The sequence below is a fragment of the Ipomoea nil genome, unplaced genomic scaffold, assembly GCF_001879475.1.
Source record: "Ipomoea nil cultivar Tokyo-kokei standard unplaced genomic scaffold, Asagao_1.1 scaffold1096, whole genome shotgun sequence".
NCBI lineage: Eukaryota > Viridiplantae > Streptophyta > Magnoliopsida > Solanales > Convolvulaceae > Ipomoea > Ipomoea nil.
The window spans coordinates 1,150,340-1,278,190 of NW_017617524.1; the positions used below are offsets into that span (position 1 = coordinate 1,150,340).

Below are 127,851 nucleotides of genomic sequence, written 5' to 3' on the forward strand. Positions count from 1 at the left end.
TAGAAAAACATAGAAGTTTTTTGTCATAATTAGTTTTGTATTAGTATTCTATTTGTAAAATGTTAACAATTTTTAAATTTTATTTCAATTTAGTTGAGATTAGTATTTTTGTACTCATTTATAACATAAAATTTAGTTATAAAAATTTATGTTAACTTTTACATATTGTATTGGGGCCTCTTTTTTTCACTTGCCCCGAGCCTATAAAACTATAGGACCGGCCCTGCTCTCTTTATAACAAAAACCCGTGCAAAGCAAATAAACGAACTTAACATTTCCGCTGCGCCAAAACACCGAAAGGTTGTTCTAGGGCAAAACACGAAAAGAGTCTATTCACCCCCCCCCCCCCCCCCCCCTCTAAACTCTCGCTACAACTCTATCGGGACCAACAGATATATATTTTGACCCTTAAAATAATTATTTCTAATTGGGCATGAATAACTAATATCATGGAAGGCATTGAGATGACTATTCAGTGGCAAACAAAATAGCCAATTCCATGAAAAGAGCTTGTAGTTTTATAAATAAATTATCTATTCCATTCTCGGTCTATTTCACAAACCAAACCCTACTTGAAGCTCATGATACTCATACTTCTTTTTAAAATTTTGAAGATTTGTAGTATATACACACTTTCGAATTTGCTAGTTAAAAAACATATGATCTTTTATTTGACAGGAGACTAGAATTTGATTAACTGTCCCAAATCAAATAAAATTAAGTCGTCCTAAAACCAGGACCATTATGATCATAGCAGATATAGTTTCAAATTTATCCAGCCAAGAGTCTAAAGCGAGGATTCTATCCAGTTTTCCTAACCTAGTCAAATGTATCTCTCCCTCTTTCCCATGTAAATTGATGTCCTTCGAAAGGCACCTCTTGCAGTCCACTTTCAGTAATAGCTTGATCGAAACCCCTAATTAACCTGGGAGAATGAGGATGTTTGCCACGTTTTCCCTCCACAGTGGAAATGTCGTTGAAGTCGCCCGTTAGAAGCGAGGGGGATGAAGACTCAATGATGCAAGGTGAGTGAAGAATCACGCCTTTTGCTACGCTGTGGGTGTCGTCCATAAAACCCCGTGAATCTCCAAATCAACTCATTATTAGCTAAAATAACCTGGGCATCTATGTTGTTTTTAAAATAGCCCACTATATTTACTTGCACTTCTTTTTTCCACATGAGGGCCACCCCCCCCCCCCCCCCCCATTATGGCCAACACAATCAACAGAAAACAAACCATAAAAGCTCACTCTATTTTTCAGGCCTTGAAGTTTTTTTATTGAAGATAAAGTTTCTATAAGAAAAATTAACATAGGCTTTTTACAGTGGATAGGGTCCACTAATACTTGAACTTTTCTTGGGTTATCAAGCCCACGACAGTTCCAAGATAAGTGACTCATTGACAGTTCCAAGATAAGTGACTCATTGATCTAGGCGAGTTTGATGGGCAGAGCCCGCCTATGACAAGTTTTTTGGATCTGGCACATGGGATGAAACGTCTTGATCAAAGACCAAGATGTCTTGCCCAACTTCTGTGCATTGCCACTTTTGGTCTAGACATTTTGGCTCATTTTGTGGAATAACAACACTGTGGAGTAGCTAGCTTCTCATTCCATAGATTGACACATTTCCTACCACTCTTTTTCCCCTCCCACTTTCCATATTCCGTGTTGTTGTACCAGTGTACCCGTCCGTTTTACTCTACTCCACGTCTGTCATCACCACCTCCTTACGCCCACTGTTGCAAAAATCGTGCCTAGGCGTTCTAGGCGCCCGCCTAGAGATTTTTTCAATATTGCTTACGCCTCGTCAGTTTTGTCTCATTATGGACCGGAAATTCTTAGACTAGCCACGGATTGCCCTGCTCCGCCACAGGATGATGACTCGCCGCTCTCAGCCACACCCCAAATAGTCTCTCCGTTGTGTTGTCAACCCCCTCTAAAATCTTATGGCAATACCTCTATGTGTGACCTATTACACCACAAAGGAAACAAAAATGGGGGAGTGTTCAATGTTCATATCAGAATTCCACCTAGCCAACTTTGGTGCCCTCCCTTGTTTAGTTTCAGCTTCCTTTTCAGAGGTTTGGTAAAATCAATGAGGACACGAACTTTCATGAATGACTTCCACATTCCGTCAAAATTTTTCTTATCGGCTTTTACGAACACCCCCAAGAAATTTCTAATAGCCTCTGCCATCTTCTCCGTGAATAAGCTCACTGGAAGTTTATCAACTTGGATCCAGAATTCTGTCTTATTGAGGGTGACATAATGACCAAATTCATCCGGGTTCAGCCTTTTCGGCACTAGCAAGGATTGCTCAAAAGTGTAGGGCCCATCTTCAAGAATACGTTTCAGATCAAACTCATGAAAAAAATCAGAAACAGGAAGAGATTTGAAGTGAGTTCCTTGACACTCATTCCTCTTGCTGGTCTCCAAACGAATGCGAGGATGTCTCTCATAATTATGAACTTGACCGGTTTCGTCGTAGCTACAAGTCCTACCAGGACCAATGTTGGGTCCGCAACAACTTCTTTGGTTTCACCTTCACATATTTATTATTGAACATTTTGTTTTAATTTTTACTGAAAAATAAAAATTAGAAAATACTGAAAAATGTAATAACATAAGAACAGTACATGATAAAATAGTAAGATTCGAAGTGGCCTTGGCAAATGAGTAAGTCTCTACATTATTACAAATTACAATACATTTGATCTATGAGTATTTAGTTTTTTCCTTAGCCATGCCACTTATATACAATGGACTCAATCAGTTGAAACCAAGTGTTTCTCCAGTAAGGATTTATATATAACACTAACACTATTCCCAACAAAAAAACAACATAAGATACACCAAAAGTGATGTAGAAAACCTCCATATCAATACCAGTACTTTCTTCACTCTCACCATTTGTGTTAGTCGGCAATGGAGATGGCAATGACTTAATGCTGCTGCAGCTGACTTGTAATGGTGGCCCACACAAATAAGGATTTCCCTCATAACAGCTTTCATCAAAAGTTCCAAATTGAGCATTTTGTTTTGGTATGGCACCTGTTAAATTGTTGTATGCAACACTAAACACCTCCAATGAGTAGAGCTTGAGTAGTGTGTTTGGAATTTTCCCATTCAACTTGTTGTGGGAAAGATCTAAGCTCTCAATATTGTGTAACTTAGAAAATGTTTCTGGGATCGTGCCATTAAGGTTGTTATGTGACAAGTTTAATGCACGTATCTCAGTCAAATTTCCCAACTCAAATGGGATTTCACCAATTAACCTATTAGCAGAGAGATCAATTCCAGACATATAAGTGAGGATGCTACCTTCATAGTAATATGAATTTCCCTTTGTTGTAAATTCCACTTCTGGAGGAGCACTGCTTGGTGAGATATCAATGGTGAAATCATTTATATCGGAGGAATAAAATAGAATTGTTGATCCAATGTTGAAACCTCTATACATATATACCATGGCTTTTGATTTTTCATTGGTCACCTCTAAACTTATCTTACCCAAGCATTTGGGGATTAAACCTGTCAGTTGGTTACTAGACAAGTCCAATATACTTAGTCTCATAAGTTGACATATTTGAATTGGAATCTTACCATCAAACCGATTTGCTTTGAGGAGAAGAATGCTCAATTTGGAGACACTGCCTATCCATTCTGGAATTGTTCCAACAAAATCATTGTAACTAAGATCCAATATTATCAAGGCACTGTTATTAAAAAAAGCACGTGTAAGTTGACCTCCCAGGTGATTTTTACTCAGATCAACATGCTTTATTGAGGATGGATTGAAGCAAGATGGAATTGACCCTGTTAAGTTGTTCTCTGACAAGTCTAAAATAGAGAGTAATTCCAGGCTACACACCTCAATAGGGATAGAACCTTCAAGATGATTCTTGGACATAGAGAGTTGTTCTAAACTTCTCATGTGACCCATCCATCTTGGAATATTTCCAACAAATTTGTTGTCACTAATATCCAAAAATATCAAATTGATATTCAAAAGACTATCTTTTATGGTGCCTGTGAAATTGTTACCATCAAGGTGAAGGTACCAGAGTGAATCCAAGTGAATAAATTCTTGGAGTATTTCTCCTTCCAATTTATTGTTTGACAGTTTTAGCATTTCCAACCAAGAGCAACCTATCAGCAACTCCTTAGGAATGGCCCCTGTCAATGAATTATTTGACAACTCCAAAATTTCCAAATCTTTCAATTTTCCAAGATTGGAAGGTATCTGACCCTCAAACAAGTTATAAGAGAGGTTCAATGCAACAACATTTGGAAAGGATGAACTTAAGTTGTTAGGAATCTCTCCACATAACTTGTTGTTGGAGACATCAATTATCGTCATGTCAGTGTTACGATGTGACGACAACTTAAAGACTCCTGTGAAAGCATTGGAATTCATTAGAAAATAAATGAGTTCCGTGTTGTTTTGTAGCAACCAGATGGGAAATTCTCCCTCCAAATTGTTATTGGAGATCTCAAAAACCTTCAGATTATGCTGGTAGTGAAGAAATGTTGGCAACTTTAGAAGGCCGATGCAATTTGACATATAAAAGACTTCTAATTGGAACTTAGGCACCCAGCTTTGCAACTCAGTTTCTGTAATCACCTTATTTCCATTAGCAAAAATGCCTCTAAGCTTAGTATGATTAGCAAAAAATCTGAATGAGCTTGGGACTTCAAAAGAAGTACTCGAAATTAATAGATATTTGAGTGACTTGAGTGTTGAAAGCGGAGACGAACCAATGTTTCCAATAAGCCCATTTTGAGAGAGATCAATTAAACTAAGAGATGTTAAATTTTTCAAACATGGCGGCAGTGTTCCCTCCAATTGAGTTTCACTAAACCAAAGCTCTTGGAGGCTCCTTAGTTCACACCAACCTATAACGATGTAATCACAAAAAATTTAAGTTACAAAAATGAAATGACATACACTTAATTAGTTATTATGGAGTGTATGGTTATAGCCATAAAAGGAATAACAATTGATAAGAAACGATAATTTTACCTTTATTAGGTAATGTACTTCTTAATTGTGCTCCATTCGTTGATAATACTTTGAGCGAGTTCATTGGTCCAATGTTTTGAAGAAAGTCCTTATGTAGGCAAGAGTAGTCAAGAACCAACTCTTCTAGCATGCTTAGATTCCTCAATGCTTAAATGCCACATACACATAAAACAAAATTAGAGAAAAGAAATGGTGTGAGCAGAATGCAAGTAAGACGAGTAGATCTTTCATTTTCCTCACCATGAATTGCACCAATGCTTGTAATGTTGTTATCTTCTAAACTGAGGCTCTTAATGGATGGAAGTGTTGCCAAAGACTGTAATAGCTTTGTCATGTTACACTTGATGCTATTTAAGTGCAACTGGAGATGATGACTGTTGTTTTTAATTTGACTTGATGCTCCTAATTCCACATTACAAAATATAAAAGGTTAAGTTAAAGATATATGTTAGGAAAAAATATAATAATTATGTAAAACTAATTGACCTGAAAGGCTTGTAGAGGTCTCAAAGTCCTCAAATGAATTATAACTCAAATCTAAGTCCTCCAAACTGCTCAAAGCATTTATATCTGCAGAAAAAGTTGAAGGGTACATGATTCACGTTGTAGATCGGCAAATATTAATTGAAGATAGAGATTGAATGAAGGAACCTTGTATATGCAGTGATCCGTGAAAATTATTTTCTCTCAAACTCAGAATTTTAAGTGAAGGGAACTCTTTAAGTGACTTGAAGATGCTGCTATTAAACCTATTGTTGTCCAAACTCAATCTCTCCAATTTCATTAATCTTCTTCCATCTGTACAAAAACTTAAGTTAGACAACTTATGATATGATTATTCCAAGAATTATTTAACAACATTTATCAATACTTTTCCTTCAATAATATCCTCAAAATAAATTCAATAAAAAAATTAACAATATACGTCACAAGGCAAGAATAACAAATACAAGTAAGATCATTTTGAAAAAATTTAATTAGATAAAACTAATTTAATTGACCTGAAAAGCTTGCAAAGGTCTCAAAGCCCTCAATATAATTGTCATCCAAATATAATTCCTTCAGATTGCTTAAGGCATTTATGTCTGTAGAATAAGTCGGAAGGCAAATCATTCACATTTTAGGTTGACAAATAATTGAAGGTATAATATGAAACAGTACAATTTTGCTGTTATATATGGTATGCACCTTGTATGAGCAGTCGTCCGTGAATATCATTTTCACTCAAATACAGAATCTTGAGTGAAGGAAGCCCTTTAACCAGCTGGAATATGATGTTATTAAATTTGTTGTAGCTAATGTCTAGCTCCTTCAAATTGATCAAGTCCTTTAAATCTGTCAAAGACATTGCAAGAAAGAGTACTTACTAAGTGGTTGGAAAATTTTAATTTTAATTTTAATTTTAATAAATTAATATCCCTCCCCCTAAATTATTTTTAAACATAATTTTTTTTTTATTTTTTTGGTACAAATAAAATTAATGTATAAAAAATATATCATTAAAAAGCTTTAGGATGTTTAAATTGCACATATATTATTTTTGTTTTTTTTTTGAAAACTGCACATATATTATTTAATTAGCCTATCATGTTTATTAAGATATTATTACATATTCATTAAGTCAATATTACAAATTCATTACAGTAAGCTTATTAAGTCATTACACATTTTTCTCCCTCCAACTTACAAAGTATATTTTATAAATTTTGTCAACATAAATGCTTCAAAAACATTTCCCTCCCTCCAATACCTTTAATTGGTTCAAAGCTTTGGAATTTGTTCTCGCTTATGTCGAGATCCTTTAAGCTGATGAAGTCTTTTAAATCTGTCCCAAAAAGAATACTCAGAAAAAACCCATCATGGGATGCAGGTGTAAATTTATTTCACTTAAATTGTATTCTTTTAAGTATAATACAGAGACATATATAAGCAACATAAATATAAATAATATTTGAAAAGATTAGTTTACTCAAAGCCGATAAGACATTGTTTTCTTCCATCTTGGTTGATCTCATGCGGAGGATCTCCAAATTGTTTAATCCGGAGAGTCTTTCATGACCTATATTGTCTATAGTATGAAATAATAAAAAATTCAGCATGTGTGATCGAATTAAACAACATCAATTGATTAATGAACTCATTATCTTACATAGTAAGTTGATAAGACTTGTTAAATAAGCATACCTGAATTATTATGAGGGGAATCCAAAGGATTTTCATCCAAATAAAGTTCCTTGAGAGACAAAAGATGACTGAGAGAAGAAAATATATTGCGATTCAAGTTGTTATTGCTCAAATCAAGCTCTTTCAAATTGCGAAGTTTTGACAGTTTATCAAAACCTGTTAACATATCATAAATATTAATGAAATAATAATTGAACAGGATATGTATATATGAGTTTAATTATGTCTTGCAATCTACTACCATTATCAAAACCTGTTAATTATTTTCGTTTCCTGTAGTTTGACATTATTATGATCTTTAATTTTTTGCTTTGAGAATTGAAAATTGTAGTCAGTTATAACTAACAATAATAAATAATAGAGTTTTATTTGAGTTGACCTGCATTTGCAACCACACCATCCAAATGATCTAATTCAATTTCTCAAGTCTGATATAGATAATTGGTTGAGTTGTTTGAATAAACATGATAACAAATACTCATTAACAAATTAAACTTTATATTTAATGTTTTCACATTTCAAATTGATCCTCTGATATGATAGATAAAATTAAATAATACTAATAATAAATGAAAATTTAAAAAGATGACTTACCTCCATTCTCAACCACACCAGCAAGGTTATTTTCAGACAAGTCTAGAGAGTTGAGGTGTTTGAAAGGGAGAAATACAGTAGCATTGATATACCAATTCTCAACTCTTTCATCCCTTATCCAATAGAGATTTAGTTTAATCACTCTCCTCGTAATATCACTACATATCACCCTTGACCATTTACAACAATCACTCATTTTATCTTCCACCCATGAATCTAGAGGGTTCCCATATGTGTTGTTCATTATATGAGTTTTCACATGTAACAGTGCAATCCTCTCTTCCTCGAGACACCCTAAACAACTCAAAGTGTTCACTACCATCATCAAAATCAAAACCCATAATAAAAATTTTCCCATTTGATGAACTAAAAGAAGTATAACTATAGACTCAATATTGTGCGAGTGTTGTAACTGAGGAGGCTACACGGATTCTTCTCTAACCTTAGCTCTCTTAAATAAGAAGATATTTAGTGCATATGACAACTACTTATGTTGTTTGTTAGATACATATATGATGCAATAATTCAATAGTTCAAAAATTACGAAAATGATATATTATTGCTCTAAGTATGTAAAATGCTTATTAGTTATGATTAGGATATATAATTATGGATCAATGACCGAAATGTGTAGATGGGCAAGAGAAATTCCAAAAATATGTTCTGACTTTTTTTTGGACAGAAATATGTAAAACTCAGTTACCACTTGCGTTTTTGGAGTTATCCCGGGTGTATTTTTTTTTTTTTTTTTTCATTATTTAGGTAAAACGCAAAGGCGACTTGCGTTTTTCGTATTGTATACGTTAAACACATCTGCCAAATGCGTTTTCATGTGACATATGAAATACGTTAAAACGCATTTGGGAGATGCGTTTTACGTATAATCCTAAAAAAATACGTAAAACGCAACTCCGAATGCGTTTTTTTACCATTATCTTCTTGCCCTTAGACATTAATGAAGCTCGTCGTCGCAACTATCTCGTGAATCTTGACTCACAAATGGTGTACAAGATAATCTCCGACGACCCAATCGGCAGAGATTCCGGCAACATTCCCGTCTACAAAGTAACCCACTCCGCCCTCGATGGCACAAAGGTTACTTTTGATCCCCACGACTTTCTTTGCGTGAAGAAGGCGAATCTCCGCCGCCGTGAAACCAATTCTTCAACAACGCCGCCGCCATTGCAGGAAGAAATCTCTACAAGAAACAATGCTTTGCCTCATCATCACAAGAACTTGATGCCGGTGGATGCCCATTTCGTCAACAGGCTAACTGAGGATCTCTGCGTTGTGATGCCGTTCCCGGAGCGGGGCTCGCTCCGGTCAATCATGGCCGACGAATTCCCGTATGGGTTCCCGGAAGTGTTCATCTCCGTGGCCACCAAAAACGCATGTGCTAATTGCGTTTTGTGGTTCTTCAGTATAATACGTAAAACGCAAAAGTAAGTTGCGTTTTTGTCTATACCGTATCTCCTAGAAAACGCATTTAGGTAATGCGTTTTACGTATACGAATACGTAAACGCAACTATCTCTTGCGTTTTACGAAAATACCGGAAAAAAAAAAATATGCCGGGACACAACCAAAAACGCAACTCCCAAAGGAGTTTTGCATATTATTGTCAAAAAAAAAAAACACTACACACTTTGGGAATTTCACGCTGTTGACCACACATTTCGGTCATTTATCCATATAATTATTGGCCTCTAGTTGACATTAGATTGTTTCACACGTTCATTGACTTGTAATCCTAAAGTCATCATCAAGAGTCCTGTGAGATTATAACTTTGAGTTACCTTAGCTGCTCTTTCTAGGATCGCAGGCTACATAGTATTTTCTAAAACCTCTTGCCTTTGTCCATTCCAATTTTAATGTCTGATAATAGTCATATTTTCATATTTAATTTGTCCATTTTAATTATATTTGATTTATTTTTTTTTTCTTTGGTTTACTAGCTCTTCCTTAAGTACACTAATGTTAAAAAAATCATTATATTAGCAAGTTAATTGTAATATAACTTAAATACTAATTAATACAATTGTAACTAATTATTTGTTAGTCTAATTAAAAAAAAAAAAAAAAAAAAAAAAAAAAAAAAAAAAAAACCTTAGATTCCATGATATGATTTTAGCTTCGTCCATGCATTTATTGGTTGAGAAGTACCACTCAATTATGTTTCTTTCGACATTGACACTCTCATTTCTAAGTCAACCTTGACTTGGAAATGCATGCGAATGGTTTGAAATCTTCTTAGGTGGGCTTGATCTATTCAAACAAGTAGGCTAGATGATATTACAATCGTTATGCCATGGAACCGTAGAGGCGTGGAACACGGTCCCAAACGGTAACGGTGTCCATAAGTGACACCATTATCTTCTATCAATCTCTCTTTTTTTTTTTTTTTTTTTTAAAAAAAAAAATTAACAGTGCGATTTTTCTTCTTCATTTTCACATTTCGCGGTTTCACTTCCTCTTCGCGCAAGCGTCTTCAACACTCATAAATTATGAATGTGCAGACATGAATTTATGAATGTGCAGTTATGAAATTATGAATTTTCTTTTATGAGATTATGAATTTTCTGTTATGAGATTATGAATTTATAAAAAATTCATAATTTACAGAAAATTCATATGAGATTATGAATTTACAGAAAATTTATAATTACATAACTGTAAATTCATAATCTCATAACAGAAAATTCATAATTTAATAAATGTTTTTCTTTTATGAGATTATGAATTTTCTGTTATGAAATTATGAATTTTCTGTTATGAGATTATGAATTTACAGAAAATTCTTAATTACATAACTGTAAATTAATTAATTAATAATCTTATAACAGAAAATTCATAATTTAATAAATGTAAATTCATAATCGGAAGGGAAAACGATACTTTTGGCCCCTGAATTATTTTACTTTTGTAAATTTGGTCTCTCTCAATTGATTTGAACAAATTTAGTCCTTCAATTGTCTATAATGTGATGCATTTAATCCCTATTGAAAATTCTATTAATAAGTAATTTTAATGAGGTTATATTTGTCATTTATTCTCCCTCCCATTAATGCCATCTTCCTTGACAAATATATCCTTATAAAAAATACCTTATTAATATAATTTGAAATTATATAACTCTAAGGACTAAATGTGACATACTATTAACAATTGAATACCTAAATTTGTTCAAATCAATGAGAGCTAGGGACTAAATTTACAAAAGTAAAATAATTCAGGAATCAAAAGTGTCGTTTTCCATAATCTGAACATAGAATGCAAAACGCCGTTAACAGCACATTAACTAAATTATTATTTTTTTTCGTAAAAACGACGCTGTTTTAGAACGTGTTCACAAAGCATGGTGAACATGTTTCCACGGCATAATTTGCGATGATATTACCTCATGGAAGAAAAGTATTGGCACCATTTCCTCCTTTTATCTGATGTCACTTTTTTTTAACATGAATATATATATATATATAATACTATTCAAATATAATTATAACAATTAATGAATATTTTATAAATAAAAATAATAATATTCAATTATAATTGTAATATTTTTAAGCAAGTAAAAATGAAATACATTTGTATAAATAATAAATACTTAAATAGTAGTCTTTTTTTTTTTTTTTAAATGTAAACCACAAGGTGGTCCGGATCTTTCTCTATCCCGTTAACGGTCCAGGTCCATCTGACTAAGCCCCGTTCGTTCCGAGAGGCTGGGAGCTTGTCCGGATGGATCATCACTTGTAAGAATTGAACTCGGGTTATCCCGAAATTATACCCCACGAAGAGAGCTCATTTTCCAATCATTATACAGTGCACCAGGGCGCACATAGTGCACATTGCTATGTGCGCCCCGCGCCTCCCAAAACGACGTCGTTTTGTATTCTGTTGTAAAATTATGTGTTTTTATGTATAAAATTCTGTACATTCGAAACATGGGATTTTTATCTTTTTAAAAAAGATTATGTGTTTTCAGGTATAAAATTATATGTTTTCAGGTATAAAATTCTGTATTTTCTATTATATAATTCTGTACATTCGAAACATGGGAATTTTCAAGTATAAAATTCTTTGTCTTCAGGTATAAAATTCTGTGTTTTCTATTATACAATTCTGTATATTCGAAACATGGGGATTTTTAGTTATAAAAATTCTGTGTTTTCAGGTATAAAATTCTGTGTTTTCTATTATACAATTCTGTACATTCGAAACATGATTTTTTTAAGAGGTTAATAGCAGACAGCCAGACACGCGAAAAAGGTACAAAACGACGTCGTTTTGGGCTTGGGCGCACAATGCATTGTGCGCCCTGGTGCACGGTATAATTTGCCCTCATTTATCATCTGAGCTACCGGCAAATTATTGTATGGACCATGGTCCACACAATGTTATGTGGACCATAATAAAATGTACATTTTTAATATACTAAATGTACATTATTTTTGTACCGAATGTACATTATACAATATAATGTACACTCAGAACAAAAATAATGTACATCCCCTGAATATAATGTACATTATTTTTGTACTGAATGTACATTATTTTTGTACTAAATGTACATTATTTTACAGTAGACAAAATATGGTCCACACAACTTGTGTGGACCATGGTCAATACAATAATGATTGCTGAGCTACCACCCCGGGTTATAAAATAAATAATAAAATTAAGAATGCTTGGAATTAAAATAGCAAATTGATACTTTTTTTTTTATTTTTTGAATGCTACTGACTCTATGACAATGTATGATCTGTTCATAACTACTTTCTCAACCTACTAAAGCACAAAGAGCCAATAACACCTCCACAGAGGTTCAAACTCACAACCTCCCATATGGGAATTTAACCCGGGTGCCATCCGTGCACAAAGTGCTTGATAGCAAATTGATACCTTAAGACATGATGACCTTATATATTTCGTAATGGGGACCGATCAGTTGAGGTTGGGCAATTGTTGAGAAATTTCAACTCAATTAGTACTGAGAACGTTTTATATGCATAACTTTTTTTTTTTTTTTTTTTTAAAGACAAAAGATTAATTCATTAAATCGCTAGAAAGACAATCAACAAGACAAGGAGGAAGGATATCAAACCACCCTCCACAACCTGACATAGAAACGACTTCCCGAGCAACAAGATAAGAATGAGGGATAACTTTTGTTTTATATCTCCATAAACTTAAAACTTAATGTTCATTAATAAATATTAACCAAAAAAATATTAATGTATATAAACATTACACTAAAACAATAACTTTATGTGTGTGTATATATATATATAATAATAATAATAAACATAATAAGTCTCAATCAAAGTTATATCCCTCATTTATGTCCATGTTTTTAATGCTAATCATTTTGTACATTGTGATTTTAGAGTTGTAATATACAATTTTTTGGACAAAAATACCCTTACCGTTTTAACTTTCGTTATCTTTTCCATTACTTTTACCATGCGCATGCATCCACCATATATTTTCTTATATTCTTTAATGATAACAATATTTGTAAGCAGGGACGGAGGGAGAGGGGGGCAGGGGGGCGGCTGCCCCCCTCACCCCACCCCCACCCCATATATAGTATTTGTATGTATGTATATATAGTACCGTTTTTAGTATTACTATAAAAAAACTATAAAATGTTAACAAGAAGTGAGATAGAATAGGTGGTAGAGCACATCTTTGGTAATAATGAGGTTAAGAGTTCCAATCTTAGCATCAACATATTTTTACAATTCTTTTTTAATAGCTTTTTTAATATTACACACACACTCTCTGTAATAAGATGTGTAATTTATATTGTATTTTCTATTCGAATTATTTTATTAATTATGTTTCATATTTTGTTATGAATATTTTTATAAAGTTTCGATATGTTTTATTTTTCGTTCATATCCAACAATATTTACAATTATATTTCTTAGGTAGTTTATTTATTTATTTTTAAATTATCTCTTTTGTTTTAATATTTCGCCTTTTCTGAAAAAAATTTCTGAATCCGTCTGTATTGTTTCGCCCCTCCTCAACCGAATTTCTGGCCCCGTCCCTGTTTGTAAGACATTATATATTCATTATGTATTGAATTAATATAATAAATAAATTTTATTTCACTTAGATTTTAATTAGTAAAAATCTATTAGTTATTTTTAAAAGGCACAAGTGTCAAATAGGTCCATCTACTACTTCGAAGTGCTCACTTCCCCCATCAACTAAAACATAATGTAATTGGACACACTTACCTCTAAAAATTTGTGGATTAGCTTTTTTTTTTTGCAGGTTACCACCGGGTTGCCACTCCACACTGTTGACATGTAATTTTATTTAAATAAAAATAGTAATGATGTGGAATTTCCTTCCTAATCTCCGGCGAACACCTTAGTCCAACAGCGAAATAATTTCCGTTCTTCAGTTCTTCATAATCGAAAAACATCTTCGCACATCACCAGTTCTTCATAATCTCCGTTCATTCTTCATAATATAAAACCTCAGAACCTTTGGAATTCTGACCGCTGCCGGCGTTGGTATCTCCGGTGAAGCAATCTGCACCCGCCTGAATTCAACCGTCCGGTCAACTCCAATTGATTGGTTTTCATCATTATCATTACTTGTGTTATTATTATGCTGCTGCATTATTTCGTTGTGCCCTCCCAGTGGCTGAGAGCTGCTAAAACCCCTACCGCATTTGCATTTCTTCTTCTCTTCTTCTTCTCTTCTTCTTCTTCTTCTTCTTCTGCAGATTCTACTTCCACTCCTCTCTTTTTCTTCTTGGATTCTCATTCTGGTTCCATTAATGACTCCTTGTTCCTTGTTCCATTAATGAACGAACGGACAATGAACAAGATTATGAAGAACTGAAGAACGAAAATTATTTCACTCGTTGGACTAGGGTTCTCCCTATAGATTAGGAAGGGAATTCCACATCATCAGCATTTTTATTTAAATAAAATTACATGTCAGCAGTGTGGAGTGGTAACCCGGAGGTAACCGGCAAAAAAAGCTAATTGATAAATTTTTAGAGGCAAGTGTGTCCAATTATATTATGTTTTAGTTGATGGGAGGAATTGAGCACTTCGAAGTAGTAGATGAGCCTATTTGACACTTGTACCTTTTTAAAATTATAAATATTGTGCATATGTTTTTGCACATCGCGCATAGGAAAACTATATATATATATATATATATATATATATATATATATATATATATATATATATATATACATATATACATATATATTTAAGATCATATGAGAACATCTGCTTAGGTGAAAACGTGAGAACAAATCGTGTGCATCCATCTAATATTTTTTAATGGTATAGATTAGATTAAGTGTGTGCGAACATGCATTAAATATGTGCAAACGCAATTAAGTGTGTTTGCACACATTTAATATGCGTTCGCACACCCTTAATCTAATCTATACCGTTAAAAAATATTAGATGGATGTACATGATGTGTTCTCATGTTCTTACCTAAGCACATGTTCTCACTGGAACCCTACCATATATATATATATATATATATATATATATATATATATATATATATTGAAATAGGTTCCCGTGCAGTTGGCTACCTGAGGTGCGGCTGTGTGGTGAGATGAGATCCATTGATCTTGTCAAGATCAATGTCTTGGATTAACAAAAATTTTAAAAAAATGCGGTGACAATTTGATCTTTTTGCATCTAGGTTAAATTTAAGGTGCCACGGTTACAGGCTAAACCGGAGTGACAAGCTTCCTCATTGATTAATTTGGGTGTTTTGGTTTTGTTAAGCAGAATTACTTCGAGATTATTATATTCTAGACAAGGGATTATTATTATATTCTAGACATGTGGTTATTATCCGACTTGTATTATTTACGTTATTTCCCATGATTCCATCACTATAGAATTCAAATGTATGCAACGCCTATGATGTGAATCATATTGTAAATGTTTCTAGTGTTAGTTTGATTATATTTGTTAGGATTTAATTCATTAAAATGTTACTTTAATTGCATATTCCATTGTTTTATCGTTTAGATATAGTTTACACTTGTTTTGAATGTTTTACAGTGTTGGTTAGTGTTTGTAACCATTATAGGTCAAGTGCAAGAGCAAGGGAAGTTCTAGGACGAGTTTGGAGCAGAAGTGGACCCTATGTTCCAATAACAGGCAAAATTTGCAGTAAGGTCGCGGTTCGAGCCCAAATAACTCGACGCGTTGAGAAAGCTTCTTGACGTGTCGAGAAGTTGTAGCCGAGTGTTGGAAAAAAACGACGTCAAGTTCGACGCGTCGAGCGGCTCTTTGGTGCAAGTTTTGGCAGTTTCCAAATTGTGTCGGGAAAAATCCTAATTTGCCCCAGTTTGACTCCCGCTATAAAATGACACATTCTCAACCCTAGATCGGATTACGCTCAGTTTTGGAGACAAGAAAGAAGAGAATTGAGAGCCACAAATTGTCTTGGGAAGCAAGGAGCAAGCTAAGGAGATTTGGGAGAATCGCTTGGTTTAATGAACCTTTGTGTCTAGATCTAGTTCTTTAATGCTTTAATATATTATTATTTGGGTTTTAACTTGTGTTGCAATTGTGTTTCATATTGTTGTTGCTAGTAGTTTAGAGCCAAAATTACTCACTTCATAGCTTTGTTTGTGTCACAACAGGAGTTGGGCATAATTTAGGGCACACACAATTGCACATAACTGTTGCACCTTGGGAGAGGTTAAATATGTTATGAAGTTTAATTCTTGATTGTTGCACATCGGGAGAAGGTAATAATTAGTGATTTATTATGAATGCTTGTTCTTTCATTGTTGTGTGTTTATATCGCATGAGTGAATATTCACTTAGGTTAGAGATTACTGGAGTAACTCTATACCACCTTTGCATTCTCACACTTGTTAAACCCATGTTTTAATATTGTTCTTAGGATTGGCTCTAGGTGATTAAATACTCAAATTCCAGGAATCTCACTCTTACTCAATTGTTTCCACAAACTTGCATACCTGTTCTTTTATTTAGTTTTTGTCATTGCTCAATCATGTCTTTCGTTAGGATTAGCTTCTCGTGAATAAATTAGTAGCTAGCTAGTGCTTAATATCCCACTTCCCTGTGGATCGATAACCTGATACTCCGGGTATTATTTGTTTGAGAAATATACTGCAGACAGCCTACCTTTTCACGTATCCTCAGTTGCACACTTGTGTTGTGTGCGTAATATTATAGTCGAGGACTGTGCATCCTGTAGCAGCGCCCATATACCCACAATACTTTTAATCAACGCTTTTGAACACTACACACGCAATTATAAAAATGCACACAAAACCAATTGTGTTCTTGCCCTCTAATGCATGTTCTAGTACTATGTGTGTTAGCTTAGAGGTCTGTGCAATAAAAAAAAATTAGACAACTGCGTATGTGAGCACACAAATATAAAAATATAAAAATGCGTATGGTCAAAGGTGCACATAGTGAAATATAAAAATGCACACACAAATCAATATGTGCGTGTACATCTATTACACCTTAATCAGTTAAAAAAAAAAAAAAAAAAAAAAAACAACGAGCGAGCATACCTGCGTTCTCAATCAGGGATGGTGACTCCATTGTTACCCTGGTCTTTGCATTTCAATAGGATGTTTGATTACAGAATAAATTATTACCATTAATACGTGTACTACACCTCCTACAAATATGGACATAATATTTATTAAAATTTAAACCATATAAAGAATCTTGAATATATTACTAATCACACACCTTAAGAACACAAATCACGCACCTAATGGGTTTTAAAATAGCGCACCTTAAGTTTCAACAACTCACGCAGCTTAAACATACAAATCACGCACTTTAAGAAGGAACCCCAAACACCTTAAGTACACAAACCTCACACTTTAAGAACTCCACCACGCACCTAAGGTTTTAAATTAGCGCACCTTAAGTTTCAACAACTCACGCACTTTATCGTTTTAATGATATATTTTTATACATTAATTTTATTTCTTTAAACAGAAAAAAGAGAAAAATAAATTCAATTATAAATAAGATTAATAAATATTGAGTTTTAATTTTAATATGTTTTTGAGAATTATAATTTTAATATTTTTAAGTAAGTCAAACATAAAAATAATTTATAAATAAAATTAATAAATACAAAAATTTAAAAAAAAAAGGATTTTAATCTCATGCATGAATAGCATGATGATAGCAAATACTTCTTCCCCAGACAAAATGAGCTGAAAATTCAAGAAGAAAATAGCGAAATAAGAATAGCTTAATTATCAAAAAGATTGATATTCTCTCTCTAGATTCTCTCTAGGGTTTTTGTGGTTCCTACTAGAGTTTTCCTAGGTTTTCAACGACGAATGGTGCTTTCTATCCGAACGATGGCCAGCGACGTGCGCATGGATGGCGGACTGCCCGGGCATGGCGAGGAGGTGGATGTTCACGACGTACGATCGGATGAGGGGGTGTATGATGGAGGTTCGCTACGCCGGATGGAGGGGGCGAGACTGGGGGTAGGGCGAATTGGTGGGGGAAGTTCAGTCGACGGGATGAACAGAAGGGGAGAGGAGACGGCTCCGGGGTTCATGCGAAGGGAGGGGGAGTTTGAGGGCAGTGGAGGTTTGCGACGTAGGAGTGACATCCCGGCGGTGGAGGTCGGCAGTATGGAGGGGAGGAATGCTGGCAGTAGGGTGCAGCGTGGGAGGGGAGGGGATGGGACTGGTCGGCCGGCGGAAGCGGTGGTTGATGTTGCGGGGTTGACGGATCGGTGGGCGGATTGGGCGCTGCTGGAGGAGGAGGGCGCGGTGTTTATGCCGGAAGGGGAGGTTGCCGGAGTGGAGGGTGGCGGGGAGGGTGAGGAGGAGATGTGGAGGGTGGTGGGGAGGTTTCTGACACAGAAATTGATTAAATTGGATTTTATGAGGCAGGTGTTAGCGTCGGTGTGGCAGCCGGTGTGTAGGGTGCAGGTAACGAAAATTCAAAGGGGATTGTTCTTGTTTGTTTTTTTTTTTTTTCCATAAAACAGATATGGACTATGTGTTGAATGGGGGACCCTGGGCATTTGAGAACAACGCACTTGTGTGTCGGGAGGTTATAGACGGGGTGAATCCTCTCGATGTGAAGCTAGACATGATTGACATGTGGGTACAGTTGCATGACATGCCGAAGGGGTATACAACTCAGGCAATTCTGGAACAGGTAGGGAACTTTTTGGGTTCTTTTGTTAAGCATGATGACCTTTTTGAAGGGGCGCCATGGCTAACCTTTCATCGTATTCGGGTGTCAATTTCGGTTGATAGGCCGCTTAGGAGGAGGATGAGATTGATGAAGAGGGATAGGACAACAACATGGGTTAATTTCAGGTATGAACGGTTGCACAAGTTTTGCTACTTTTGTGGTTATATGGGTCACTTGCACACGTTTTGTCTACAAGCTAGGGAAGCGGGAATTCCAATGGAAAGGTACCTGTACGGTCCGGATATTCGGGCTGGTGGATCCCGGAGCGCTCCTAGAGCGGTTGGGGATAACTGGCTCGTGCCGGTAGGCGGGAAACCACGTCCATTGTGGCAAAACCACGGGTGACTGAGGTAGTAGACGAGGGTCTGGGAGGTGGGGGTGTCATGCAGACGAGTATGTCTGAGGATGAGATGGTGGTGGCTACGGCAAAGCGCCGTAGGCATGGTACGGAAGACGGAGAAGATGGAGGGCTTGAGCTGGAACTGTAGTGGCTTGGGCAATCCATGCACAGTTCGAGAAGTAGTGGACATGGTGTCCCGTAAGAAGCCAGAGTTTGTGTTTTTGATGGAAACCAAGGTGGGACGGAGTCATGCAGAGGGAGTCCGTGTCAGGCTTGGATATGATGGATTGTTTTATGTGAATAATGAAGGTTTGAGTGGGGGGATGGCTCTCCTATCAAAGAAAAACAACACTGCTAGATTGTTGAGTTACTCGCCGAACCATATTGATATTGAGGTTAGTATGACTGGCAAGTTTTGGCGTATGACATGCTTATATAGGTGTCCGGATCGAAACATGAGGGAGGAAACTTGGGAGCTGCTGGGTATGTTGAGAAATAGATCTGGGTTGCCCTGGGTGGTGATAGGGGATTTTAATAATCTTCTCTATCAACATGAAAAAAGGTGGGGGGGGGGGGGAATCCGTATCCGAATAGCCTCTTGCGTGGGTTTGGGGATACCATTGATGAGTGCGGGTTGATGCAGATGCCGATGCGGGGCCGTCAGTTCACATGGGATAAGAGTAAAGGCACGACGAATTGGATACAGGAAAGGCTGGATAAGGTGTTTATAACGGAGGAGTGGGGTGGTATGAATGAGAATGCATGGGTGGAAAATCTACAGACTAGAGAATCGGATCACTCGGCTTTGTTTCTAAATGTAAATGTTCTCGGCATACGGAGAGTAAGAGGGCCGAGGAAGTTCAGATTTGAGAATGCATGGTTATTGGATGAGGGGTGCAATGAGGTGGTGGAGACAGCCTGGCAGGAGGGGAGGCCGGAGGGCTTGTTGCACTGTCAGCAAGTTTGTGGTGTGAAGTTAATGCGGTGGGGGGGGGGGGGGGGGGGGGGGGACCAGTTCCATAAATTTGGTCACCGAATCGGGCAGTTGCGGAGACAGCAGGAGATGTTCTGAGATGTAACGAATCTGGTCGCATTGGCCGAATTCCAACGAAATGAGAATCAGCTCAAGCAATTGGAGGCCCAGGAGGATGTGTTTTGGAGACAGAGGGCGAAACAACACTGGCTCCGGGGTGCGGATGCCAACACCAAGTTCTACCATAGGTATGCTTCTGCCCGTAGAAATAAGAATTTTATTGCTAGTATTAAAAATGATGGTGGTGATTGGGTGGAGGACAGGGATATGCATTCGGTCATACTGGATTATTTTAAGGGCATTTTTACTTCTAATAATTTGAGCTGCGATGATCCCCTTTTTAATGATTTTACCCCCCGTGTGTCGGATGAGAATAATGAGATGTTGAATCGGCCTTTTTCTGTGGAGGAGGTAAGAACTGCGCTTTTTTCTATGTTCCCGGATAAAGCACTAGGCCCGGATGGAATGAATCCGGGTTTCTACCAGCATTTTTGGTCTGTTGTGGGGGATGATGTGTCTGGATTTATATTGCATGCATTGAATTCTGGGGTATTTCCGGATCTGAATGATACTAACATAGTATTAATTCCTAAAAAGGAAGTCCCGGAGACTGTTGCAGATTTGAGGCCAATTGCGTTGAGCAATGTCATTTATAGAATAATGGCTAAAATGTTGACAAACAAAATGAAAATGCTAATGGGTGATATCATCTTGGAATCCCAAAGTGCGTTTATTCCTGGCAGGTTAATTACAGATAATATCCTGGTGGCAGCTGAGGTGGGTCACTACTTGAACAGGAAGCAGTGTGGTGTGGTTGGTTGGAGTGCACTGAAGTTGGAAATGTCGAAAGCATATGATAGAATGGAGTGGAATTTTTTGGAAAGAATGTTGGTGGTGCTGGGTTTTAGTGATAAATGGGTCCGGCTGATAATGCTGTGTGTGACAACGGTGAACTATACTGTGATGGTGAATGGGGAGGTAGGAGGACGGGTCAAACCGACTCGTGGGCTCAGACAAGGAGACCCTCTTTCCCCTTATTTATTTATTATCTGTGCTGAGGCACTTTCGATGTTGTTGTAAAAGGAACAGGTTGCAGGATCTATACATGGATGTAGAGTGGCCAGCGGGCACCTCCGGTATCCCATTTATTTTTTGCGGATGATAGCCTTCTTTTCTTTAAAGCAAATATCCACGAAGCTAATGTGGTTAAACAATGGTTTGGTGAGGTATGAGAAGCTATCTGGACAGGTGGTGAATTATAACAAGTCAAATATATGTTTTAGTCGAAATACCCAGCACATGGCCAGAACACAGGTGGCGAACTGCCTTGAGGTTGTGCAGGCGAATAATTTTGGGAAATATCTGGGCCTCCCATCGTTTGTGGGCAGAAATAAAAAAGCAGTTTTTTCCTATGTGGAGGAAAAGATCAAGCAAAGGATTGGATCGTGGAATAAAAAATTATTATCTCAGGCTGGTAAGGAGGTTTTATTGAAAAGTGTGGCTCAATCTATGCCAACCTTTTCGATGAGTGTCTTTTTGTTGCCTAAAACAGTTTGTCAATCCATTGAGAGAACCATGAATAGATATTGGTGGGGAAGTGGCAGAGATAGGGGATACATTGGAAGGCATGGGATAAATTATGTATCCCCAAAAAATTTGGTGGATTGGGTTTCAAGGAATTGAGAGCATTTAACTTAGCTATGCTGGGTAAGCAGGCATGTCGTTTTCTTACGGATCCAGGATCTCTGGTGGCAAGAATATACAAAGCCCGGTATTTCCCCACTTCTAGCTTTGTTGATGCAACTATTGGAAATTGCCCAAGTTTTTGTTAGAGGAGTATAATGGCAGCACACCCAATAGTGGTAGCTAGGATAAGGCGCAGAATTGGAAATGGTGAGACAACTCTTTTTTGGGGACACCCATGGCTCCAAGATAATCCAAGCCCCTTGGTACAAACAGTTATGCCTGAGGAGTTAAGGGAGGCATGATTAGCAGGTTTAATAGACCCACAAACAAAAACATGGGATCCACATATTTTATCTGATTTATTTATCCCTGAGGATGTGAGCAGAATAATTATGATTCCTGTTAGCCCTGATTATGATGACTCATGGTACTGGATAGGTGACCCAAAAGGGATTTATTCAGTAAAAAATGCTTACAGGCGTATTATTGGTGATTATGAGAATAACCCAGGTGATTTTGATAAGTGGGTTAAGATGTGGAAATTAAAAGTACCACCAAAGTGGAAGACTTTTTTGTGGAGATCAGAGCAGTATGTGATATTCTACCCACTACCACGAACTTAATTAATAAGAGAGTGGAGATTGACCCGACATGCCCTATGTGCATGATTAATCATGAAGATGTGTTGCATGCATTAGTATATTGTGAATATTCTGCATTAGTTTGGAATATAACACAATTGCCTATCACAAACATTGTTACAGATTCGTTCGCAGCATGGCTAACTGGGGCTATGACGGCCTTAACGGAGGAACAGACACAGTTTATGGTGGGGGTTCTCTACAATATATGGAGATGCCGCAATGCGGCCGTGTGGAAAGGAGCCATGTCACGGCCGCAATCGGTGGTAAAGGGGGCGGCAACAATGCTCCAGGCATATGGCGATGTGCACAGCCGCACCACACGGGTGGAATCGCCGCCATAGTCAGGACCGGAGTTGCCCGACAATCACATGCGATGTTATATAGATGCAGGGTATCGGCAGGAAACCGGGGAGGCTACGTATGGAATTGTGTTATTAGCGCCCGGGGGTTCGTTTGTTGCGGCAAAGAATGGAAGATTGTCCTCTTGTTTTTCACCACTCATGGCGGAGGCATTGGCATTTAAAGAGGCGCTGTCTTGGCTAATTGAAAGGAATGTTTACTCGGTGTGTCTTCTTACAGATTGTATGGTACTGCGAACCACCATACACCACCAATCTACACCCATTCACTCATATGTTGGGGTGATAATCGACCAGTGCAGAACAATGATGTCTTTGTTTAATTTTATTTCGTTAAGCTATGTGCCTAGACAGATTAATTTACATGCTCATACTTTAGCTTCGTTAGCATTTACTCAGGAACACTCTATGTATTTGGATGCTATGCCTCCTGACGCTATTACAGCTCTTATCAATTAATACAATCGGCAGATTGGTTTTTCAAAAAAAAATTATCAAAAAGATTTTAATTATTGGATACAAAAATTATTGGTAAATTAAATATACTAACGAATTTCACTGATTAACTTCATATTTTACTATATCTAAATTTAATTTTTCATGTAGTGTAAGTTAATTTCACATTTACTTTATAGTTCATGTTCAATAAAATACAAATTGTATACATTATTCGTTCAAAATCAGCTCAACAAAATTTAGACATTAGCTTAATATATGCAAGTTGTAAGAATCAATGTCATGCGGCATTTTAAAATAGACAATTCTGTGATAAAATTTGAAGCAATATGACAATAATTTTAACTAATAATTCCTTATCTAATAAAAAAATCCAACCTAACTAAAATTTTGTTGAATTAGTATACAACTTTAAATTTCATGAAGTCAAGCTCGTGAAATACTTTTAAATAGAGTTAATTCCATTTTCGGCCTTAAATTTATATCTGACAACTCATTTTTAGTCTTTTTTTTTTTTTTCAAAACATTCACTTTTGATCCTAGTATTGTTATGACATGACATTTTTGGTCCTCTATCAACAAAACGGCTTAAATTTCGTTAAATACAAGAGCATTTCAGTCTTCAATTTTAATTTTTCTTTCTAAAAGATAAACATAAAAAATATAGTGGATCAACCTACTTTGTATACAAAAAGATCGAAATATCCTTGTATTTAACGACATTTCAATGATTTTGTTGATGGAGGACCAAAAATGGTCATGACACAATAACACTAGAACCAAATGAGGATGTTCTGATAAAAAATGACTAAAAGTGAATTATCGCCTATAAATCTAGGACTAAAAATGGAATTAACTCATTTTAGATATTTCAAGGCGTTTATGGTTGAGAAGTCCATAGAAAGTTAAGGTGAGACTTGAGAGGCGGACTCCAAACACTCAAAACTCAGAAAATGATTTCCAGAAATCATTTTCCGGGTTTTCAAACAGACTCCTAAGTTACTTTCAAAAATAATATTTTCCATTCTAAATCAACGTTGACTTGGAAAAGACAAACGTTGCAAATGGTTTTAGCTATTTTCACGCGTTTATGATTGAAAAGTTGATAGAAAATTAAGGTGAAAATAAATACTAAATTAAGTTACTTTCAGAATTATTATTTTCCTTTCTAAAAACCAAACTTGACTTAGAAAACACAAACGTTGCAAATGGTTTGAAGTCTTCATACTGGTGGGGATGATTTATAGTCCATATTATGTTGATGGATGACCCCTCCAATGTAATCAAGAGCTTAGGTTTTGTGAAGTGGTTTCTATTAGGTCTCTCTATTTTATCAGATTTAGGATTCTCACTTATCTCTATATATTATTGTAACTCTTCTCCCAAATATTTTTGTAACACTCCATGTATGAGTCATGCTCTAACTAAGACTATTTCTTGTATCCCTATAAATACATCGCTTCTTGTACTTTATAAACAGGATTGAACAATAATAATAACTCTCTGTAGAAATTATTGTTCTAGTATGTATATGTTTATTAAGATACTAGTTTTTTACGCGCATTGCGCGATTGGGATAATGCCCAATGTTTTTTTTTTAAAAAATTTTAAATAAGTACTTTAAAGTATATCAACGCAAGATTATATTGGAATTGTTCATGCATAGATAATTGAATGTTGGATTTGCGTATTTAAATAGGTAATTCTAAGTTTACAAATGCAAGATAATATAGTCAAGATTGATTATAATTGTCAATAAAATAATTGTATAGGTATTGTTGAAACCAAATACAGGACATAAGGGAGAACAAATAAAAATTAGGGCATAAAATACTAAATATATACTAACATTGAAGAGCTAACTGCTGATTGGCAAACAAGGACATTGTGAGGTAGTTTCTCACTTCAATTTGTTGTGTGATTTGAATACTCTTTTTGTCGATAAAGCTCCCAAATAGTTAATATGATTGGCTTAATTATATTTTTTTATTTTTTTAAAACAATTATTATTATTATTATTATTATTATTATTATTATTATTATTATTATTATTATTATTATTATTATTATTATTATTATTATTATTATTATTATTATTATTATTATTATTATTATTATTATATATACCCTCAGGTCATTTTACATGTTAATCTAAAAGCTAATTTTTTCAAATATCTTTTTACCAACCGTTGATATAATTCGCTGGTCAAATCCGCTAATATAATCCACTAATTGCTATGCTGATTGTCAATTACGGACATTGCGAGATAGTTCTCACTTTAATTTGTTGTGTGATTTGAGTACCCTCTTTGTCAATAAATCCTTTAAATAGTTAATATGATTGGCTTTATTAATTATATTTTTTAAAATTTTTCATGGTATTAATAAAATACTTGGTAAATAAATATATAGCATTATTTTGTATTATAACTTTGATATTTAATTAAAAAAAATAGTGCACAAAAAATATAATAGACAATGTAGTAAATATAATCAATTGATGAATTTGAATGTAAAGAATTTTTAAATTGGAGAAAAATAAAGACAATATAACTAATAAAATTATTTCTGTTATTTAATTTATTGATAATGAATATTTTTTTAATAAAGACATTGTAGGGACAATGTAGCGAATATAATCAATTGATGAATTTGAATATAAATAATTTTTATATTGGAAAAAAATAAAGACAATATAACTAATGAAATTTTTTCTCTTATTTAATTTATTGATAATGAATAATTTTTTTTTTTTTTGAATAAAGACATTGTAGACACATGATTCTAAATTAATGAAATGTATATGTATTATTGTTTGTTGTAGCTACTAAATTATTATTTAATTTAATAAGAGTAAAATAGAGTACTAAATTTAATAAGAGTAAAATAGAGTACTAATTATGCCAACTTTGATTGGGATGAGGTTCGAACCTAAGACCTTTCTTATTGAAATCAATAAGTTAACGGTGAACTAACAGAAATTACCAGAAAAGATAATATTTAATGAAAAAGTTAACGGATAATCATATTCATTAGGAATAAATTAATTAATCTTAAGGAAAAATTAAATTATGATTAATCTAAGTCATTTATTTGATTAAAAAATTTGATCGCTATTTTTTCTACCTATTATAGGCCTAACTCTCTTGGACTCTTATTAGTATATAGTAAATATAATTATTATCCTCTAGTTGAGATTAGATTGTTTCACACGTTTATTGACTTAAAACAGAAAAATCATATAATTTCTTTGAAGTCATCATTCGGCCTGTGACATTATAACTTTGAGCTACATTAGCTCTTTCTATGATAGGCTACATAGTATTTTCAAAAACCTCTTGCATATGTCAATTCCAATTTTAATCCCAGATGATAGTAATATTTTCATATTTAATTTGTCCATTTTAATTATATTTAATTTGATTAGTTTTTTTTTTTTTTTTTTTTTTTATGTTTTACTGGCTCTTCCTTAATTATACTAATTTTTAAAAATTCTTATATTAGCAATTTTTTTATTTTTTATTTTTTGAAAACTTATATTAGCAAGTTAGTTGTAATAGAATTTAAATACTAATTAATATTGTTTTAACTAATTATTTTTCTAGTCTAATTTAAAAAAAAAAAAAAAAAAAAAAACCAAACTCACATAATATGATTTTAGTTTTGTCCAAGCATTTATTGGTTGAGATGTGGCACTCAATTAAATTTCATTCGACATAAACACACTATCATTTCTAAGTCAAGCTTGACTTGGAAAAAAAAACTTGTAAATGATTTGAAATCTTAGGTGGGCTTGATCTTTTCAAATAAGGAGGCTAGATAATATCTGAAACGTTATGCTGTGGAATCGTGCATGGACACGGTTCCAGATTCATAATTTTTATACTGTAGATTTATAAATTTTAAATAGTATATTCATAATTTTTATACGAGTAAAAGACATTTTTTGTCCTACACTTATAGTGGCACGGACAATTTTAGTCCTCTTTAAAAAAAATCAGACAATTTATGGACACTCTTATCGTAACGAGGACAATTTTGGTCCTCCGTCAATATTTCCGTTAGATACCCCGTTTGAGCAGGGATAATTGCGTCTTTTCAACAACAGACCCATTTTCTCTCTGTTTCTCTCTATTCACGAAAACAACAACAATGGCAGCCACAATACCACCCATCCTCAACCTTCTTCTTCCTTGCCAACAACAAACAAGTTTAATCCACCAACAACCCCCATCTCCACCTCTCTTCCCATCTCTCTCTCTCTCTCTCTCTCTCTCTCTCTCGTCTCTCCCTCTTCTCAATGGAAAATCGACGGTAGCATAGCTCACCAACAGCTGCAACACCCCACCGGCGGCGTCCTCTGGTTTTCCGGCGAAGCGGTGACAGGGTGCGGTAGTGGCGACGAGAGAATTCCCTCTAGCAGCGACGAGCTCCGCTTCCCCTCTCTTTCTCTTCTTCTCGTCGACTGCGGCAACGACGGTCTTCCTCGATGAGCTCCGGCGACCTTTGGTCCTTTCCAGCGTGTAGCAGACGTGGGGCGCTCTAGATCCGGCAATGACGACCTCTGTTTCCGACGGTGGATCAAAATTGTCTTCGTCACAATAAGAGTGTTGTCTGATTTTTTTAAGAAGGACTAAAATTGTCTGTGCCACTATAAGTCTAGGACCAAAAATGTCTTTTACTCTTTTTATACAGTAGATTCATAATTTAAACATAGTAGATTCATAATTTTTATACAATAGATTCATAATTTCTATACTACGGATTCATAATATCTGTACTGTAGATTCATAATTTTTAAATTATATAGTTATCAAATTATGAACTTATATAGTTCTGTGATTTGTGGTCCCCAACATCCACATCATTATCCACTATCTCACTCAATCACAAAAACTCTTCTTACCATTAGTTTTAAGTTGTTTCACAACTTTTTGTGGACCCACTATTTTACAATTACATTTTAATTGTTTCTTTATTTATTATCATTATAAAAATTATAATTACAATTATTATTTTTATTATATTTAAATTAAGCATATCACCTTTCAAAAAAAAAAAAATTACACATACCCATGCGATGCACGAAATGGATTTACAATATTAAGTAAATCTTAATAGTATATGACTGTTTTAAACATGAAGTTAAATGGATAATTTTGTTTTTATATACCGTATAAAGTTTACTACGTAAAAGTTTAATTTATTAACAAAATTCAACCAAAAAAACTTTTAAAAAAATAAGCCAGAATATATAACAAAAAAATAAGTCAGAATACTAACAAAAAGAAAAGAATATGGCCAGCTAAACGAAAAGAAAAAAAAAATTTTGCAAGCTTCAAAAAAAATTGAGAGTGGCCGCCAATGGTCCTGGGTGGTCCGGTGCGGAGGGAGCTGACATCTATTTTTTTTTTTTTTTTTTTTTGGGATAAGGGTCAAATAGACCCTCTAACTATATACCAAAATGCAATTAGCCCCTTGAACTAAAAATACATTCAATTAAACCCTTTAACTTGTTAAAAATGTGCAATTATCATTTTTAACAAGTTATCAAAAAGTAACAAGTTAATTTTGCTTCCTTGTCATTTATGTGAAATTTCATTTAATTTTTTTTTTTAGAAAAAAAAACTTAAAATAAAAGTCTTCGGATTCGTCCATTCCATGTCGCCGGCGATAAATGGATTCGTCCGTTCCGTCCGTCCATTCAAATTCTCCGATCAAATGCATTTGTTCGTTCCGTCCGTCCGTCTGACTTCTCTGATCAAATGCATTCGTCCGTTCATGGAGAAGCGAGTAAGCTTCTCCGTCCAAATCTGGACGGAGAAACTCATTGGTTTCTCAATGTACGGAGAAGAGAAGACAGCGAGCTTCTCCGTCCAAATCTGGATGGAGAAGCTTGCTGGCTTCTCCATGAACGGAGCTTCTCCGTAAGCTCCGTTCACGGAGAAGCCATGACTTCTCGTTCATGGCGGCAGGCTGGCCAAGCTGCCAGCCTACCATGGGTTTTTATTTATTTATTTAATTTATTTTTATTTTTATAATATAATTAATTTATTTTTTAAAAATAAATTTAAAAAATATTAAATGACATGGCATCTTACGTGGAATGCTACATGGCAGGTGACTTGAAGGTAACATGCTATTATAGATTAAATATGTTAATTGCACTATTATATTTTAATAAGTTTAAGGGTTTAATTGAAGGTTTTTTTAGTTCGATGGGCTAATTGCACTTTAGTATATAGTTGAAGGATCTATTTGACCCTTATCCTTTTTTTTTTTTTTTTTTTTTTTTTCTGCAAAATCCAAGTTTTGCAGGAGAAAAAGTTCCTCAAAATTTTGATATCACATTAATTAAAAACCTTGCTGCTTTTCACTATTCCAAAATATGCTATTGAGGATGCCCTTAGATATCTTAAATATTCAATCTCTTTGTTCATTTATTACATATCCTAAATATTCAATCTCTTTTTTAAATATCTCAGATTTTTTCTCAGATAATAATATACATGTTTTGTAACTGTTCCTATAAATATATCTAAATGTTTTGTAACCGTCCGTATTACTCTACTCCACGCCTGTCATCACCACCTCCTTATGCCTTGGTTAGTTTTGTCTCATTCTGGACCGGAAATTCTGAGACTAGCCACGATTGCCCTGCCCAGCCACACCCCAAATAGTCTCTCCGTTGCCTTGTCAACCCCCTCTAAATTCTCACCTCTCTGTGTGACCTATTACACCACAAAGGAAACAAAAATCGGGAGTCGTCCATATTGGAATTCCACCTAGCAACTTTGGTGCCCTCCTTTGTTTAGTTTCAGCTTCCTTTTCAGAGGTTTGGTAAAATCAATGAGGACGCGAACTTTCAAGAATGACATCCAAATTCCGTCAAAATTTTTCTTATCGGCTTTTATGAACACTCCCAAGAAGTTTCCAATAGCCTCTGCCATCTTCTCCGTGAATAAGCTCACTGGAAGTTTATCAACTTAGATCCAGAATTCTGCCTTATTGAGGGTGACATAATGACCAAATTCATCCGGGTTCAGCCTTTTCGGCACTAGCAAGGATTGCTCAAAAGTCCAGGGCTCATCTTCAAGAATACGTTTCAGATCAAACTCATGAAAAAAATCAGAAACAGGAACAGATTTGAAGTGAGTTCCTTGACACTCATTCCTCATGCTGGTCTCCAAACGAATGAACTTGACCGATTTCGTCGTAGCTACAAGTCCTACCAGGACCAATGTTGGGTCCGCAACAACTTCTTTGGTTTCACCTTGACATATTTATTAATGAACATTTTGTTTTAATTTTTACTGAAAAATAAAAATTAGAAAATACTGAAAAATGAAACATAAGAACAGTACGTGATAAAATAGTAAGATTCGAAGTGGCCTTGGCAAATGAGTAAGTCTCTACATTATTACAAATTACAATACATTTGATCTATGAGTATTTAGTTTTTTCCTTAGTCATGCCACTTATATACAATGGACTCAATCAGTTGAAACCAAGTGTTTCTCCAGTAAGGATTTATATATAACACTAACACTATTCCCAACAAAAAAACAACATAAGATACACCAAAAGTGATGTAGAAAACCTCCATATCAATACCAGTACTTTCTTCACTCTCACCATTTGTGTTAGTCGGCAATGGAGATGGCAATGACTTAATGCTGCTGCAGCTGACTTGTAATGGTGGCCCACACAAATAAGGATTTCCCTCATAACAGCTTTCATCAAAAGTTCCAAATTGAGCATTTTGTTTTGGTATTGCACCTGTTAAATTGTTGTATGCAACACTAAACACCTCTTATGTGTAGAGCTTGAGTAATGTGTTTGGAATTTTCCCATTCAACTTGTTGTGGGAAAGATCTAAGCTCTCAATATTATGTAACTTAGAAAATGTTTCTGGGATCGTGCTATTAAGGTTGTTATGTGACAAGTTTAATGCATGTATCTCAGTCAAATTTCCCAACTCAAATGGAATTTCACCAATTAACCTATTAGCAGAGAGATCAATTCCAGACATATATTTAAGGATGCTACCTTCATAGTAATATGAATTTCCCTTTGTTGTAAATTCCACTTCTGGAGGAGCACTACTTGCTGAGACATCAATGAAGAAATTATTTCTGCTGGAGGAATAGATTAGCATTGTAGGTTCAAACTGGAAAGCCATAGACACAGATTCCATGGATTTTGATTTTTCATCAGTAGCCTCTAAACTTATCTTACCCAAGCATTTGGGGATTAAACCAGTCAGTTGGTTACTAGACAAGTCCAACACACTTAGTCTCATAAGTTGACATATTTGAATTGGAATCTTACCATCAATCCGATTTGCTTTGAGGAGAAGAATGCTCAATTTGGAGACACTGCCTATCCATTCTGGAATCGTTCCAACAAATTCATTGTAACTAAGATCCAATATTATCAAGGCACTGTTATTAAAAAAAGCATGTGTAAGTTGACCTCCCAGGTGATTTTTACTCAAATGAACACGCTCTATTGAGGATTGATTGAGGCAAGATGGAATTGACCCTGTTAAGTTGTTCTCTGACAAGTCTAAAATAGAGAGGAATTCCAGGCTACACAACTCAATAGGGATAGGACCTTCAAGATGATTCTTGGACATAGAGAGTTGTTCTAAACTTGTCATGTGACCCATCCATCTTGGAATATTTCCAGCAAATTTGTTGTCACTAATATCCAAAGAAATCAAATTGATATTCAAAAGACTATCTTTTATGGTGCCTGTGAGATTGTTACCATCAAGGTAAAGGTACCAGAGTGAATCCAAATGAATAAATTCTTGGACTATTTCTCCTTCCAATTTATTGTTTGACAGTTTCTTGAACTAAACCTTGGACTATTTCTCTAACCTTAGCTCTCTTAAATAAGAAGATATTTAGTGCATATGACAACTACTTATGTTGTTTGTTAGATACATATATGATGCAATAATTCAATAGTTCAAAAATTACGAAAATGATATATTATTGCTCTAAGTATGTACATGCTTATTAGTTATTATTAGGATATATAATTATTGGCCTCTAGTTGAGATTAGATTGTTTCACACGTTCATTGACTTGTAATCCTAAAGTCATCATCCGGAGCCCGGTGAGATTATAACTTTGAGTTACCTTAGCTGCTCTTTCTAGGATCGCAGGCTACATAGTATTTTATAAAACCTCTCACCTTTGTCCATTTCAATTTTAATGTCTGATAATAGTCATATTTTCATATTTAATTTGTCCATTTTTAATTATATTTGATTTGATTAAATTTTTTTTTCTTTGGTTTACTAGCTCTTCCTTAATTACACTAATGTTAAAAAAAATCATTATATTAGCAAGTTAATTGTAATATATAACTTAAATACTAATTAATACAATTTTAATTAACTAATTATTTGTTAGTCTAATTAAAAAAAAAACAAACTTAGATTCCATGATATGATTTTAGCTTCTTCCATGCATTTATTGGTTGAGAAGTAGCACTCAGTTATGTTTCTTTCGACATTGACACTCTCATTTCTAAGTCAAGCTTGACTTGGAAAAAAATGCATGCGAATGGTTTAAAATCTTCTTAGGTGGGCTTGATCATTCCCTCCTTTCATCTGATGTCACTTTTCTTTAACATGAATAATACTATTCAAATATAATCCTAAGATCTTACCATTACTAAACATTCTAGTTTACAATAATTTAGACATTATCTTAATCAAATCAGTTTATGGCTTGGTTTATGTTTATAAACTTCAGTTTGCATTAAGTATCAAACAAAAATTTTAATTAGATAAATAAAAATTGAAAACAAATCGCAAATTTATAGTTTTACTTGAGCCAATTCGGTATGAGATAATTTTATTAGGGTTTTTTTTTAGTGATTTACATGCCATCCTTAATTACAATTAATTCTTTTTTTTGAAGAGCTACTAGCTCTAGTACAATGTAGTATCTGTTCATATACTTTCTCAACTTACTGAAACACAAAAAACCAATAACGCCTCCACTAAGGCTTGAATTCACAACTTTTCAAATAGAAGTCCAACCCGGGTACCATTAGACCACATAGTCTTGGTTAATTATAATGAATTCAATTTGATAGCATTATTCTAATTTGCATGACAGAAAAAATCCATACATTTGTAAGCTGTAACGAACTAACAATTATTTTAAATAATGTTTTAAAAAAAATTATTTTAAATTCATTGTTTTGCAATAAAATTTGAAATATTTTAGTACACTTTTCACTAATTTCTTATCGAATAAAAAAATATCCCAACCTAACTAATACGTTGATAGTTAGCATACATACAACTTAGATTTGATGCAGTCAAGCGTATGGAGTGGTTTCAAATTCTTCCACGCGTTTATGGGTGAGAAATAATCGATTGAAAAGTATGGTGAAACCGTGAAAGGGGGAACTGTTTGAGTTACGTTCGGGATTGGCATTTTCCTTTCTATATACAAATTGACTTGGAAAAAAATTGAGTGATATTATTTATAACCTAACCAATCGGCGAGATGAGTATTAGGTCGGCTAGATGCCGAGCCTGCAGGGACGGAGCCAGAAATTATGTGGAGAGGGGCAAAGAAGTAGGGATAGATTCAGAAATTTTTGTCAGTAAAGGCAAAACATTAAAACAAAAGAGATAATTTAAAAAAAAAATAATAAATTACCTAAGAAATATAGTTGTAAATATTATTGTTAGATATGGGCAAAAAATAAAACACATCGAAACTTTATTCATAACAAAATACGAAACATAATTAATTTGATAAAATAATTTGAATAGAAAACACATTATAAAGTAAAAAAATGTTGATACCAAAGGATTTGAACCCCTAACCTTTATTATAGCTAAATAAACATATGCCTTACTAACTAATCTAACTCATTTCTTGTTGATTTCTAGTAGTTTTTTTATACTAATACTAAAACTTGTACTATATATACATATATACACACAAAGGTTATATATGGGGTGGGGGGGGGGGGGGGACAACTGCCCCCCTTTAGCTCAGTCTCTGCGAGCCCGGATAGGTTCGTTCACATATTGGTGAAGTTCCTACCTCGCCCGCGAGTAAAGAAAGAAAGAAAGATAGAAAGAAAGCGTGTCTGTGTGACTCAAGAGAAAGAAGAGAAAAGCGAGTCAATGTGACTCAACAGAAACCTCCACCGAAAAAGTATTATTCTTTTTACAAAAGAGCGAGAGTATATATATATATATATATATATATATATATATATATATATATATATATATATATATATATAAAGCTTATTGCATGATTAGCATTAAAGTATGATGGGAAGCATAGTACTTTGTTGTTGCTTATGAGTTGGCTTGATAGCATGAGATAGCTTGTTGAGTTATTAGTGTCTCTCTATCTTTCAGTTTGAGCATGAGATTGAGTATTGAACTATGATTAGGAATATCTGTTAAAGCATGAGAATATGTTTAAAGTTGATTACTTGAAAAAGCATGTTTATATGTCGATTATGATGCAAGCATATAGAATTGATGATGAACTTGATTTGAGATTGTTGTTTAAGTGTTGAAAGTACTTGAACTTAAGTGTTCTTGCCAAATGATTTTCAAAATCTATATCTATAGTACATTACATGGTTGAGTGACTTTATACTTAGCATTCGTGCTAACGGGTTTATTTCCTACTGTTTTTATAACCCCTTTTAGGTGGGCCCAGTGTTTGAGCGCGCATGAGATAGTATAGTGCGTAGATATGATCGATGTTAGATGCTATATGTAGACTCGGTTTGGATATTGATGTTTAAACTGATGTTAGTTCTTAGATTGAGCTTTTGTTGGTGTTGAACACCGGGGTTTTGTTTCTCCAAGTTTGGATGTAGTTTTTGATGAGCTTGACTCTAGATAGTTTTCCCTTTTCTTTAGCCTGTACAGTCATCGTGTGTGGTGACTATGGCGGTGACACCGGTTGTTGGTTTTGGATGAATTAAAGTTATCTAATCTTATTATTTTTTTTGAATGCTACTGGCTTTATTACAATGTAGTATCTGTTCATATACTTTCTCAACCTACTGAAACACAAAGAACCAATAACGCCTCCACTGAGGCTCGAACTCATAATCTTCCAAATGGAAGTCCAACCCGAGTCTAATCTTATGATTAATCTTGTTTAGTTTATCTTTTGAAGTTAAGTATTTGGGATTTAGTTTTAGAAAAGTAGGGTGTTACACGTGGTCGGTCACTTATGCCGTCCCATGGCTCGTCCCGCGCACATGGGATGAGTGTGTGGAATTTTATATTTCATTCCCACGCACCGTTCCACGTGCGTAGCCTGGTCGCAAGGGACCCTCTGTTTCTCCTCCACACGTGCTCCCACGTGCGTGGATTGGTCCAAGCACAGCTCCGGTTCGCTCTTTGTCTTGTGATGCTCCGATGTACGCCACTATGTCTCCTTTTGAGCTTAATCCTTTCCAAAATCATAAGAATACAAAGTGTGATAACATTTCATAACACAATGCATATTATAGCTTAAATGGTCACAAATCGTACACAAATGATAACAAATAGGCATAAAACACACTCTTAAAAGACTTTAACTCGAGGTGTCTTTGGCACTTATCACAAGTTTCCACTCAAATCAAGATCATGTAAGTGCCAAAGAAACTTTTTAAGATAGCTTAATGATAACTCAATTCACCTAGTGGTCCATCAAGATGAATGTGCAACCCAGCGGAGAGGATGAAATCCCTCATATCATGAAATAAATATGTCAGTCATGTGCCCTACTTACGCAACTCAAGGAATATACTTTTAAGGAAGCAAAAACTCCTAGTAAATGATGAAGTTAAGCAAAATGGGAACACACTCTCAACACCAATATGCCGAACATGCAATCCAAATACGCACATGATTGTCTATGAAGAATGCCTAACTGAGCCAAGGTGGAGTGCAACTTTTTATATTCAGCTCCTAGATCAGACTGAATGGATTTAATTTTACGATTAAATGAACGTTCAACCATATTCCGAAACTTATCAAAGACAGCATAGAGATTAGACTTTTGTGACATAGGAAAGTACCAAGTGTAACGAGAGTAGTCATCAACAAAGATAACGAAATAACGATATCCATTAGTGGAAAGAATGAGAGTAGGTCCCCAAATGTCTGTATAAATTAAATCAAGGACACACGAACTAGAGGACTCAACACGCGATAAGGGAAACCGTGCAGATTTCCCTAACTGATATGCATTACATAGACCGGAAGAACAACGAATATTACTACTAGACCCAATAACTGAACAAGACAAAAGAATTTGACTGAGAACTCGTTGATGTGGATGACCAAGACGATCATGCCACACAGATGCCGAGACTCTAGCCGAAAGAAACGCAGTTGGTGACGAACTCGGAATGGGAAGCTTGTAAAGCCCCCCAGAACTATTACCCCGTAGAAGAATTTCCTTGGTGTTGATATCCTTCACAACAAAAAAAAAATGGGTGAAACTCAAAGAACACCTTATTATCTGATGCAAATTTTTGAACAGACAACAGAGATGAAGACAAACTAGGAACATGAAGGATATTAGACAATTTAAAAGATCTAGAGGGGGAATTAAAGGTAGCATGACCAATACGACTAATAGGTAATCACATACCATCACCGACACGTAATGTGTCATTACCATTGCAGTCCTCTGAGAAGGAGAGAACAACGATGTCTGGAGTGGCATGATTGGTGGCACCTGTATCTGGAAGCCAAGTGTGGGAACCTTGAGGATCCGAAGGAGTTTCTTGATATATGACATTGGCCTAAGGATCCTTGGCACACCAAAGATGGCATGTGGAAGTAGTATGACCTAACACATGACAAAGCTGACACTTGGGTTGCCAGTTATCATTGCATCCACCGTCACCACGCCCGCCGCCGCCACCACCACCACGCGGCTGGCCGATTTGGCCGCTGTTTTGACCGGAACCACGGCCACCATTACCGCGCCCAGAAACGCGGCCCTTCTGGCCGCCTTTTTGCGCCATGAAAGCGGCCCGCGATCCACCTCCAGGAATACCGCACGTCATAAATTCCTCCACGACCAAGAGATCCGCAAGCTCTTGGAGAGTAATAGGCTGGCCGCGCATGTTGAGAGACGATATGAGACTCCTGAACTCTGGCCGTAACCCCCGAAGAACGTAAAGGTTTTGTTCTTCGAGTGTCATAGGTCGGCCGGCGAGAGCGAGCTCCTCCACCAAAACCCTAGCCTTGCTGATTTAGTCAGCTGCGATCATGTCTCCTTGATCAAGTGTCTGCAATTGTCCGAGTAGATTGAGACCCCCGGGAGCGGGAAGACGACGCGGGTGCACCAACCACAGTAGTCTAGATAGCCCGACTGGTGCGGTGGCCAATGGCGAGAGGCATGACTTCATCGGAGAAGGACGACATCAACATGGACAATAAGGCTTGGTCCTGCCAAACCCATGCACGATGCGCCGGATTGAGCTGCACAGTTGCCATATCATCGTCATCGCCGGTTAGGGTGGTTGGAGGACATGGATCCGTTCCATCAACAAAACCAAGAAGATTGTGACCATCAAGAAAAGGAACAACTTGGGCTCTCCAAAATAGGTAGTTCTTGTAGGTTAACTTAATGCTGATGAAGTGGTGAGCGGTGGATAAAGAATTAACCACCGACGTAGCGGAAGAGATAGGAGCATTAGAAACGGTCCGTTCAGAGGAATTAATAGATCCGTTAGCCATTGGAAAGAAAACTCTAGCTTAGCTGATACCAGATAAGAGCTAATAGAGTTGTGTATTGAATAATATAATAATAATACAATGTACAGATTACAAGTATATATAAGAAGCAAGTCTCAGAGAGATTGAAATAGAGAATCATAATCAAACTCAAATACATAGAGTCCTAATACTTCCACAAAGAAGAGTACACATGGGTATCTTTTGTATTAAATAAATTAAATTTAGTTATTTCTAATGGGGTATGAATAACTAATATCATGGAAATAGTCAATTCCATGAAAAAGCTCATAATTTTGTAAAGGGAAAATGACACTTTTACATTCTGAATTATAGACTTATAGTATTTTTTTTCATGCTGACTTATTTATGTATTTATATTTGCCCCCTCAATTATTTTAAAAGTGATAATTTTTTCCTCTTTGATGTTAAATGGACGACATTTTGACTCTTAAAATAATTATTTCTAATTGGGTAATGAATAACTAATATCATGGAAGGCATTAAGATGACTATTCAATGGCAAACAAAATATTTAGCCAATTCCATGAAAAAAAGCTTGTAGTTTTATAAATGAACCATCTATTTCATTCTTGGTCTATTTCATAAACCAAACCCTACTTGAAGCTCATGATACTCATACTTCTTTTTAAAATTTTAAATTCTAATAAATATATTAATAAATATTATTAATATATAACAAATTATTATTTATAAAGATAACTCTATTATCATAAAACTTATTAATTATTTATTTTTATTTAAATATCTATAATAATCACTTATCCTCCCATTTGAATTTCAAGATTGTTGTTTTCTCATACATACACTGTAAACGCGAAAAACTTGAATTGTATATATTCAAAATTCAAAGTATCGGTTACAAGTAGTATCAAGTATATATCAAACGGGAAGGGGTACAATCTCTGTATAGGAGAAGTCCTCTGATTCTCTACTACAAATATACCTATTGGAAGTGTGCCAAATTTGGAATATGCCAAATTAGAAGTGTGCCGAGTTCAGAGTATGCTGAACTTGAAGTATGCCGAGTTCAAAGTATGTTGAACTGGAAGTATGCCGAGTTCGGGAGTATGCCGAACTGGAAGTATGCCGAGTTCGGGAGTATACCGAACTGGAAGTAGTTCCTTGCTGAAGGGCCTCCGGAGTTATGTAGCTTGTTCTTCAATGAAGGGCTAATATGCAGCTTGATCTTCAAAGAAGGGCTTCCGGTGTTCAAATGGCGTATTCCTCAGCGCAATATACGCAGTATATATAACTGCGGGCGTGTTCCAGATGAGATCCTGGCGAGATTTCGGCAGAGCTTCGATGTGCAGATTTCCAGAGCTCCCATTCTTGAAAATAAAACCACTATTTATAGTGGTGAGGGTGAGAGAAAATCTCCAACCAACTCTTAATTCCTTATTTAATTTAATTTATTTAATTAAATTAAGGAATGTATCGGGACACCATTGCGTCCAGGTTCATGATTTCATTAAATTTTCAAGTAATATCAAATATTCAAATTCTTCAAAATTATATAATCCACATATAATTTTAGTGGGCCAAGACCAAGTCAAGCCCGCTAATTATGCAGTCCAATTGATTCAATAGTCGTCTGGTCCAACTCGATTAAATATTTTGTCATCTCGGGCCGAACAATCCAACATCCAATTACATTTAATTAAGTAATTAAACTAATTAATTATTCAATGGGCCATTTCATTAACCCAATTAAATAAATATTAGTCCAATTACCTCAATTAAAGTAATTAATTTAGCAACCAATTATCCACCACGGTCCAACAATATTATTTAAATTTTCAATGCTTACAAATTGCCCCCTCGAGACTTGCTTGACGTGCCTTAAATGCAAAGGGAAGAAAGTCTCGAAATTAACCGTTGTCCGGATGCCCATATTTACCAATTGCAACCCAACAATGACATTTTGACCACAATGGCCCAACAAGCACCGTATCCAAAAGCCCAATTTGCTACAATATTGTTAAAGGCCCATTTCATTTTTGAGAAAATTCTACCCGAACTGCAATTCTGATTTTAAGCCAAAAAAAAAAAAAATTAGTCTCTTCCCGTAACTTGAAATTTGGACCTCAGCGATGTTTGCAAGCTTTCGTGTTCCTTCTCTTACGCACAGATTTACCAGCTGCTCACAACCCATAAATTAGTTTTAGAATCCTCATCACATTATAGTTTGCACCACACGGTTCACAATCCGATTTGGATTAACCAACAGAATCTGAGTCCTAAGCACATCCAAACTCATACAGATTTCAGAACTCTGCACCTATAAATAGCTCTCAGGAATTTACAATTTCTCCACACCAAGAACTAAAGCTGCATGCAACTGATCTCCACTTTAGCTGCAATCCCGTTCACCAGTGATAAGGTAATTTTAACCTTTGCACTAGACTATTTTCTTGTTTTTTTCTTCATTTCCTTTTGACAGGAGGGAAAGAAGGGACCAACATATGTGCGGCATTGAGTAGGAAGCGCCTGGAAATTTCCTGAGGTGTATTTCACCTTCGTTTGAACTCACCGCAACCTGGAAGTTTTCCGGAATGGTTTGGTTTTGCACCGTCAGTCGGAGATGAAAGCCATTGGATACTCCGGGCATGTGCTCCGGCGAGTTTCCGTCGGTTCATCGACGGAGAAGATGGAACCACTATGGGAGTTGCTATTCATAGAGGAGGCTCTGGAATTGAAAGGCTCATACTTTGCTTTTGGTGTATTCCAGGAGTTTGCCGTGCACTGTGGGCCCGTCGCCGGAGGACCGATTGCTTGGAGAAGTAGGGTGTCGCTAGTGAATTTGACGGAGAAGAAAGCTCGCTGAGGTTCCGCCGTGCTCACCAACAGAGGTACCAAAAGAGCGAGAGCTTTTCGCTGGAGCTTTCGCTTCTGCTTTGCATTTAAATAGAGACTCATTATGTGCTTGCCTCCGTACTTAACCATTGAGTCTTCATATTCTCAAAAACCATGAGTCTTCATGGGGACATGTGCAGATGTGCTCTGCCTTTTTTGGTTTTAACGTGTCTGCTGGGGATTTTTATTTATTGCGTGTTTCAGTGTAGAATCACGCCTCTTGCTTCTTTTAATACTCCACTTGAGCATGTATGTATAATATATACATATACACCGTCCACATATATGAAGTTGTCCAAGACTCCAAGTGTAGTTGCTTGCATTTGCATGTAGTTTAGGTATGCATATAGTATGCCACGTGTGGTTGCCTATGATATATAACATATATACATATATTATATAATATATTCAATTCATACAAGGTTTCTTTGGGCAGTGTGTATGAAGTATGAACACATTACACACATATACGCAGCATGTGTTTTGCTTTGCACTGGTCCATGTGATAATATATATATATAATTATATATACATATATCTTTGGCTTCCACCTTGCAACTCATATATATGCATGCACATAATATATTTTAGTAACGTACGTGCCCATATGTACATAATCCATGTTTGCTTCTTATATTTTGTGTGTATCACGTACATAATATATATATATATATATATATATATATATATATATATATATATATATATATATATATATATATATATAAAATATATACACATAGCATAATTAATGTTTGCTTGTGAATACCATATATAACATATGTAGCATAGGCATTTTGCGGCAATATATATATTTTTTGGCACTGACCTCAAAATTGTCTTATATTTTTTGGACTTGGCCTCTTGGTTCTTAATGCAGATTCATACATCGCAAACGATTTTTGAACAATGGTAGTGTTTGGGGAAACCGTGGGAGCTGATCAGAAGAGAAGGCTCAAAGTATCAAGCGATGAGACTGAAACAAAAAGCATGTCGTTCATCGTTTACCCACCAATGACGCCAAGAACCCTCCTTGCCCCAACACTGCCTTATCGAGTGGAAGAATGGACCCGTAATGCTGAACACCAGCCATCCAAAACATGGGTTCTAAAAACCGGGCTAGGTCATACAGAATACTCAGACCCACTCCCGACCCTAGGGAGACGGATCCTTAGGGGTGAGGCTTCATGGAACCAACATCCCATCTTCAGAGCCGAGTTCAGCTTCACACCGGGATATTGGGAATGGACTGAGACTATACTCAGTATGCACCGTGAGCTCCTGGAGGCCGTGACGATCTACGATGGCATATACGCCTCGTTGTTCACCTACGACCGCTCGACGCATATCATCCAAGCGTTCTGCGAAGCGTGGTGCCCTATGACCAATACACTGCTTACATCCCTCGGTGAGCTCTCAATCTCACTTTGGGATGTGCATGTGCTCTGCGGTCTACCAATATCTGGCGACATCTATGACGAGTATGTCCCAACCGCCTCAGAATTAACGGGGGAAGACGCCAACCCTAACTCCACTCCTCAAAGTTGTAAGTATTTGTTCCAAGCATATTGCTACATTAGTGACCGAAACAGGCAACGAGGGAGTCGTCGTGAAAGAAACAATAACGACCATTCAGTTCACATTGTTGACTGGATAGAATTTTGGAGTAGAAGACCGCCAGTTTATGACAGACCAATGCCAAGGAAAGAGGACAAGAAGAAAACTCGCCCAAGGAACACCCAAAATCCAAATGGCAAGATCCCAGCATTCAAGGGATGGACTAAAACGACCAAAGCACCCTTTGCCGAGCTTGGAATTCCCCCTGAACATGAAAATGAAACTCACTTAGCGGCATTCTTGAGTTGCTGGCTGTGCGTATTCGTGCTCCCCATTAAAATGACGCGAGTCATTCGCTTTCAGACATTCAAAATGGCTTGCTTAATGGCGACAGGCAGAACATTGAACCTTGGGATCCCCGTGCTTGCGAGCATCTACACCGGATTGAACGTGATATCCCAATCTAATACCCCGGGGCTAGCCAATAGTCGTTTCCCCATTCACTATGTGTATGGATGGTTGTCGCTTTATTTCGACACTCATTTCGCAAAAGACCACACGTCAGCTTCTCCGTTAATGATCGCTTACTCGGGGGAAGGTGGTGCGAGATATTACGGACCAGTGGAGGCTCGTCGCAAGATTTTCAAAGCTGACAGTGCCAACTGACTTTGCACGACACACCACTTAACTAAGGATCTTCACTTCCTTGATGACGGGAATGCCCACGACACCGATGACGATTACTTCATGTGTCTCCGTTCTAACTACCTCGTATTACGATGGACAGATACATGTCTCGCCGAACCTTACACTCCCCATCGGTTTAGCCGACAATTTGGGTACTATCAGGATGGCAGTTCTGGCATATTGGGCAATGACGAACGTGAATTCACACTTTCGGAGGGTTTCCAACGTTGGCGCCACTTTACACTTAGGGGCTCAGGGTCGCGAGTGACATTCCCCGCGACTCGAGTCACTGTCACTATGAAGAAGTACTTCTCGCGGAGTTACAAGGATTGGTGGGCCCAAGTCCATGGGGACTACCTTGAGCGCAGCATTAACGATTTAGTTCCTGAGTATCCAGCTGATATGCAGCATGAAGTCGGTACCTCCCAGAAAGGCAAACGTCCAGTCCAAGAAAGTAAACTGTCACCCAAGAAGAGAAAGGAAAACATTATTCCACGAAAGGAAGTTGATGTGATACGACAGGACTCGGATGATGAAGATAGCCGCGACCACCACTGGAAACGGCGACGAGACAGACGTTCGCCTTCCCCAGTGGAGGTAAACCACTGTTCTCGCTTATCCCACTTATTATTGAGAGCGTTTAGTTTACCCCCCTTTTACTTCTTGACAGGAAAATGTGGCGATACCCGCTAGGGGAGGAGCTGAGTCATCGAATCAAGGGGGGGCTGCAAGCAATCTTGGAGAAAGCGGACACTCAAACAATGCCTCAGCATCGAACACGCTCCAGTCAGGGAATTCCTTCGACGAGCCACGCGTAAGTCAGCAAGATAGAACCGAGGTCTCTGTCTTTGATGGAAAAGACCTCGTACTGGAAGAATTTAAGGTAGTCGTCATAAATGTCTGGAACAAGCTTCGCAAAAAGCTGGACGAAACCTCGGTAGAGCACGTTTCATCTTTGCAAGAGAACTTTACGGATGCTTTTGCAAACCTCCGGAAGTTAGACCTTGACATCTCCCCTTTAGAAACACGGGTTGAAGAGATTTTCACAAAAGCTCAAGCCTTTGATAACCTAAGGTCCATAATTTCTGACAAAACATCAAGCGAGTCCCAGTCTTTATCTTCGGCGAAGGATGAGCTCAAGAATGCAGAAGACGAGTTTAAGAGACTCAAGAAAGATCTATTGGGCCAACATAAGATGCTTAAGACTGCAAAAGATCGGGAAGAGGAACTGGAGAAAGAACTGAAGTTAGTTCGCGCCAAGGTGGAGGAATGCGACACTGCGGTTGCCAAAACGACGGACGACCTGGGCAACGCCAAGACTGCCATTTTGGAGGCTAAGGCTGAGGTCACTCGTATTAAGGAACTAATTGTACTGACGCCAGAGGATGAAGCGAGACTAAAGGAGGCAAAGAGAGGCTTAGAAGCATGCAAAGACGATATGCTTAGCTTTAGGCTTTTTTGTTGACTGATGCTCTTTGTCCTTTAGTTTCTCTTTTTGATTGCAAGAACTTTTGTAATTTCATTCTAACTTTTGATAACTAAACGTTTCTCGTTTGTACGCTGGTCTTCTAGCAATAACATCTTTACTTTGATTTATTGGATGATTGTCTTGATACAACATTCTTGCAACATGAGTTGGATTTGTTTTGTTATGACTGAACTTAGATAATTTGATTTCTAAGCTGCCTACGTACTCCTATCAAGGAGATCAAGTCAAACGTAGTTCAAATGATTTTTTTTTTACAAAGTAGAGCCGTTCACAGTTTAGACTCATGCGGGCCAGGAGCGGTTAGCACAGGCGGCTTCATCAAGTATGACTTGATACTCTCAAATGCGCTCTTGCATGCCTCGTCCCATATGAACGGGATGCCCTTTTTCATCAACCGACTAAAAGGTTGACATCTTCCTGCTAGGTTTGATATGAACCTTCGGATGTAAGCCAACTTCCCTTGTAAGCTTTTAAGCTCATGAAGGTTTCTCGGCTCAGGCATCTTCATTATGGCGTCAATTTTGGCTTGTTCAATCTCGATGCCCCTGTGTCGAACAGTAAACCCGAGGAACTTTCCAGCAGCAACCCCAAAAGCACATTTCAGGGGGTTCATTTTCAGTTGAAACTTTCGTAGGCGGTCGAAGACTTGCCTTAAATGCGCCAAGTGATTTTTGCGCAATTTCGACTTCACAACCAGGTCGTCTACGTAGCATTCGACCATTTTATGGAGCATGTCATCAAATATTGTCTGCATAGCCCTTTGGTATGTAGCACCTGCATTTTTCAAACCAAAGGGCATTACTTTGTAACAGTAGATACCTTTCGGCGTTCGGAATGCAGTTAAGTCTTCATCTTCCGGCGCCATGCGGATTTGATTGTAGCCGGAGGAGCCATCCATGAATGACAGGATCTCATGCCCAGTCACGGCATCTATCATTAACTCCGTGATAGGAAGCGGGAAGTCATCTTTCGGGCATGCCACATTGAGGTCCCGAAAATCTACGCAGACGCGGATCTGGCCATTCTTCTTGCGCACGGGCACAATACTGGATATCCAGGTTGGATATTTAACTTCACGAATGAAGCCAGCCTCAATAAGCTTATTAACTTCTGTTTCAATCGAGGGAATGAGCTCGGGGCGGAAGCGTCGTTGAGCTTGCTTGACCGGGCGACACCCTTTCTTCACTGCTAAGCGGTGCACAGCTACCTTTGGGTCTAACCCTGGCATCTCCTTGTATGTCCATGCAAAGACATCAATATATTCTTTCAGCAATGTGACATAGATTTCTTCGTCTTCATCAGATAGGAGTGCGCTAATGAAGATAGGACGAGGATTTTCAGGCGTTCCCAGATCAACTTCTTTTAATTCGTCCATCGCGGCTCGTACCCCTTCTTCTAACTCATGGGGTGCCTCTTCCGCATCTTCTCCCTCAATCGGGGTTTCATCACATAACGTGATATGGAACGACGATGCCACCTCTCCCTGAGTGGTTGGTGGTACGTCATCACTTGAGCCTACGCTTTCCTCATTCTCTTCTTTATATACACGAGTGTGTACAATGGTCTTCGGTTGGACTTTCAACACTTCACCACATGAAACGTGAATATATGTTTCTCGTCTCATCCGAGAAGGAATCATGCTTCTAAGCCTTTTGGGAGGCTCCACTTCAGCAGGAACATTGGCACTGTCTTTAATAACTTGGACAGCTCCAAGTCGATCATGCATTAACTTTCTCTTTAGGGCTTTAGGACTTGACCCCAGTCTATCAAAGACGGAGCGTCGAGAGTTCACCTTACCGATTCGGTCGAAGACTGACTTCTTTTTGTCTTGCCCATTATCATTGGTAGGAGTGAGGTTTGGGTCATACTCGCTTCCCTCCGCGGAGATACAATTACTTGCAGCCCTGTTTATAAGAATTCGCACTGGTTTAGGGGGAACATAGCGCAACCCTTTGCGCGTTTGAGGTTCTTGGTGATTTGGTTTGCCTTTACCACCGGCTTCTGGGATAAGCTTTCCCAACTTCTGTGGCTCGTTGGGGTTATAGCCAGCCTTGGCTAGAAGCTTATAAGCGTTAGGGTCAAAACCCTCGGTACGTTTGGCGGGGAATATTTGGCCCACTTTATCACCACATTTCTCTTCGGATGAGTTTGCTGCATTTGTTTTGAGCGTATCAATCCTTGCAAGCGGGAAGATGAGCGTATCTTCAACAATAACTTTCCTTTTAATGTAGAACTTTGCATCCGCAAAGTAAGACTCAGCCTCGGTGAAAGGGCTTTCATCGGCGACAACCTTTTCAACTATGCCGTTCCTTTCAAACATAAGGCATTGATGCCAAGACGAGGGTACCACCCCATTTTCATGTATCCACGGCCTTCCAAGTAACAAGTTATAAGATGTCCTCGCATCTATGACATGGCAGAGGACACCTGAACTTAGGCTCCCAATTCTTAAGTCAAGTCTGATGATGCCGATTGCTCTTTGCCCTCCCTGGTTGAAGCCTTGTATCATTAGACGACTTTGGGCAAGCTCATCTGTAGATATACCAAGGTCCTTCACAGCTCGGAGGGATAGGATGTTGACAGCTGAGCCTTGATCAACCATAATTCTTTTGAGTTTTTGCCCACGGGTGTAGCCTTCAACAAATAATGGGCGATTGTGTGGCGTGCCTCCAAGTAACAAGTCTTCATCCTTGAAGGTAATTTCTGTGGAGTAGGAAGTAGCCTTATGCATTAACACTTCCTCATCCTCGATGTGTTTAGGAGATGAACATTCACCTCCATCTTCTGGCTTGTCATTTGTATTTAGGCAGGAGCTAGAAGTGCCTGCCCCTTGAAGATCAAATCCTTTTGGCATATATTGAGCCAAAGAAACTGGTGCTCGTGGTTGCTTGACATGCCCCTTCGTCTTTGATTTGCGGGCATGAGTACTTTTTGAGGTTTTCTCAACCCAATTTTTCACTATGTGCTTTTGATGCTTCACAGGCTCGAATTTCTTCTTTCTATGAGTGACAATCACCCATTTACCTTCGGATGCGTTACCATTCCGCTGCGGTTCTGAACTTTGACCGACAGCGTGCTTAACAATGAAGGGGAGTGGACGCTTCCGTTGTTTCCCATCTTCCTTTTCAGTACACAGCGGAGCGAACCGTCCGGGTGTAATCGAGATTTGATTTGAGCTCGCTTTGGCATCGGCAAGCTCGATTTTTCCATCTCTGGCCAGTGCCATTACTTTATCTTTGAAGATAAAACACTTCTCAATCGGATGACCAAGAAGACGATGATACTTGCAATAATATGGGTCATCCACCCTTGTAGCTTCATCGGGACGTTTCATTTCAGGCAACTCAATGAGCCTAAGTTTGAGTAGCTCATCAAACATGGGAGATACATCGGAATCCATGAAAGGATAAGTCTTCTCCTGCCTTTCTTCAATTGTCGGCCTTCTACCACCCCTTGACGGGCCAGAAAATGATCTTGACCTAGGCCTTTCAGTTGCCTTAGTGAAGACTGTCATAGGAGTAGCCTTCACATTCATCACTTCTTTCTTTTCCTGCTTTGGAAAAGGTTTGTTCCACTTTTTAACTTCTTGTTTTCCAGGTGCATTGGAGGAGCTAGGCAAGTTCAATATGTTGTGCCCTCCGCTGGCTTCGATGCTCAATTCCATGTCATGAGCATGACTGGATAACTCCTCAAAGGACTTTGGCTTAATCCCTTGTAGGATATAGGAGAGTTCAAAGTGCATTCCTTGGATGCACATCTCAATTGCAGAACTTTGGGTTATTCTTTCTTTGCAATTCAGGCATAGTTCCCTCCACCTTTCGATGTAGGTACCGGCGCGTTCACCCTTCCATTGGCGAGTAGTAGTGAGTTCCAAGAAGCTGACCGTTCTCCTTGTGCTATAGAAACGAGTTAAGAACTCACGTTCCATATCATGCCAGCTATCAATGCAGCCGGGCGCGAGGTCAGTGTACCAATCAAACGCAGTTCCCTTTAATGAACGGACAAACTGCTTTACCAACAGATCGCCATAAGTCCCTGCATCATTGCATGTTTCCACAAAGTGGGCAATGTGCTGTCGGGGATTTCCCTTGCCATCGAATTGCTGGAACTTAGGAGGTTGATAGCCGTAGGGCATCTTCAACTCCTCAATTCTTTGTGTGTAGGGCTTAGCATAGGAATATGAAGGTTGGCCTTCATCCAACTTGCCTTTGATGGCCCCCATTATGTAGTCCTTCAACTGATCCACCGGTATCATGCCTTCGGTAACTGGAATAGTTTTCTCAGTTACAGGTAAGTGGGAAGCAGCTTCTCCTACCACATGGCTAACATGAGGTGGTGGTGATTGCTGACCAACCTCTTCTTGCCCTTCAGGTTGCTTTCCTGGAGCACGGCTTCCTTGCTCCTCCATGATGCTTCCTACCCTATTATCGAGGGTGTTAAGCCGTTTCTCTTGATTTTGGAGAGTGACAGCCATTCCTTCCAGAGACTTAGCAATTCTAGCTAATTGCTCCTCCACAGACTCTGTGTTTGTCGCCATGGCCGGCATGACATTGTAGACATGCGACCACTCAGGTGCAGTCTTCCATAATGGATGTGGCGGAGTTACAGGGGAAGTGCTCCCGCTATTAGCGTTCCCTTGCATAGAAGTTGGACTACCACCATCGGTAGCTCCCTTGGGAGAGGGTGGACTTCCAGCAAAAGCAATTGCCTTTGAGACAGCAGGGGCCTTGTCGAGCCTTCGAACCACACGTCGTGCCATGGACTGAGGTTCAGGCACTTGGACCCCCAAATCCTTTGCGCGGTTCCTTGTCAGCGGACCTTGCGTTTTCTGGGTTGTGCCAGGGCTAGCTACAGGCGTAGACTTGGACTTGGTAGCTTGGGCATAGGTCCTCCTGAACATGGGATTGTTCGATGCCATTTGATGCGCAGGTAGAGGTATAGTAGTAGAGAGATGAGAGGCAGAGCTGTCCCACTGGGCGTGCCAAAATATGTAAACGCGAAAAACTTGAATTGTATATATTCAAAATTCAAAGTATCGGTTACAAGTAGTATCAAGTATATATCAAACGGGAAGGGGTACAATCTCTGTATAGGAGAAGTCCTCTGATTCTCTACTACAAATATACCTATTGGAAGTGTGCCAAATTTGGAATATGCCAAATTAGAAGTGTGCCGAGTTCAGAGTATGCTGAACTTGAAGTATGCCGAGTTCAAAGTATGTTGAACTGGAAGTATGCCGAGTTCGGGAGTATGCCGAACTGGAAGTATGCCGAGTTCGGGAGTATACCGAACTGGAAGTAGTTCCTTGCTGAAGGGCCTCCGGAGTTATGTAGCTTGTTCTTCAATGAAGGGCTAATATGCAGCTTGATCTTCAAAGAAGGGCTTCCGGTGTTCAAATGGCGTATTCCTCAGCGCTATATACGCAGTATATATAACTGCGGGCGTGTTCCAGATGAGATCCTGGCGAGATTTCGGCAGAGCTTCGATGTGCAGATTTCCAGAGCTCCCATTCTTGAAAATAAAACCACTATTTATAGTGGTGAGGGTGAGAGAAAATCTCCAACCAACTCTTAATTCCTTATTTAATTTAATTTCTTTAATTAAATTAAGGAATGTATCGGGACACCATTGCGTCCAGGTTCATGATTTCATTAAATTTTCAAGTAATATCAAATATTCAAATTCTTCAAAATTATATAATCCACATATAATTTTAGTGGGCCAAGACCAAGTCAAGCCCGCTAATTATGCAGTCCAATTGATTCAATAGCCGTCTGGTCCAACTCGATTAAATATTTCGTCATCTCGGGCCGAACAATCCAACATCCAATTACATTTAATTAAGTAATTAAACTAATTAATTATTCAATGGGCCATTTCATTAACCCAATTAAATAAATATTAGTCCAATTACCTCAATTAAAGTAATTAATTTAGCAACCAATTATCCACCACGGTCCAACAATATTATTTAAATTTTCAATGCTTACATACACAAATTTCACTGTCCCCATGCATTCCAACATTATCATTAATTACCGCTTTAAAAAAAAAAAGTATTAGTACGGCCAAGCTTGACTTGAAATTAGATAGTTATAGTGGATTTTAAAAGCTTTTTGAAAATTTGTAGTATATACAAATTTTTGAATTTGCTAGTTAAAAAACATATGATCTTTTAATTGATAAGAGACTAGAATTTGATTAACTGTCCCAAATCAAATAAAATTAAGTCGTCCTAAAACCAGGACCATTATGATCATAACACATATAGTTTCAAGTTATTATTATTATTATAATAATAATAATAATTATTATATATATAGTAGAGCATACAAATGATATGAGTTCATGAAATTAAAAACAGTAAAATACAACATTGAAATTATTAATATTAAGTAATCCAAACAGCCATTAGGCATACTTCACATAACCACTTACATACATGCATTGACCTTAATCAGTTGAAACAATGAGTTTCTCCAATAAGGATTTAAATATAACGCTATTATTGTACTTAACAAAAAAATAATATAAGATACACCAAAATTGATGTAGAAAACCTCCATATCAACATTATTACTTTCTTCATCACTCGCACCATTAGTGTTAAATAGCAATGAAGATGATGGGTGCTCAGTCCTGTTACAAATGACTTGTAATGGTGGCCCACAGAGATAAGGATTGTCCTTGTAACTGCTTTCATTGAAGGTAGCAAATTGAGCTTTTGGTTCTGGTATGGCACCTGTTAAATTGTTGTGTGCAACACTAAAGAACTCCAATGAAGTGAGCTTCAATAAAGTGTTGGGAATTTTCCCACTCAACTTGTTGTAAGAAAGATCCATACTCTCAATATTATGTAACATTGAGAATGTTTCTGGAATTGTTCCACAAAGATTGTTGTGTGACAAGTTTAATGCACGAATCTCTATTAAATCTCCAAACTGAAAAGGAATTTCACCAATTAACTTATTATTAGAGAGATCGATTCCAGACATATATGTGAGTGGGACTCCTCTGTAGTAGTATAAATTTCCTTTTGTTGTAAATCCCACCTCTGGAGGGATGCCATACGTTGAAAATTCAATCAATCCACTGACATCATATGGCATTGCAGGCTCCATGTTAAATCCTAAAGATCCAACAGAAACAGGTTCAGATTTTTTATCAGTAGCCTCTAAGCTCAACTTACTCAAACAATGGGGGATCCGACCAATTAGTCGATTACTAGATAAATCCAACATACTTAGTCTCTTAAGCTGACATACTTGCATGGGAATCGTACCTTCAATTTGATTTCCTTTGAGGCTAAGAATGCTCAATTCAAAGATGCTTCCTATCCATTCTGGAATTTTTCCAACAAAATCGTTATAACTTAAATCAAGTATGACCAAGGGACTGTTATTAAAGAATGCATGTGTGAGATCACCTCCAAGGTGATTTTTACTCAAACCAACATATTGTATGATGGGTGGATTAAGGCAGGATGGAATTAACCCTGTTAAGTTATTCTCTGATAAGTCTAAAACAAAGAGACTTTCAAGGTAACAAAACTCTACAGGGATGGAACCTTTGAGATGATTCTTGGACAAACTGAGTTCCTTTAAACTTGTCATATGACCCATCCATCTTGGAATTTCTCCAGAAAATTTGTTGTCACTAATATCCAAAATCCACAATGATGAGATATTAGAAAGGCTATCCGATATGGTGCCTGTGAAATTGTTACCGTCAAGATACAAGAACCCAAGTGAAGATAAGCAAGCAAATTCTTGTACTATTTCTCCTTGCAGCTTATTATTTGACAGTTTGAGAGACAACACTGAGGATAAACCTATCAACACCTCCTTTGGAATATTTCCAGTCAATGAATTGTTTGACAAGTCCAGAAAGTATAACTGTTCCAACTTTCCAAGATTGGAAGGTATCTGACCCTCAAACAAGTTATAAGAGAGGTTCAATGCAAAAACATTTGGAAAGGATGAACTTAAGTTGTTAGGAATCTCTCCACATAACTTGTTGTCGGAGACACTAATTCTCAACATGTTAGCATTATGGTGTGACGGCAACTTAAAGACTCCTGTGAAAGCATTGGAATTCATTAGAAAATAAACGAGTTCCATGTTGTTTTGTAGCAACCAGTTGGGAAATTCTCCCTCCAAATTGTTGTTGGAGATCTCAAAAACCTTCAGATTATGCTGGTAGTGAAGAAATGTTGGCAACTTTAGAAGGCCGATGCAATTTGACATATAAAAGACTTGTAATTGGAACTTAGGCACCCAGCTTTGCAACTCAGTTTCTGTAATCACCTTATTTCCATTAGCAAGAATGCCTCTAAGCTTTGTATGATTAGCAAAAAATCTGAATGAGCTTGGGACTTCAAAAGAAGTACTCGAAATGAATAGATATTTGAGTGACTTGAGTGTTGAAAGCGGAGACGAACCAATGTTTCCGATAAGCCGATTTTGAGAGAGATCAATTAAACTAAGAGATGTTAAATTTTCCAAACATGGTGGAAGTGTTCCCTCCAATTGAGTTTCACTAAACCAAAGCTCTTGGAGGCTCCTTAGTTCACACCAACCTATAATGATGTAATCACAAAAAATTTAAGTTACAAAAATGAAATGACATACACTTAATTAGTTATTAAGGAGTGTATGGTTATAGCCATGAAAGGAATAACAATTGATAAGAAACGATAATTTTACCTTTATTAGGTAATGTACTTCTTAATTGTGCTCTATTCGCTGATAATACTTTGAGCGAGCTCATTGGTCCAATGTTTTGAAGAAAGTCCTTATGTAGGTAAGAGTAGTCAAGAAACAACTCTTCTAGCATGCTTAGATTCCTCAATGCTTAAATGCCACATACACATGAAACAAAATTAGATAAAAGAAATGGTGTGAGCAGAATGCAAGTAAGACCAGTAGATCTTTCATTTTCCTCACCATGAATTGCACCAATGCTTGTAATGTTGTTCTCTTCTAAACGAAGGCTCTTAATGGATGGAAGTGTTGCCAAAGACTGTAATAGCTTTGTCATGTTACACTTGATGCTATTTAAGTGCAACTGGAGATGATGACTGTTGTTTTTAATTTGACTTGATGCTCCTAATTCCACATTACAAAACATAAAAAGTTAAGTTAAAGATATATGTTAAGAAAAAAAATATAATAATTATATAAAACTAATTGACCTGAAAGGCTTGTAGAGGTCTCAAAGTCCTCAAATGAACTATAACTCAAATCTAAGTCCTCCAAACTGCTCAAAGCATTTATATCTGCAGAAAAAGTTGAAGGCTACATGATTCACGTTGTAGATCGGCAAATATTAATTGAAGATAGAGATTGAATGAAGGAACCTTGTATATGCAGTGATCCGTGAAAATTATTTTCTCTCAAACTCAGAATTTTAAGTGAAGGGAACTCTTTAAGTGACTTGAAGATGCTGCTATTAAACCTATTGTTGTCCAAACTCAATCTCTCCAATTTCATTAATCTTCTTCCATCTGTACAAAAACTTAAGTTAGACAACTTATGATATGATTATTCCAAGAATTATTTAACAACATTTATCAATACTTCTCCTTCAATAATATCCTCAAAATAAATTCAATAAAAAAAATTAACGATATACGTCACAGACAAGAATAACAAATACAAGTAAAATTGCTCTTAGATCATTATGAAAAAACTTAATTAGATAAAACTAACATCCCTCTCCCTAAATTCTTTTTAAACTTAAATTTAATTTTTTTCCTTTTTTTTTGTACAAATAAAATTAGTGTATAAAAAATATATCATTAAAAAGCTTTAAAATCTTTAAATTGACCATATATTATTTAATTAGCCTATAATCAAATTAAGTAATAAGTGCATGTTTATTAAGATATTATTACATATTCTCTAAGTCAATATTACAAATTCATTACAGTAAGCTTATTAAGTCATTACACATTTTTCTCCCTCCAACTTACAAAGTATATTTTATAAATTTTGTCAACATAAATGCTTCAAAAACATTTCCCTCCCTCCAATACCTTTAATTGGTTCAAAGCTTTGGAATTTGTTCTCGCTTATGTCGAGATCCTTCAAGTTGATGAAGTCTTTTAAATCTGTCCCAAAAAGAGTACTCAGAAAAACTCATCGTGGGATGCAGGTGTAAATTTATTTCACTTAAATTGTATTCTTTTAAGTATAATACAGAGACATTGTCACATATATAAGCAACATAAATATAAATAATATTTGAAAAGATTAGTTTACTCAAAGCCGATAAGACATTGTTTTCTTCCATCTTGGTTGATCTCATGTGGAGGATCTCCAAATTGTTTAATCCGGAGAGTCTTTCATGACCTATATTGTCTATAGTATGAAATAATAAAAAATTCAGCATGCGTGATCGAATTAAACAACATCAATTGAATAATGAACTCATTATCTTACATAGTAAGTTGATAAGACTTGTTAAATAAGCATACCTGAATTATTATGAGGGGAATCCAAAGGATTTTCATCCAAATAAAGTTCCTTGAGAGACAAAAGATGACTGAGAGAAGAAAATATATTGCGATTCAAGTTGTTATAGCTCAAATCAAGCTCTTTCAAATTGCGAAGTTTTGACAGTTTATCAAAACCTGTTAACATATCATAAATATTAATGAAATAATAATTGAACAGGATATGTATATATGAGTTTAATTATGTCTTGCAATCTACTACCATTATCAAAACCTGTTAATTATTTTCGTTTCCTGTAGTTTGACATTATTATGATTTTTAATTTTTTGCTTTGAGAATTGAAAATTGTAGTCAGTTATAACTAACAATAATAAATAATAGAGTTTTATTTGAGTTGACCTGCATTTGCAACCACACCATCCAAATGATCTAATTCAATTTCTCAAGTCTGATATAGATAATTGGTTGAGTTGTTTGAATAAACATGATAATAAATACTCATTAATAAATTAAACTTTATATTTAAAGTTTTCAAATTTCAATTGATCCTCTGATCTGATAGTTAAAATTAAATAATACTAAGTAATTAACAGTAATAAATGAAAATTTAAATATTTTAAAAAAGATGACTTACCTCCATTCTCAACCACACCAGCAATGTTATTTCTAGTCAAGTCTAGAGAGTTGAGGTGTTTGAAAGGGAGATATACAGTAGCATTGATATACCAATTCTCAACTCTTTCATAGCTTACAAAAGAGAGATATAGTCCAATCACTCTTCCCGTAATATTACTACATGTCACCCTTGACCATTTACAACAATCACTCATTTTATCTTCAACCCATGAATCTAGAGAGTTCCCATATGTGGTGTTCAGTATGTGAGTGTTCACATGTAAGAGTGCAATCCTCTCTTCCTCGAGACACCCTAAACAGCTCAAAGTGTTCACTACCATCACCAAAATCAAAACCCATAATAAGAATTTCCCCATTTGATGAAGTAAAACAAGTATAACTATAGACTCAATATTGTGTGAGTATTGTAACTGAAGAGGCTACACGGATTCTTCTCATATAACCTTAGCTCTCTTAAATAAGAAGATATTTAGTGCATATGACAACTACTTATGTTGTTTGTTAGATACATATATATGATGCAATAATTCAATAGTTCAAAAATTACGAAAATGATATATTATTGCTCTAAGTATGTACATGCTTATTAGTTATTATTAGGATATATAATATATAATTATTGGCCTCTAGTTGAGATTAGATTGTTTCACACGTTCATTGACTTGTAATCCTAAAGTCATCATCCGGAGTCCGGTGAGATTATAAATTTGAGTTACCTTAGCTGCTTTTTCTAGGATAGCAGGCTACATAGTATTTTCTAAAACCTCTTGCCTTTGTCCATTCCAATTTTAATGTCTGATAATAGTCATTTTCATATCTAATTTGTCCATTTTAATTATATTTGATTTGATTTTTTTTCTTTGGTTTACTAGCTCTTCCTTAATTACACTAATGTTAAAAAAGATCATTATATTAGCAAGTTAATTGTAATATAACTTAAATACTAATTAATACAATTTTAATTAATTATTTGTTAGTCTAATTAAAAAAAAAAAAAAAAACTTAGATTCCATGATATGATTTTAGCTTCTTCCATGCATTTATTGGTTGAGGAGTAGCACTCAATTATGTTTCTTTCGACATTGACACTCTCATTTCTAAGTCAAGCTTGACTTGGAAAAAAAAATGCATGCGAATGGTTTAAAATCTTCTTAGGTGGGCTTGATCATTCCCTCCTTTCATCTGATGTCACTTTTCTTTAACATGAATAATACTATTCAAATATAATCCTCCATCTTGATAAAATCAAATACTAAGATCTTACCATTACTAAACATTCAAGTTTACAATAATTTAGATATTATCTTAATCAAATCAGTTTTTGGCTTGGTTTATGTTTATAAACTTCAGTTTGCATTAAGTATCAAACAAAAATTTTAATTACATAAATAAAAATTGAAAACAAATCGCAAATTTATAGTTTTGTTTGAGCGAATTCGATATGAGATAATTTTGTTAGGGTTTTTTTTTTTTTAGTGATTTACATGCCATCCTTAATTACAATTAATTCAATTCGATAGAATTATTCTAATTTGCATGACAGCAAAAATCCTGCTACATTTGTAAGCTGTAACGAACAATTATTTTAAATGTTTTGAAAAAAACAATTATTTTAAATTGATTGTTTTGCAATAAAATTTGAAATATTTTAGTACACTTTTCACTAATTTCTTATCGAATAAAAAGATATTCCAACCTAATTAATACGTTGATAGTTAGCATACATACAACTTAGATTTGATGCAGTCAAGCGTATGGAGTGGTTTAAATTAAAATTCTTCCACGCGTTTATGGGTGAGAAATAATCGATTGAAAAGTATGGTGAAACCGTGAAAGGGGGAACTCTTTGAGTTACGTTCGGGATTGGCATTTTCCTTTCTATATACAAATTGACTTGGAAAAAAATGCGCCAGTTGGATAGATGAAAGTCTACATTATATTGAGGGAAATTATTTCTTCTCCAAAAAGGTTGAATCCCTCCCCAAACCCTAAGGGCCCCCACACTCCGACCCAACAGAGTATATGAGAGGATGTAAATCACAGTAACTCAATGGGTTAGTAAGCAGGGCCAAATGTCGGTGCAGGAATCTGCCAACTTTGGACATAATTCCCACACTGCCGCCACCGAGGTTCAAATCTTGGTCTCTTACCCCAAATACTGCCCACTAAACCATTGAGCTAAACCCGTGCGGATGAGTGATATTATTTCTAACGTAACTAATGGGCGAGATGAGTATTAGGTCGGCTAGATGCCGAGCCCGCAGGGATGGAGCCAGAAATTATGTTGAGGGGGGGGGGGGGGGGGGGGGGGGGGGCGAAGAAGTAGGAATAGATTCAAATTTTTTTTTTCAGTAAATGCAAAACATTAAAAAAAAAAAGAGATAATTTTAAAAAATAAAAATAAATTACCTATGCAATATAGTTGTAAATATTGTTAGATATGGTCGAAAAATAAAACACATCGAAACTTGATTCATAACAAAATATAAAACATAATTAATTTGATAAAATAATTTGAATAGAAAATATATTATAAATTACACATCTCATTATTAATATAAAAGAATGTTATATATATATATATATATGTGTGTGTGTGTGTGTGTGTGTGTTAAATATTTAAAAAAAAAACTATTAAAAACGTGACTGTGTTGAAACCATAGGGAATGAGTCAAAAAAACTGTAAAAAAATGTTGACACCAAAGGATTCAAACCCCTGACCTTTATTATTATAACTAAATAAACATATGCCTTACTAACTAATCTAATTCATTTCTTGTTGATTTCTAGTAGTTTTTTATACTAATACTAAAACTTGTACTATATATACATATATACATACAAAGGTTATATATGGGGTGGGGGTGGGGTGAGGGGGGCAGCTGCCCCCCTTTGGCTCCGTCTCGCGAGCTCGGATAGGTTCGTTCACTTGGTGCAGTTCCTACCTCGCCCGCGAGTAAAGAAAGAAAGAAAGAAAGAAAGAAAGAAAGAAAGCGAGTCAATGTGACTCAACAGAAACCCCCACTGAAAAAGTATTCTTTTTACAAAAGAGCGAGAGTATATATATATACATATATATATATATATATATATATATATATATATATATATATATATATATATATATATATATATATATATATATGTAAGTGTACAAAATAGTACACATTAGATTGGCTAATTTATTAGTTTATTTTATTAATATGTAATTAGCATGATTTGTAATTAGTATTATTGGACCAAGCTAAAATGTGTGGTGGAGATTTATTGTTAATGAATTGGACAAAGAAGCAAGTCTGAAGATCTCATTTAATGAATGAGTGGTTGAGAAGAATTCAAGCCACATATGAAGCTACAATCAAGGCTTGGTGAAATGGGAGTTGCGTACAGTATATAAGGAAGGGAAAACGAAAGAGGAAGTTGCCAATTCTGAAATTCTGATCTCATATGCAAGCTTCCTACTTTACTGGTTTAATATTGATTATATTAATTGTGATTTAAATCTGTACTACAAGCTAGTACCTGTGACAGCTGAAGTGCTACACCAAAGATGGTTATGGCATGCACGGTTCAGTCCTGAGTAGGTGTTTTAGAAGAGTTGTAGTGGTAAAGGCTGTGAGCCGTTTGTAGTTACCTCTTGTAATACTCTGTGGTGAACATCTAGTGGATTGGGCAGACGTGGGTTGCCCCGCAGACGTAGGAGAAGGAGCTCCGAACTGCGTAACAATTCTACTGTGTCTTTACTTTATTTACGCTTTCAATTTCGTTATTTATATGTTGATTGAATTGATTTAATTAAACAGCGAAATTGTCTAGTAATATAAAATCAAGTAGAATCCTTAGTGTTAAATTGATTTCAAGATACACGGGTTTTTTCAATTGGTATCAGAGCCTCCAGACTTAAGTTATTAGTCTGACGATCTGGCTACTCCGTGCCCCTTGATCTCAATCCTTCAGTGGTTAGTTTTATTATTTCTGATTCTGTTAAATTGTTCGATCTCACGGGTTATTGAGTGTTACAGAACGGAGCACACTAAAGCTCTTCCCCAGCTAGTCGGTGACAACTATGCATATTGGAAGGTGCGCACACGCACTCATCTCAAAGCACAAGGTGAAGCAGTGTGGTGTATCATTGTAACAGGCTGGGAACATCCAACAAAAGTCAGTACCAGTGAGGATGAAACTCGAGTGACAAAACCTGAAAATGAATGGACCCAAGCTGAGAAAACAAGTGCTGGACACAACGATAAGGCACTAGATATTATTTATGGGCTAATTCATGAAAGTCAATTTCCTATTGTTGCAGGCCATGATTAAGCTAAAGGTGCGTGGGAAGCACTAGAGGCTACCTACGAAGGCACATCGTCGGTAAAACAATCGAAACTGCAACTGGTACAGTCAGACTTCGAGGAGCTCCGGATGAACGAAGATGAAACCATCGTGACCTTTCACACTCGTGTGCAAGAGCTAGCAAATCGAGCTATGGTCCTCGGAGAACCGTTCACTCAAGAAAAGTTGGTGAAAAAAATTCTACGATCACTGCCACCTCGGTTCCGGATGAAAGTTATAGCAATCCAGGAACATGACAACTGGGAGAAAAAGACTGTAACACAACTAATGGGGAATCTAAGAACATATGAGATGGAAATCTTAACAGATCACACAAAAAAAAAAAAAAAACAAAAAACAGTAGCATTTACCGCTGAAGAAAATAATTGTGCACCTGACTTAGATGAAATAGGTGATGATCCAGTTGTATATCTTACTAAACAGTTTTCTAAACTTTTGAAACAGGTGTCAAAAGGCTCACGAAACAAGAATATGCAAAAGGGGGCGTCATCATCTAAAACGAGTTCTAAATCCGGTTCGTCAACCGTCAAGTCTTCTGGTTCACGTCCAGGACAGTCCAAAGAGAAGTCCACCAGTAAAGGGATCAGATGCTATGAATGTGAAGGCTTCGGGCATGTACAAGCAGAGTGCCCCACCTATCTTCGACGCAAGAAATCCATGTCAGCAGTTACTTGGAGTGATAATGACTCGGACGGTGAAACAGGAGGATCTGATTCAGACGAAATTTCAGGTAATTTTGTTGCCTTTACTGCACATATGGCTGCTGAATCGTGTCATGAAGATGTTGCTGATTTAGAGGGAGGCGAGTACAATTCTGCAGAAGATTTAGAGTCAAGTGAATCATCTTTTGAAATTGAGTTTAATAAATTGTATCCCAAATGGGCAGCACTAAGGAAAGAAAATCGTAGATTAACTAGTGAAATAGGGATTGTAACAACTGCAAAGAAAGTGTATCAAACTCAAATAGTCGATAGGGATCTGCTCCTTAAAGAGGCATCGGTCAGAGAAGAAAAACTGAAACAAGAGGTACAGACTCTGAAACAGGAGCTGAACACCTACAAACGCCAAATCTAAATGATGGATACCACGTCTACACTTGACGAAATCCTTGAGTCTGGAAGAAAGACTTCGGCAAAATTTGGTATAGGTTTCACAGGAAACAACTCAAAAGACAAAACGGTGTTTGTCAAAGCGTCAGGCCCTGGTCAAGGAGATATTCCAGAGTCTAGCACAGCGACACGTCGCGTTGGTACAGTAAGATCACTCAAGCCATATTATAAATCTTATAACCCGGTATGTCATTATTGCAGGTTACGGGGTCATACCAGACCAGAATGCTACTACTTCTACAAGGATCAAAGAATCGAGAAGTTCAAAAACAAGAACATTCAACCCTTTACTAGACAAATCTGGGTGAAAAAGACAGATTATATCTCATTCGTATCCTTTCACTCCAAAAGTACAGGCCGAGAAGAAAAATGGTACTTTGATAGCGGGTGTTCACGTCACATGACGGGAAATGCTAAATTTCTGAGTAACGTAAACACAAGCAAAGGTGAAGTTACCTTTGGCGACGGTATAAAAGGACAAGTCACTGGTATAGGCACGCTAAACGTAGTTGGTCTGCCAAAACTGGAGAAAGTTCTACTAGTCAAAGGACTTCATGCAAATCTTATAAGTATAAGTCAACTATGTGACCAGAACTGGAACGTGAGCTTCAACAAAAATAGTTGCAGTGTCCTAGACAAAGCAAATCAATGTGTTACGGAAGGTACAAGGTCAATTGATAATTGCTATATTCTTACTAACAATGTTTTGTGTTGCAGGATCAATGTAGATGAAACTGAGCTTTGGCACCAAAAGCTAGGACATCTAAGTTACAGACTTCTTGACAAACTTGTGAAAATCGAAGGTGTCCGTGGATTACCCAAGCTGAAAGTCAAACCAACCATATGTGGTGCATGTCAAGCAGGAAAGCAAACCAAATCCTCTCATCCAGCGCAGCACACTATAAACACAAGTCACTGCTTGGAACTGATCCACATGGATCTCATTGGTCCAACTCAAACAGAAAGTGTTGGAGGTAAGAAATACATACTAGTTTGCGTAGATGATTATTCTCGTTTTTCTTGGGTTACCTTTCTCAGGGACAAGTCCGAAACTCTCGAAGCCTTTAAAACTTTGGCATTAAAACTCCAAAAAGAAAGAAATGAGCCCATCATTCGAATCCGAAGTGATCACGGACGAGAATTCGACAACAACCTGTTCGATACCTTCTGCAACCAAACAAGAATCACACATGAATACTCAGCTCCGAAAACACCTCAACAAAACGGAGTTGTTGAACGAAAGAACCGCACAATTTAGGAAATGGGACGAGTTCTGCTTAATGCCAAAGGACTACCTCAAAAATTTTGGGCAGAAGCTGTGAATACTGCATGTCACATCATCAATCGGGTCTATCTACGTCCAGGCACGAATCAGACTCCGTATACATTATGGAAAGGTAAGAAACCAAACATCAAATATTTTCACGTTTTCGGATCACGTTGTTTTATCTTGAAGGATCGAAACCCTGTCTCAAAGTTTGAAACAAAAAGCGATGAAGGCGTCTTCCTCGGCTATTCAACGAACAGCAGGGCATATCGTGTATACAACAAAGTTACCAAAACCATTATGGAGTCCACAAACGTTGTAATCGATGATCAACCGAGTGATATTATCACAACGTCTCGTCCTGAACCAGTGACAGAACCTGACACAAGTTGTCCTGAACCTAATCCAGAGTCTCCTATGCCATCTCCCATCTCAACTCAACCAGAGCAAGAAACTGAGTCTGAGTCTGAATCTGACACTGATCATGGTAACATTGATATCCCTACTCGCATCCAGAAAGCTCATCCAATACAAAACGTAATTGGAGATCCTAGTTCCGGCGTAAAAACCAGAGGTAAACCGAAACGTGATTATCTTCAATTAGCGGGATATTCTTGTTATACTTCACAGATCGAACCGAAGAATGTCAAAGAAGCTCTAACAGACGAACACTGGATCAAGGCCATGCAAGAAGAACTGGGACAGTTCGAACGAAATAAGGTATGGTCTCTAATTCCCAAACCTGACAATGTCAATGTTGTAGGTACCAAATGGATCTTTCGCAACAAAACCGATGCAGCTGGCAACATCGCTAGAAATAAAGCACGACTTGTAGCCCAAGGCTACTCCCAAATTGAAGGAATCGACTACGACGAAACTTTTGCCCCTGTTGCAAGGCTAGAGTCAATACGACTACTCCTATCGATTGCCTGTGCCCTAAAATTCAAGTTGTTTCAGATGGACGTTAAAACAGCCTTCTTAAATGGATATCTCTCAGAAGACATATACGTTTCTCAGCCAAAAGGGTTTGAAGATCCACATCATCCAGACTATGTCTACAAATTACAAAAAGTTCTCTATGGCTTAAAACATGCCCCAAGAGCCTGGTATGAAAGACTTACTCAATATCTTCTTCAGAACAACTACAAAAGAGGAGGATCGGACAAAACGTTATTTATAAAACGATCAGGTAAACACATAACAATTGCTCAAGTGTATGTAGATGATATCGTTTTTGGATCCACACAACCAGGAGAGACAGACCAGCTAGTCAAGGTAATGCAACAAGAGTTCGAAATGAGCATGATAGGCGAACTAACCTATTTTCTTGGACTACAAGTAAGTCAAACTAAATAAGGGATTTTTATTTCGCAAGAAAAATATGCAAAAAATCTTCTATCCAAATTTGGGCTTGAATCTGCAAAAGATGCCCGTACTCCTATCTCTACGACTTCAAAATTGTTCAAAGATGAAAAAGGGAAATCTGTAGACTCTACTATGTACAGAAGTATGATAGGCAGCCTATTGTACTGAACAGCCAGTCGACCAGATATTATGGTAAGTGTTGGTATGTGTGCACGCTATCAAGCCGATCCAAAAGAGTCACACCTAAAGGCGGTAAAGCGTATTATAAAATACGTTAAAGGTACAATAAATTATGGTATTTGGTACTCGAACGATACTAATCTGAATCTTGTAGGATACAGTGACGCTGACTGGGCAGGAAATGCTGACGACAGAAAAAGTACATCAGGCGGATGTTTCTTCATCGGAAAAAATCTAATCGCCTGGCTCAGTAAAAAGAAGAACTCGATTTCACTCAGCACAGCTGAAGCTGAGTATATAGCGGCGGGTAGTTGTTATACACAATTACTCTGGATGCGCCAGATGTTAACTGACTATGGTATAGAACAACAAAGTATGACATTGTTCTGTGACAACACCAGCGCAATCAACATCTCAAAAAATCCAGTTCAGCACTCTAGGACGAAACACATAGACATCCGACACCACTTTATTCGTGAGCTAGTCGAAGAGAAAGAAATTATCTTGGAATATACTTCAACAGATAAAAATCTTGCAGATCTATTCACCAAACCGTTAGACAAATCGAGATTTGAACTGCTCAGAGCTGCCCTTGGTGTTTGCAATCCTACAGCTTAATCATCAACAAAGGTACAACAAATAATCTTTAATTTTTTTTAACGTAGTTGTTGTTTTTTTTTATGTTTGCAGGAAAATTCTAAAACTTTCCAACTTAGTTTTAATTCTTCTCGCCCATATACCTACTTTTTCCTTAATTCGGCTCGGCTACCTTTTTTATCTATATATTAATTCCACCATTACATAATATGTATTGAAATATTAATTTCAAACAACTTCCACCACTCACTCCTAATATGACTCTACTACTACCCCTACAAACTACTCACATCACTCATCCCATCCATCACAACTTTTGAGAAACTCATTAATTAAAGAGCCTTATTGTCTTTCTTGCACTTACACGCCAAACCCACATCATTCATCTTCATCCTTACCACTCTCAAACATTGAACCTTCAACAATGGAAGACGACAATCCCTTCGCCATTTTCACAACCAAATCCGAAAGATTGGAGATTTTTCGACACATCATCAACGCTGAATCTCCGCTTACATCTGATGATACGGATCGAGTTCTCGCAACGATCAAGCAACATGCAGGACTTCTTGAAGGACTCTCGGACAGGGAAGTCAAACAGATCCAAGCTCTGGCTAGGTTCATATCTGTGGAGCCGTGGACTTTTCCGGCCGAATCAACCAAACCGCCTCCGCCACAATCTGAGTTGAAGCTCTCATCCCCGGAAATCATGGTAGTCTCTTCACCCTTAGATGAATCAGTTTCCGCTTCTAGAAAGCTAGATTTCAACATCTCTTTGCCAAATCAGTTTGTGTCCACCTCAAGTGAATTGTGTGCCCCTTCCGTTCCTTTACAAGGTGATCCGTATGAGTTTTCTACACATAAATTACCTGAAAATCTTGTGCCTTTATCTGATTTAATGCATGCTGTGTCATCTCCCTTCACCATTCGAAATATTAATCAATATGTGTCTCCCATGGCGTGTGCTGCATTCTCTATTCCCATAACCATTCCAGTTTCGAAATCAGCAGAGGTCCCCATCCCTGTGCCCACCTCACATGATTCTGTTCCCATTATCTCTGTGCCCGTGGGCAAATCTTCCCGAAAAGGGAAAGAAAAAATTAATGTTTCAGGTACAGCCGAGAAAAGAAAAATAGGAGCATTGGAGGATGTTGTCTACTTGTCTGATTCCAAGCAATCAAAAAGAGGGTCCACATTACCACCCAGAATGACAAGATCCAGATCAGTTTCAGGCCCAGTACCAAGTCCGGCCCCTGCACCTGCAACTGCTACTGCCCGCTCTGGCTCAAAGATGAAACAACCCAAGAAGAAATATCATCCTATTTTGCTGTCTCCAGATTTGATGTCTGACTGGAATGTTCATGCTACTAGGGATTTTATTCTGGAGAAATCCATCAATGTGGAGGAATTGACAGAAAAATGCAACATTGTGCCTATTTTGCGAGATCAATACCTGCTTGCCTCACTTGTCCATATTGGTCCGTACTCCAGATGGCTCACTGCCGAGTTCTACACAAATTTAACATTGGATACTTTTTCGGAGGGGTCACCGCGTTTTCAACAAGTCTTTATTCGGGATAAATGGTATCCCTTAACCCCGGCAACGATTAATTCCTATTTGGGTACTCCAAATCATCAAGCTGCTCCTGACCCGAGTCCTAATCTCCTTGCCGCTGCTTTAACTCACAACAAGATTGTCACTTGGCCAAACACCGGACTTGAAATCTTAAAACTCACCACGGTCTACTCTGTTCTGTTACGGCTTGCTTCAACAAATTGGATGCCGGTTGTGCGTCATCATCTTGTGTCTGACCAGCTTGCTGCCCTTCTCTACAAGATCAGGCAGGCTTCCACTCAATCTTGGAGAAATCATATTTGGCCATCTTGCTCAGTTTGTGCGACATAGGGAACCTAAGGTACACCTACCATTTCTTAGCCTCATTTTTGGACTTCTACAGGAACACGGGTTCAAGCCCTACACGGATGAGGAGGTGATCACTAATGCCTCAGTCTATAAATATGATGATCGGTTGACAAATAAGGATCACTCTGATGATAGAGCTACGCTTTTGATCACTCCCGGCGCACCAACTGCCACGCCCTCTGTGTCTGCCCCTGCATCATCAGCTGACACTGCCTCTGCACTGAATCCCCGTCCTACGACAGCTATCAAGGAACCTCCGATGCTCATGGATCGCCGTCAAATTGTTCTCACTCTTCAAGCGTCAATTGCTCAAGTCCGAACCTCGGTTGCTTCTCAACAACTAACCATTGATGGCTTAGAACAATTGTTGAGTGCTCAGTTGGAAGAAATCGCCAGAATGGAGGCTATCTATGCTAGGATTCGATCTAACCCTGGCGCTGGCACTGGTTCTATTTCTGAGAGTGATGAATCTGAGTCGGGCACCCCGTCTGCAAGTTAATCCAATCCACTAAAATGATGTTCACCGGTTTGTTTGTCATTTATTTGGCATAAACAAAGGGGGAGTATTGGAGAAAAGGGGAGTTTTTTGGAATGTTTGGATATTTGGTAAGTTTTTGGTTTTGGAATATTTGGAATATTTTGGTATGGATGTTAATCCCTGGTTCGGATGGTATGTTAATAATTTGGTACTATATAAATATTTTTGGTATGACCATGAATGAATTAAATATGAAAGTATGAATGTCTTGGTATATTTGGTATGTTGACTGCATGGTATGAATTGGGTTTATTTGGAACGCATATGAAGAAAGGAAAGCACCAAGTTAGGGGGAGTAATTCATTGGAAAGCGTGACATATATGGTATGTTTGATACACCACTTTTTCGTGCATGATTCACTATTTATTAATTGAATGAAGTTTGTGAGTCAACATCAACCAAGATTCAAAATAAAATCCCACACACAAATAATCTTTGGTCTGGTCTTAAGAGAATTTAATTTCACATTTGTTTTCTTTATATGTTCAGTACGTATACTATGGGATGTTAATAAAATATTCATTCATTTTCCCAAAGTATAATGATACTATTGTTTTACCAAATAAATTGCCAAAGGGGGAGATTGTAAGTGTACAAAATAGTACACATTAGATTGGCTAATTTATTAGTTTATTTTATTAATATGTAATTAGCATGATTTGTAATTAGTATTATTGGACCAAGCTAAAATGTGTGGTGGAGATTTATTGTTAATGAATTGGACAAAGAAGCAAGTCTAAAGATCTCATTTAATGAATGAGTGGTTGAGAAGAATTCAAGCCACATATGAAGCTACAATCAAGGCTTGGTGAAATGGGAGTTGCGTACAGTATATAAGGAAGGGAAAACGAAAGAGGAAGTTGCCAATTCTGAAATTCTGATCTCATATGCAAGCTTCCTACTTTACTGGTTTAATATTGATTATATTAATTGTGATTTAAATCTGTACTACAAGCTAGTACCTGTGACAGCTGAAGTGCTACACCAAAGATGGTTATGGCATGCACGGTTCAGTCCTGAGTAGGTGTTTTAGAAGAGTTGTAGTGGTAAAGGCTGTGAGCCGTTTGTAGTTACCTCTTGTAAAGTCTGTGGTGAACATCTAGTGGATTGGGCAGACGTGGGTTGCCCCGCAGACGTAGGAGAAGGAGCTCCGAACTGCGTAACAATTTTACTGTGTCTTTACTTTATTTACGCTTTCAATTTCGTTATTTATATGTTGATTGAATTGATTTAATTAAACAACAAAATTGTCTAGTAATATAAAATCAAGTAGAATCCTTAGTGTTAAATTGATTTCAAGATACACGGGCTTTTTCAATATATATATATATATATATATATATATATATATATATATATAAAGTATCATGACTATCTTATTGCATGATTTGCATGATCCTCTATTATAATAAAGCATAAACATTTTGAAAAATAAAAATAGATAAAACTTTCCCGCTCAAACAATACGGTGTCGCTCCATTGTTAATAATGACCGGCGCATTCTTTAGGTTTTAAGCGTGTTGTCGTTTAGACTTCAGATGAAGCGTGGGTAATATACCTAGGCAGCTTTAGAATTATCATCTCTTCTACAAACGAGGTTAATAATATCTGTTCTACAAATTTGAAATAGAATACAAAACATTATAAATAGGATGAGCTCTTTCGAGCAGAGGTAGTTCATATCCTCCAAAATTTCTAGAGATAGTTTTTAGATAAAATACAAACATCACACGAATATGGATCCAGTGTTTATCTTGGCAAGCTAGATTTGAGAACGTCTGCAATTAAAGCATGCCTGGTGCGAACCTACAAAGTGGCAGAGCATAGAGGCAGTGAATCAATCAAATCAAATGAATGTATATTTCATGATGAACATGTATATAAGCTATGTAAGATGTGCGATAATAAGCTATTTTATATATTATAATATCGTAATATGTATTTTCTAGATATGCATGTTCACCAAAAAAATTAAATACGAAAGCATGTTTGGTTGACATCTAATACAAATGGTGTTTCCATTATTCTATAGAGCATGTTTATAAATAGTCAAGTATCATTTTTTTCCAGATCATTTTCCAGATGTCTGTTATATATATATATATATATATATATATATATATATATATATATGTGTGTGTGTGTGTGTGTGTGTGTGTGTGTGTGTGTATTCTAATATATTTTGCTTATAAAAGCTGGCAAGGTGAAGATATGCCAAAGATGATGGAGAAAACTTCGAGTTCTTCAGCGATTTATAAGAAGCGATTCTGCTGAGACCGTAAAATGAATCATTGGGACTAAGGCTATAGTTCCGTTTGAGTCTGTAGCCGCTGGTCAGAGTGAAGGAGAGATTGAGAATGCATACTGATGACGAAATATAGGGGCTGACCGTCTGTGGCTGGAGCTCCGGCGGCAACAAGGTGGCAGGCCAGAGGATGAAGTCAACAAAATAGGAAAGAGAGATTGTACATACTTGATCACGTTTGTTCTTTTACATTCTGAATTCATCACATTTTTGTCATTTCTTGACTGAACTGCCCAAGGCTATTAAAGAATGTGTTGAGAAGATTTTTGAATCTCATAGTACTATGGACCAATCTGAGCTCAAGCATACTTTGATTGCCTTGGATGTGGGTGTTATTAGATTTCGTTTTTTCCATTAGTAAGTAGAATTTTGATATTAATTATTGTTTCTTTTTATTAGAATAGATGGTATGCTTGGACCAGTTTAAATTTTTGGTTTCCAGTCCTCTGCCAGTTTATGTTGAACAAGTGATATATTACTAGAATAACAATAGAGAAAATATTCTTATTCATAGCTCCTTTTGATGTTAAATACGTTGCATCCCTGAAATGGTTGGTGTTAATAAGGCAAATGTAATTTTGCAAGCTATAGAGTAAAATTTAGTCAAATAGTACCATGCGAGAATCCTGAGGTAGGGTGGATCCTGTTATTTTTAAAGCTACTTGGTTAATGGCTCATGTTGCCAAGTTGAAGAGAATGAGTTTTATCTCAAATTGAAGTGAATTTCAATTTAATAAATGTCCTAAGATTCATTTTTAAAGCTGTTTGGTTAACGGTTGCTGTTACCATGTTGAAGAATTATTTAAATGCTTTTACAGGCTATTGTCATAGAAGAAAAGAACAACACTAATCGCGAGGGTATGCTTGAAATGAATTTCCATCTGCTTAGTAATTCCTTCTAAAATATTTACTTATTTGGATGCTCTTCTACAACTCCTGATGCAAATCTGCAAATATTTCCTCCAAATAATGGTGGAATGCTGGTAAGGGAACTCTTGCGGGCTGCAGGTCCAAGTGGTACTAATCATTTACCATTTTTCACTATTGTCATATCAGGAAATCATGAGTTGTTTTCTGATTACCAAATTGACTTAGGTGATAACTATTTTTATTTCAAATATACTTCAATTATGTATTTATGTTAGTTTTAGAACTCATGTATAAATAATTATTAAAATATTGGATTAAATAAAAAGATTGACTTTAAGGTTAAGTTTTTCATGAAGATTTTTCATGTATCTTAGATCCGAGTACCAAACATGTAGTAAAACTATATATGCGTTGTTCCTTTCCAAAAAATAATGCTTAATACATCATAACATTAAAATAATACTTATAAAATTATGTTCGTGCATAGCACGGGAAAATACTAGTTAGATAGCATTAAAGTATGATGGGAAGCATAGTACTTTGTTGTTGCTTATGAGTTGACTTGATAGCATGAGATAGCTTGTTGAGTTATTAGTGTCTCTCTATCTTTTAGTTTGAGCATGAGATTGAGTACTGAACTATGATTAGGAATATCTGTTAAAGCATGAGAATATATTTAAAGTTGATTACTTGAGAAAGCATGTTTATATGTTGATTAGGATGCAAGCATATATAATTGATGATGAACTTGATTTGAGATTGTTGTTTAAGTGTTGAAAGTACTTGAACTTAAGTGTGCTTGCCAAATGATTTTCAAAATCTATATCTATAGTACTTTACAGGGTTGAGTGGCTTTATACTTAGCATTTGTGTTAACGGGTTTATTTCTTACTGTTTTTATAACCCCTTTCAGGTGGGCCCAGTGTTTGAGCGCGCACGAGATAGTATAGTGCGTAGATATGAGATGTTAGATGCTATATGTAGACTCGGTTTGGATATTGATGTTTAAACTGATGTTAGTTCTTAGATTGAGCTTTTGTTGGTGTTGAACACCGGGGTTTTGTTTCCCCAAGTTTGGATGTAGTTTTTGATAGTTTTTTATGAGCTTGACTCTAGATAGTTTTCCTTTTTCTTTAGCCTGTGCAGTCATCGTGTGTAGTGACTATGGCGGTGACACCGGTTGTTGGTTTTGGATGAATTTAAGTTATCTAATCTTATGATTAATCTTGTTTAGTTTATCTTTTGAAGTTAAGTATTTGGGATTTAGTTTTAGAAAAGTAGGGTGTTACACGTGGCCGGTCACTTATGCCACCCCACGGCTCCACTACTACAAAAAAAAGGTATCCACTACACCCATAAAGTGCTTTCCGCTACACCTGTGCAGGTGTACCGAAATCCAGTGTCGCTGAAAGCACTAGATTTCCGCTACACCCGTAGCGCGTGTAGCGGAAAGCTTTTTTAATTTTTTTAATATAGACTTTTCGCGGCACCCGCTAAGCTTAGGGTGCTGCGAAAAGTATTATATTATTTTTTTAATAATTGATTTCCGCGGCACCCACGTCACCTTGGGTGTCGCGGAAACAATTTTATTTTATTTTTATATCCTACTTTCTGCTACACCCTCTACAGAGAGGGTGTTGCGGAAATTTAATTTTTTATTTTATTTTATCCTACTTTTGATTATTACCTATTATTTGCTCTTTTTTTTTTTTTCAAACTTTGTACTTCATTCCACACCAAAAGGAAGCATAACGCCTTTACAAAGATGCCATAGCCCCAAAAGTGACCTATGGCAAACAAGAGTTTAACAAGGCCATCCGCCCTAACATCCACAATGGCCATTCGGCCTAATTTAACATCAATGCAAGGCCATTCGGCCTAAGGAAACACTAAGGGTGGTCAAAATGACCACCATGAAATGCCCTAAGAACAATGCCATCAAGCATAATCTAACAATGCAAACACTAAGAGAGCATCCCCTTTGAATAGCAAGCCCCTCAAGCCTCAGTGTCAACTGACAAATTAAGAGTGAAAGGCCATGGCCTTCATCAAATTACAATCTGCTTCTTCAATCTTGATTCCAAAAGATCAGCCTTCATCAAATTACAATATGCTTCTTCAATCTTGATTCCAAAAGATCAGCTCCTACTGCTTCATATTCCAGCTTCATCTTCTTTATCACCTGCAAAAAGAATAAAAGGCCTCATATCTGCAGTAGAACTGCAGATCAGCCTCCAGATATCTGCACAGCAGGTCTGCCATATATGGCTTCATCCCTGCAGCCAGTCCCCAACCAATGCTATAACCCTCAGAGGCAGCCCAGCATAGCAGCCCATCACTGGGTACAATCTGCAGATCAGGCAAGATCCACAGAGGTCATTTTTATTTATGGTTCCTCTTTTCAAGCTTTTCTTTCTTCCCTAGAACCATTTAGCTTCCCAGACCTGTTCCCTTAGAGATATATTCTCTTTTAAAGCCCCAACCATCCTCAACATCTCAGATGTATCATTAGGTGGTCTAGAGTGTCTTTGCTGGGAATCATCACCTCCTTGCCTCTCAAGCATTATCTCCCCATATCTTATTCTCCCTCAACACCCTTATGTTCAACTATACACCTTCCTTATACCTCCCTCATTCCAATCTCAAATTTTTCCAAAAGGCTAAGACGATCAATCACCCTCAGTAAACCTTCATTGGGCTCAGCTGTTGCATTTTGGTCTTTCAAGGCCTTCCTTATTTCCACTCAGATGTTCTCAGATACCTTCATGGGGTCTAAATCAGAGCCAAGCTTCCCACCTGCCTACCTACCTATTCACAATGGTTTTCAAACCAACTCTAATAAATATGAACATAAACATAATTATATATATACTTCACAATTAATAATCAACACAATAAAACAGCACAATATACTTATCAACACATTTAAAATTGAAATCAAGATATACATGCAATTGTTTAACAAAACATAAACATAAGTTAATAATAATAATAAAGATAATGTTTAAAAGAAATAAAGTTACACGCACTCTTTACTAAAGTAATGTGCCCACAACTCTCGAATGTCATCTATTTCGTTAATGGTGTAGGGTGCATCTTCAAATACCTACAAAAATATTTTAATTAATCAAATTAGTTAACATGCATGTTAATTGATAAACATTAATTTAAATATACATATTGTTGTATTTAAATTACTTATCTCATCTAGACAATCAAGCTTAGAATGCTTAGTAACAATCTCGTACATGTATCGCATTACATAATATCCACATTCAGAACCTCCAGGTTGTTCTGGACACTACAATATATATATATATATATATATATATTAAGATCATATCAAAATAAATAAAAATAAAGGTTAAATTTCATGTTGGTCCCGGTAGGGTTATAGCGAGAGTCTAGAGGGGGGGGGGGGGGGGTGATTAAACTCTTTTCGTGTTTTGCCGAATAACAACCTTTCGGTGTTATGGCGCAGCGGAAATGTTAAATTCGTTTACTTACTTTGCACGGTTTGACGTTATTAAGGAAACTTTCAGTTTGAGCGCGAAAGATAGTGTGACGCAGGAAGTAAATAAAGTAAGTAAAGAGACAAGGAGACGAGAGTTTTTATAGTGGTTCGGCCAACTTTGCCTACTCCACTCTTCTTCCACAACTTATGGAAGGTTTGCACTATCACTCGTTAGTACAAATACACAAGAAGCTTCCTTGATCACTAAGCCGGACAGCTTCCTGCAGGTTTTTCAACTCCACGAGTTTACTCCGCCTCTATCAACTTCTTCTTCAGAGTTGAGGTTGGTAGAAAGTGAATTTTGATTTCTCCAACGTGGTGAAGTCTTGTCTGATGAAGGATGGTTGCTTCGTACAAGTTGCAAGACTTCTTTAAGATGTAAGACGAGGATGAATGGACTTCTTCAAGAATCTTTACACCTTAACACTGGTTCGCAAAAACTTGATGAGGACTGAGAATGCTTAAGATCTTTTGCTTGATAGTTAGATCGAGTGAAAAAGAACCATCACCTACTTAGTTGATGAAGGTGGGTTTATATAGGTGAGGAAAATTTCATCCGTTGGAGGGAGATGAATTTTCAAACCTATTTTCCAGTGGGTAAGGACCTGGGAGCTTCCCGCATTAAATGCTTCATTAATGAGGTTTGTACCTTGTAGCCGTTGATGGCATGGAAAACCTTAGGGTTTTGTCCTTTAGCTTCAGGAAATAGTACATCTTCATTTAATGCTCCTTGGTATGCGTGTCCCATATGTTGAGGTCCTTTTGCTCCTAGGATGTTGTCAAGTCAGACAGTGGAGACATTCTTCTTGCTAGTGAAGAGGAAGAATGTCTTGATGGATTTGTCATAAATAAGACTGTCCTTTCGAGGTAGATGACAACTCCTGATTAACTTTCGTTGTAGACGCTTCATGCTTCGTGTCTTGAGCCTTCTTTCGTCTTAATAGCCCTATCATCTAAGCATAACTCGTTTTCGTGTGTTTGACTAGCTTAACACGAATTACAGTGTGAGTTATGGCAACTCTCGTCTAAGACGAAAGCAGCGATTACAAAAATAAAAAAGGTTAGGGGCCTACTTTCTAGGTTACATTGGTATCATCAAAATCCTAATACAAGTGTTCCTAACAATTTCCCCCTTTTTGATGATGCCAAAACCTATACTCTTTTTGTAAGGTTGACAAACATCCTTCAAAGGATTTTCTATTACAAAACAGCCATTACCGAGAGTTTACAAGACATTTCTAGATGAATACCAATAATAAAACAAGACACTGACAAGTAACTCAGACAAGTGACACAAGATGTGTAACAACGAGAGCTTCATAAAAAGATAGAGAAAATTACAAGAAATTAAGGTAGACATAAAGTAAATTTCTTACATTTCCAAAAGTTTCGTCTTCTGCTGCTTGGCCTCCATGTTTTCACGAATGTCTCTTTCCTTTTGCTCCTTGAGCATTCTGTCGATGTCAATCTCTTCATTGATTTGTTTTCTGAACACCTTGATTTGATTCTCCCTAACCAGATCTTCATATTTTCCCTTTATGTTGAGGCTTATATAGTTGTTATAGGCTTCAAGAATGTTTGCTCCTTCAACAATTCCTAGCTTCCACCACGAGATGAGCTCGAAAGAATTCATTCCTTCTGTGTAGCTTTTTCCAGATTCGGTATGTATCTTGAAAGCTGCATTGTAGATCACTCCATGTTCAGAGCTTCGGGTAACTTTCGTGAGATCTTTAGTTAGTTCTTTTACCCGCTCCCTTTCCTGAAGTTCTTCTTCTCTTCTACGAACTTCTTCATTATGTTTTTCCCATAGCTCTTTATTCATCCTTTTGATCCTTTCATTTTGAGAGCTTATGTGATGTTGTCTTGTGTGGTTGTCCTTTGTCTTCATCCACACAGGAACGTTGCAACCTTCAAATCGCTTCCCACTCCCTTCTTCATATGGTATGAAATCCACAAAGTTTCCCACGCCATCCATTGTTACGTTTCTATTTTTCATAAGCCTTTGTCTTAAACTCGTTTTTTGTCTCTTTGATAAACCAGTAAAGATGTATTTAGACTCAGATCCAAGAGATTGGCGAGGCTTGATAGAGTGGTGTTGGGATAGTGACTTTTGATGACCACGACCACGAGATGAGTGATATCTTGACTGAGAAGATTGATGGTCTTGTGAAAGTGGAGGCGGAGGGTTCATGCTCCTTCTTTCAGAATCTTTCAGTGCAACAGATGGAGAACGATTTCTCGTGTTGTCCCTGGAATGATCATCATCCTTATCATCCGGGTTCCTCTTTTCCCCCTTTTTGGCATCAGCAGCACAAGTAGTGGGAGGAGTGGACAACTTAGTGACTGCAATCAGTATATCTTGCACATATCCAAGAATTTGATACAGATACTCGCCCATTTGAAATGCATTGTCATGTGCAGTTTCCATCTTCGTGCAAGCTAAGTCAACACGCTCTTTGAGGCTAAAATGTGAGTGCTTGAGTTCGTGTTGTTGCTTTGCCACTTTTTCGACAGAGACATGAAGTTTATGAAGTTTCTTTGCCAGGTGTATATTAGACTGCCGGTCTGATTGAGCTTGTGGTTGAGGTTGAGGTTGTTCTTGCGGTGGAGGGCGAGACTGAGCTTGAGCAGCCATCAGTTGATCCACCTTCTTAGATAGATCTTCCAAATTTTGAGCGTCCCTTCGGCGAAGCGTTAGGTAATCTCGGTGGATGACTCCAGCTGCGTGAGCAGTCTCTCTCATAAGATTCATGATATGATGTGGAGATACCGGAGGAGATTCTTCTTCAATGTCAGTTGGAGAGGTATCCATGTTTTCCGCTTGAGGTGGTGCTTCCTTTTTGCCACCACTGGCTGAGCTAATCAAGATTAGTGAGGCATCCAGTTTGTCCTCACGAGGAATTGCATCTTCTCTCTTGAGCAGTGTTTCGTCTATAGGTTGAACATGGGGGACGATAGCTCGAGACAAGTCTTCGGGTTGAGTGTTTGAAGTTTCGTTATCCTGGAGTGATGCTTCCCTTTTGTCATTACTTCGGGAGGGAGAGTTATGTGATGAGGATTCTTCGGGTATTACTGTATCATTGTTCGTGTTACCCCCATTCTGATCGTCATCATCATCAGCATCGTCATCGTCATCGTTCTCATCGTCTGCATCAGCATTATCAGTATCTTCATCTTCTTCATTTTCCTTTTCTTCATCAGAAACAGCATTGATTTCTTTGCCATTTTCGTCCTTTGATCCACTGACTTCGCAATTGGGATCGTTCTGGTGCGATTTTTCTAAGTCAATCTTGATTTTGGATAGGAGCAGTGCATAACGAAGCTCCTTCATTTCTTCTTCAAATGCTGGATCCAAAGGAGGTTTGTTGAGCTCGATGCATATAGGTGCCTTATCCTTTCCGAGAGTGCGATTGGTCACTTTATAAGAATATACTCATCGAATTTTTTCGAGACGAAGTGCTTCATAGACATCTTTCGTGCCAATCCACTCTAGGGCAAATTTCTCTTCTTCCTTCATCACTTCGGCTGTTTCAAGCAAAGTATTAATTTCGGCTGTGCGCCATTTCTGCCACTGCATTACTCGGTTGTAGTCAGCCTCTATAGCCTCTTGAAGTAATTGATCTGGTGATGGAGGGATAGGCGCAACTACTGGTGGTGTTATCACTAATTTCGGATCAATGATCGTATAAGGGATCACTTGATTTTCCTCAACTACCAATGCAGGTTCTTGTGTCAGAATACCCGGTACCTGTTCTGTAGGGGTAGGTTCTTGTGGGAGGGAACTTTCGGTGGGGACAACAACATCATTTGTGTCGTCAATCACTTCTCTCGTCTCTTCTGGCAAGCCAGGTTCTTGTGGGAGACTCAAGTGATTGACCTCCTTTTCCATGACAGCAGGTTCTTGTGTCGAACGTGGAGAAGTTCGCTCTGCTGAAATAGGTTCTTGTGGTTGAAGGCTTTTCAGAGAGATAGGATCTTGAGATTCTGAGGAGGATCTGTGCTTTCGTTTTCTGGATGGTTTGGAGTTTGCCTTTCTTCTGGATGATTTCGCCTTTGACGTCTTCTCGAAGGATGCTGCTTTCGGGTTTTCATCTTTCGACATATCTTCCCCCTGAGAAAATTTTTCTTTCGACTTGTCTTCCCCCCTGGGAAGATGCTTCATTCGTCCCGGTGCCTTCCTTCGCTGAGAGAGGTGTGCTCGATTTTTCCGGAGAGTTAATCTGCCTCTTTTGACCAAGAACAGAGAGAGCAATATTGTCATCATCAGAAGAGTGTTCCACAACTATCGGATCTACTGATAGAACTGGTGGAGTTGGAGTCGGAGTTATCATTCCTCTGGATTTGTTATTGGAGCAGGAGACGGTTTCTCAACAACAGCTTCTTTCGTCTCAACATGAAGCAAGCTTTTCTCCCTTTTCTGTCGTTTCGGCTTAGGCTGATCATCTTCTGAATCCTTCACCTTTTTGGACTTTCGTTTGGCTTTGACCAGCTCCAAAGGTATATCCAGTTCCAAAGCTTTCTGCTTATCATAGCCAGTGGGCTTGTGCTGCATGTGGCATGCCTTAGGTCCAGGCCTGATTCCTGGTCTCATAGGGATTCTCTTTGTGGTGAGGAGGTGACTAACCAAGAACCCGTAACCCATCTTCTTCGTAATATCTCCAGGGTTTTTTCTATTAAAAGTGATGACATGTATGAGGTTGTTGAAAATGATTTTCGACCAGTCCACCTTGTGAGCATGGAGAAATGCATGTAGCATTTTGAGCTTTTCCTTCGTTACATCGTCTGTCCCCGAAGTCTTGTGTTCGACAAGCTTATTGAAGATGTCCACTGTGAACTCGTAATCCAAACGAAATCACTTTTTCTTCAAAGGCCATGTAATTGCAGTTGGACCTTGCTTGTTTTTTATCGATGCATAAAAGTCATCCTGATCATAGTGATAGAAGGCAAGATTCGGCTTGTAGGACTCGTTTCTCTGAGGAAATTCATAGGCAGCCCTAATATCCTCCGACGTAACTGTTATTGCTTGATTGTTGACTCTCGATGTTATGGTGAGAGAATCCGTAGAAACAGAAGCATTCATGTAGAATTGTGCAACATCTGTAGGGAACAAAAAAGAATACAGATGTACGGCAAACTTATACAAACCAGTTTCCTTAAGCAAGTTGATGATCTTCTCTCCAAAATCTCGATCGAGGACATATTTCAGGAAGCTATGCGCATCCCACATGCTTCTTCCAGCGATGAAGGGAGTCCGAGATTCAATAAAAGCAGTATCGTCTATGGGAAAGGTTGGGATCTCCATTGTAGTTGGAACTTCAGGTTCAGCTTCGGAGGTGGTAGCTTTTGGTGATTTCGCCATTCGAGAGGTTTTGAATGTAGTGAAGGTGTAAAGGCAGATTTGATACGGAGAGTGCATAAAAGAGATGGGGGATGGTATGAAGAAGGTTTATGTAGGGTTTTCTTTGGGTCCCGGGTGTACAAATACGGGTGGCCCATTTTAGTGATGGGTAGTTTGAATTTCAAAAATTCAACCGGTTCAGTTTCTCAAAAAGTAACTGATCTTGTGTTTGGAGTATGATACGATCATGCCCAGATCAGTTTTGATCATTCCACATTAAATGCGGAGAGAGAAATCCACTCAAATGCCTGCGTATGCATTAAATGCACATCAGTTCATTTGTCAGAGATCGTGGGGTAGTGGACCACTTTTCTCGGCCACACGATCCCCATGATGAAACGTGTTAACGGTTCAGATGATTTATATATTTGAAGCTTCTTAAGTACGACTGAGAACCAAAACAAGATAAACGTTACTAGATAAAAGATTAATTATACAAATAAAGTCTAATGAACATAACATACAACGAAACTTTATTAGATAACCCGAGAGATGTCTTATTACATGAGACATAGATATTGAGCACTGTTACTACATCTCTCGTAGATCAGAGCAACATGAGTCTTTATTCCTTGGCATTCTTCTTCTGTTGGGCATAAGCATTCCTTCTTACAAACCTCAAAAGCAAACACTTTGTCCACGATTGTCACATGATCGGTGCCCATAGCGTCTCTAGAAAGACCTCGCCTTTCCATGTCATCTATTTCAGCCTTAACCCGAGCCTCAGCAGCAGCATACATAGCCATGTATTTTTCATTATTTTTGAGTTGAGGCGCAAGCTTTATAAGCGAGAGAAACTCAGAGAGGTCTGAGACTTTGGTGGATCCATCAATTGAGGATGAACCTTTCAGCAATGAATTCTCTGGTTCATGACGAGGGGCATTTTTGGACTTAACTTTTTCAGACAAACTCTCGGTTGTGAGAGCCATTGCTTTTCCCTTGTCCATGGTGATATAGGTTGAGAGATGTGAAGCCATATTTCCCGAGAAAGTCCTTTATATAGAGTGTAAGATTTTATCAAAAGGTGTGACCCGAATGACTAGCCATAATCACGGATAGCACGCTTGAGAGAATATATGCATTTCCAAGAAAGATAATCCCGGTCGTTGGTATTCTATGGTAGGTGTGAACAAAAACAACTAAAGTTTCGTTCATCACACAATTAAGTTCAAACTAAAATCATTGAAACTGAGACTTTATTATTCGTTCAAACGAGAGAGACAGATACAGAAAATGAGATACATAATCCAAAAGATTAGTTTTTCTTCCTCTCGTTTGCCTTATCCTCATGATGCTCAACTTTCGGCTTCTGGAGTTCTGCCCACATTCTTTTGTACCATTTTCCGGTACGCAGAAAGTTAGAGTCTAAAGACGAAGTGGGTTTTTCTTTACTCTCAGATTGGATGTCTTCATTGAGATATTTGGCATAGTCCTTGTCATAATATTTGTTGGGCACATCAGCAGGACTTTTCTCTTGTTGAGGGACTACTTCCTCGGGTTCCTCAACGATGTATCCAGCCATTTCATCATACTGAGATGATTCAGTATCAGAAGAGACCTCTAAGGGTGCTTGAAGGCTATTACCAGGGTATAGGTCTCCCTGTTCTTCTCTAATTTTCCTGGCAAGTTCTCTTTGTTTACGAGAATCTCCCCTTGTAAAAGGCTTTTTAGGAGCCATTTTTTAAGATGATGATGGTAGAGAAGAGTGAGATATATCCCCTTTTTATAGGTATATCGTGAAGAGATATCGATGCGAAACTACCCACAACATTCAATGCTATAATTAATGACCATATATTTCTTCAACTGACCATTAATGTCGTGGAAGACTTTGAATGGATATTTTCAAGAATATCATAATTTCGAGGTCAGTGATATGATTCCAATGTATGCAAATATCAGACAGTCAGAGATTCATGCTAGAAAGTCTTCATTAATAAGTGCACGAAACATAGATGAACAGTAATGCAGAATTAAGAACGATTATTAAGCAGATAACAACGAGATTTTCATTTCTTTCCCTTTCCTTTCCTTGTCTTGCTGGTTTCGCCCTTGGTGACTTTAGGAATTTTCTTTGATGCAGGAGTTTTTGGACGAGATGGTCCGTCGAGAGGATGTATTTCCTCATCAGAATCTCCTTTAGTGTACCCTACAAGTGCAGTCTTGCAGTTGTAGGTTCGGTAAAATTGTCGAAGATCTCTGTCCATAGAAAGATCGTTCCAGGCGTCTAGTCACAAGAAGCCCTTTTTAACAATTAGAGGAGGTTCTTCATTGGGATCAAAGGATCTGGCATCTTCATCAGCATCTCTTTTGATGAATTCATCAAAGTCCTCACTTTCTGAGTCAGATGAGATGTTTAGAGGATTAATAGGATTGTTGCCGAGAGCATGGTTGCCTTGTTCATCTTCTTCTGGAAGAGCTCGGGTTCTCCTTGATGCTTTCCTGGTAATTGAAACTTTAGGAGCCATTGTGGAGAAGTAAGGAATGCTTTTAAGTGAAACCAATGTCCTCCTTTTATAGCATGTTGAAGTGAGAATCAGTGTTTTATCCAAAGGTTAACCATTAGGAGAATCTATGGTTCTTGTAGAACCAATTAGCACTTAGATCCATTCATTCATTGTAATTGTTGAGACTTTTAGGAGATAATGCTGACAATAATTCTATCGTTGACCCGAAAGAGATATTCTGACAATAAAGTTTCATGGTCAAGAGAACAATTAGTAAAAGCAATAAAAAGAGATAATTTCATTCAGAGGAATCGTGCAAAGGTACCCCAATCCATACAGATAAAGACAAACATTATTCAAAGAAAACGATAAGGCATGTGAAGCTCCAGACGAGTCAACTCATCAGTCACGTCGGACAAATTTGCCTTGTTTGCATATTCGTCCAGTTCCTCTAGAGAAAGAGTAGACATAGTTATGTTGGTTGGTGACTGAGAGTGAACTAGAGTGAAGTCTTCATAGGACTTTTCACTCTTTTGTGAAGCCTCAGAAATTGGATACCAACGAAAGGTGGGTGAGTGAGATGAGTGCTTGTTAGCATTGTTCAATATCATTATCCTTTCGTTAGCAAGCCGTTTGGCTTGTTCCAAGTAATAGGCCTTCTTTGCCCGAGACTCATTGACAATGTTGTCCAGTGACTCCTTTTCTTTAAGAGTTGCTGTGTTTGGCATGGAGTATGTCACATGAACTCTATCACCATCTTCCTCCAGTTTGATGATAGTAGCGTTAGGTAGATAGCTAGCTTCCCGAAGGTGGTGATCACGCCTATTGGCTCTTCTTTCGGCCTCATCCATTTTTCCTTTGCCCTTATCCATTCCTGCAATCTTTTCTTACTGTGTGAGTAGGATTTATGAAGAGAGATTTCAATTTATAGGCACAAAGGTTGCGTGTGAGAGATAACCAAATTTTTATGATGATTATATCGAGGAGATTTTGTAAGAATATTGTGAGAATCTTTACAGATTTGATTCCCAAACTTTATGCCATTTCGATCATCCCGATTTCATGCCTTAGAGTAGAGAATCTTGCTTCACTCAAGGGTTTTGTGAGAATATCCGCAAGTTGATCATCAGTGTTGACATAGTCGAGAGATATGTCTTTTCTTTCAACATGATCACAAATGAAATGGTATTTAATATCAATGTGTTTGGTTCGTGAATATAGTACAGGATTGTGTGTGATGGAAATTGCACTAGTGTTATCACATTTGATGCTCACTTCTCGTGCATTTATGCCATAATCCTTTAACTGATGAATCATCCAAAGAATTTGAGCACAATAGCTTCCAGCTGCTATATATTCGGCCTCAGCCGTGCTAGTAGCAATGGAATGTTGCTTTTTACTGAACCTAGATACAAGTCTTCCCCCCTAGGAATTGGCAAGTTCCTAAGGTGCTTTTTTGATCAATTCGGCATCTAGCAAAATCGGCATCCGAATAGCCAACAAGATCAAACGTTCCTTCTTTCGGGTACCAAAGTCCAACACTTTGTGTCTCTTTAAGGTATCTCAAGATCTTTTTAGTCGCACTCAAGTGACTTTCTTTCGGTTTAGCTTGAAATCTCGCACATACTCCAACAGCAAACGAAATGTCAGGTCTGCTTGCTGAGGTATAGAAGAGACCCGATTATACCACGAAAGTTTTTCTGATCCACATCTTTTCCTTCGTTGTCAATATCCATTCTAAGAGATGTGCTCATAGGAATTTTGACAGATGTCTTTCCATCAATGCCAAACTTTTGGATTAGATCCTTGGTATATTTGGCTTGACGAATGAAAATTCCGTCTGAGCATTGCTTTACTTGCAATCCCAGAAAATAGTTTAGCTCTCCCATCATGCTCATTTCAAATTTTCCTTGCATAAGGTTTGAGAACTTTTCACATAGAATAGGATTCGTGCTCCCGAAAATGATGTCATCAACGTAGATTTGTACTAAAAGAATATGATCATCATCTTTTATACGAAAGAGCGTTTTGTCTACAGCTCCTTTCGTGAAGCCACAATTGATAAGAAAATGTGAGAGCGTTTCATACCAAGCTCGTGGAGCTTGTTTTAATCCATAAAGAGCCTTTTTGAGATGGTAGACCTTTTCTTGTTCATTATTAACCGCGAAACCAGGCGGTTGCTCAACATATACTTCTTCTTCAGGAAGCCCATTCAAAAATGCACTTTTGACATCCATTTGATAGACTTTAAAGTTTTTGTAGGCTGCAAAAGCTAGGAATATTCGTATAGCTTCTAGTCTAGCTACGGGGGCGAAGGTTTCATTAAAATCGATTCCTTCTTCTTGACAATACCCCTTAGCAACAAGACAGGCTATGTTCCTAACAATGAGTCCATCTTCACTCATTTTGTTTCTAAACACCCATTTGGTTCCAATAACATTCTGATGAGTTGGTCTCGAAACAAGTTCCCAAACATCATTTCGTTCAAATTGATGAAGCTCTTCTTGCATGGCTATCACCCAGTCAGGATCACTTAAAGCTTCTTCGATGGATTTTGGTTCCATTTGAAATAAAAAACATGCCATCATATTTTTGTGCAGTGAGGCTCTTGTTCTTACTCCTTCTTGAACATTTCCAATCACTTGATCCGGAGGATGATCTCTTAACCATCTAAGATCGGGTTCAAAGACATTTTGATGATTCTGTGCATCCATTTCAGGAATATTAGGTAGCTGAACGTAGATCATGGGTTCGGATGATGCTTGAACATCAGGGATGTCCTGTTGTATATCAATATTTCCTTGAGTTGTAGTTTCGGGCTCAGAGATTTTCAACTGATATTTCGTGTAGGAAGGTAGGATATCTTCTTCATCTGAGACTTCTTCTTCGTTTGGTTGAGATTTTTGACTTGGATTACTTGATGATTCAATACCAGCTGGATTTTTCTCAGATAGTTCATCGAATTTGACATGAATAGATTCCTCGATCACCATTGTCCGTTTGTTTAAGACTCTAAAAGCCTTACTTACTGAGGAATATCCCATGAACAATCATTCATCTGCTCTTTCATCAAAGGCTCTCAAATAATTCTTTCCATTGTTGTGTATGAAGCACCTGCAACCAAAGACATGAAAATAGCCAATACTTGGTACTTCACCTTTCCATAGTTCATATGGGGTTTTGTTGTAGGATTTGTTGATTAGGGATCTGTTTTGTGTATAGCATGTTGTGTTTATGGCTTCGGCCCAAAACCGCTTTGGTAATCCTGAATGAGCGATCATTGTTCGTGCTGCTTCTTTCAGGGTTCTGTTTCTCCTTTCGGCTACTCCGTTTTGTTGAGAAGTTCGTGCTACCGAGAGTTGATGAAAGATTCTGTTTTGTGCACAGAACTCTTTTATGACTTTGTTAACAAACTCAGTTCCTTGATCTGATCTTTTCCGAATGATTTTAACCTCCTTTTCTGTCTGAAGTTGTCTCAAGAGATTAGGAAGAACGATTTCAGTTTCGTTCTTTTTCTTCAAGAAGAGCACCCAGGTATATCTCGTGTGATCATCTACTATGACGAGAGTATATTTCCTTCCACTCAGACTTGCTGGATCAACTGGTCCAAAGAGATCCATATGTAGAAGGCTTAGAGAACGAGAGTTTGCATCCACATCCTTGGACTTGAAAGATAACTTGATTTGTTTTCCCTTTTGACATGCCTCACAAATTTTATCTTTTATGTAGGATGCTTCGGGTAGTCCTCTCACGAGATTTCTTTTGGCTAGCTTGTTGATTGTTTTCAGATTTAGATGACTCAATTTGTTGTGCCATTCTTGATTAAGATCTGCATTACTTTTAGCCACAAAACAAACATTAGCGTTAGAGGAATTCCAAGAGATTACGTACATATTTTTCTTTCGTTGACCGGTTAACGCAATCTTGACATCTCTCATGTTCATGATTTTACACTCGTCCTTGGAGTATTCAACTTTGTAGCCTTTGTCGCAAAATTGACTTGTGCTCAGGAGATTGAATTTTAATCCTTCAACATAAGCTACATCTTGGATGGTTATTCCCTTTTTGATGATATTTCCTGTTCCATGAGTTTTACCACTGGTTTCTCCTCCAAAGATGACTTTGGGTCCATCGACTTCTTTGAAATTTCTCAACATCGTTTTATCACCAGTCATATGTCTTGAGCAGCCACTATCGACATACCATATGACTTGTTTGTCCTGCAAGAAAGATTATATGTTTTTAGGTACCCCTTGAGTTTCGGGTCCTTGAGGGTTAGATGTCAGCTTTGGAATCCACATGAACCTAGAGTTTCCATGACTCATCCTTGGTCCTTTATATCCATTAGATGTGTGGTAATCATAATGGATTTTGGCAAAGGTTCTAGCATTATATCTCTCGTGAAAGTATTCTTGAGGAGGATTTTTATAATGCTTGGAATAATTGGTTTGTCTACGCAGATGAATTTTCTCAAATACAGCTCTTGATAGAGGTTCTGGGTAATCAAACCAATCTTCCTCTGATGGCCCAGTCCATCCATTGCCATAACCAGATCCTTTGTAGGATCTTTCGTTTTGTCTGAATCGTCCATTCTTCGGGATTCCTTGTGTAGGATTCTTTCGTGATGGTTTCGGACGATATTGCCTCTGGTTAACACTCGGCCTTTTCCTTGATTGAATATTCTTGTTAGGGTGACCTTTCTTATGGTTTAGATTTTGTCTATTGCCATTTGGTCCATTCCTTTTGACATATTTTTGTCTAGGATTGCCTTTGAAAGATCTTTCATTTCTAGGATCCACAATTCGTTGTACAGCCTTACCTTTCGGTTGGCTTGTTGATTGTGGTGTGGTGACATCGTTAACTTTCGTCATAGGCTCAGATACCTGGGTTGGTCCTTGAACAAATGCAGCTTGAAAGCTTTCATGAGAATAAGCATTCGTGGATTTGTTCAACCCGACTTGTAAAGAGGAGCTGGGGTCGAAACCAATTCCCGTTCTTTCCCCGGACAGTCTAGACTCATTCACCATTCGGTCCATTAGATTGGACGAATGGTTGAATTTATTCAAGACTTCACGCAATTCTTGCTCTCTCTTTTCTCTTGCTGAGCACTGCTCTTTCAGAGCGAGAACATTTTCCTCAAGTTGCTTCTTAGCAATGGCTAGCTTTATGTTCTCAACTCGAACTTGCCTTAGCTCATTATAGCTAATTATAAGCCGAGAGTTCTCCTCCTTAAGTTTAGAGTATGTGCTTTTGATCACTTTCAACTTCCTCATCATTTCGGTAACAGATTCATTGGAAGTTTGACTCCCCACAGAACTGGACTCAGCTGAATAACAAGAGGATGATTGAGAATTTACCTCGTCCTTGTCAGCCATTAGACATAGGTCTTCTGATTCTTGGCTGAACATGCATAGCAGTCCTTTTTCCTCTTCATTACTTTCGTAATCTGAACTTGAGCTCGAGGAACTGCTTTTGGCCTCAACAGTGTCTGAGGTTTCGTTTACTACCATAGCTTTTCCCCTTCTTTCGTTTCTGGAGCTTGATGACTCTGGCTTGTCATTTCTTTTGTAACTTTCTCCAGCCTCTTTGGATGAGCTTTTATTAGCGTTGCTGTCTTGATGTTTGCTTACAATTGGGTGAGGACAGTTTGCCTTGAAGTGTCCTGGTTTCCGACAGTTGTAGCACAACAGTTGCGAGTCTGAAGTTTCTGTCTTTGAGGTTTGAGGTGAACTCTCGTGTTGCCTTCGGTGGCCCGAGCGATGTGAGTCTTGGAAGTTGTTCTTCCTCATGAACCGCTTCATTTTCCTAACAAACAGGGCATATTGTTCTTCAGATAAAAATTCACAAGAGTTAGATTTTGACCTGTTAGATGTTGATGCTTGCTAGTTGGCCACGAGAGCTACATTTCTTGTTTCTGGTTCTTCAGCATCTTTCGGTTCATGCTCAAACTCATACGCCTTAAGATCACTGAAAATCTTGGCTGTGCTCGTAGTGTTCATGTCTCGGTTGTCTCTCATTGCAATGACTTTCATTTCCCAAGACTTTGGCAGGCCACGAAGTATCTTCATATTCTTCTCCTTCTCTGTCAGTTCATTCCCGAGATCTGTCAAATCACCCCTAAGTCTGGTGAACCTCAGCTCCATGTCCATGACACTCTCATTTTGTAGTATTTTGAAGTCTTCAAACTTCTTCATAGCCACTGTCAGCTTGTTGTCCTTCTCCTGTTCATCACCTTCACCCAGGTCCATTAGAACATTCCATATTTGCATGGAATTTTCACATTTTCTGACTCTGGGGAACTGGGAGTCGTCAAGAGAGTTGTAGAGAATGTTTCGCGCTACGTTGTCCAAGTTTGCCCTTGTTCTTTCTTCTGTTGTGAGCTGTGACTTTGGTTTCGGTACCATCTGCTCAGCGCCGGCTCTTTGAGCTGCAGCCTGTGTGTTCGCCATCATGACTGTGATCAGCGCAGTGGTGATTACATCCCACATTTCGTCATGGCTTGAGCAAAGAAGGGCCTGCATTCTTAACTTCCAGTCATCGAATTTAGATAGGCTAAAAGCAAGCTTCTTAGAGCGGTTAGCATGCTCCTTTTCTATTTTTGCAAGAAAAATACGTGCAAAGATGAAAATATGCAATTTTTCAGAGATTTTAATAAGGGATCTACCAGGCAGTAAGAGCAAAGCCTTTACCGATCAAGGTAGTGGCTCTAATACCACTTGTTGGTCCCGGTAGGGTTATAGCGAGAGTCTAGAGGGAGGGGGGTGAATAGACTCTTTTCGTGTTTTGCTGAATAACAACCTTTCGGTGTTATGGCGTAGCGGAAATGTTAAATTCATTTACTTGCTTTGCACGGTTTGACGTTATTAAGGAAACTTTCAGTTTGAGCGCGAAAGATAGTGTGATGCAGGAAGTAAATAAAGTAAGTAAAGAGACAAGGAGACGAGAGTTTTTATAGTGGTTCGGCCAACTTTGCCTACTCCACTCTTCTTCCACAACTTATGGAAGGTTTGCACTATCACTCATTAGTACAAATACACAAGAAGCTTCCTTGATCACTAAGCCAGACAGCTTCCTGCAGGTTTTTCAACTCCACGAGTTTACTCCGCCTCTATCAACTTCTTCTTCAGAGTTGAGGTTTGTAGAAAGTGAATTCTGATTTCTCCAACGTGGTGAAGTCTTGTCTGATGAAGGATGGTTGCTTCGTACAAGTTGCAAGACTTCTTTAAGATGTAAGATGAGGATGAATGGACTTCTTCCAGAATCTTTACACCTTAACACTGGTTCGCAAAAACTTGATGAGGACTGAGAATGCTTAAGAGCTTTTGCTTGATAGTTAGATCGAGTGAAAAAGAACCAGCACCTACTTAGTTGATGAAGGTGGGTTTATATAGGTGAGGAAAATTTCATATGTTGGAGGGAGATGAATTTTCAAACCTATTGTCCAGTGGGTAAGGACCTGGGAGCTTCCCGCATTAAATGCTTCATTAATGAGGTTTGTACCTTGTAGCCGTTGATGGCATGGAAAATCTTAGGGTTTTGTCATTTAGCTTCAAGAAATAGTACATCTTCATTTAATACTCATTGGTATGCGTGTCCCATATGTTGAGGTCCTTTTGCTCCTAGGATGTTGTCAAGTCAGACAGTGGAGACATTCTTCTTGTTATTGAAGAGGAAGAATGTCTTGATGGATTTGTCATAAATAAGACTGTCCTTTCGAGGTAGATGACAACTCCTGATTAACTTTCGTTGTAGACGCTTCATGCTTCGTGTCTTGAGTCTTCTTTCGTCTTAATAGCCCTATCATCTAAGCATAATTCGTTTTCGTGTGTTTGACTAGCTTAACACGAATTACAGTGTGAGTTATGGCAACTCTCGTCTAAGACGAAAGCAGCGATTACAAAAATAAAAAAGGTTAGGGGCCTACTTTCTAGGTTACATTGGTATCATCAAAATCCTAATACACGTGTTCCTAACATTTCATATTAAAACTTTAACTTTAACTTCATACTCTGCATTCTTTCCAATGAATCGTTCTAGTGCTTCGTGCAGGAACAGATCGAAATGCCCTATATTAATAATAAACATTTATATCAATTTATAAATTTATAAATAACATAATAACATTTAAAATACATATATTGATTTTTTTACTTACATATTCACATAAATTTTGACTTCAAGATCGCGTTGCACACTTTTCAAAGGATCAAAGACATACACCGTTTTTGAGGGTGGGCTAATCACGATGCGCAACCAATGATTACTACATGTACAAAACATATATATTTTTATATTAAAATTCTAATATCAAACCATTCAAATAAAGTTATTAAGTTATATAAATTAGTAAAGTAAAAGAATTAAATCCAATTGTGGGCTCACTAGCCACATTGTGCCCAACAAAAACAGTAGGAAAAATGCTAGGATTAGAGTCCAAAATTGGAATGGGCCCAACCAACACTAACATTGTTAGCAAACCCACTCTTAGCAATATTAATTCCTATAACACTAACATTATGGGTAGACAAGAAAGGTCCAGTAACAGCAGCCGAATTAATCCCACTAGATGCAACAGACCGAGAACCCAAAATTGAATTAATTGGAAAAAATTAGCTAGTAAAGTAAAAGACTTACTTTTGATGATATGGTGCCAATATGAATTGCTTATCCTTGTGTTCATCCATAACATGAATTAGATATGATGTAACAGTAGTAGAATTTAAGTTAATCATATCTGCTGAAATTTGTGTTGGACACGCAAACCCAATTGATGTCACTTCATGCTGCTTACAGAACTTATTCAAAAACCTGAAAAATAACAAATAAGAAATTTCAATAAACTTTAAAAAAGCAAATGTATATAAAACACATGAACAATTTAAAACTTACATCATAAACACTTGTATAATTGAGACATCGAGCCAATTCATTGTCAACAAATCCTGTATATCCTCTATCATCACATAAGTACCATTCACGTGTGCATGATGGAAGATTGTCAAATCTATATCCAAATCAATGCACTCTTTCTCAACAGGGAGTGAAGACAACGCTCTGACAAGCCCCTTGCAGTATGTCCCCAAAAGCAAACAGACATTTTCACCAACAATTGGGGGTCTTGTAGCAGTAGCAGATTGCTCAACACTTTGATCCTTCATTTGCTTATTTTGTCTTTGTGAGCTTATTTTGACATTTTCCTACCAATAACAGACAATAATTGAAAGAATGCATTCAGAGAAAAAAGATAGCACTAATTGCCAATCATCACAACAGACAAAGCATTACATTTGAATAGAACAAAATTGTTTATAAAACAAATAGAAGTTTCACAACTAGAATGCATACCTCATCTAAAACAACTAAATGAGTAGGCCATTGTGCGTTAGTCCAAAGTACATCTCTCAAAGTCTTATACTGCAATGTTTGAACGGGGAGATTATATCCGTCTGCACCATCACTCACGTCATCGACCATCACTTTGACATGGTTGGGTAAAAGTGTCTCATTTTGCACTATTGTTATCTCATTTGTACTTGGGTAAACCATACCCTTTGCAACTAAAATTGGCTTACCATCAAGACCACATATGTAGAGGTTACACTTTTTCCGGCTATATATATATATATATATATATATATATATATATATATATATATATATATATATATATATATATATATGTGTGTGTGTGTGTGTGTGTGTGTGTGTGTGTGTGTGTGTGTGTGTGTGTGTGTGTGTGTGTGTGTGTGTGTGTGTGTGTGTGTGTGCGTGCGTGCGTGCGTGCGTGCGTGCGTGCGTGCGTGCGTGTGTTAGGTTTAAATTTACAAGAAAATAATATTTTGATTATAAAATAATTTTTAATATTACCTCAATTGTGGTTACTGGATATACATCAACTGAATGACAGTTGCTTCGGGTCGGAGGTTGATCACAAGGCGCATACGCACTTTGAGGAGTGTCAATCGAAACTCCTTGTGGAAATTGGTGTGTGGCCGGCATGTTTTCATCAATATATTGAGTTGTTGGGTGAGCATTTCAATCTTGGGTTGCACCTCCAATAATTTGGGGCGCGAGTAAGAAGTGAGGGTTGATTGTGAAATTTTGGTGAAAATTTTCTAAGGCATGGGGTGGGTAGGGTTGATTGGCAAATTTTGGGTTGATTGATCGCGACACCTCTTTTCAGAGGGGTGCCGCGGAAATTGTTTTAATAAAATAATAATAAACTCTCCGCGGCACCCTCTCGAAGCGGGTGCCGTGGAAAGATTATTAAATATTTTAATATTTAATTTTCCGCGGCACCCTCTTGGAGAGGGTGCCGGGAAAATTTTTTATTTTTTATTTTTTATTTCGAAATTACTTTCCACTACACTTTTATTTTAAGGGTGTAGGGGATTTTTATTTGTTTTGATTTTTCACTACACCTTCATTAAGGGGTGTAGTGTAAAGTTATACTCTTATACTCATTTTTGTAGTAGTGCTCGTCCCACGCACGTGGGATGAGTGTGTGGAATTTTATATTTCATTCCCACGCACCATTCCACGTGCGTGGCCTGGTCGCAAGGAACCCTCTGTTTCTCCTCCACACGTGCTCCCATGTGCGTGGATTGGTCCCAACCCAGCTCCGATTCTCTCTTTGTCTTGTGATGCTCCGATGTACGCCATTATGTCTCCTGTTGAGCTTAATCCTTTCCAAAATCATAAGAATACAAAGTGTGACAACATTTCATAACATAATGCACATTATATCTTAAATGGTCACAAATCGTACACAAATGATAACAAAAAGGCATAAAACACACCCTTAAAAGACTTTAATTCGAGGTGTCTTCGGCACTTATCACAAGTTTCCACACTTTAAATCTTGCTTGTCCTCAAGCAAGTTCCACTCAAATCAAGAACATGTAAGTGCCAAAGTAACTTTTTAAGATAGCTTAATGATAACTCAATTGACCTAGTGGTCCATCAAGATGAATGTGCAACCCAACGGAGAGGATGAAATCCCTCATATCATGAAATAAATATGTCAGTCATGTGCCCTACTTACACAACTCAAGGAATATACTTTTAAGGAAGCAAAAAATCCTAGTAAATGATGAAGTTAAGGAAAATGGGAACACACTCTCAACACCAATATGCTGAACATGCAATCCAAATACGCATATGATTGTTTATGAAGAATGCCTAACTGACCCAAGGTGGAGTGCAACTTTTTATATTCAGCTCCTAGATCAGACTGAATGGATTTAATTTTACGATTAAATGAACGTTCAACCATAGTCCGAAACTTATCAAAGATAGCATAAAGATTAGACTTTTGTGACATAGGAAAGTACCAAGTGTAGTCATCAACAAAGATAACGAAATAACGATATCCATTAGTGGAAAGAATGGGAGTAGGTCTGTAACACCCCGTGTTACGGTCTCTAACCCAAACTAATTATTTAATTATTTATCCTTAAAAGATGATTAAATTCCCTTAATTAATTAGGAAGGGTCCACCATAAGCCATAGACCCTTATCCCTAAACCAAACCCTTAGTCCTATAAGGAATAGAATTAGTAAATCCATATCATTCAGACCCTAATTAGGACTCTTAGATATATATAAGGACATAGGAGGCATCTAGAATTCACACCACAATAGATTCCACCACATAAGAATTCCCAAGAATTCCCCTATCACCAAACGTAGGAGAACTCAAGAGGAGATCTTAGAGAAAGAACCGTTATAGCCAAGGATTCTAATTAAGGCTAAGAGGTAACTCATGTCTCAACAAAACCTATTTTCCTTGCTATAATCTTCTTCTTTGGCTCCTTATTCTATGCTTGTGTCTTGATAAATCTTTTATGATGATTACGATATGATCTTTATGTTGATGAGCTCATCTTATGTGTTGATCTTAATAATCTTGATGATTATAAGAGGATATTGATAATTGTGTGTTGTTCTTGATAAATCTTGATGTTCTTGATTTTAAAGATAAAGTATGATTTTGTGATTTAAATATGATTAGAGCCCTAGGTTAAATCGTGAATTTCGTATTGGGATATTCTTGGTATATTTGGGTGGGATTTCGCATGATCGGGTGTTAATTATGTTTAGAAGTCATGTTAGGATGTATTTAAATGTGATTCTTGGTTTTGATCCATTATTTGACTAGGTGGTGTTGTCGTTTGTGTTTAAAAGTGTCTAAACATGGTTTCGGATTCCACGAAAGATCCCGGGACCAAAGTATTACAAAAGAGCCAGTGGGGGATAGGTGGGGGTAGGGGAACCTGCCACCTACCCACTGCCCCTAAAGGGCGTCGCCGGCAGCGGGAAGCCGGCGGGCAGGCGACTGCCCGCCGGGCACCCGCTACCCAGCAGTTCGCCGCCGGCGGGTAGTCCTCCACCCGCCGGCCACCCGCTGGAAATTCCCATTGTGGGATGGTGGTTTCTCCGTTTGATATTTCCCCATCCCCCGTGGTGTCCCAACGGACCCCGTTTGTCATGCCTGAGTCTAGTTTGATGTTTCGGGTACCATTCGTAGGATAAAAGAGTCTTGTGTATTGCATGCTAGTTGAATTGGTATCCCGATGGCCTAGGTGAAGAAGTATGAACCCCTTAGGAATATTCCTAGTATGTGGATGACCACGCATAAGTTTATTCATACGTTTTCTCCCCCTTCCCAATGTGCTAATATGGGTTGCATGTGCTTGCTATGTGTTATGTGTGCATGATACCCCAATTTGGTTGCGATCAAATTGGCTATACGGGCAGTTGGATGGGTTGAGAACCATTGGCTGTTAACCAGGCCGGTTGTGATCGGTCAGGTATATAAATATTATATAGGATTGCGGTCCACCGTTTGGTTGCGATCAAACGTTATACATGAGCTGCGGTTCATAATCTGGTTGCGATCAGAAATACACTTTTTGGGCTGCAGTCCACCATTTGGTTGCGATCAAACGTTATGATGAGCTGCGGTTCATCGGTTGGTTGCGATCAACCCCTTCGTGTTGCGATACGAGGCAGGGTGCTGCGGGGCCGTGTTAGCGCTATATGCACTGACCCTCATGTAGGGGCATGCGATTGGTCCTGTGGCGCCACCAAAGTGTGCTTATGTGTTGAGATAATAATTGAATAATGATATGAATGATGTGAAATAATCTTATGACCCTAGAATATATGCTAGTATCTTTATATGCATGATTATATCTGTTGAATGTGCTTGTCCCTACTTATTGAGTCTATTCTCGGTTTTAAAACTAGAGTCTCCTAAGTATATATCTTTCGGCTTCAAAATGGGTTTCCTATATATATATATATATATATATATATATATATATATATATATATATATATATATATATTGTAACACCCCGTGTTACGGCCCCTAAAACCATTTAATTAATTAAATCAATAGCCCAAGAGAAAGAATAAATCATAATGATTAATTAGGGAAAAAGGCCCACCATAGTCCATGGGCCCTCATATATAAACCCAACCCCTAAACCCAATCCTTAGTTCCAAAAGGAATAGAATTAGCGAGCCTATAATATTAGTTCCTAATTAGGACTCCTAAATATATAAATAGGGGACTTAGGAGGCACCTAGAACTTCCCACAAAAATAACGCCCCACCACCCCAAAAGAGCTCCAAGAATCCCCTTAGGAGAAATCAAGAAAGCAAGGAAGCTTAAAGAAAGATCCTTCATAGCCAAGGAATTAATTAAGGCTAAGAGGTAACCCATGTCTCAACAAAACCTATTTTCCTAGTTATGATTCCCCCTTAGGGTTTCCCCATATTATTGTGTATTAATGATTGGTGATGATTATTATTAATGATTGATATAATGATTCCATGAGGAATCTTGATAATCTTGATGTTGGGAGATTCTTGATAATTATGGTGTTCTTGATGCTTACATGGGGATCTTGATGATTATTTGGAATTCTTGATGATTATGTGATGTTCTTGATAATTGTGTGTTGTTCTTGATGCTTATGCGTTATTCTTACCGAATCTTGTAATTAGAAGATGAACCGTATTCTTGTTGATATAAAAGTGATTAGAACCCTAGGTTGTATCGTATGATATTATTCTTGGTTTATCGGGTGGGGAAATCGCATGTTTGGGTGTTGATTATGTTTAGAAAAGCATGATAGGTTATGTGCCGTTCGTTTCTCGTATTTGATCCGTTAATTGTCTACGTGTTGTCGTTAATTGCGTTGTAAAGTGTCTAAGCATGGTTTCGGGTTCCACAACGGTTCCCGGGGCGAAATTATGTGATAAGAGTCAGTGGGGGGTAGGTGGGGGGGTGGGGACCCGCCACCTACCCACGGCCGGAAATAGTATATCCGGCAGCGGGCAACCGGCGGGCGGGCAGCTGCCCGCCGGCGACCCGCTGCCCGGAACAGTGAGTCCGGCGGGCAGCTGACGGGTGTCCCCCCACCCACCGGCTACCCGCTGGAAATTCCCCCAACTTGGGATCCCGGCTCCCCGTTTGATGTTCCCCCGTTCCCCGTGGTGTCCCAACGGACTCCGTTTATCGTGCCTATGTCTAGTTTGATGTTTCGGGTACCGTTCGTAGGTTTATGAGTCTATTATATTGCATGCTAGTTGAATTGGTATCCCGTTGACCTAGGTGGAAGAAGTATGAACCCCTTAGGACTATTCTTAGTAAGTGATGGATCTTGCATAGGTTTTGTTATACGTTTTCTCCCCCTTCCTAATGTGTAATGTGGGTTGCATGTGCTTGCTATGTGTTATGTGTGTGTTACCCCAATTCGGTTGCGATCGGATTGGTTATCCTGAGCTGCGGTTCAGAAGCTGGCTGCGGTCAGATTGATACTCTTGGGCTGCGGTCCACCGTTTGGTTGCGATCAAACGTTTCTATACGAGCTGCGGTTCGTCCTTTTTCCTGGCTGCGGTCAGATGACATTCTCTTGGGCTACGGTCCACTGTTTGGTTGCGATCAAACACTATGATGAGCTGCGGTTCATCGGTCGGTTGCGATCGACCCCTCCGTGTTGCTATACGGGGCAGGGTGCTGTGGGGCCGTGTCAGAGCTATATGCGCTGACCCTCATGTATGGGCATGCGATTGGTCCTGTGGCGCCAACAAAGTGTGTTATGTGTTGTGACATGGACGAGTTGTGATTACGAGTGTCTTGGGGGATGTGACTATGGGATTTATATCGGGGATTGTTCATGTTGGGTTATGATCATTGTTTATGCTTTGCCTTATCTGCCTTATCTGTTGTGAACTGCATATGCTCGTTATAACTGTGCTTGTGTCTAGCCTTATCTGTCGAGTCGTTCCCGGTTTTAAAGCTAGTGTTCATAGGATATATCTTCATGCTCAAAATGGTTTTCGTATATCTATATATATCTCTATATGTATTGTATTTCAACGCGTTGGAGTGGGTTACCAGCATCTCTCGCTGAACAGATATATTTGGCTTTCAGGCACAAAGGACTAGAGCACTGGAGCGCGCTAGAACTGGAGCGTAGAAGTAGAGTAGTTTCCCTTTCGGCCTGCATGCCATATTATGCATTGTGTTTCAATGGATATTAGTTAGACAGCCTGTGCACCTGGGTTCTCTAGCCCAGGTGTGGCATAGCACCCCGTACACTTATGATATACTTTGGGATGTAATGAGATATTACCTTTATTATATAAGCTTAAAATGTCTTGAAAATCTGGGGTGTTACAGTTGGTATCAGAGCCTAAGTTTGACCCTAGGAAGAAACTCGTAAGACCGGACTTTAGGACATTAGGCTTGAACTCTAGGTACTTAGGACGCGCGGTGAGATTGTGAAACCTACACATAACTTCCCTACACTTTACCCTTCCTCATTCAAAAACCCTTCCCCACTTATCACTTCATAAGAAATGCGTCAGACTCTAATTTAACGTTCTTATAAACACTGACCAGAAAGACGATAGCATGGCACCGAACAGAAGGCAATCAAGAACTCCAGAGCCCGCCACAGACGACCCCTTGACCCAAACCCTACGACAGCTGACACAAGTCGCACAGGCACTAAGTGACGCGGCCCTTCACAACAACAGGCCCCCACCACCTCCATCAAACGCAAACTCAGACGTCGCCCAACAAGTTTCAAATCACCGACCACCCACGTTTTCGGGAGAAGAGGATCCTGCGGTCCTGGAAGAATGGATCCGAACCCTTGACAAGATTTTTGGGGTAGTAGAATGCCCGGAGGAATGCCGCGTAGAGATAGCCTCATTCTACTTCGGGCACGAGGCCGATCTCTGGTGGATCCACGAGGGACCCACTTATCAACAAGAACCGGGGTTCAATTGGGAGGACCTCAAGACACGACTACGAGAGAGATTCTATCCAACCCACGTGATGGCATCCATGTACGAAGAGTTCCTTCATCTAAAACAAGGAACGGCCACCGTCGTAGAATACCATAAACGATTCCTCGAGCTGGCACGCTTCGCGCCAGAGCTAGTCCCCACCGAGGTAACCAAGATAGAGAGATTCGTGTCGGGCCTCAACTTCGAAGCTCGAAAGGCGCTAGTGGTAAGCAGACCTCGGACCCTCAACGAGGCTTACTCCAGTGCCGCGAATCTCTATCGAATCCAACTACTTCAACGCGGAGTTCAGGAACAAATACGAAGAAGAAACACCGGAAGTGGGGCACCGCCAGTGAAAAGAACGAGAAACGACACCGGCACAAGGACGAACAACCCGACCAACCAAAGACCGACCCTGGGAAACAACGAAGCTAATCCAGGAAGCTGCCCTTGCCCGAGATGCAACAAAAGCCATAGGGGCAAGGATTGCGCAGGCAACCCCTGGCGATGCTTCAACTGCGGAGAGGAGGGGCACAAGGCCTTCCAGTGCACTCGACCCCAAAGACCGCGCCCCGCCACCGTGGGCCAACACGGGGGCACCGGTCATCAAGGAAGTTACGGCGCTCCCGGAAAGGTATTCGTTATGAGCCACACTCAAGCCAACCTCGGAAGCGAAGAGGTCCCGGAAGATGGAAACCCAGTCCCGGAAGACGAGGACCATGCGGATCCCACAGAAGAAAATCCAGAAAACGAATTCTGTCTGGGATAAACCGTCACACCCCTTGTAACCACCCCCTCTTTTTGTCATAAAGACCACTTATTTAGCTTAGCTATTTCGAAAGTATTATGAATAAAGATTTTGATCGAATTTCAATTCCACTACGGGGTAAAGCACAAGTTATGCCATCAACCCAACCCTTTCCCCACTAAAGGACGAAACAAGGAAAGGGACAAAAATCATGCCATCAAGAAATGCCTAATGTCACCATTAAAAATTAAACCCTAGACCTCCTATTTACAAGTCCAAATCCCAACCACCAAGCCATGAGTGTTTCTTGAAACCACAAGGGAACACTCCCTTGATAAACCCCTCCAAATCCCTAAAACCCATAAAATCCCCAAATCATAAACCCTTCTCCTTCTTCCCCAAATCACCCAAACCCCCTCTTCCCCCTCTCTCTCACGCCCCTCCTAACCTTCACCGGCCGTCCCCGTAGAAGCGCCGCAACCACGCGACGCCGCCCAACCAAACGCCGCCGCCGGCCGACAAACGACCGCCAGCCCGCGACGCCGCGCCACCACCTGAAACCGGCCACCCCACTCCACCCGGTAGACGCCCAGCACCAGCCCGCTGCCACCACCATCCGGCATCACTCGAAGACTGCTGCTGCCCCACCTCGCCGGACCAGCATCGGAGCCAGCCGCCGCCGTCCCCTCCCTCTCGACAACACCACGCCGCCGCGCCACCGCCCCAGCTGGCCGCCTCCCGTCGCCCACGACGAACCCGGCAGCAACCCGCTGCCACGCAACACCAAAACGACACGGGGCTGTCGCCACTAGCACGCCGTCGCCTTCCCTCGCCAAATCGACGCCAGAAACGCTGCTCGCCGGCGTCTCCCGTGAAAACAAGCGAAAAAAACCGCTGCCGAAAAGCTCGCCGGAAAACCGCCGTCGCCGCCGTGCCGGAAAAAGGAGTCGCCGGGAAACGTCACCAACAAACGATCATCACCATGCCAAAGAAACCTCTCGGAATCCGCACCCCGGAGTGGAGCAATGCCGATTACACCGTAATCGGAGGTAAAGCACTCGAACCCGACCAATTCTCTCCGGAATTGGTTGACATGCTTAGACATCAAGGGCTCTTAGACACTTACCTTGCCATCAAAGGGGATACATACCCCGACTTGGTAAAAGAATTCTACCAACACCTTGTAGCCACCAAACGAGGTGACAAGGTAGAAATCACCACCAAGGTCCGTGACAAAGAAATTGTGCTTTCCGAGGGTCGTTTGGCCAAACTCTTGAAATTGACCACCACGGGTATGTCTAGCTATGACCGGAAAGGGTGGATTGACACCCCAACTACGGGGTACAAGGACTATCTCGGGTACTTACTCGGGAAAGGGGATGGATTTACCTCGGCCACTCAACCGAACCGAAAGTGGCTATCGGCGGAGCAAAAGATATTAGTTATGATTGTAACCGATAACCTCTTGCCCACCAATAACAAGAGCAAGGATGTGGGGAGCTTGGAGTGCACCTTTGCGTACCTCCTAAAACATAAAATCAAGTTCAACCTACCGGCCCTCATGCTAAAACACATGGAATTCTGTAAGACGAACAACCGACTTAGCCTACCCTACGGGATGATCCTAAGTTGGATCATGGAGAAAAAGGGGGTGGACCTAAGCCACACCGAGATCAAAACCGCCAATGGTATGGTTTTCAATGCCCAAAACCTTCGCCGCAACGACATCTACTACACCGAGGGAGGACACTATCTCACCCTCGAAGAAATTTGCCAAAAACCCGAGGAGGAACGTAGGGAATTGGTTGATCGATTGGACATCTCCAACAAAAAGCTCAAGCGAGCTATGCAAGATTGCGGAGGTACGGAGGGAAATGAGGGACAAGAGGAGGAAGACGGGCCTAACCCGTCAGTGCACCCACAGCCAGGAGGGAACCCGAGGGGACAAAACGAGGGTTCGGTCAACGAACGCATACTCGCTCAGCTCGACCGGCAGAATCAAATCATGGAAGAAGGGTTCTCATCCTTGATTCGCACCACACGCGCACTCGATCAAAGGGTAGCAGCGATCGAGGCCGCCTTGGGCACTCGCGGCGCATCCAGTTCCAGCGCAGGAAACCGAGGTACAACCGAAAAACTCTCTATCACAACACCATCAAAAGTTCAGCCTACCCCAAGCCAAGACAAACGTAAGGCCGCAACCCTAATCAGGAGGCCAAGGTACGAGGTGTCTAGGGGTGAAAGGATGGACTATAACACCGGGCTTCGGGGACGAAGCCCTTGTAAGGGGGGAGAGTGTAACACCCCGTGTTACGGCCCCTAAAACCATTTAATTAATTAAATCAATAGCCCAAGAGAAAGAATAAATCATAATGATTAATTAGGGAAAAAGGCCCACCATAGTCCATGGGCCCTCATATATAAACCCAACCCCTAAACCCAATCCTTAGTTCCAAAAGGAATAGAATTAGCGAGCCTATGATATTAGTTCCTAATTAGGACTCCTAAATATATAAATAGGGGACTTAGGAGGCACCTAGAACTTCCCACAAAAATAACGCCCCACCACCCCAAAAGAGCTCCAAGAATCCCCTTAGGAGAAATCAAGAAAGCAAGGAAGCTTAAAGAAAGATCCTTCATAGCCAAGGAATTAATTAAGGCTAAGAGGTAACCCATGTCTCAACAAAACCTATTTTCCTAGTTATGATTCCCCCTTAGGGTTTCCCCATATTATTGTGTATTAATGATTGGTGATGATTATTATTAATGATTGATATAATGATTCCATGAGGAATCTTGATAATCTTGATGTTGGGAGATTCTTGATAATTATGGTGTTCTTGATGCTTACATGGGGATCTTGATGATTATTTGGAATTCTTGATGATTATGTGATGTTCTTGATAATTGTGTGTTGTTCTAGATCCTTATGCGTTATTCTTACCGAATCTTGTAATTAGAAGACGAACCGTATTCTTGTTGATATAAAAGTGATTAGAACCCTAGGTTGTATCGTATGATATTATTCTTGGTTTATCGGGTGGGGAAATCGCATGTTTGGGTGTTGATTATGTTTAGAAAAGCATGATAGGTTATGTGCCGTTCGTTTCTCGTATTTGATCCGTTAATTGTCTACGTGTTGTCGTTAATTGCGTTGTAAAGTGTCTAAGCATGGTTTCGGGTTCCACAACGATTCCCGGGGCGAAATTATGTGATAAGAGTCAGTGGGGGGAAGGTGGGGGGGTGGGGACCCGCCACCTACCCACGGCCGGAAATAATATATCCGGCAGCGGGCAGCCGGCGGGCGGGCAGCTGCCCGCCGGCGACCCGCTGCCCGGAACAGTGAGTCCGGCGGGCAGCCGGCGGGTGGCCCCCCACCCACCGGCTACCCGCTGGAAATTCCCCCAACTTGGGATCCCGGCTTCCCCGTTTGATGTTCCCCCGTTCCCCGTGGTGTCCCAACGGACTCCGTTTATCGTGCCTATGTCTAGTTTGATGTTTCGGGTACCGTTCGTAGGTTTATGAGTCTATTATATTGCATGCTACTTGAATTGGTATCCCGTTAACCTAGGTGGAAGAAGTATGAACCCCTTAGGACTATTCTTAGTAAGTGATGGATCATGCATAGGTTTTGTTATACGTTTTCTCCCCCTTCCTAATGTGTAATGTGGGTTGCATGTGCTTGCTATGTGTTATGTGTGTGTTACCCCAATTCGGTTGCGATCGGATTGGTTATCCTGAGCTGCAGTTCAGAAGCTGGCTGCGGTCAGATTGATACTCTTGGGTTGCGGTCCACCGTTTGGTTGCGATCAAACGTTTCTATACGAGCTGCGGTTCGTCCTTTTTCCTGGCTGCGGTCAGATGACATTCTCTTGGGCTGCGGTCCACTTTTTGGTTGCGATCAAACACTATGATGAGCTGCGGTTCATCGGTCGGTTGCGATCGACCCCTCCGTGTTGCGATACGGGGCAGGGTGCTGCGGGGCCGTGTCAGAGCTATATGCGCTGACCATCATGTATGGGCATGCGATTGGTCCTGTGGCGCCAACAAAGTGTGTTATGTGTTGTGACATGGACGAGTTGTGATTACGAGTGTCTTGGGGGATGTGACTATGGGATTTATATTGGGGATTGTTCATGTTGGGTTATGATCATTGTTTATGCTTTGCCTTATCTGTTGTGAACTGCATATGCTCGTTATAACTGTACTTGTGTCTAGCCTTATCTGTCGAGTCGTTCCCGGTTTTAAAGCTAGTGTTCGTAGGATATATCTTCATGCTCAAAATGGTTTTCGTATATCTATATATATCTCTATATGTATTGTATTTCAACGCGTTGGAGTGGGTTACCAGCATCTCTCGCGGAACAAATATATTTGGCTTTCAGGCACAAAGGACTAGAGCACTGGAGCGCGCTAGAACTGGAGCGTAGAAGTAGAGTAGTTTCCCTTTCGGCCTGCGTGCCATATTATGCATTGTGTTTCAATGGATATTAGTTAGACAGCCTGTACACCTGGGTTCTCTAGCCCAGGAGTGGCATAGCACCGCGTACACTTATGATATACTTTGGGATGTAATGAGATATTACCTTTATTATATAAGCTTAAAATGTCTTGAAAATCTGGGGTGTTACATATATATATATATATATATATATATATATATATATATATATATATATATATATATATATATATATAACGCGTTGGAGTGGGTTACCAGCATTATTCGCTGAACAGATATATTTGGCTTTCAGGCACAGATGATTAGCTCCGGAGCGCGCTAGAGGACCCGAGGCTTAGATAGTTAGTTTCCTATTCGGCCTGCGTGTCATAATGATGTAATGACGTTGTTTGAGGATAATTAGATAGTTTAGCCTGTGCATCTGAGTTCTCCAGCTCAAGTGTGGCATACCATCACCAACACGTAATGTGTCGTTACCATTGTAGTCCTCTGAGAAGGAGAGAGTAGCGATGTCTGGAGTGGCATGATTGGTGGCACCTGTATCTGGAAGCCAAGTGTGGGAACCTTAAGGATCCAAAGGAGTTTCTTGATATATGACATTGGCTTGAGGATCCTTGGCACACTAAAGATGGCTTGTGGAAGTAGTATGACCTAACACATGACAAAGTTGACACTTGGGTTGCCAGTTATCGTTGCATCCACCGCCACCACGCCCGCTGCCGCCACCACCATGCGGCTGGCCGGTTTGGCCGCTGTTTTGACCGGAACCACGACCACCGTTACTGCGCCCAGAACCGCGGCCCTTCTGGTCGCCCTTTTGTGCCGTGAAAGCGGCCGGCGAGCCACCTCCAGGACCACCGCGCGTCATAAATTCCTCCACGACCAAGAGATCCGCAAGCTCTTGGAGAGTAATAGGCTGGTCGCGCACGTTGAGAGACGATATGAGACTCCTGAACTTTGGTCGTAACCCCCGAAGAACGTAATGTAATACCCACTACTTCAGAAATAAAGATATATCTATGTTATTAAATGAGGTCAACAAGTCAAAACTTATTAAAAGATGATATTGGGTAAATTACTAACTTGCCCCTCTTTATCCTTAAAGCTTAAGGAATTCCTTTTATCTTGGAAGAACATTTCATTTGAAAGAAGAAAAAGAAAATATTGGCTAGAGAGAGATAGGGGAGGGAAAACCTTGAAGCTTTGATCTCCATCTTCTTCAAGCTTAGGTCTCAAGTTATAGGGAGTATTCTAGGTGAGTTTGATCTCCATTTTTCATTCTTTTTTAGTTTGGTTTATCATTGGAACCCTAAGATTGATGTTTGAAAATATTAGGGATTTTGACGAGGAGTATTTGGGTGAGCTAAATAGCTAAGATTTGGATGTTTTAGGTAAGTGATTAACTCTTCTCTCCTTATTTTGCAAAACCCACAACTTATTATGGAATAATCTCCACTACTTTGAATACCCATTTTAGGGTTAGTATGAGTTAAAAATATTTTAGACTATGATATTTTTTTTTGGATTTGAAACGCTAAGCTGAAGTCTGGACTGGAAGTCATGTATTTTGAAGTTTGGACTAAAATTGTGTTTGGGTTTGTTGGAACTGTGTTTTCGGAATGAAGGTTAAGTTAAATTTCTGACTGAAATTATCATTATGTGTAGTGATGGTAAAATGGTTTATGGTTGTTGTGCTGGTGGTGGTTGGCCCAAAGTTCGATTTTGCTTGCTAATATGCCTTATGTTTGTTTTATACATGTAATATATGCTTATTAAATGAATTATTTATTTAAAGTGAGACTTGAACTCTTAACCTCATGCTTATTAATTTAAGTTCTTTCCAACTAAGGCATTTCAATCCCTTTGAAATTACTTTGGTTTAATAAACCATTCTATGATTTTTAAAGAGTTATGTACTAATAAAATTATTATTTTGAGAATGGTTTATAACTTGCATATTTCTTGGTTTGATAAACTTATTATCTATTTTGGAAATATGTACTTTGTTATGTGATTTTAAGGAAATGATTTTTGCTACATCGGCCTATTTGATTATAAGAACTATTTTGATTATTTGATCAAACTCATGAGGCAACCTACATTTTGTTGTTTGTTTTGTTTGGCTTGGAACGTTCCTAATTGCTCTTCTGAATCGTCGAGCTTGACTCATTCCGAATCGTCGAGTCTTTTGAATTATTTGTTGGAACGTTCCATCCGGCTTGTTCTGAGTCGTTGAGCCTGACTCATTCTGAATCGTCGAGTCTTTTTGGACCATTATACCGATAATGGCATGTGCCACAGAATATAATGGTGGTTGTAGGTTGCCAATGGGTTATATGTTAAGGAATGGTTTGTGCTTTTGAAAGTATTGTTTTATGAAATATTGTTGATGCCCGTGTAGCTAAAGTTTCTTGTTTTGTGAGCTTATGTATAGTATGATGGAGTATATTATGACTTCGATAGAGTTTAAAGATCAAGTTTTGCATCTAGTTATTACTCTAAAGCTTTTTGTATTATATTGGGGTTACTTGATCCGGGATTGAGAGGAGTACCACTTACTGAGCATTAGCTCATTATTTGTATTTTTTTTCCTAATGTTTCAGAGTAGTTAAGGACATGTGAATAGCACGAGCACAAGTGGTGGGGTCTTGAAGGTGACTCTTGAAACTAGGAGACTTACTCCTAGTATTGGTGCCTATCACAGACTTTTATTTATTTGGTTATTCTCTTTGACCCTTTGTATTTTTTGTAAACCATTGTGCTTGGTTTTGGTGCTTGTGATGCATTTTGGACACACTACTCTTGATTGTAAATATTTAATAGTGGATTTGATGAGTTTTTGAGAAGAACTAGTTGATTATATTTTGCCATTTTAGTTGTGGAATTATTATGTATTCAAGTGTTATTATGAAGGTTCCAAGAGGTATGTATGGTTAGGCTACGTATTGTTACAAGTCCTCATGTAACGATACGGCCGGGTCATGTCCTAGAAGTGGGGCGTGACATGTAAAGGTTTTGTTCTTTGAGTGTCATAGGTCAGTCGGCGAGAGCGAGCTCCTCCACCAAAACCCTAGCCTTGCTGATGTAGTCAGCTGCGAACATGTCTCCTTGATCAAGTGTCTGCAATTGTCCGAGTAGATTGAGACCCCGGGAGCGGGAAGACGACGCGAGCGCACCAACCACAGCAGTCTAGACAGCCCGACTGGTGCGGTGGCCGATGGCGTGAGGCATGACCTCATCGGAGAAGGCCGACATCAACATGGACAATAAGGCTTGGTCCTGCCAAACCCATGCACGATGCGCCGGATTGAGCTGCGCAGTTGCCGTATCATCGTCGTCGCCAGTTAGGGTGGTTGGAGGACATAGATTCGTTCCATCAACAAAACCAAGAAGATTGTGACCATCAAGAAAAGGAACAACTTGGGCTCTCCAAAACAGGAAGTTCTTGTAGGTCAACTTAATGCTGATGAAGTGGTGAGCGGTGGATAAATAATTAACCACCGACGTAGCGGAAGAGATAGGAGCATTAGAGACGGTCCGTTCAGAGGAATTAACAGATCCGTCTGCCATTGGAAAGAAAACTCTAGCTTAGCTGATACCAGATAAGAGCTAATAGAGTTGTGTATTGAATAATAATAATACAATGTACAGATTACATGTATATATAAGAAGGAAGTATCAGAGAGACTGAAATAGAGAATTATAATCAAACTCAAATACATAGAGTCTTAATACTTCCACAAAGAAGAGTACACAAGGGTATCTTTTGTATTAAATAAATTAAATTCTAATAGGGTATGAATAACTAATATCATGGAAATAGTCAATTCCATGAAAAACCTCATAATTTTGTAAAGGGAAAATGACACTTTTACACTCTGAATTATAGACTTATAGTATTTTTTTTTTTTTGCTGACTTATTTATGTATTCATATTTGCCCCCTCAATTATTTTAAAAGTGATAATTTTTTCCTCTTTGATGTTAAATGGACGACATTTTGACCCTTAAAATAATTATTTCTATTTGGGTATGAATAACTAATATCATGGAAGGATTACACCAAAAAAAAATATCACGGAAGGCATTGAGATGACTATTCAATGGCAATCAAAATAGCCAATTCCGTGAAAAAAAAGCTTGTAGTTTTATAAATGAACCATCTATTCCATTCTCGGTCTATTTCATAAACCAAACCCTACTTGAAGCTCATGATACTCATACTTCTTTTTAAAATTTTAAATTCTAATAAATATTATTAATATATAACAAATTAAATTATTATTTATAAAGATAACTCTATTACCATAAAACTTATTAACTATTTATTTTTATTTAAATATCTATAATAATCACTTATCATCCCATTTGAATTTCAAGAGTGCTGTTTTCTCATACATACACAAATTTCACTGTCACCATGCATTTCAACATTATCATTAATTACCGCTTTAAAAAAAAAGTATTAGTACGGTCAAGCTTAGCTTGACTTGAAATTAGATAGTTATAGTGGATTTTGAAACTTTTTGAAGATTTGTAGTATATACAAATTTTCGAATTTGCTAGTTAAAAAACATATGATCTTTCAATTGACTGGAGACTAGATTTTGATTAACTGTCCCAAATCAAATAAAATTAAGTCGTCCTAAAACCAGGACCATTATGATCATAACACATATAGTTTCAAGTTATTATTATTATAATAATAATAATTATTATTATTATATAGTAGAGCATACAAATGATATGAGTTCATGAAATTAAAAACAGTAAAATACAACATTGAAATTATTAATATTAAGTAATCCAAACAGCCATTAGGCATACTTCACATAACCACTTACATACATGCATTGACCTTAATCAGTTGAAACAATGAGTTTCTCCAATAAGGATTTAAATATAACGCTATTATTGTACTTAACAAAAAAATAATATAAGATACACCAAAACTGATGTAGAAAACCTCCATATCAACATTATTACTTTCTTCATCACTCGCACCATTAGTGTTAAATAGCAATGAAGATGATGGGTGCTCAGTCCTGTTACAAATGACTTGTAATGGTGGCCCACAGAGATAAGGATTGTCCTTGTAACTGCTTTCATTGAAGGTAGCAAATTGAGCTTTTGGTTCTGGTATGGCACCTGTTAAATTGTTGTGTGCAACACTAAAGAACTCCAATGAAGTGAGCTTCAATAAAGTGTTGGGAATTTTCCCACTCAACTTGTTGTAAGAAAGATCCATACTCTCAATATTATGTAACATTGAGAATGTTTCTGGAATTGTGCCAGAAAGGTTGTTATGTGACAAGTTTAATGCACGAATCTCTGTTAAATCTCCAAACTGAAAAGGAATTTCACCAATTAGCTTATTATTTGAGAGATCGATTCCAGACATATATGTGAGTGGGACTCCTCTATAGTAGTATAAATTTCCTTTTGTTGTAAATCCCACCTCTGAAGGAATGCCATACGTTGGAAAATCAATGATATTTGTTCTAAATTTCCGTGCAGGATCCCTGTAAAATTCGAAAGATCCAGCAAAAACAGGTTCAGATTTTTTATCAGTAGCCTCTAAGCTCAACTTACTCAAACAATGGGGGATCCGACCAATTAGTCGATTACTAGATAAATCCAACATACTTAGTCTCTTAAGCTGACATACTTGCATGGGAATCGTACCTTCAAATTGATTTCCTTTGAGGCTAAGAATGCTCAATTTGGAGATGCTACCTATCCATTCTGGAATTTTTCCAACAAAATCATTATAACTTAAATCAAGTATGACCAAGGGACTGTTATTAAAGAATGCATGTGTGAGATCACCTCCAAGGTGATTTTTACTAAAACCAACATATTGTATGATGGGTGGATTAAGGCAGGATGGAATCAACCCTGTTAAGTTATTCTCTGATAAGTCTAAAACAGAGAGACTTTCAAGGTAACAAAACTCTACAGGGATGGAACCTTTGAGATGATTCTTGGACAAACTGAGTTGTTCTAAATTTGTCATATGACCCATCCGTCTTGGAATTTCTCCAGAAATTTTGTTGTCACTAATATCCAAAATCCGCCATAATGGGATATTAGAAACGCTATCCGATATGGTGCCGGTGAAATTGTTACCATCAAGATACAAGTACTCAAGTGAAGATAAGCACGCAAATTCTTGTACTATCTCTCCTTGCAGCTTATTATTTGACAGTTTGAGAGACATCACTGAGGATAAACCTATCAACACCTCCTTTGGAATATTTCCAGTCAATGAATTGTTTGACAAGTCCAAAAATTTCAAATCTTTCAATTTTCCAAGATTGGAAGGTATTCGACCCTCAAAAAAGTTATAAGAGAGGTTCAATGCATAAACATTTGGAAAGGATGAACTTAAGTTGTTAGGAATCTCTCCACATAACTTGTTGTCGGAGACACCGATTATCCCCATGTTAGTGTTACGATGTGAAGGTAACTTAAAGATTCCTGTGAGAGCATTGGAATTCATTAGAAAACAAATGAGTTTCGTGTTGTTTTGTAGCAACCAGCTGGGAAGTTCTCCCTCCAAATTGTTTTTGGAGATCTCAAAAACCTTCAGATTATGCTGGTATTGAAGAAATGTTGGCAACTTTAGAAGGCCGATGCAATTTGACATAGAAAAGAGTTCAAGTTGGAACTTAGGGACCCAACTTTGTGACTCAATTTCTGTAATCACCTTATTTCCATCAGCGTTAATGCCTCTAAGCTTTGTATGATTAGCAAAAAACCTGAATGAGCTTGGGACTTCAAAGGAAGTACTCGAAATTAATAGATATTTGAGTGACTTGAGTGTTGAAAGCGGAGACAAACCAATGTTTCCGGTAAGGCGATTTTGAGAGAAATCAATCAAATCAAGAGATGATAAATTTTTCAAACATGGTGGAAGTGTTCCCTCCAATTGAGTTTCACTAAACCAAAGCTCTTGGAGGCTCCTTAGTTCACACCAACCTATAATGATGTAATCACAAAAATTTTAAGTTACAAAAGTGAAATGACATACACTAAATTAGTTATTAAGGAGTGTATGGTTATAGCCATAAAAGGAATAACAATTGATAAGAAACGATAATTTTACCTTTATTAGGTAATGTACTTCTCAATTGTGCTCCATTCGCTGATAATACTTTGAGCGAGTTCATTGGTCCAATGTTTTGAAGGAAGTCCTTATGTAGGTAAGAGTAGTCGAGAGATAACTCTTCTAGCATGCTTAGATTTCTCAATGCTTAAATGCCACATACACATAAAACAAAATTAGACAAAAGAAATGGTGTGAGCAGAATGCAAGTAAGATGAGTACATCTTTCATTTTCCTCACCATGAATTGCATCAATGCTTGTAATGTTGTTGTAATCTAATTCGAGGCTCTTAATGGATGGAAGTGTTGCCAAAGACTGTAATAGCTTTGTCATGTTACACTTGATGATGCTTCTTAAGTGCAACTGGAGATGATGACTGCTGTTTTTAATTTGACTTGATGCTCCTAATTCCACATTACAAAATATAAAAGGTTAAGTAAAAGATATATGTTAGGAAAAAATATAATAATTATGTAAAACTAATTGACCTGAAAGGCTTGTAGAGGTCTCAAAGTCCTCAAATGAACTATAACTCAAATCTAAGTCCTCCAAACTGCTCATCAAAGCATTTATATCTGCAGAAAAAGTTGAAGGGTAAATGATTCACGTTGTAGATCGGCAAATATTAATTGAAGATAGAGATTGAATGAAGGAACCTTGTACGTGCAGTGTTCCGTGAAAATTATTTTCTCTCAAACTCAGAAATTTAAGTGAAGGGAACTCTTTAAGTGACTTGAAGATGCTGCTATTAAACCTATTGTTGTCCAAACTCAATCTCTCCAATTTCATTAATCTTCTTCCATCTGTACAAAAACTTAAGTTAGACAACTTATGCTATGATTATGCTATTTGGAAGGTTGTGATTTCGAGCTTCAGTGGAGGCGTTATTAGCTCTTTGTGTTTCAGTAGGTTGAGAAAGTATATGAACAGATACTACAATGTAATAGAGCTAGTAGCATTCAAAAAAAAAAAAAAATGCTATGATTATTCCAAGAATTATTTAACAACATTTATCAATACTTTTTTTTTCAATAATATCGACCTTCAAAATTAATTCAATAAAAAAAAAATTAAGGATATACGTCATAGATAAGGATAACCAATATAAGTAAAATTGCTCTCAGATCACTTCACTGTAAAACTTAATTAGATAAAACTAATTGACCTACCTGAAAAGTTTGCAAAGGTCTCAAGGTCCTCAATATAATTGTTATCCAAATATAATGCCCCAAGATTGCTTAAGCCATTTATGTCTGTAGAATAATTAAGTTGGAAGGCAAATCATTCACATTTTACGTTGGAAAATAATTGAAGGTATAATATGAAGCAATTGCTGTTATATATGCAGGGAAGGAGCCAGAAATTCGATTGAGTGGGGGAGGGGGGGGGGGCGAAGAAGTAGTACGAATTCAGAAATTTTTTCCAGTAAAAGCGAAACATTAAAACAAAAGAGATAATTTAAAAAATAAATAAATAAATTACCTAAGATTTTTTTTATATAATCATTACTTAAAAAATATAGTTGTAAATATTGTTAGATATGTGCGAAAAATAAAACACATCAAAACTTTATAAAAATATTCATAACATATTATGAAACATAATTAATTTGATAAAATAATTTGAATAGAAAACACATTATAAATTACACATATTAAATATTAAAAAAGTGGTCATAGGGGAAGGACTCAAAAATTTATTAATACAAGGATTTGAACCCAAGACTTTTCCCATTAACAAACACATGCCCTTTCCAACTACTCTAAGTCCTTACTTGATAACATTTACTAATTATTTTATACTAATACTAATACCTATACTATATATACATATATACATACAAATATTATATATGGGGTGGGGGTCGGGGTTGGGTTGAGGGGGGCAAATGCCCCCCCTCTGCCTCCGTTCCTGTATATATGGTATATGCAGCTTGTATGAGCAAGGAAGGGTACTTACTACTTGGAAACTTATTATGATTGGTTGAAAAATAAGTGATTAGAAAATTATAATAATAATAATAATAATAATAATACATTTTGTACAACCCTTCAAAAAAATTTGTAAAAGGGCATTTATGTCTTTTAAACATATATTCAATTTCTATTCCTTAACCAACCAAACGTTAGAATACAACTCCTAAAGTCTATTCCTTCTACGAACCAAACAACATAATACAATTCCTATTCTATTCCTTACTTATTCCATTCCCAATGTAATAACATCTCTATTCCCTCCAAATTGATTCCGTGAACCAAACGGGCCATTAATGTAATACAGATAAACTCTTAGAGCATACAATGCATTGTGCACGATATAATTTGCCCTCTGATATTTGCCATGAGTGCCGTCGCTGCCTCTCTGGTTTGCGTGAATGTTGTCGCTATCTATCTGGTCGTCCTCGTCTGCCAGCTACAGTCGCTGTCTCTCTGGTCGTCCTCGTCTGCCGGTGTAGCTATAGCTCCAGGTAAACTGGTAAACAATATTTAGTATTTAGTAATTTATATATTATATTTTTGAAGTATTTAGTAATTAGTAATTAGTTTTGAGTAGTATTTATATTTTTGATGTATTTAGTAATTAGTTTTTAGAATGTTAACTAGTTCCTATGTTAATATGTTTATGTAATCAAATCTCATAGTAATATATTTTTTGTCATGCTAAAAAACAAAGTTACATCATCCGTCAGAAGTGAAAAATATATAGTCAATTTAACATATCATCAAGAAAATGGAAGTGTGATGACAATAATAATATTGTTAATGGCACTAAGCAAAAGTTAATACTTGCTGAAAAACTTCCTCCCATAATCTTGCCGAGAAGGCACCGTTAGCTGTTTTACCTCTTGAAGATGATTTTCCATACACTGTCCGTGTCAATTTCGAAGTCATGACAATAATATTGTGGAGGTATGCTTTTATCTCTAACTAAAGCTACAAACACAGTGCTTGTTTCAAATTTGGTAGGATTCAATATGAAATTCCAGTCTTCTGATATTTGTCTGAGAATTTTCATTCTTCGTTACCCTTGGACTGTAGTTATCAATTTTTCAGAAATGTCCTTTGGTTTAATTTAATTATGAAAATGTTTAATCAATCTTCTATTATCTTGCTTCTTATTCCAACCATGACAGCAGCATAGCTTTAATGGATGCTGGAATTCCAGTAAGACAACATGTTGCAGTTTTATCTGTGGGACTTGTCAGTGATAGTGATCCATCAACTGGAGAAATCAAGGACTATATGATATTAACAGATATATTGGTACATATTATACATAATAACTTGCTTAAGCAATTTCCTTATCCCTGTGGAATTCAGCAAAGTTGACACCCTTTCCCTTCTTCTAGAAAACTTTATCATCCTTTAGTAAAAAAGAGGGTATAAAGTGAAGGTTATTAATGAAGAGTTGATGACCATGTAATGACCCCGAGAATTGTCAGAGAAATAGGGAAAGGAAATAGAAGAGAAATGGGAGAATTACAGAGAATTGGGAGATTGAGAGAAGAAGAAGGTAGGGAAGTTGAAGAGATGTATTAATTTCTGAGTAAGAACAAGCATGAGAAATCCAGTACAGTCCTAGTCCCTATTTATACCCGTTCCTGCCCAGCTGACGTCACAACGGTTATTGAGTGCTCGGGGTGTTACAATACCTTCCCCTCTAAAGATCCTTGTCCCCAAGGATCAAGCAAGGAAAAAACGAATGTATTCGTGCCATTTTGATTTTTGTGATCATTGGTTCCAACCTCATGGCCATCATTTGTTAGAATCACTGAATCTGTAAGCGGAAGAGAAAAGTTCCTACTCTTGGGAGTGCTGGTGGCAGCCTGCAATTTCTGAAAACCCAGAGAAACATTAACATCATTCCTGATTTCAACACTTCATCTTCATAAAGGGCCAGCTCAGTAATCAAAGATGCAGGATCAACAATCTCATCAGAATCAACCAATTTGCATTCAGACATCTTCTCCAGGCAAAGGCCTAAAGCAGCAGTTATGTACGCTTGCTGCTCAATCGGGGCTGATTGAACAAATTCTCTTTTGGAACACATTCTGGTGAGGCGCTGCCTGATATCCATTAGAGCACGGGCACTACATGCTTTTGGAGCCAAAGAAGTACTAGGTGCACATTCACAAACAGCAAAGTAGATAATCCATCTAGAGCAACGTATAGGGAATACTTTCCAGAGTAAAAATTTCTCACAAAACATGGACCTAATTGATGTTTTCCGCTTAAAAATTTGATTGATCATGACCCATAAAATCCAATATACTTCAACATCTCTTACTGTAACACCCCGTGTTACGAATCCTAAAACCAATTGATTAATTAATTAATTAATAGCCCAGGAGAAAGAATAAATTATAATGATTAATTAGGGAAAAAGGCCACCGTAACCCATGGGCCCAAATATATAAACCCAACCCCTAACCCCAATAGGATTAAACTCTAAATAAACCCTTGGATCTATAAATAGAGAACTTAGGGAGCACCTAGAACCCCCACACACCTAGACGCCCCACCACCCCAGGAGAGCTCCAAGAATTCCCTTAGAAGAAATCAAGAAAGCAAGAAAGCTTAAAGAAAGATCCTTCATAGCCAAGGAATTAATTAAGGCTAAAAGATAACCCATGTCTCAACAAAACCTATTTTCATAGCTATGATTTCCCCTTAGGGTTTCCCCCATATTATTGTGTATTGGCGAAATATTATTGATGTTTGATGTGATGATCCCATGAGGGATCTTGATAATCTTGATATTCAGAGATTCTTGATAATTATGATATTCTTGATGATTATATGGAGTTCCTGATGATTATGTGTTGTTCTTGATAATTGGGTGATGATCTTGATGATTATGTGTTATTCTTACCGAATCTTGCAATTAGAAGACGAACCGTATTCTTGTTGATATAAAAGTGATTAGAACCCTAGGTTGTATCGTATGATCTTATTCTTGGATTTATCGGGTGGGGAAATCGCATGATTGGGTGTTGATTATACTTAGAAAAGCATGATAGGTTATGTGCCGTTCATTCCTCGTATTTGATTCGTTAATTGTCTACGGGTTGTCGTTAATTGTGTTGTAAAGTGTCTAAGCATAGTTTCGGGTTCCATAACGGTTCCCGGGGCGTAAAGTGTGTGAAAAGAGTCAGTGGGGGGTAGGTGGGGGGTAGGGGACCCGCCACCTACCCATAGCCGTAAACCACCGCCTGGCAGCGGGTGGCCGGCGGGCGGGCAGCTGCCCACCGGCGACCCGCTGCCCGGAACAGTAGAAACCGGCGGGCAGCCGGCGGGTGGCCCACCACCCACCGGCTACCCGCTGGAAAGTCGTCCCACCCGGGACCCCGGCTTCCCCGTTTGACGTTCCCCGTTCCCCGTGGTGTCCCAACGGACCCCGTTTATCGTGCCTATGTCTAGTTCGATGTTTCGGGTACCGTTCGTAGGTTTATGAGTCTATTATATTGCATGCTAGTTGAATTGGTACCCCGTTGACCTAGGTGGAAGAAGTATGAACCCCTTAGGACTGTTCTTAGTATGTGATGGATCACGCATAGGTTTTGTTATGCGCTTTCTCCCCCTTCCTAATGTGTAATGTGGGTTGCATGTGCTTGCTACGTGTTATGTGTGTGCTACCCCAATTCGGTTGCGACCGGATTGGTTATCCTGAGCTGCGGTTCAGAAGCTGGCTGCGATCAGATTGATACTCTTGGGCTGTGGTCCACCGTTTGGTTGCGATCAAACGTTTCTATACGAGCTGCGGTTCGTCCTTTTTCCTGACTGCGGTCAGATGACATTCTCTTGGGCTGCGGTCCACTGTTTGGTTGCGATCAAACACTATGATGAGCTGCGGTTCATCGGTCGGTTGCGATCGACCCCTCCGTGTTGCGATACGGGGCAGGGTGCTGCGGGGCCGTGTCAGAGCTATATGCGCTGACCCTCATGTATGGGCATGCGATTGGTCCTGTGGCGCCAACAAAGTGTGTTATGTGTTGTGATATGCATGAGTTGTGATTATGAGTGTCTTGGGGGATGTGACTATGGGACTTATATTGGGGATTGTTCATGTTGGGTTATGATTATTGTTTATGCCTTGCCTTATCTGCCTTATTTATTGTGAACTGCATATGCTCGTTATAACTGTTGCTTGTGTCTGGCCTTATCTGTCGAGTCATTCCCGGTTTTAAAGCTAGAGTTCGTAGGATATATCTTCATGCTCATAATGGTTTTCGTATATCTATATATATCTCTATATGTATTGTATTTCAACGCGTTGGAGTGGGTTACCAGCATCTCTCGCTGAACAGATATATTTGGCTTTCAGGCACAGAAGAATAAGTCACTGGAGCGCGCTAGAACTTGGAACGTAGAAGTAGATAGTTCCCTTTTTGGCCTGCGTGCCATGCTTATGCGTTTACATTATTGAGGATATTAGTAGTTAGCCTGTGCACCTGAGTTCTCTAGCTCAGGTGTGGCATAGCACCCCATACTCTTGTATTATGTTTTGGGATTTAATGAGATTTCACCTTTATTCTATAAGTTTTAAATGTCTTGAAAATCTGGGGTGTTACAGTTGGTATCAGAGCCTAAGTTTGACCCTAGGATAAAACTCTTAAGACCGGACTTTAGGACATTAAGCTTGAACTCTAGGTATTTAGGAACATAGGACTCAGGAATCTTAGGACGCGCGGTAAGACTGAGAAACCTACACATCACTTCCCCTCACTTCACCCCCTCTAATATTAAGAACTCTTCTCCGCTTATTACATCAAGGTGAAAGCACAAAATAATATCAACCTTTAACCACCAGGATGGCACCCAAGAAGAAACCGACAGGAACACCGAGACACCCTACCCAGGAACTCCTGACTCAGAATCTACAACGCCTGACCCAAATTGCCCAGGCACTAAGCACTGTCATTCCTCAACCCCTACCAACGAACAAGAACTTAGAAATCCACCACCAAGTCTCGGCACACCAACCGCCCACCTTCTCGGGAGACGAAGACCCCACGACCCTCGAGGAATGGATCGAGACCTTCGACAGGGTATTCAGGGCAACCCAATGCCCCGAACACCGCCAAGTCGGGATAGCCTCCTTCTACTTCAGACACGAGGCCGACACCTGGTGGGCCCGTGAGGGGCCTACGTACGAACACGACCCCGGATTCGACTGGGAAGGCCTGAAAACACGGTTACGAGAACGGTTCTACCCCGATCATCTGAAAGCCGCCACACGCGAGGAATTCCTCCATCTAAGGCAAGGGGCGGCCCCAGTCTCAGAATACTACCAACGATTCTGCCAACTGGCTCGCCTCACCCCCGAGCTAGTATCCACCGAAGGAATCAAGGTCAGGAAATTCCTAGCAGGCCTTAACCCCGAACACCAGAGGGCCTTGGCCGCCGAAGAACCAAAGACCCTCGGAGAAGCCTACGCCAAGGCGTGTCAACTACAACAGGTAACGAACCCGCCCCAAGGGACACAACTGGGGTATAAAAGGAAGCCCGAAAGAAGTCGCCCAATTCCTGCCAAAGAGCCTAAAAACCCCAAAACCACCCCACTGAGCCGGGCCATCATGCCGACTGCCCGGGGAAGGATCCTCACCCTAAGCAAGGCCAGGGTCGGAGATAGCAACATAGTCTCCGGAACCTTCCTAGTGAACGCCACCCCAGCCACCATACTATTTGACTCGGGGGCTACTAACTCATTTATAGCAACCGAATTCGCCACCCAGCTCGACCTTAACGCCAGCACCAAGGTCCGGCTCCAAGTCAAGGTGGCCTCAGGCGAGATCATAAAATGTGATCGCATGCACGAACATGTGATAATCACCATCCAACGGGTGGAATTTCCCAGCAATCTAATCCAGTTCCAACTGGATGGGATGCAAGTGATCTTGGGCATGGACTGGCTAGGGAAATTCCAAGCGCAAATCTTGTGCGGAGAGCAAAAAGTGGTCCTACGAGGACCAGACGGTAAGAGGGTGTCATACCGCAGTATCCGCCAGGATCCGGGGATCAAGCTTGTAAACATGATGAAAATTAAGAAGTATCTGGGCCAAGGAAACGAGGCCTTCTTATGCTCAGTCGAAGACCTCAACGCCAAAATACTCGAACCACGAGACATCCCAGTGGTAAACGAGTTCACCGACGTTTTTCCGGACGAAATTCCCGGGGCACCCCCGGCCAGAGAGGTCGAGTTCACCATAGACCTCACACCGGGCGCCGCCCCGATCTCTAAACCACCCTACCGACTGGCACCAAAGGAAATGAAAGAACTGAAAGCGCAACTCCGGGAACTACTAGATAAGGGTTATATCCGGCCCAGCACCTCCCCATGGGGAGCACCGGTATTGTTCGTTAAGAAAAAAGATGGGAGCATGCGCCTGTGCATCGACTACAGGGAACTCAACCAGGTTACAATAAAGAATAGGTACCCCCTTCCCCGGATAGATGACTTGTTCGACCAACTTAAGGGGGCAGGAGTATTCTCGAAGATCGACCTAAGATCCGGATATCATCAAATCCAAGTGGCCAAACCGGACATCCAGAAAACGGCCTTCCGAACACGTTACGGCCACTACGAGTTTACCGTGATGCCCTTCGGCCTCACTAACGCACCCGCCATATTCATGGACCTCATGAATCGAGTATTCCGACCTTACCTGGATGACTTCGTCATTGTGTTCATTGACGACATCCTAGTCTACTCCCGAGATAAAGAAGAGCATGGGAGGCACCTTCGCACATCACTACAAACCCTCCGAGAAAACCAACTCTACGCTAAATTCTCTAAATGCGAATTCTGGCAAGACAGCGTAGCCTTCTTGGGTCACGTAATAACCAAAGAGGGGATCAGGGTGGACCCCGCTAAGATTCGCGCCGTTAAAGAATGGACCACGCCAAGCTCACTCTCGGAGGTCCGAAGCTTCCTAGGCCTGGCTGGTTACTACAGGAGGTTTGTACCCGACTTCACCAAGATAGCCCAACCCCTCATTAAGCTCATGAAAAAGGAAACCCCCTTCCGATGGGACAACAACTGCATCTCGGCCTTCCAAGAATTAAATGACAAGCTAACCACGGCGCCCGTGCTAGCTATCCCCTCCGGGACGGAAGAATTCGAGGTCTACAGCGATGCATCCAAGAAAGGGTTGGGATGCGTGCTGATGCAAAAAGGGAAGGTAATAGCATACGCATCCAGGCAACTCAAGACCCACGAAGAAAACTACCCCACCCATGACCTCGAACTAGCCGCTATCGTTTTCGCACTAAAGATCTGGAGACACTACCTGTATGGTGTGCAATGCAAAATCTACACCGACCATAAGAGCTTAAAGTATATCTTCACCCAAAAGGACCTAAACATGAGACAACGAAGGTGGCTAGAACTCATAAAAGACTACGACCTAGACATCCAATACCATGAGGGAAAAGCCAACGTCGTTGCAGACGCTCTAAGCCGAAAAACGACCCATTCCCTCAACACCACGTGGGTCCTACCGGACCAACTATACAGGGACTTCCAAAAACTACACTTAGAAATAATAGAGCAGGGACAAACCCGCCCTAATGCCTACCTACTCAACACGCAAGCCATACCCGCCCTCTTCGAGGAGATCAAAGAAGGGCAACATCAGGACCCGGAACTAGATAAGATTCGCCACGACCTAACCCAAGGGAAGGAAGGCCCCTTCGAAGCACACCCGGACGGTAGCCTCCGTTACAAGGGAAGGTGGTGTGTACCCTCAACACACCCCCACTTGAAACAACGGATCTTGGAGGAAGGACACAACTCCCCGTACTCAGTCCACCCGGGAGGTGACAAGCTATACCAAGACGTAAGGAGGACGTTTTGGTGGCCAAACATGAAGAAGGAAATCGCAGATTTCGTGGCCAGGTGCCTGAATTGCCAAAGAGTAAAGGCCGAACGATGCAGGCCCAAGGGACTCGTACAACCCCTCGAAATACCCCAAGGAAAATGGGATTCCATATCCATGGACTTCGTCGGAGGGCTACCCCCGACAAGAACCGGCAAGGACAAAATCTGGGTCATAGTGGATCGGCTGACCAAAACGGCACGATTCATTGCCATGAAGGAAACCTGGACAATGACGCAACTAGCCCAAGCCTACATAAACCGAGTGGTGAAATACCACGGAGTCCCCCGAAACATTGTGTCCGATAGAGATTCCAGATTCCTCTCACAATTCTGGAAATCACTACAATCAGCATTGGGAACGCACCTAAAGCTAAGCACAGCTTTTCACCCCACCACAGACGGCCAAACCGAGAGAACCATCCAAACCCTCGAGGACATGCTGAGAGCCTGCACACTAGACTTCCGAGGGACGTGGGAAGAACACCTAGACCTCATCCAGTTCTCATACAACAACAGCTACCACGCGAGCATTCGAATGGCACCCTACGAAGCACTGTATGGTCAGAGATGTAGAACCCCATTATGTTGGGAAGATATGGTCAACCCGGTAACACTGGGCCCCCAATACCTACAAGACACCATAGCTAAGGTCAAACACATCCAGGAAAGGATGAAGGCCGCCCAAGACCGCCAGAAGTCTTACGCCGACCTAAAGAGGAAGCAAGCCGAATTCAACCTCGGAAACAAGGTCTGGCTAAAGATCTCGCCCACACGAGGAGTAATGAGGTTCGGAAGAAAAGGAAAACTCAGCCCCCAATTCATCGGCCCTTACGAAATCGTGGAGAGAATCGGAGAATTGGCCTACCGCCTCGCCTTACCCGTCGAGCTAGAACGAGTACACAACGTGTTCCACGTATCTCAGCTAAAGAAATACATACACGATCCAAGCCACGTACTCCAACACGAGACCGTAGACCTCGACGAGTCACTAGTGTACGAAGAGAAACCCGTAAGAATCCTGGACACCAAAACAAGAAATACCCGGAACCGAGTCATAGAAATGGTGAAGGTCCTCTGGACCAACCACGGGACCGAGGAAGCAACATGGGAACTTAAAGACACGATGAAGGAACAGTATCCCGAGCTGTTCACTCCAGGTAACTAAGAGAAAACTTTCTTTTTTTTTCACCCGGGGCCAAGCTTCGGGGACGAAGCTTCCTGTTAAGGGGGGGAGAGTGTAACACCCCGTGTTACGAATCCTAAAACCAATTGATTAATTAATTAATTAATAGCCCAGGAGAAAGAATAAATTATAATGATTAATTATGGAAAAAGGCCACCGTAGCCCATGGGCCCAAATATATAAACCCAACCCCTAACCCCAATAGGATTAAACTCTAAATAAACCCTTGGATCTATAAATAGAGAACTTAGGGAGCACCTAGAACCCCCACACGCCTAGACGCCCCACCACCCCAGGAGAGCTCCAAGAATTCCCTTAGAAGAAATCAAGAAAGCAAGAAAGCTTAAAGAAAGATCCTTCATAGCCAAGGAATTAATTAAGGCTAAGAGGTAACCCATGTCTCAACAAAACCTATTTTCATAGCTATGATTTCCCCTTAGGGTTTCCCCCATATTATTGTGTATTAGCGAAATGTTATTGATGTTTGATGTGATGATCCCATGAGGGATCTTGATAATCTTGATATTCAGAGATTCTTGATAATTATGATATTCTTGATGATTATATGGAGTTCCTGATGATTATGTGTTGTTCTTGATAATTGGGTGATGATCTTGATGATTATGTGTTATTCTTACCGAATCTTGCAATTAGAAGACGAACCGTATTCTTGTTGATATAAAAGTGATTAGAACCCTAGGTTGTATCGTATGATCTTATTCTTGGATTTATCGGGTGGGGAAATCGCATGATTGGGTGTTGATTATACTTAGAAAAGCATGATAGGTTATGTGCCGTTCATTCCTCGTATTTGATTCGTTAATTGTCTACGGGTTGTCGTTAATTGTGTTGTAAAGTGTCTAAGCATGGTTTCGGGTTCCATAACGGTTCCCGGGGCGTAAAGTGTGTGAAAAGAGTCAGTGGGGGTAGGTGGGGGGTAGGGGACCCGCCACCTACCCATAGCCGTAAACCACCGCCTGGCAGCGGGTGGCCGGCGGGCGGGCAGCTGCCCACCGGCGACCCGCTGCCCGGAACAGTAGAAACCGGCGGGCAGCCGGCGGGTGGCCCACCACCCACCGGCTACCCGCTGGAAAGTCGTCCCACCCGGGACCCCGGCTTCCCCGTTTGACGTTCCCCGTTCCCCGTGGTGTCCCAACGGACCCCGTTTATCGTGCCTATGTCTAGTTCGATGTTTCGGGTACCGTTCGTAGGTTTATGAGTCTATTATATTGCATGCTAGTTGAATTGGTACCCCGTTGACCTAGGTGGAAGAAGTATGAACCCCTTAGGACTGTTCTTAGTATGTGATGGATCACGCATAGGTTTTGTTATGCGCTTTCTCCCCCTTCCTAATGTGTAATGTGGGTTGCATGTGCTTGCTACGTGTTATGTGTGTGCTACCCCAATTCGGTTGCGACCGGATTGGTTATCCTGAGCTGCGGTTCAGAAGCTGGCTGCGATCAGATTGATACTCTTGGGCTGCGGTCCACCGTTTGGTTGCGATCAAACGTTTCTATACGAGCTGCGGTTCGTCCTTTTTCCTGACTGCGGTCAGATGACATTCTCTTGGGCTGCGGTCCACTGTTTGGTTGCGATCAAACACTATGATGAGCTGCGGTTCATCGGTCGGTTGCGATCGACCCCTCCGTGTTGCGATACGGGGCAGGGTGCTGCGGGGCCGTGTCAGAGCTATATGCGCTGACCCTCATGTATGGGCATGCGATTGGTCCTGTGGCACCAACAAAGTGTGTTATGTGTTGTGATATGCATGAGTTGTGATTATGAGTGTCTTGGGGGATGTGACTATGGGACTTATATTGGGGATTGTTCATGTTGGGTTATGATTATTGTTTATGCCTTGCCTTATCTGCCTTATTTATTGTGAACTGCATATGCTCGTTATAACTGTTGCTTGTGTCTGGCCTTATCTGTCGAGTCATTCCCGGTTTTAAAGCTAGAGTTCGTAGGATATATCTTCATGCTCATAATGGTTTTCGTATATCTATATATATCTCTATATGTATTGTATTTCAACGCGTTGGAGTGGGTTACCAGCATCTCTCGCTGAACAGATATATTTGGCTTTCAGGCACAGAAGAATAAGTCACTGGAGCGCGCTAGAACTTGGAACGTAGAAGTAGATAGTTCCCTTTTTGGCCTGCGTGCCATGCTTATGCGTTTACATTATTGAGGATATTAGTAGTTAGCCTGTGCACCTGAGTTCTCTAGCTCAGGTGTGGCATAGCACCCCATACTCTTGTATTATGTTTTGGGATTTAATGAGATTTCACCTTTATTCTATAAGTTTTAAATGTCTTGAAAATCTGGGGTGTTACACTTACACTTTGAGCTGCAAGCTGATTCAGAAGTTGCTCAGACAACCTTCTTACAGAGTGAGGGTCCTGAACTCCCTCCATTATTTCCAACAAAAAACAAAGACCAAGTTTTGACTGAAATGTTTCCCTGACAGTCATATCAGCAGACAGCTGTAGCAAGCTCTGAACACCTCTAAGGATTCTAGGAATCAATTCACTTAACAGCACACGACAAATGCGAGCAAAAGCTTCCCCAACAAATAGAATAGTACTATCAGCTTTATTCTTACCAAGATAAGCCGTTGCATCCCAATTCTTGTCCCATTCTTCTGCTCCGGCAAGTATTTGAGTGGTAATATGCTTAAAAAACAAGGGTGATGAGAGTGGAGTAGGCACCCTTGCTCGTGTAATAAGTTGCGCCACCCTGAAAATATTATGTCGTTCATTGGCAGAACATTCAGATTCACAGTCTTTGGCAAATTCTATAATCATTTTGTGTATACCATCATTCTCAAACAAGCCGAGTAGAAGTAATCTTTCAGCATTTGAGCACACTGCATTGAGATCACTAGTGCCCATACCTCTTCCTTGTAAGCAAGGAACTAATGCCTGTATGACCTCAGTGAATTGACCATTTGTAAAACACCCATCATATACATGTACTCCTGCAGAAGTGGGAAAACATGCTAGCCAATCCCAAGCCACACCATGTAACAAAACTTGTGATAAAGTCTCAGCCATGTTGAGACAAGTACTTGCACCTGACACCCCAAGTATAGGTGTACCAGAAACAGTCTGCTGAGTATATGAATTCCCCATGAGCTGTAGAGTACTCTGCAGAATTCCACCTGGATCAAAAGGGAATCCATTGCACCCTTGCATTTTTGGATTTCCATAAAAGACATCATTTCTCAATCCATTTGAACTATAGATTCCACCTGGATCAAAAGTAGTTTCTATGCACATTGGCATTTCAGGACCATTATGTAAAACATACTGTTCTACTTCAAGTCTCACTGTTCTTACCACAGATGCATAGTCAATGTTCACTCCTAGAAATTTTCCACCCAAAACCACATACGGCATAAGGAATCCTAACAAGCAGACAATGTTAAGGGTATGTGAAGAAGGTAGTCCATATTCAAGTGCATTTTCTTTCTCATTCTCGATTGTAGTTACTTTCCTAACATGCATGAAGTGAACTAGGTCTAGGGGCTGACACCCCATCCTTTATGCAATTTCTCATATAGTCATAGAAAGCCATCATAAGGGTCATCTGCTTAGCCAATTTACAATGCCCACTCCAGAAGGGCAAGGGAAGAAAGCCAGTGTAGAAAGGTGCAGAAACAAAAGTAGTCAAACCAGAAAATAAGGCATCCAAATACCTATGCTGGTACATGATCCATGGAACTCGAATGTGAAGAAAGTCAGGAAAGTTTACACAGCAATCTCGATAGGCTTTTCTAGCAGCAATTAGCTTCTCCATTTTCACCATGTCAACAATCAAGGTTGTGAAGTTCTGCATTGCGTTCCTATACACTTCGTTGGTAGTACGGAGCTCATTAAGGCCGGGCAAGTTGTGCAACCATAGCGGAAATCCTCCGTAATTCCAATCAGCGCAACCATATGGACCAATGCGGGGGACACTGTACATTCCGGCATCGCATACGGTTTGGATAAACCTAATGCTATCGTGGTTGTCGGAAAAAACATACTAACCGTGAACGGGTTCGTGAGCATTCCAGAAAACATACGTCTCTATCGCACCCAGACCGCCGTCCTCGACTTTCCTCATCCGATCTGACCACATTTCAACACCAGGGTTCATTTTCTCCCCTTCCGACTCGCCGACGGAGTCCCCAAGTTCTTCGGTCGGGACCGGAGGAGCTGAGCGGTCTCTTCTGCCGGCTTCAAATTGCACCGGTTGAGGGGAGAACTGATCCTGCTTCTGTTATTCTTGAAGGAGTTGTGGAATAGAACACTCGGTGATCTGCTCCTTGATTGGAGATACCCCTGGGGTTTGAGTCACCGCCACAGGTGTGGATCCGCTAAGACCTAGAGCCTCCATCACCTCCTTTTTTAGGTTGGAGAACTCTGCTTCCATTCGAAGCTTCAATTTCTCCACGGAATCCTGAACAGACTGAAATTGCGTATCCAGTTTGCGGCTCAGCTCCACTACCTGGACTTCAAGTTTGTCTAACCTAGCTTCAATGGTTAATGGGATAGGGTTTTGAGTTTCCAGATTAGGGCTCTGATACCACTTGTAATGACCCTGAGAATTGAGCAGAGAAATAGGGAAAGGAAATAGAAGAGAAATGGGAGAACTACAGAGACTTGGGAGATTGAGTGAAGAAGAAGGTAGGGAAGTTGAAGAGATGTATTAATTTCTGAGTAAGAATAAGCATGAGAAATCCAGTACAGTCCTAGTCCCTATTTATACTAAGAATAAGGAAATATCTATTAACAACTCTATAACAACTAACAGCCCTAAGGTGTGGAAACGACACCGTTCCTGCCCAGCTAACATCACAACGGTTATTGAGTGCTCAGGGCGTTACAGACCAGTACTTGAGTATTGAAAAGTTGAGAATTGAAGATTTGAATATTTGAAGTTCATTTTGTTTTGTAATGTACTTAACTTTAAATTTGGAGGAGTTTGAAACAATTTAAATAGGCATAAGTGTCAAATATGCTCATTTTCAATTTATCCCACCATCTAAAACATGTTGTAATTGGACAGACTTACCACCTAAAATTGTTCGGTGAGTTTTTTTCGCAGATTACCTCCAAGTTGCCAATTCAGCTGACATGTAATTTTAGTATAATAAAAGTAAGTGTGTGGTAAGTTGGAATTTACTTCCTATATCTATCTGTGTTGACAGCGAGAAAATTCTAATTCAAGCCAAACAGATCTTTGCAAATCGCAACAGCAGGAGAAGCAATTGTTCGGAGACAACCCAGACTTACAGACGCACTTGATTTCCTGCAGCGATTTCCGGACTCTCGTCGAATCTCGAATCTCCGCCGCGTGTTTCCCCACGCTCGCTTCTGCACTACCACATACTGTTTCTCATCCAACTCCGCTGCTGCTACTTATTTTGCGATGATTTGATGCCGCCCTTGCTCAAAACGCTGGATATGATGATTTCTTCTTCTTCTGCACTTAGGCATAACGCATCATTATCCCACTCACAATCAAATGGAATTGCATTAATATTATCCCACTGCAAATGATGACCTCCCAGAACTCTAATTCCCTAACCGCAAATGCAATCCAAATTGAATCCGATCGGCTGCTCCATCACAAATTCTTCCACAATCCGATCTTCCGCACACAAAAAATTGAACAATTTTAAGAGGTAAGTGTGTCTGATTGCAATATGTTTTAGATTGTGGAGTGAATTGAATACTTCGAGATAGTAGGTGGACCTATTTGACACTTGTGCCATTTAAATATTTGAACATTTTATGATTATGTATTTATGTTTGGAAGTTGGAACTTTGGAAGTTTAGATATTTGTAGGACTTTTGGAGTTTGGATATTTTAATTTTATTAATCTATGTATTTTGTATTAGGACTCTATTATTCATATTAGACTAGGACTATATTATTCGTGTTAGACTAGGATTCTATCTAGCATCTCTATATATTCGCTCCCTGTACTCTCAGACATTATGATTGAATACAACAAAATTATATTCTCATATGGTATCAGTTTCCAGGTTTTCTCTCATGGAGCTAGGGTTTAGCGCTTAAGAGTATCGCTAATTACAATTGTTGGTTGATGTGGTTCCATAATTACAATGAGCACTTGTACGGCGGCGACAGAACCATGTCAAATTTGTAAAGGTTTCGGTCACATGGGAGCTAATTGTTTATGGCGCTATGATGAACCGTGTCAAATTTGTAAAGGTTTCGGTCACACAGGAACCAATTGTTTTTTGCGCTATGATGATCCGTGTCAAATTTGTA

The 127,851-nt window shown here is 38.9% G+C and overlaps 4 protein-coding genes and 1 long non-coding RNA gene across 6 annotated transcripts; 1 reads left to right on the top strand and 4 right to left on the bottom strand.

Annotated features, from left to right (window-relative positions):
• Positions 1 to 2,640: 2,640 nt before the first annotated feature.
• LOC109183078 (LRR receptor-like serine/threonine-protein kinase FLS2) lies at positions 2,641 to 16,194 on the bottom strand. Its single transcript, XM_019333299.1, has 11 exons — positions 16,190 to 16,194; positions 7,211 to 7,259; positions 6,996 to 7,085; positions 6,777 to 6,851; positions 6,215 to 6,361; positions 6,028 to 6,111; positions 5,678 to 5,824; positions 5,513 to 5,596; positions 5,267 to 5,428; positions 5,027 to 5,173; positions 2,641 to 4,899 (listed from the first exon to the last, which is right to left on the bottom strand). Exons 3-11 carry the CDS (start codon positions 7,039 to 7,041, stop codon positions 2,741 to 2,743), a joined length of 3,051 nt encoding a protein of 1,016 aa, XP_019188844.1. The 5' UTR covers positions 7,042 to 7,085; positions 7,211 to 7,259; positions 16,190 to 16,194; the 3' UTR covers positions 2,641 to 2,740.
• Positions 16,195 to 27,794: 11,600 nt separating this feature from the next.
• LOC109183079 (probable LRR receptor-like serine/threonine-protein kinase IRK) lies at positions 27,795 to 32,405 on the bottom strand. The gene is made up of 3 exons (XM_019333301.1): positions 31,412 to 32,405; positions 28,428 to 28,430; positions 27,795 to 27,806 (listed from the first exon to the last, which is right to left on the bottom strand). Coding segments are annotated over exons 1-3 (816 nt in total). The 5' UTR covers positions 32,224 to 32,405; the 3' UTR covers positions 27,795 to 27,805.
• An 18,943-nt stretch (positions 32,406 to 51,348) lies between these two features.
• On the bottom strand, positions 51,349 to 111,663 carry LOC109183041 (LRR receptor-like serine/threonine-protein kinase GSO1). Its single transcript, XM_019333257.1, has 6 exons — positions 111,477 to 111,663; positions 111,158 to 111,332; positions 54,108 to 54,191; positions 53,860 to 54,021; positions 53,620 to 53,766; positions 51,349 to 53,492 (listed from the first exon to the last, which is right to left on the bottom strand). Exons 2-6 carry the CDS (start codon positions 111,288 to 111,290, stop codon positions 51,349 to 51,351), a joined length of 2,670 nt encoding a protein of 889 aa, XP_019188802.1. The 5' UTR covers positions 111,291 to 111,332; positions 111,477 to 111,663.
• Positions 54,876 to 56,371, bottom strand: LOC109183080 (receptor like protein 30-like). Of its 2 annotated transcripts, none has more exons than XM_019333303.1 (4): positions 56,006 to 56,371; positions 55,392 to 55,547; positions 55,177 to 55,266; positions 54,876 to 55,025 (listed from the first exon to the last, which is right to left on the bottom strand). In XM_019333303.1, the coding sequence occupies exons 1-4, from the start codon at positions 56,361 to 56,363 to the stop codon at positions 54,910 to 54,912; spliced, it is 720 nt and encodes a 239-aa protein (XP_019188848.1). In that variant the 5' UTR covers positions 56,364 to 56,371; the 3' UTR covers positions 54,876 to 54,909. The 2 variants fall into 2 exon arrangements, with proteins under 2 accessions (XP_019188848.1, XP_019188847.1); XM_019333302.1 differs by having other exon boundaries at positions 55,177 to 55,275.
• On the top strand, positions 104,602 to 106,077 carry LOC109183081. Its single transcript, XR_002054491.1, has 3 exons — positions 104,602 to 104,648; positions 104,729 to 104,784; positions 105,997 to 106,077. It is a non-coding gene; the product is annotated as an uncharacterized LOC109183081 (long non-coding RNA).
• Positions 111,664 to 127,851: the final 16,188 nt, after the last annotated feature.

What these genes read in the sequence shown, in the direction of transcription:
- LOC109183078 (XM_019333299.1), bottom strand. Translation starts at nt 7,041, where the DNA reads ATGAGATCAACCAAGATGGAAGAAAACAATGTCTTATCGGCTTTGA. An exon ending in AAGCTTTGAACCAATTAAAG is followed by an intron (nt 6,362 to 6,776) that starts GTATTGGAGGGA and finishes TGTCTTTGACAG; the next exon opens with ATTTAAAGGACTTGATCAAT. An exon ending in AAGCATTGGTGCAATTCATG is followed by an intron (nt 5,174 to 5,266) that starts GTGAGGAAAATG and finishes GTGGCATTTAAG; the next exon opens with CATTGAGGAATCTAAGCATG.
- LOC109183079 (XM_019333301.1), bottom strand. Translation starts at nt 32,223, where the DNA reads ATGGGTCACATGACAAGTTTAGAACAACTCTCTATGTCCAAGAATCAT.
- LOC109183080 (XM_019333302.1), bottom strand. Translation starts at nt 56,363, where the DNA reads ATGGGGAAATTCTTATTATGGGTTTTGATTTTGGTGATGGTAGTGAAC. An exon ending in TGGTGTGGTTGAGAATGGAG is followed by an intron (nt 55,548 to 56,005) that starts GTAAGTCATCTT and finishes ATATGTTAACAG; the next exon opens with GTTTTGATAAACTGTCAAAA. An exon ending in TTCCCCTCATAATAATTCAG is followed by an intron (nt 55,276 to 55,391) that starts GTATGCTTATTT and finishes TTCATACTATAG; the next exon opens with ACAATATAGGTCATGAAAGA.
- LOC109183041 (XM_019333257.1), bottom strand. Translation starts at nt 111,290, where the DNA reads ATGAAATTGGAGAGATTGAGTTTGGACAACAATAGGTTTAATAGCAGC. An exon ending in CGGAACACTGCACGTACAAG is followed by an intron (nt 54,192 to 111,157) that starts GTTCCTTCATTC and finishes CTTTTTCTGCAG; the next exon opens with ATATAAATGCTTTGAGCAGT. An exon ending in GACCTCTACAAGCCTTTCAG is followed by an intron (nt 54,022 to 54,107) that starts GTCAATTAGTTT and finishes ATGTGGAATTAG; the next exon opens with GAGCATCAAGTCAAATTAAA.